The following is a 144,179-nucleotide window of genomic DNA, read 5'->3' on the forward strand; positions in this document are numbered from 1 at the left end:
TGAATGAAACCTTTAAGAGACCAGATTTTTTATTTATAAAGACTTTGCTAAAATGACACAGCTAGCTACCCATCTCATTCCTTTTTTGTTTCCATGTGCACATGCTAAGAACACCATTATGCGGGATTTGTGTCTTTTCATATTCCACAATGATTCTTTAGTTGTGGACACTACAGTACATAACTGCACTCCCGCTCTTGGTCCTCATCTTTGTAAGGCATTATTAGTTTCTTGATGAAGATATTTAGCGTCCTCCATGACAGTAGCTAAAGCAAGGGGCTATAGCAGCATACAAGTAGCCTACAAATGCATTCTGGGCCGGGCATGCCCTGAGCTCGTGAAGTAGCCTACAAATGCATTCTGGGCCGGGCATGCCCTGAGCTCGTGAAGTGAGCGCTCCTGTAGGGCAACTGGAGCGGGCGAGAAAGCCGAAGCACCAGCCTTTTTGAAACTGGCTCTTTGCTCCAGTCAAATTGGGCGAGCTCTGCTCCTCGCTCCTTCCAGCTCTACTCACATACTCTGCTGTACACATCTCAGAGTAGGTGAAATGGTCAAAACACACAGACACCATGGTGAAGAAGGCACTACAGCAACTCTTCGACCTCAGAATGCTGAAGAAATGTGTCCAGTTCCTGAGGGCCCTCACAGTGTTCTACAGGAGCACCATCGAGAGCATACCTTTGGGCTACATCACAGGCTAGCTTGGCAACTCCACCGCCGCTGACCGCAAGGCTCTACAGTGTGTGGTACGCTCAGCCGAATGCACCCTTGGGTGCACACGGCCTGCCATCCAGGACAACTACAACACCAGGTGTCCCAAGAAGGCCAAGAAGATCAACAAGGACCTCAAACACCGAGCCACGGCCTGTTCTCCCAGCTTCCATCACTCAGACACTGGCAGTATAGGAGCATCATGGTAAAAACTGTTTCTACCCCGAGACCATCAGGCTGCTGAATAGCCACCACTAAGCAGCTACTTGCTTACACCTACTTGCTCACACTTGCTCACACTGTCCCCCTCCTGTACCCCCCTAATGGACATGAATCATTGTTACAGTTGTAAATGTGTGTGTGTATATATATATATACACACACACACATAGTTGTAAATATATATATATATATATATAAACTCAGCAAAAAAAGAAACATCCCATTTTCAGGACCCTGTCTTTCAAAGATAATTCTTAAAAATCCAAATAACTTCACATATCTTCATTGTAAAGGGTTTAAACACTGTTTCCCATGCTTGTTCAATGAACCATGAACAATTAATGAACATGCACCTGTGGAACGGTCGTTAAGACACTAACAGCTTACAGACTGTGGGCAATTAAGGTCACAGTTATTAAGTTATTAAGTTATTAAGTAATTAATTAGCATTTTATTGCATGACATAAGTATTTGATCACCCACCAACCAGTAAGAATTCCGGCTCTCACAGACCTGTTAGTTTTTCTTTAAGAAGCCCTCCTGTTCTCCACTCATTACCTGTATTAACTACACCTGTTTGAACTCGTTACCTGTATAAAAGACACCTGTCCACACACTCAATCAAACAGACTCCAACCTCTACACAATGGCCAAGACCAGAGAGCTGTGTAAGGGCATCAGGGATAAAATTGTAGACCTGCACAAGGCTGGGATGGGCTACAGGACAATAGGCAAGCAGCTTGGTGAGAAGGCAACAACCGTTGGCGCAATTATTTGAAATGGAAGAAGTTCAAGATGACGGTCAATCACCCTCGGTCTGGGGCTCCATGCAAGATCTCACCTCGTGGGGCATCAATGATCATGAGGAAGGTGAGGGATCAGCCCAGAACTACATGTCAGGACCTGGTCAATGACTTGAAGAGAGCTGGGACCACAGTCTCAAAGAAAACCATTAGTAATACACTACGCCGTCATGGATTAAAATCCTGCAGCGCACGCAAGGTCCCCCTACTTTAGCCAACGCATGTCCAGGCTCATCTGAAGTTTGCCAATGACCATCTGGATGATCCAGAGGAGGAATGGGAGAAGGTCATGTGGTCTGATGAGACAAAAATAGCTTTTTGGTCTAAACTCCACTCGCCGTGTTTGGAGGAAGAAGAAGGATGAGTACAACCCCAAGAACACCATCCCAACCGTGAAGCATGGAGGTGGAAACATCATTCTTTGGGGATGCTTTTCTGCAAAGGGGACAGGACGACTGCACCGTATTGAGGGGAGGATGGATGGGGCCATGTATTGCGAGATCTTGGCCAACAACCACCTTCCCTCAGCAAGAGCATTGAAGATGGGTCGTGGCTGAGTCTTCCAGCATGACAACGACCCGAAAGACACAGCCAGGAGTGGCTCCGTAAGAAGCATCTCAAGGTCCTGGAGTGGCCTAGCCAGTCTCCAGACCTGAACCGAATAGAAAATCTTTGGAGGGAGCTGAAATTCCGTATTGCCCAGCGACAGCCCCGAATCCTGAAGGATCTGGAGAAGGTCTGTATTGAGGAGTGGGCCAAAATCCCTGCTGCAGTGTGTGCAAACCTGGTCAAGAACTACAGGAAACGTATGATCTCTAATTGCAAACAAATGTTTCTGTATCAAATATTAAGTTCTGCTTTTCTGATGTATCAAATACTTATGTCACGCAAAAAAATGCAAATGAATTACTTAAATCATACAATGTGATTTTCTGGATTTTTGTTTTAGATTCCATCTCTCACAGTTGAAGTGTACCTATGATAAAAAGTACAGACCTCTACATGCTTTGTAAGTATTTATGCTATTTTCTACATTGTAGAATGACATCAAAACTATGAAATAACACCAAAAGAAAAGTGTTAAACAAATCAAAATATATTTTTTAAGTAGCCACCCTTTGCCTTGATGACAGCTTTGGACACTCTTGGCATTGATTAGATCAGAAAAATCTGATCTAATCACTAAGAAGCACACCACAGCAGAGTACTCTCCCCACTCAGACATTTGCTATAATGCACACTGACAGGCATAACCTTGTCATCTTGACTGTCCTCCTGTGCTGATTATGTAAGGCCTGTCTGTCTTGCTGAGGAGGATGGAGGATCAGCAGTGGAAACTAACCTAAATAGGCTGTATGCTTGTGAATTACTATATTTTAAGAGCCCCAGGCAGAGCAATGTCAGGTATTATGAATCAGAGATGTCCCTAATGTTAAGTCCTGGTCATTTCGCTCCAGGGATTATCTGTCCTATTCAATTCAACCAGAAAGCCATCAAATGCCACCCTTGTCCAATGTCAACACGTTCAACTCTTTGAAATAAAAATGTTTCCTCTTGCCCTCAAGTCCATTACTTTGGCACCAACACAAAGCTCTGATTCCTCCTACACCAGTCAGATGAGGACAGATAAGTCATGTTTAGAAATCATACATCATTCTATGGTATGAATGAGATTGTAAGATGGAAGCAGTACCTCAGATACAGAGCCTGCTCAGATTAATACTTTAACACAAAGAGAGATGTGGGTGCTTTGAGGACTCGGGGAGAGGATTTACAGAGAGGAGAAGTTACTCCCAGACAGACAAAGTGATAGGTTTGGCAGAGCTTTGCTGCTAAGACCTTTACACTGAACAGAGAGTCTGGAGAGGAGCCTTGAGAAGCGTAATTCAGTTTCAGAAGTCTATACTCTAATCGACACAGCAAACGGCAAACATATTGGATTGTACAGGACAGCCGAGGCACCGACACTTTACATTGAAATTTGAATCATTTAGCAGTTGCTCGGGGTGCGAGTGGGGGTGCTGTGGGATTATTTAAGATACTCTTTGAAGAGGTAGGGTTGGGGTGTAGGGTTTGAGCATAGTCTGAAGGTAGGGAGGGGCAGTTCCTCTTGCTGCTTCGCGTGCAAGTACCAATGGTCTCCAACCCATGACTCCTGGCTTCCCCAAGTCGGTTCCCCTCTCCTGGATGATTTGGCTCGATAGGAGGGTAGACAGGGGAAGATCTCAATTGCACTCTTCTCTCACCTTCTCAAAACCCATAGGATGAGAAAGCCAGAGGTCCCTCACCTCGGACCTTCTCTTCCAATGGGTTTTGAGAAGGAGGCGAGGAAAGAGGATGCGAGGAGTATGCAATTGAGATCTCCCCTAGACAGACTGCTGCCTCTGACAGGAACAGTCTTTAGTTCTCCCCCCTGGTGGTGGTACTCAGTTACTGATCAGATACTGATAATTGAACTAAGGAAATGCAATTAAACACAATTAATACTCATTGATGTTACTTGTAATTTAGTCCCTTGGCTTTGGTCACTATTTTAGATCTAAGAACAAGATGGTGGAAGAACAAGATGGCATGAATGATGGTCGCCCTGTTGCTTGCTCCCAGCCAACATGGCAGTCTTTTGTTTATTATTGTGTTATTTTCAACTTTATTTGCTCAGAAAGTTTCTAGTATTATTTCCTATGACCGACAAGCACTTCTGGACATCAGAATGGAGATTAATCAGCACAAATTCGGTTTTCAGGAGCTGGATCCTTGGATTACCTGAAGCAGTTTCATTCATCATTGGAGCCAATTTTCCCAAAAGAAGCCACTAAAGAACGTGAATGCGAGCTGGCATTCCAATCTAAACAAGGAAAATGGCAAACCACCCTCTGCTTCCCAGTATATTACTTGCTCATTTACAGTGTCTGGACAATAAACTTTGTGAGCAGATTTCAAATAAAATTGTATTTATTTGTCACGTGCGCCGAATACAACAGTGAAATGCTTGCTTACAGGCTCTAACCAATAGTGTGAAGTGTGTGGGTAAGTAAAGAAATAAAACAGTAAAAAGACATTTGAAAATAACAGTAGCAAGGCTATATACAGACACTGGTTAGTCAGGCTTATCGAGGTAGTATGTGCATGTAGGTATGGTTAAAGTGACTATGCATATATGATGAACAGAGACTAGCAGTAGCGTAAAAAAAAAGGGGTTGACGGGTGGTGGGACACAATGCAGATAGCCCGGTTAGCCAATGTGTGGGAGCACTGGTTGGTCGGGCCAATTGAGGTAGTATGTACATGAATGTATAGTTAAAGGGACTATGCATATACGATAAACAGAGAGTAGCAGCAGCGTAAAAGAGGGGTTGGGTTGGAGGCAAAAACGTAACAGTACAGCCTAGGGGGGTTTCCATACATTGCACATACAGGAAAAAATTACTTACAGGAAAAAAAAAGGCGGAGGAGTATGTTTCATGAACAACAACTTATGGTGTGATTGTAGGACTGTATGCCCTCATCCTTATGGTGTGTGATTGTTGTACTGTGTGCCCTCTTCACGACTGTCTTGGTGTGTTTGGACCATTCTAGTTTGTTGTTGATGTGGACACCAAGGAACTTGATGCTCTCAACCTGCTCCACGATAGCCCAGTCGATGAGAATGGGAGCATGCTCTGTGCTCCTTTTGCTGTAGTCCACAATCACCTCCTTAGTCTTGGTTACGTTGAGGGATAGGTTGTTATTCTGGCACCACCCGGCCAGGTCTCTGACCTCCTCCCTATAGGCTGTCTCGTCGTTGTCGGTGATCAGGCCTACCACTGTTGTGTCGTCTGAAAACGTAATAATGGTGTTGGAGTCGTGACTGGCCATTCAGTCGTGGGTGAACAGGGTGTACAGGAGGGGACTGAGCACACACCCCTGTGGAGCTCCAGTGTTGAGGATCAGCGTGGCAGATGTGTTGCTACCTACCCTCACCACCTGGGGGAGGCCTGTCAGAAGTCCAGGATCCAGGGAGGTGTTTAGTCCCAGGTTCCTTAGCTTAGTGATGAGCTTTGAGGGCACTATGGTTTTGAACGCTGAGCTGTAGTCAATGAATAGCATTCTCACATAGGTGTTCCTTTTGTCCAGGTGGGAAAGGGCAGTGTGGAGTGCAATAGAGATTGCATCATCTGTGGATCTGTTGGGGCAGTATGCAAATTGGAGTGGGTCTAGGGTTTCTAGGATAATGGTGTTGATGTGAGCCATAACCAGCCTTTCAAAGCACTTCATGGCTACAGATGTGAGTGCTACGGGTCTGTAGTCATTTAGGCAGGTTGCCTTTGTGTTCGTGGGCACAGGGACTATGGTGGTCTGCTTGAAACATGTTGGTATTACAGACTCAGTCAGGGACATGTTGAAAATGTCAGTGAAGACACCTGCCAGTTGGTCAGCACATGCCCGGAGCACACGTCCTGGTAACCCATCTGGCCCTGCAGCCTTGTGTATGTTGACCTGTTTAAAGGTCTTACTCAAGTCTGCTGTGAAGATTGTGATCACACAGTCATCCGGAACAGCTGATGCTCTCATGCATGCCGCAGTGTTGCTTCCCTTTGAGTGAGCATAGAAGTGATTTATCTCATCTGGTAGGCTCGTGTCACTGGGCAGCTCGCGGCTGTGCTTCCCTTTGTAGTCTGTAATGGTTTGCAAGCCTGTTAGGAATATTATGAATAAATGACTAAACAATATCCTCATTTTAAATAGAACTGTAACTAAGTAAACTTATACTCTGTTTTATTATATCTGATTAACAATATGAGTTCATAAGAAGGGATTATGTGGCATGAACAAGGAGTAATGAAATATAACGAACACCATTCCAAACTAGGTCGGGAGAGGAGTGGGTTAAGTAACCAGATAGGGTCGTTAACCTATGTTTGAACCGACGAAACTGAGCTCTGGGGTGTTTTAGATAAGGCAGTGAGTGCATACCTAGGTTTTCTGTTAATTAGAACTGTCAGCTAAGTGGTGATCGATAATGGTGAGGAGTCAAGAGTTAATTCAGTTATGTTGTGTGACCTGTGAGTGTGTTAGTGAGTTGGAATGAACTTTTAAACTCACTTAATTTAGGTCGGTAGGAGGGGATTCATTCTAGAAGCAATGAAATGACGTCATGTTATTGTATATAAACTGTTGCTCGTGGTAACGTGGCAGCGCACTCCGAGAATAAATTCTGTTACCTATTATTGATAAGACTGGTCTCCGTCTATTTTATGCAAACAAGAATCTTACAAATTCTCATAAAATAGATTAAGGGAATTCAATTAATGAAAACATATTGGAATAATTGAAATACAGTAACAAAGCCCTGCCACATCGGACGAGCATCAGAGCCGGTGTAATATGAATCAATCTTAGCCCTGTATTGACGCTTTGCCTGTTTGATGGTTCGTCGCAGGGCATAGCGGTATTTCTTTCTAAGCTTCCGGGTTAGAGTCCCGCACCTTGAAAGCGGCAGCTCTACCCTTTAGCTCAGTGCGAATGTTGCCTGTAATCCATGGCTTCTGGTTGGGGTATGTACGTACAGTCACTGTGGGGACGACATCCTCGATGCACTTATTGATAAAGCCAGTGACTGATGTGGTGTACTCCTCAATGTCATCGGAAGAATCCCGGAACATGTTCCAGTCTGTGATAGCAAAACAGTCCTGTAGTTTAGCATCTGCTTCATCTGACCACTTTTTTATAGACCAAGTCACTGGTGCTTCCTGCTTTAATTTTTTCTTGTAAGCAGGACTCAGGAGGACAGAGTTGTGGTCAGACTTACCAAATGGAGGGTGAGGGAGAGCTTTGTACGCGTCTCTGTGTGTGGAGTAGAGGTGATCTAGAATTTTTTCCCCCTCTGGTTGCACATTTAACATGTTGATAGAGATTTGGTAGAACTGATTTAAGTTTCCCTGCATTAAAGTCCCTGGCCACTAGGATCGCCGCCTCTGGGTGAGTGGTTTCCTGTTTGCTTATTTCCTTATACAGCTGACTGAGTGTTGTCTTAGTGCCAGCATCTGTCTGTGGTAGTAAATAAACAGCCATGAAAAGTATAGCTGAGAACTCTCTAGGCAAGTTGTGTGGCCTGCAGTTTATCACAATATACTCTACTTCAGGCGAGCAAAATCTAGAGACTTCCTTAGATTTCGTGCACCAACTGTTGTTTACAAATATGCACAGACCGCGCCCAGTTTACCAGCTTACCTGCCGTTCTATCCTGCCGGTGCAGCATATTTCCCGTTAGCTGAATATCCATGTCGTCATTCAGCCACGATTCCGTGAAACATAGGATATTCGAGTTTTTGATGTCCCGTTGGTAGGATATTCGTGATCGTACCTCGTCTAATTTATTGTCCAATGATTGCACGTTGGCGAGTAATATTGACGTAACGGCAGCTTTCCTACTCGCCTTCTGCGGGTCCTGATGAGGCATCCGGCTCTTCATCCTCTGTACCTGCATCGCTTCCTCTTGCGAATAATTGGGATGTCGACCCTGCCGGGTGTTTGGAGAATATCATGTGAGTCTTGCTTGTTGTTGAAACAATCTTTGTCTAATCCGAGGTGAGTGATCGCTGATATCCAGAAGCTCTTTTCTGCTGTAAGATACGGTTGCAGAAACATTATGTACAAAATAAGTTACAAATAACGCAAAAACCCCCATATAATAGCACAATTGTATGAGCGCCCGTAAAACTGCTGCCATTTCTTCCGGCACCATTTTAGTTGAGATTTCCCACCAGAGAGATACGAAAGACTAAGGTAATCTGCCTTACAGAGACTCTGGCTGATGGGGGGAGGTGCTTGACCAGGCTATACAGCCTAGGGGGTTTTCCATACATTGCACGTACAGGCAAAAATAAAGGCGGAGGAGTATGTTTCATGAACAACAACTTATGGTGTGATTGTAGGGCTGTATAAACCCTTAATAATTTCTGTTCCTCTGACCTGGAATACCTCGTGATCAAATGCCGACCCCATTGTCTCCCGATAGAGTTCTCAGGTGTTTGTATGACGGCTGTGTACATCCCTCCACAAGACACCACGCTGGCACTCAAGGAATTACACGGGATATTGATCAAATTGGGAACAGCAGAGGCCACATTCATTGGCATAATCAAAAGGAAATTTAAGGAAAATTCTCCCGAAATACCACCAACAAATCTCTTGCCACACTCGCGGGAAAAATACGTTTGACCATTTTTAGTCTCCATTCCGATACAAAGCCCTACTTGGCCCCACTTTGGCAAATCAGATCATGCCTCCATTCTGCTCCTCCCCACCTACATGCAGAAATGAAAACAGGAAGCACCCGTGGTAAGGTCTGTTCATCGCTGGTCTGAACAATCGGAATGCATGCTACAGGACTGTTTTGAACACGCGGACTGGAATATGTTCGGGGCCGCCTTTGGACGTAACATCAATGAAGACACTGACTGTCTCTGGGTTCATCAGGATGTTGTTCCTACAGTGACATTTAGAACATGTCAGCATTTTCTCAAAACTGAAAGCGCAAACCACCACAAGGGAAAAGTGACTGGAAACATGGATGAGTACAAACAGAACACCTATAACCTAAGCAAGATAATCGAAGCGGCAAAAAGACAACACAGGGACAAAGTGGTGTTGTAATTCAACAGCTCAGACACGAGACGCATGTGGCAGGGATTTCAGACAATCATGGATTATAAAAGGAAAACCAGACACAGATGCCTACCTCCCTACCTCACCCGCTTCAAGGAAAACACAGAGCACTGCAGTGCACTGCACACTGCCTTTTCCCCCCTGGATAAGAGGAATACCTATGTGAGAAAGCTGAGATGTATTCGATGAGCAGCATTCAACACCATGGTGCCCTCCAAGCTCATCACTAAGCTCAGGGCCTTAGGTCTGAACTACTCCCTGTGCAACTGGGTCCTACATTTCCTGATGGGCCGACCCCAGTTGGTGAGAGAAGGCAACAACACCTCCTCCACGCTGATCCCCAACAAGTGTGCTCAGCCCCCTCTTCTATTTTCTGTTCACCTATGACTACGTGGCCACGCACGACACCACCTCAAATCATCAAGTTTGTTGACGACACAACAGTGGTCGGGCTGATTTGCTGACAACAGGACTATGGTAGGCCTGATTACCAACAATGATGAGGCAATGAAGTTAGAGCCCTGGCAGAGGGGTGGTAGGAAAATAACCTCTCCCTCAATGTCAACAAAACAAAGGAGCTGGTCATGGACTACAGGAGACAGAAGAGTGAGCACGCCCATATCATTGAAGGAGCTGCAGTGGAGAGGGTCAAAAGCTTAAAGTTCCTCAGTGTGCACATCACTGAGGACCTGAAATCGTACCCACATCAAGGTGAAGAAAGCACAACAGTGCCTCTACAACCTCAGGTGGCTGAAGAAATTCATCATGGCTCTTAAGACTCTCACAAACCTCTGCAGATGCACCATTGAGAGCATTCTGTGGGGCTGCATCTCCGCCTGGCACGGCAACTGCACCTCCCTCAACCGCATTGCTCTCCAGAGGGTGGTGCAGTCAGCTGCCTGCCCTCCGGGACATTTACAGCACTCTGTGTCAAAGGCCAAGAAGATTATTAAGGACCTCAGTCATCCGAGACGCTGACTGTTTACACCACTACCTTCTATCAGACGGAGACAGTACAGGTGCATCAGAGCCGGAACCGAGAGACAGCTTGATCACCAGGCCATCAGATTGTTGAACAGCCATCACTAGCCGCCTACTAGGTGATGCACACTCACTACCTGTTAGTTACACATTCGGATTACTGTTACGGGGATATTTTGGTTGTTAATTGGATTAGTGCTGCCATTTCTTAATTTCCATCTTTTTAATGTATTATATTTATTATTTGTGTACTCGTTTGACATTTGACTGCATTGCGTACCCGATCAATACACTTTGATTTGACGTTTTTCGATTTGATCTATTGGGCTAACAGAGCTGGAGGAGAGTGTAAACATTCAAACTCCAAGCATTATCTGATCTTATGTTTGTACATGGTTGAATTCCCTGGCAAGCATTCTGAGTGTATTGACAGTCACCAAGAGATGAAAGGGCTGTGTGTGTGTGAAATCTATAAACACAGGACCTCAATGTGCCACACCATCCCTCCCTCCCAACCAACCTTGCCTTCCCCAAGAGCTACTGTACAATCGATGACACTGTGCAGGCATCAGTTTGTATTATCTGCTAGGCCCGGCTCTGATCCCCAATTGTAGAGAACAATCTAATTGGAGCAGGCAACCAGTTCCCAACTGTGCCCTGGACGCAGAGAGAGGCACGTCAAGAAAATCAATGTCCTGGCTTTATAAATCACACTACTTCTCTGTCCTCCCCTCCTCCATTCCTGCTCTCCCATCTAACACAGTGGTTGGGCCTTTGTCACTGTACCACCAGCTGAATTTTGCTCTGGAATTCCACTGAAGTACCCCCTCGTGCATTTCACCAGTAAGCCTAAGATCTCATGAGTTTTCTCAAGTCCCCCATGTGGATTGGCCAAGTACCCCCAGGGGTCTTAGTACCCCATTTCGGGAACCACTGATCTTACACGGCCTTGTTTGGATGTCTCCCCAGAACATTCATACTCACCTGAGTGTGACCAACTGGGCTGTGAATCAGACGGCTAGGACAGAGGGAGTATCCACTGTTGAGAATGTACATTATGCATTTGATTTAAATGCTGTCGTTGGCCCAGAAATGCCTGTTCTCTCACAGGTCTGAAGCGATTACATGGATAAATGCAGGAGCATTTGAATAACGTTGTGAAAAGAAAATCAGCTGCAGCAACAGCAGCAGCTGTGTTGAGTTGTGACGGCTATCAAAACAAAGTCATCATGTTTCAACTACACTAACCTCCCTCATAAAGTCCGAAACACTACATTTTGATTTTATGACATGAGATGAATCGACTGTACATCAAAAAGACACAGTGTTAATTACTTAAGTATGAATTATTTAGCATTTTAACGACTCAATGAAATATAAATGGTCTGGGTCAATACAACACTCCATCAGAGCAGCCTGGGGACTCTCATGAAGAAGGAGATGGGGCCAGGGCTTGTATTTTCCAGAACAGACCACAGAATGACACTGGGGCTCCACAGACACTGACCCTCAACAATACGCTGCATCAGCATTAAGGTTGCAAAATTCCAGGAACTTTCAATAAGGAATAAAGGAATAAGCAGGAAAATCCGGAATCCTCCAACCAGGATTTATTGAAAACTAGGGAATTTATTGAACACTCATGGAATTTTACAACCCTAATCCGCACTATCCTCACAGAACCCAGGAGAGCTGCACTACCCTGTTGTGAGTCTATGGTTAACCTTAAACTCTGGGCCTTAGCCATTTCATCGCTGTGTGTGTGTGTGTGTGTGTGGGGGGGGGGGGGGGGGGGGGGGGGGAATTAGGAGAGAATTATGTGATGTTCGATCAAAACATTGGTAGACACAGTTTTATATACGTGTGCGCCATCTAGTGGTATATTACCGAAAATGAATGTTGGGTTTTTTGTAGACTGTGGAGCTCTCTGCTAAAGTGTGTGTTTCTGATTCCATTCCAAACCTAGAAGAAGACAGAGATTCAAAAATAACGTCCCTCAAAAGAAAAAACCTGAAAACAATCCGTTACAAAATGATTTACACACATGGGAACTTCCACCAGAGTACCTCAAAGCTTTGCCTTTAAACTAGCAAGTAGCATACCTGCTCTGTATCTCTGTTGTTGAAGAGTAAACAGACTGCTGTACTTTGGAATGTGGGCGTGTGTCCATGATAGAAGTGTGTTCTTTTTTCTCTCCACTGGGATATAGTGATACCAGAGAATCAGACAGGGATGGCAACAGTTTACACATTTCTTCTATGGTGTGTGATGCTGCTGGACTGCCGGCTGTTCTAGGGAGGTAAGTCCTGCTCTCTCTGCTGGTGGTTTTAGTAGGTTTCTCACTAGTAATAAGTATACAACTCTCACAGTTATACACCAGCAGCAACTGTTGCAGCCTTACCATCTCTCTCTCAGTGAGTGTGTTTGGACATGTGTGTGTGTGTTTGTGGTGGGGGGAGTCCTAGAATACCGTATTGTGTTATGATTGAGTTATGATACTTACGATATTTTAAAGATTCTGTAGGGATTTTTCAGATTGAGTTTCGGGTCGGTTATGATGGCAAGCCTTTGCTTAATGATTAACTGTCGTGGTGACACAGAGCTGTGTGTCTGTGGGTGGTGGGTGCTTTGTGGGTAACAAACTGTAGCGTTTAGCGCTATGAATCTTGGTATGCCATCTCAATTGTGTAATATGTTGTGTCTCAGATGAGGACCAGGGGAAAGTCGTCCCAGTCTGAACCAGGCGTCCTGTAATGACTAGCTGGGCTCCTACACCTGTACCTGTCTACCAGGCTTCTCTGGGATGAACTGGGAGGTAGGAGAGTCGTAAACACACTGCACACTTACTTGAGTCAAGCCCGTATAAGGAGCATAGGCCTTGACGAATGTCCTCCGTTTCACTTGGTTCAGGGCAAGTTTTTCCAGGTCACAACAGTTAAGGTCGCTCTGCCATCTTCGCCTGGACGTTTCTCCTATAAACATTGTAATAACACTGTTGGGAAACCAGATGTCAGTCATAACAATTTGAACCTATTACATATTAACATGTCTCTTAAGCCGTGGGTTGATGATGCATGTTTCTCTTCACAGTAACAGCCAGGCAGTGTAAGGTGAATAACGGAGAATGTGTTCTGTGGCACCTATGGGGCACAATGTAGCTGTGCAGAGGGCTACAAGCTGCCGCAGAATGGAGTCAACTTTAAACCTGAATGTAACCAAAGTATTTCACACATCTGGTGACACATTTACCAGAATCTTACTTAAGTACTGTGTAGCAACATGTTATTACAGAAGTGTGACTACAATGTCACTACATTAGTGTATAGAGGAACTTGATGTCAAGTGTTAGAAAGGATGGTGGTTGCAAACTTTGGATTTGCATGTATACATGTATACACACCTAGTCATTCCAGGGTTTTTCTTTATTTCTACATTGTAGAATAATAGTGAATACATCACAACTTTGAAATAACACACATGGAGTCATGTATTAACCCCCCCAAAAAAGTGTTAAACAAATCTGAATATATTTTCTATTTGAGATTCTTTAAAGTAGCCACCCTTTGCCTTGTTGACAGCTTTGCACAGTCTTTGCATTCTCTCAACCAGCTTCATAAGGTAGTCACCTGGAATGCATTTCAATTAACAGGTGTGCCTTGTTAAAAGTTCATTTGTGGGCTTTCTTTCCTTAATGAGTTTCCTTAAACCAAGCGCTATGATGAAAGTGGCTCTCATGAGGAGCGCCACAGGAAAGGAAGACCCAGACTTACCTCTGCTGCAGAGTTTTTGATAAAAATGTTTTTTAGCTCAGCTAAGTCGTCACTACTTTTAGAAAATGTTCTTTGTGGACTCTTAAATTCTAGGATGATACATTTTGATTGATTACAGATGGATTACTAGATTGTTTAATTGATTGTACCCCTCCAGGGGAGCATAACATCTATGCCAAAGCGGGCACAGAGCAGGACCACTACAAACACCCTCTCTGCGATGCTCAGCGGAGTCTGTACAATCATGATATCGCCCTGCTGCGCCTCCACACCCCTATACTCTTCTCCTCCCACGCCAGACCCATCTGCCTGGGGCCCGAGGTATTCACCGAAGACTTGGTGAAGGATGAGTCCCCGGCTGGGGTCATACGCATTACAGAAGACAGAGGTGCCATTTACAGAGAGGATGCAGTGTAAGGATAGCAGTAGTGCCCGTAGTGCCCGTATCACCAAGTATGTATTTCACGGCCAGCTATGCTGACGTGGCCAAAGACTTGCGCCGGGGTAGAGCGGGGGTCCTCATACCAACTGTTACCATGACATCTGGTTCCTGACTGGGATTGTGAACTGAGGGGAGGAGTGTGCCAAGGAGGGGAAGTATGGGGTGTATACCAGTGTACACCAGACTAGCATTACTATAGATGAATACGTCACGTTATGGCGGTGACCAAGGACATGCTGCAAGATGACCTGGACGACTAACACTTGACCTTTGACCCCTGGGGTCCTCAGGACCCCGTCTTGTTTCAGGTCTCGTTTTCAGGGTTCAATTCATAAGACGTCCATTTTGTATTCAAAGAGAAAGCGTCTCCTTGCATCGTCTTCCTCCAATCACCTGGTGAGAACACGTTTTACAAGGCAGATACCTGCATGTCCTACAGGTGCCTACTGTACATCATGGTTATTCATAAAACTATAAGAATAATTTACTGACAGGTGAAGGGACGAAGGCAAAAGGCTGTCTGCAAACAACTAGCAATTGTTTTATGGTAATTTACTCTCGAGAAGCACGGATTAAAATAAGGTGCAGAACAAATGTACTTTTTTAATAAATACTTTATTTTGTCTATATTCTAAAATGCAGCCAACCAATAACAATGACTAAAACAATAACCTGAAACCTGCCGTGTTCAGTCAATATTCAGTTTGCCATGCAATTTCTCTATTGAGAAACATTCAGCAACAAGCTTACAGCGCTCGTCAAAGACGCACAGCAGTTTCAAGCATATACTGAACAAAAATACATTCAACACGCAACAATTTCAAGGTTTTACTGAGTTACAGTTCATATAAGGAAATCAGTCAATTTTAATATATTTATTAGGGCTTAATCTATGGATTTCACATGACTGGGAATACAGATATACATCTGTTGGTCACAGATACATAAAAAAATGGGCCTCAGGATCTCTTTGCGGTATTTCTGGGCATTCAAATTGCCATCGATAAAATGCAATTGTGTTTGCTGTCCGTAGGTTATGCTGCCCATACTATAACTCCACTGACACCATGTGGCACTCTGTTCATAACATTGACATCAGCAAACTGCTCTCCCACAAGTCCCAATTCACGTGATCTGTGGTTGAGAGGCCAGTTGGACGTACTGACAAATTCTCTAATGTTGGCGGCGGCTTATGGTAGAGAAATTAACATTCAATTCTCTGGCAACAGTTCTGGTGGACATTCCTGCACTCAGCATGCCAATTGCATGCTCCCTCAAAACTTGAGACATCTGTGGAATTGTGTTGTGTGACAAAACTGCACATTTTAGAGTGGCCTTTAATTGTCCCCAGCACAAGGTGCACCTGTGTAATAACCATGCTGTTTAATCACCTTAATATGCCACACCTGATTATCTTTTCAAAGGAGAAATGCTCAATAACAGGGATGTAAACAAATTTGTGCTTATGGAACATTTCTGGGATCTTTTATTTCAGCTCATGAAACCAACAATTTACATTTTGGCATTTATATTTTTGTTCAGTGTATTTATTTTTTTACATCACAGTTCAGTGCAAAATGTGTTGCATTTTAGACCAAAGTAGCTCAAAAGAAAAAGTTACATTTTGCCATATTAAGATGAAAGAACCCCCTTGACGCAACGCATGGTAGTCAAACAGGACTCTCAGTGTATATAGACATCATTTCACAGTGATGCATAGCTGCCTCACACAGCGACGGAACTTAAATAAACAGCACAAGAAACGTGCTGCTTTCCAAGCTAATTTCCACATCAAAACGTAGCACATCAAAGGCAGGCCTCCGACTCCACGTGGTAAATTCATATAAGTCTGCAATCAATAATTAAGCGTTCGACACAGTGGGTATATTTCATGTTTGCTGTATGATCCTGTTTAATGGGAAACCTAAGACTAAGTGTGAGGCGATGGAGGAAGAGAGGAACTCTCTCAAAGAGGGCTGAGGGAGACCGAGAGCATGAAATCCTGGGGAGAATTACAGCAGTCTCTGTTTGCTGGATCCATGCTGGTAGCAGCTCCTCCCCATACCTCCAAAGAGACATCTGAAGACCTGATTAATACACTTCTATCAATCACCGTGATCTCAACAGCTCTCTCATCCCCACTGACAAACAATGAGTTCAGGAAATAAAATGGGAAATGAAGTAGGAAAATATGAAGCAGGTATTGCGTTCACCGATAGCTCGATTTCTATAGCGCCTTTGAATATATATTCAAGCGTCCGGTTTTCTCTTGTAGACCTTCCACCCCAATAAAGTGCCAGTTGTGTATAGGTCTGAGGTGAGGTAGAAGCAAGACTGTGTTTTGTTATTGCTGAGCAAACATTTATTGAAGAGGAGACCGATTCCAAAATAGCAGGAATAAAAAAGGCATTATGGCACGGGCACGTTCTGGCATTTCAACTCTTGGAGAGCGTAAGAGAAGGGTGCCTTAAGGAACAAGACAGCATGGTTTCCTAAACAACATGAGCATGTAGAATAAATGAACATGGAACCAAACAGGTCAACATTCAAGTATACACATCAAAAATGTAAAAAAAAAGTATATTTTAAAGAAATGTTTCAGGCGAAACCTGGATTGTAATGATCCATAAAAACACACACACACACACAAACAAACACCCACCAACTGCATTCCCACTGAATAGCAATAATGGTTAAGAATCCCTCAGTCGAGAGGTAGAGTCCATGGATGTATAACAGTCCCAATCCAGCTACAGCAACCCAACAGAAAAGGCCATTGGCTGGTTCGAAGACAAAGTGAGGGAATTAACTTTAAGTGCCAAATCTTTTCACATGTCCCTTGCCCTTCCTTAAAACCTTGTGCATGTGTGCTGGTGGAGCCCTGTGCTGTCCAAAGTTAAGGTAACATTCATTAAGTTTGTCCACTGTCCATCACGGGTGGGAAAAAGCAGGTCTTCATGTTATTGGCCCAGAAAAATGTCAATCAATAATCCAAAATGTAAGCTCCTGTATCCTTCTTCAATTGGATAGTTGTCTCTCATCATAGCCAATCAGAGCACTTTGAGAAAGCAGATTAAGATATTTTATCAGTCATAACCTCACAGTGTCTAATGTATAACAGTCTGTCTGGTCAGACTGTGAATCTGTGCAAAGGTCCCACAAAAGCTGTTCTATTGCTACCTTCAAATGCTCCTCTGTAGTGGGAAATACCCAACTGGGAAATTACCACTTGAATGACCCTCCCAAGTCGGAATTCCAAGTGGGAAAGTCAGAGATAGGGTTTGATACCAGAGTTTCCAAGTTGTGACTTTTCATCACTGACCTTTCACCTTTTCAACCAAAAGATGTTAAAGCGAATCCATTTTTGACATTGTCAAATGTATCAATGTGTATAATGTAGCTAGTTTTACAATATTGTCAACTTTAATCACGGTAGCTAACTGGATCATTAGATAGATCATTTAGCTTGCCATTGGTTGAAGAATTGTTCCAGAGTTACGACGTCATACTGTAAAGTTTCCACAAGCACTTGAAGGCAGCATTTGTCCTCTAAGGGGAGCTGAGCTTTCTGGCCTTCAGATTCCCTGGATCTGGATGAGACAAATTATTCAAGCAAACCCATCAAATGAGCTACATGGCAGTGGAGGAGGATCAAGAGTACAAATGGCTTTAGAAACCTCTTCCCCTGTACTGCAACCATACCTCCTCGTCTGCTGTGTCCCAGAACCACGTGCAGGTTGGGGAGTGGGATGAGGCTCTTCTGCCTGCGACTCAGGTTCTTCACCAGCCTGGAGATGGAGTGAGGGAGAGTATAAAAGAGGTTAAGGTGAAGGACGGGACACACTACTGAACGTTGGCCGTTCACGGCGGCTTTGTGCGGTAGATTACGTGCTGGGTGTTGATGAACATTGGCCATTCAACATGCAGAATTGTTAAGAAATTAAATGAAAATGACAGCCGATAGGATGGCCACCTGCTCCTTATAACCATTTGCCTGCGTGGTCAGTTTTGTTCTTAAGTCTTTACACCGGCTATTTAAGGTTCCCTAAGTTTACAAATCGGCACAGAGCCCATATAAAAGCCATGTCAAATAGGGTTCTGCCATTGGCAACTAACTTCACCACCAGGCATATGAGACGACACACTCACCAGTGGCCTTCGCTGTTCTCGTGCTGCAGCTGGATGACGTCACCGCTCTCGATGGCGAGGTCATCTGGGCCGTCTCGGGGACATTCAGCCGAGGCCTTATATCTGCCTGGAGCCTGGGAGGACAGAAACACGTCTGTTAGACTGGACGAAGAATGTGTAGCGGTGTATCCTACTAGAGGACACCTTTTAAACATTTAGGAGCCTGGAGAGGTTCCTAACGATATTCTGATAAGCATATCTAAGAGGCTGTGGGTGAGGAACGAGGCCACACGGTGTGCAGTAAGTGAGAGTGGTTGTACTGGTGTCGTGGAGAACCCATCGCACCAGCTGAGCAGTGTCCTCCTCCTCGGTGTCTGACTGGTGAGAGGGGTCCTGACCTCCACCCCACTCCTCCAGACCCAGACAGATGTCCATTGTGTGAGGCGTGCCGGGCCCGCCTGGAGATGACAAAACACACGTTTGTTTTGAGTCACATTTTTTGGCTTGTTCCTCTGATATGGTGCCAGAAATAACCAAGGTAAATACTTGGTAACTGTAGCGATAAATGCCCATTCAAATCCTGATGTGCGGCACTTACGGACTCATTAACAAGACGGTAGAGTCAAATAATAATATCAGTAGCTGTGCCTTTTCCCCCAGAGCTCCTCCATACACCCGGTGCTCTTTCATGTGAAACACCTGAGTCTTTAGGGAATAGGGATCGCAATATATGCCAAAATAAATCCAATATCAAGTCAAGGGAGTTTCATGTACCACCTCTCATGACCCAATCACCATTATTACAAGTAGTTACCAGGTATCTACATGATTATGTTATGGGTACATGCCTGAGGGAGTGGTGTACTCACTGTGTCGGTTGCGCTGGTGATTTGGGGAGAGGGACTGTGGGTCTGGACTGCTCCTCCCTGACTGTGTCCTCTGAGCTGAACGACGCCCTCTGCTGTTTGCTGTGGGGAGCGACACAATGAACGAACTAACTCTGTGCTCCCTAACCTCATCAGACATGCTCCAAGTAGAAGCTGCCCTTAGCCACAGATCAGCTTAATGTTCCCACATTCTAACCTTTAACCATTTAAAGGGGAACTGCAAAACTGACCTTAGATCTGTGGTTAAGGACAATTTCTACCTCAAACTCATCTCGCACCACAATGATGATCTTTCAGACGCCAGCCAAGGGGCCCCACGCCAAGCAACAATGTGACCAAGTGCAAACCAAGCTGACACAAAGACAGTGTGGGCTCTGGCCTGGTACACAGCAGACACGTCGGCGCATGGAAAGATATGGTCTCGATTTATCTAGTTCCTGGTTCATCAATGTATCAGTTTGTCTAGATTTTACAAGCCAAATAACTTAAGATAATTTGAATTTAATAACCTCTCAAAAAGCGAGCCCCATCTAAGAAGCAGTTGTCGTGCTGAAAGCATGAGGAAATCAAGATTTAAAAAAAGTTAAGTTAAAAACATCCAAACCTTTGATTGTTTTTGGGGCATTCCATGCAAAATTGCAAATCCCATGAAAAGATGGGTGTAGTCATTTTGGGGAGCATGTCTGAGATGGAAGGTCTGCTGGGACATCAAAAGACATGAGGAAACGTGCGTCTGGTGAATGTATGAGCCGAATGGAGACGCCTAGTAAAGGAGAGGCAGATGACGGTCAGTATGCAAACACAGCAGCCTGGTGGGTGGTTTAGGTCAGCTGAGCCATGCCAAGCCGGGCCGGGGCATGCGGAGCTAGGCTGAGTTTACCACTGAGCGTCAGGACGGGTCAGTGGCGCTGGGGGCGGGGTCTGTTAGGGGGGCGTGGCCGGGGGCGTTGCCGGGGGCTTCGAGGGCGGGGATTCCGGGAACGCAGACACACAAAGACATCGGAGGACAGCGAGACAAAGTCCAGCCCCGAAAGACAGCCCGTATGAGCCCCTCCGGACGGCCGCACACCCCTGCAGGGGGGAGGGAGGGGAGGACAGCAACCAGACAGCTAAGGAGAAAGCGGGGCCTTCACACACACACACACACCTCTTCTCTTCACACACACCTCCTTCTCCTCCTCATTTCCCAGCTTCATACCTGCTTGTTGATATGCTCCCGCAACACCATATATCATAACCATCTGAACAGCTCACTGAACTGCCTGCCACACTCACACCAAGTGGGGAGCTGCTGTGACAACTGAGGGGTGTCCTACAACACTGACCTCTCAGACATGGGCGGAGAACGTCGGATGTGGTCTGGCATCTGGATGTCGACACAACGCTCATCTGAGAAAAGAAGAGGAAGAGGCAAAAGGATCATTAGAAACAAGAGAGGAAAAGGGAGATACCTAGTCAGTAGTCCAACTGAACGTACTCAACTGAAACGTGTCTCCCTGCATTTAAGAGGAAGTTCAAGTTAGGTAGGTGCATTAGGTAGGTGCAGGCTAGGACTATTGATCTGAGATGAGGTGAGTTAAACCAGCTCTTTGCGGAGTGCGCTTTGGAGAGCGATGTGAGTGACGTCCAAACCTTTGAGGAGTTTCTGCTGGTTGGTGAGGATCCTCCGTAGCTCCCCGAGCCAAGCTGTCTTAACCTCCACTGTGGGAGCCTGGGAGATGGAGAAGATCAGGACAGATTAGAACGCAGTCAACGTATAGTAGGAAACACACTTTTCTTTGCATCTTATACAGGCATGATTTCAAAATGGCCCTACAGTAGCTTAACACACACTGTACCGTAGCAATACATTACATGAAGTTGTCACAATAAATAACAGAACAACACACAGACAATGAACAAGCCAGTGGGTGGTAGTTATTGTCTTTGTCCTGCATGAATAGCATCAACAGTCACTTCACAGCAGGGGTGATCCTTACCTGAACGGCGTACACCTCCTCCCTGCCACTGTACCAGATCTCAAACTTCTTCACATCTCCCTTGACGTTCTCTGTAATCCCCACCGCACTCATCTGCCAGGACACACACGCACACACACAGTCTGCACCTGGGGCCTACAAGGACAAGCCACGCCGGGTACACTTCAGCTACACGCTACATGGCCGGCCCGCCGACACACACTCCTCCGCCGTGTGAAGGTAAGAAGCTCTTAGCGTACATCAAGAGGAGAGCAGCGGGTGGTGATGCCATCCGTCATGCCCCGTAAACATACACACACCCTGACACACACACCCACTGACGCCTTGACACGCAAACCAAAACAAACATCCTTGCGACAGGGAGCATGTGTCAGAGTGTGCCGCCTACACACACACCTTCAGACAGTGCTTGAAGCTGTAGGAGGGAGTCTTGTCTGCTCCCTCTCCATGCTCCTCCCTGCACTTGCAGAAAAGCAGGGCTCTCTCATACAGGAACAGGTGTCTCTGCGTGGGCTTGAAGCGGGCCAGCTCCTTCATACGGGTGGGGCCTTTCTTATGGCTGATCCACACACTGAAGGAGCCCTGCATCAGCACCCGGCCCAGGTCACACAACTCTCCCTGGGGGGGGCACGGGACAAAACACAGGGTCAGAGATACAGGACAGCACACTGTGTCACACAGACACACACAGACACAAAGGACAAGTCACCTGGTAGCCTGTGATGGCTATCTGATGCATGGAGTCATTGACTGACTTGAGGAGGTGGAGCATGGCTGCTAGCGCCGCCTGTAGTTCGGAGGTCCCCTCACAGCCTCCTGCACTGTACTTCAGTAGCTCCTACAGCACACACACACACACACACACACACTAATGTCTGGTAGAGATCAATATCTGGTAACAAAGAAATCCTGAAATTCTCCAGCTGTACCTTAGAATAATAGTCCTTGTGCTGCATGTAAGATGTTCCTTATTTGTCAGATAACAGAGAATCACGGAACAGAAAATGGGGAGCAATTAATCCCCATTAACCAGACAGGATTTCGCTCTAGTTTAATCTGTAATCCTTCACGTCCTGCATTCAACTCATTGAAATAAATGTCTCTGTGTAAGGCCAGGTTATGTCACAGTGCTGCTAGCACCGACAGAATGTTGGGGACGTTGAATTATGATCAAGTTTCAGCTAATATAAAGGCCGCAATATTGGCACGGTGTGCTGCGTAGAAGCGGGCATGTTGGCCGGTTTCACTAAGGTCTGACCTTCAGTAGTAGCTGGTACTTGGTGAGGCGTTGTACTGGTTTCAACAGGTAAGAGTCCAGACCCAGTTTGTGCTCCAGCTTCTTCTGACACTCCTGTAGAATATGGCAGGGAGATATTGGGAATCATGTGTTACGGTTATAACAACAGTGAACCTAATGTAAATAATCTATCATTTTGTGCTATTAATATATGTCTGGTATTGTGGTGTAGTAGTAGTATCGCTGAGTACAAACATTGGGCACGAATAGAAAAAATAAGCATGACCTGGAAAAAGGCACAGTCCGAGTACTGCCTCCATAGTGACTCTGAGCGAGGCTTATTCTGACAGTAGCACTCATACACCTTGAAATTCTCCTTCTGGAAATACACACATACATTTCCAATGACACACCGCCCATGCCAGACTGTGAAACGCATGTGTCATGCCGATTACGTCGACTCGGTGTCAGAGCGATTTCCACGTGGAGGGCGACAACACCACACAATGAATTAACTCTGAACTCTCTAACCTCATCAGACATGTTCCAGGTAGAAGTTCTCCTTAGTCACAGATCTAGGATCAGCTTCACTTTCCCCAAATCCTTTAATGCGTACCTTGTACCTATGTTTGTCCTGTGTCTTCCTTGGGTGCTACAATTCATAGTTTTTTAAAAAACATAGCGTTTTCGCAACCTCTGCCAAGGTAAGCGGTGTTTGTTAACGGAGAAGGAGCAGCCCTGTCCAATAGCACGGCAGAGATTTTTGTTTTGGCAGGTGATGCATAGAATGCAATTTTCTATTAAATATCGATTCCAACTCCCCCTAGCAACTCTCTAACAATCAGTACAGGTAAAGTCAAACAACTGATCATTATAAAAGTATAGCGTGGTAGTGCATGTTGGAAGTCCTTAACTTCATGCTCCTTTGGAAAATAGTGGATTGCTCGGAATAATTACGTAGGATCGGATTACATAGGAGAACGTTTTCGTCAGAAACTACGGATTGCAGCACACAAAGATAATAATGCCTTTACACTGCACAAACATAGGTAAAAGTTACACCTTAAATGGACATTTTTGCTGAAGTATCACCTGACACCGACTCGACGGAGTCGGAGGTACACGCCGCCAAAACTCATCGCCACATTACTCTGAGTATCGTGGAGTTGAGAATTCTCAGCTGATATAGGTAAAGACATTCTTCACAAACAACCACAGACAAACTACCAGGGGTATTTATCTCATACCCTACTTGGTCCGGATCCTGCTGGTTCTGTTCTACCTGATAATTAATTGCACCCACCTGGTTTCCCAGGTCTAAAATCAGTACCTGATTAGAAGGGAACAATTTAAAAAATGCAGTGGAACTGGCTTCGCGGTTCAGAGATGAGTGTGAGGGCATATAGACGTTCCTCACCCGCTCCAGAAAACAGGCCCCTACTCCCTCTGGGGTCTCTAGGCAGCCCTCCAGGTCATGGAGGAACACCCTGTAGAACCCAAGAGGTCATGAGTCAGAGGTCAAAGACAGATAAGGTCAGTAGGTCGCACCCTAACCACACAGAGCAGCAAACACCATCACCACACAGGCCCCTATCCAGCACTCCTCCATAGATAATGACTAGCCACCCACACATCCATGCCACTGAGCCCCCAGTGTTTGCCAGTTTCCTCTCTCGTTGGCATAATCAAACGCTTGTTAGAGCAACTGGCATTTAACACTAGTTAGAGAGGCTCTAATTGGCTTAGTCATCCAGTTTAGCCTTTCAGCCCAGCAGGGGAGCAATCCCAGCAGGCAGGATATATAGGAGGCAGACAGTTTATGTACAACTGTTTGAGTGGCTCTAACTCACACAGCTGGCTAGAGGGAACTGGCTAGTAGCTACTGTACTGGAGAGATGGTTGTTTTTTAGATGGAGCAGTAGTTCAAAGAGGTTATGATGATGCAATTACTGCTTTAATCTTACAGTTCTTTGAGACTCCAAAAGCCTATAGAAAACATGACCGACTTCTCACAAGTCAATGACAGTGCTGATCTTTCCTCTTAACTACAGGAGATATATATATATATATATATATATAGATATAGATATAGATACACACAGTGCCTTCGGAAAGGAGTCAGACCCCTTGACTTTTTCCACATTTTGTTACAGGTCTATTCTAAAACAAATATGATTTTTTAATCCTCAATCTACATACAACATCCCATAATGACAAAGTGAAAACAGGTTTTTAGGAATGTCAGCTAATGTATTAAAAATAAAAAACAGAATTACCTTATTTACATAAGTATTCACACCCTTTACTATGAGACTTGAAATTGAGTTGAAATTGAGCTCAGGTGCATCCTGTTTCCATTCTTGATGTTTCTACAATTTGATTGGAGTCCACCTGCATAATTGAAGGTCCCCAAGAACACAGTGGCCTCCATAACTCTTAAATGGAAGAAGTGCGAAACCACCAAGACTCTTCCTAGAGCTGGCCCCCCGGACAAACTGAGCAATCGGGGGGGAATTGCCTTGATCAGGGAGGTGACCAAAAACCCAATGGTCATTCTGACAGAGCTCCAGTGTTCCTCTGTGGAGATGGGAGAACCTTCTAGAAGGACAATCAGGCCTTTATTGTAGAGTGGCCATACGAAAGCCACTCCTCAGTAAAAGGCACATGACAGCCCACTTGGAGTTTGCCAAAAAGGCACCTAAGACTCTCAGACCATGAGAAACAAGATTCTCTGGTCTGAAGAAACCAAGATTGAACTCTTTGGACTGAATGACAAGCATCATGTCTGGAGGAAATCTGTCACCGTCCTAACGGTGAAGCATGGTATTTTACCCCTATTTCGTCCCAATTTTGTGATATCCAATTGGTAGTTACAGTCCTGTCCCATTGCTGCAACTCCCGTGCAGACTCGGGAGAGGCGAAGGTCGAGAGCCACGCGTCCTACGAAACAGCACTGCTTTTTCGCTTAACACTGAAGCCAGCCTCACCAATGTGTCGGAGGAAACACCATACAGCTGGCGACCAAAGTCAGCGTGCAGGCACCCGGCCCGCCACAAGGAGTCACTAGAGCGCAATGTGACAAGGACATCCCGGCCGGCCAAACCCTCCTCTAACCCGGATGACGTTGGGCCAACTGTGTGTCGCCTCATGGGTCTCCCGGTCACGGCCAGCTGCGACACAGCCTGGGATCAAACCTGGGTCTGTAGTGATGTGTCTAGTTTTGTGATGCAGTGCCTTAGACCGCTGCACCACTCGGGAGGCCCAGTTTTTTTTTTTTTATAAATTAGAAGAAAAAAAATCTAAAAACCTGTTTTTGCATTGTCATTATGGAGTATTTTGTAACTTTATGAGGAAGAAAAACAATTGAATCAATTTTAGAATAAGGCCGTAACATAAACAAAATGTTAAGTCAAGGGGTCTGAATACTTTCCAAATGCACTGTGTGTGTGTGTGTGTATGTATGTATGTATATGCGTGTGTGAGCATGCATGTTTGCCCTTCCCAACTGATGTTTCCTTGCCTGCTGTGGAAGTTGTAGATCTCAGGCATGTTGCCAAACAGGACGTTCCTCTTACTGCGCAGGATGGGGGGCAAGAGCCCCGCGAGGGCCGGGTTCTCCATCTCTCCCCTGTAACCCTACACAATACGCACATAATCAGAATACAAAACACACTGTAGTAATCCAGTAATAGCTGGGGAAAACGCTGCTGTGCTCTCACCAGCAACACTGACAGCAGCTCCTCCACATAGACCCTCTCTGTCTCAATCAGCTCCCTCATCACGTGACTGTGGAGACACAGGGCCAGAGGGCCTCGTTAGTATTCTGTCTGAACATAAGGAATCAGGAAGACCACAGCAGGAATATGTAGAGGATGAGAAGACAGACCGTTTGAGAAGGTCTGGGCTGTCCTCTCCTTCCAGGCTGGAGAGCAGGGAGCTCCTATTCTCCTGGTAGTCATGCATCACCTCGATCTGAGACGGCCAGGACATACAGACAACCATTTTAATGAAGCTTAATTAAGCTATTTAACTAGGCAAGTCAGTTAGGAACGGTGGGTTAACTGCCTTGTTCAGGGGCATAATGACAGATTTTTACCTTGCCAGCTCTGGGATTCGATCTAGCAACCTTTCTGTTAGTGGCCCAACGCTCTAACCACTAGGCTACCTGCCGCCCCTACATGGAGGGAATCCACCTAATGCATTTTCAGTTGCCATAACATTCCCATCATACATGTCATCATCACAGCCACAGTGACGTGTGTGAACTGTTCTATACTAGACTTTCATCTTTCACGTCCTTCTTCGACCATCTCACCTTTCTGGAGGCGGGGCTTTTCCGGGACGTCCTCTTCCCAGGGAGTGACAGATCGAAGGAGAACTTCAAACCGTCGACACCTGCAACACACGACCTCTCAGCTGAACTCGATAACACTGTAGGTTTCTATGCTTTTGATGAAACACCAGACCCATCTGGCAACATGTTAACAATGCTAAGTATAGCATATGTCTCCACGTATGCTTTGATGAAGCCATGACGTGGTATACGGCAAAGTAGTTAACACGAACATCACCCGATAGAGCCATCATTACACTGAGTAGATGCTTGCAGCGATTTGACAATGATAGTAGGTTTGAAAGGTCCTGTGGGACCAGGTTGTCTGGTCTTTGACACCGGGGATGACTGTTGGTCCAGGGTTTACACTTGATACTTCTCTTCTGATGGACGGCTAGTTAATCATTGGTAATAAGCAGCTTGCAGTGGAACTCCAATACTACTATATCCTCTACGAACACATCACCCAAAGTACTGTCTGGTGTAAATGGCTGACTGACTGTATCCGTTTGATCACGTGCTCCTCACATACCCTAAGACCAGCATGTGTGTGCGCGTGCACATTATCACACTAAATCAGAGCCAACACATTTATCTTCATCTCCCCACTTATAAAAGGGGTTTCCTTCTGTGTGTGAGAAACACACCCACACGTCGCACCTCATTATTAACTGGGTGCGGTATGGCTAGCTTTGTTCAGCCCTGCCTGGAGGCGAGTGGGAGATGAAAGGGTCTTTGCCGTACGTGGTTCATATACATTATTACCATACAGTACACAGCTAGCATAACGGCTAAACGAGTATCCCCCAAGGACTGATTATAGTGCTGGGCTCTAACAGCTAGCTTATTGGTAAAGGTGGACCGCTAACTGAGGTCGAGCACAAAGACCCTGAGCTTCCTCATTACTGGAGCCTGTGGTTTGCTGTTTTGATTACTGCTTTGTGGCCTGGAGGATGGTGTGTGAAGCCCTAGGCTGAAGACACAGACGACACCCAGTACCCAGGGGAGAGGGACGGCTGTCAGGCCAGAGGCCAGGGGAGGGCTGCATTCACAGGGCCTGGGGAAACAGCAGAGCCCTGGGTGGAGGCCTAGCGGAGCTGGATAATTAAAGTGTGCTGTAAGCCTCTATAACCCCAAACAGTCAACTGTAGTCTGATGTTCTTTAATCTACTGTGACAAATGCTAATGTACTGTATCAAGTGTGATTGAATGTGTGTGATTGAGTGTGTGTGTGTGTGTGTGTGGTGTGTGTATATTCCACTGCCTCCTCTTACCATGTTTGGGGGAAAAGAGTGGGGACTTGGAGCGGGGCGGGCTCTCCGCCCTGGGGGCCACTAGTTGGATGGGACGGACGTGTTTATCAGCCAGCTTCCTCAGACAGACCTGCCTGTTGTGGATCATCTCCTGCACCACCGTGTGCTTCTCAAATGTTTCCCCTATCTGGACCTGGGGAGGATGGAAGAGGAGCTTAGGACATTCATATCGACCCAAAACCTGTATTGAGTGTTAGTTAAACAGCCGTTTATAGCCTTTATGCAGTCTTGAAGGTTGCCTGAAGGTACCATGACCAGAAATGAATGCTTGTATAAGTCCTGTAATATTAGATATATTACGGGGTGATAGAAAACATTGAGAATGGATTATACACAGATGGGTCAGGAGAAACATTAAAGAGGGGGTTACTCTTTAAACCATCAGGCTGTTTGTCAATGAGAGACACTGGCTTGGTGTTGGACCTGTATCTCTGGGGTGAGGACAGACTCAAACTCCACGGCCAGAAGGTCAGGTCCTGAGCTGAGAAGAGACGGAGCCCCCTCCAGGAATCTATCCATGTCCTTCAAAGCAGCCTGCGCCCCCTCCTTAGACTGGAACTTATCCACCAGCTGCTGAGCCAACAGGTAGGCCCCATCGTCACACCAACTCTGGGCCTATGGAGGGGATAAGACAACGATGTCACACCGACCAGTCATATTCGGATATACGGTAGCACTTGACAGAGTATCAAGCATGGTTGTTTGTGTATGATGTTAGATTTGTACTCATCTGTGTGCAATAGTGTAAACAGTGTGTGTGTGTGTCCTCTACCTGGCCGAGGCGTAGCAGCAGCCGGTGGGCCCGGGAGAGGTGTGCGCGTTTCACTCTCAGAGCATTACTGAGCGTGTCACAGCGGTGACGTAGCTCGTTGCCGCGCTGCAAGATCAGGGCCATGGCATAGTGGTGACTGGCTGCCAGCTGGTGACCATGGAGGATGATGATCTGGGCACTGACCATCTCCTCCTAGCAACACAACCAGGACACCACAGTCAGTTACATACAACAAGACATGGCATACAGGAGGCCTACATACACACAGCATCACAACGGCAAATACACTTCAATCCGAGCTACACAACCAATTGTCACGGCCCCTCCTCTGCAGTGCAGGGGCCGTTCCTCCTGCAGGCAGATGAGGGTCGTTAGTGATTGGAGTCACCTGGGCTCAAAGTATCATCCTCCTCCTCCTTTGCATAGTTTTCACTCAGTCATTCACACACACAGATTCATGCATCCCTGCACTTTACATACACCTTACATTATGATACTTTCACACCTCATTCCTTTTTCTTTGTTTAAAGTTAATAGTTTTGGTTTACAATAAAGAACCATTTTGATTGGCCTATACCTGTTGTTCGCGTCCCCTCATTTTTGCCACAGGCTATGAGCCGGCCTGTGACACAATGCTATTACCAAAAGCACGAGTCCCTGAGAAGACAATCTCTGCCAACCACAGTATACAGTATGTGTAACCCTGGTCCATTGATCTGATCAGGGAAGTGTCCCCTAGTAAACACTGACCTGTGCGTGAGCCTCCAGGATGTCCAGGTCTCTGAGTGTCTGCTCTGTCTGAGTCAGCTTCTCCCCTGACGATGACATCTCTCTCTCCTGGGATGCCAGATGCTCCAGAGACAACTCCATCTGACAACGAGAGAGAGAAAGATATTAGTTAGAGACGTATACCCCTCCCAAATTCAAAACGTCCCATCCGATCTCAAATTGAACTGTACACCACGTGTCCTACTTGTTCTAAGAGTTGCCTCTCGACAATGAATCAACCATCATCAATCATGCAATTGATCAGTCTCACCTCCTGGAAGCGATGTTCGTATCTGAGCAGCTGTAAGTACTGTTGCAGTTTTAGATGATGCTTCTCAAAGAAGCCGTCAAAGGCTGACTCCATGCCCCTCAGCTGAGCTAGTAGCCTGAAGACCAGAGACAGAGGTTATAATCAAAAAATGACCTTTATTTAACTAGGCAAGCCTCCCCTATCCCGGACGATGCAGTGCCAATTGTGCGCCGCCCTATGGGACTCCCAATCATAGCCAATTGTGATACAGCCCGGGTTTGAACCAGGGTCTGTAGTGACACCTCTAACACTGAGATGCAGTGCCTTAGACCGCTCCGCCACTCAGGAGCCCCATGGCCACTCTTTAGGCAGACCGTAGCATGATTATCTCTGAGGTTATATAAACACACACCTCTGCACAGTCTCCCAGTCCAGCCTGACATCCCAAAGTGAATCCTCCTCTCTCCCCGAGGCCTCCAGGCTAGCCAGCAGGTGACGACCCTCCTTTGATACTGACCGTATCGCTTCCTGTACAAGACAGACAAAATGGTTATAAAATATCAGGGTGAACATGTAGACTGGCTGTCAGTTAGTCTGCCACTGATATAGAATTGTAACATATTATGATAGAGTCTAGTGTAAAACAGAGTGATAGAGGACTCATCATAGATAAAACCCATTTTAGCATGGACATTGCCATTGAGGGCTTCCTCCATTTTAAGGTAGTCAACTGGGTGGGGATTTCTATGAGTTGGGAGCAAATCAGCCAATGAAGAACGGGAAAATCTATTACTTCAATAGCACTGCCCACAGACGGTATAACGGCACAGATACAAAGATGAGTCCTCTACCTCTATGGTGTAAAAAGGGTTGCAGTATACCTTGAGTTTCCTGTACTTGTCAGTGTGGGTTGAGAGGAGGCGCATGATGGCGGTGCCCTCAGCTGGCAGTTTGGTCTCAGCCAGCTCTGTGCCAAACGCCTGCAGCATCTGAGCTATGTCCTTAACTGTCACCGCAAAGCTCTCTATGGCCTGGAGGGGAGCCAGAGAGCATGAGCACACACACACACACACACAGGGAAGTCATCACAGTGTTTCTAAATGTATACTCTGATGTCATCACTCAGAACTGTGAAAACATACAGGCCAAGTTTGAATGTGTCTCTCTGCATCAGATATGTTGTAACAGAAGTGTTGGGGGTTCTGAGTGGCTGCATGGCGGGTGCTATGTAAGTGTAAAGTATGTACTGTTCTTAGAACGATCCAGTCACTGTGGCAGTAGTCCAGGGTTCCACCAAACTCAGAGGTCAGTTGGTTCTCATCAACGTATCTCAGTAGGTCTGTCACAGAGCTCAGCATCACCACCTAATAAAGGAGAGCTACAATAAGCTGCACATGATCGACTGTGTGTAGTACTACGCACGCTTCTTCAAACATGAGATGCCAATGCCGTGTGGTGAAGTGTTGGATTTGGCCTCTGATCTGCCTTACTGGCATCTTGAGCATGAAGTCCTCCTGGCTGAAACGGAAGCCCAGGTCTGTGACGGTGCGCTGGAAGAAGCTGGTGGGTCTCAGCACCAGCACCAGGTGGAGGTTCCCAGGGAAGGAGGCCTGGAGATGGAGAGGGACACAATCACACCCCCGGGGTTGGACAGTGAGCTCTGACCTTTGACAATTCCTGGACCATGTCTTTACCCAACACTACGCCAGAGTCTGTTCACACTTCTGGATGCATAGAGGGATAGGCATTTGCCAGCATCTGTCACTGACAGGACATATTGACTGCACTAACAAGCAATCATCCGCAGTCAGACAAAACAGGCTCCCCCACTGTCAATCAGATAAGGAAAGCCAGACATATCCTGCTAGCTAGTGCCTATCACAGGTGTATTAAAGTTGCAGTCAATATCAAATGGATTCACTAAACAAGAGCAGATAGTAGGTAGTCTGTATTTTTTTAGGGATGAGGTGATTTTCGGAGTGATTTCCAGCGTCAGATCACAAGTAAAGCAGTAGGCTAAGGATGACAATCTGATGAGCTAAATTTGAAATAATGCTCACAACCATTTTCCTCACACGACTGCGGTGGTGAAGGTCTGCTAACTAACAAATGGGTTTGGTTCAATTGAAGTTGCCAGCTGTTAAAGCGTGAACATGTGCAGCACAGAACATCGACATTAAACAGTGGGAAATTGATTATTCCCCCAAAAGACCGATGCATTCGGTTATAGAGCTCTTTGACATTCATTTGTCCTATCTAAATCTAGCTTCAGGCTACCGCAAACATAAACTCTGCCCTTCAAGCTCAACATGCTAGAAAAAATAGAACTGCTCGGTTTGCATTCATATAAGCAAGTTATCTTTCTCGGTCTCACTGCATCAACCGTATGACTAAACTCAAATCAGGCTCTGCACCGCAGTGCTACGCTTAGCAAGCTGATGTCAGTGACCGATGCCGCATTCACTCTGCCCACCCAAACTCAAGCACAACTATTTTAGCACGTAATCAAACTATGTAATAATCGCGTTACCGGGCTCTTCCGTGTCCTGTGCAATCCTCGGCGCTGGTAACTCTCAGCCATCGTGTTAACAGCCATTTATGCGATAACGCTAAAACCTCGCCCGTTCCGTCGCTAACAAATTGGTGCCAAGTTACTTGGCCCCTCTACTCCGCTGCATCAACGTTGCTGCCACGAGGAGGGTGGCAGCGCTGTCTGCAAGCTCTCCCTTCCTCTAACCTTCTCGACTTCCCGCTCTCCCTCATTTTCCGCCGAAATATAGCGTCATCAGGTAAATATCCAAGTAGCGGAGTGCTGGCTCTGTATTTTGATTCCCTCACGACGGGACTTCATTTTCATACAGTGAATACAGAACAATTTATTAAGAAAATGATGTATGCGCAATAATAAACGGTGACAAAACAACTGCAGTATTTTAATGAAAACCGCACAAGAGACCATCCCAAAACAGCAGGAACTGAGTGGGGATAATTCAGCACCATGGACAACTCCCCAATCTGACGTCGTCTGATAGTATTGATATTCGGAAGTTTTTTTTCTTCCACAGCAGCAAATCATCCGTTCTTTAGTAGGATAGGGCCAGGCCTAAACTAGTATCGTTACCATACTTCCACAGTAGATTTGATTTGGTTTCCGACCTTTCTTGATTTCTTTAAAAAGTATTATTATTTAGTGTACTTGTTTGACGTGTTACTGCATTATTAAGAGCTAGTAACATAGGAATTTCGCAGCCCCCTACAATAAGATCTGATAAACTGTGTATGCGACCAATAACGTTTGATTTCATTTCCACATGCACGAGAGTGCATGTATGCACGCGAAAAAAATGCCATGACTTTAACTTGCTCACCGCAATTCGGGCAAGTGCTGTTTTGATAGAGGTCCATGTATCCAGTCTTCTGTCTAAAATGATGATGAATTTTACACCTGGCTGTCTTGCTCTGCAAACACAAGAACCAAAAGTATTTGAACACATGTACCTTTCACTGAACAAATGTATACTTTTACTGATAAAATGTACAGGTATAGTACCTAAAAACTCTGATAATATGCTAAATTCATTTGACAACAAATTATATTTTTTGGTAAAGAAGGAAGGACTGCAGAGTGAATACATTAGATATGTTTACAGGGACATTCATCGACTCTTGTGACCTGCACTCATCCAATGATATGATCCCTCCTCCCCAGGGTATACCTGCTCTGAGCTGGCACAGAGGACATCACTAGGGCATCGAAATAGATGATAGGATATGGAGCATCTAGTGCCATCTGTGCAAAGAATTCTAACTCTGGACTAAAGCAGGCACACACTGCACTGCAGAGAACGAGAGAGTTGTGAGAAGAGAGAGGGAGGGCTACAGAGATGAATATTAGGAGGGAGTGTAGTAATATGGTGGTTCACCCACCGAGGTATGAGGGTGAGGTATGTTAAGACTTTGGCTAAAGATTCCTCCGGAATGTCGCTGAAAGCCGAGTATTCTGGGAGGGTCACGATCACGCTAGAGTCCTCACCACGCCCCCCTGCGAAGAAAAAATTATTTTCATATGAACAATCACACTCAACAATGTGTTAAACAAGGATATTACGTTCTTTGTGGACGCCTCATTCAAATAGTTGACGGTCAGAGGTTATGAACCCTCAGTAGTGGGACAAGACTAAGTAAAGAGCCCCCACCTGACAGGTAGGCCACCTGCTTCTCAATGTAGCCGTCCACCTCCTTCATACTCATAGAGACTGACACTTCTGTGGGAAGGGGAGTGGGGGGGGGGGAAGAGAGAGAGATTAGAATAACAGGTCCCAATGAGGCCTCTTTCAACCTGTCACACAGTGGTTATCATTCATAACTTGTCCCATAAGAATGATGAAATAGCAGAGAGAAATACTGCCACCCAGTGGTCATATGTAAAACAACATTGCAGTAGTAAGAAAGGTATCAGACTCAGCTGTTTGGTTCAAGTCAGTCAATCGTTCTGAGGTGGGTCTGGACCCCTTCTATCCACTGTGTCATCCAGGCTAGAACAGCAGGAGGCAGTCACTATACCTCTCCATAACCTTCTCTCGTCACCAGGTGAGGCAGCAGGAGGTCATATACTGTTTACACTACAGGAGGCTGGTGGCACCTAAATTGGGGAGGACGGGCTCTTGGTAATGGCTGGTGTGGAATGGCATCGAACACATGGTATGAGCTGTCCTCCCCTCACCAGCCTCCTGTGGTGTACACCAAGCTGTGGTGGCAGGCAGCACTGACTCACTCCTCATTCCACAATGTTGAAAGGACTCTACACTGCATGTAACATAAATATACAATGATATAGTGGGATGATTGAAGCCACACTGAAGACTCCACTATCAGTTTAAACTCCACTATCAGGCATTATATAACTCTAAAGTAAAAGTCGTATATAGTCATGTATAATGCTCTGTGGTCGACTAGTTTATGCAACCGATCACTTGATTCACATACACTCAGTCTCCTTGTGAATAATACACAGTATTAGTAAATCTGAATAGGATTTCATACACGCAGAGAGATGCAGTATAAGGAGAGAGAGAGGAGTTGTGTAGGGAGAGTGAGAAAGAGAGATATGCAGGGTAGAGAGAGAGAGAGAAAGAGGGGGGAGACCGTGTCGAGAGAGGGAGAGTGTGTCCTTTTCCACATCGATGTCGTCGGGGGTAACAGTGTCTGGTGGGGAGTCAGCGAGTGGAGGGGTAATGAGCTGTGCAGATCTCTGGCTTGAGTGTATCAGAGAGCTTGGAAAGGCAACATGTAGTACTCATAGGCAGTTTCTAAATAGTTCATGGGGGGTAGATAGTGGATGTACTCCTGGACACACTGCATCTCTTGTACAGCTGACATCCACAATGTCTACTATGCAGCTTCACAACCAATGATTTTGTCATCCCTTAATGCGGCACAGCATATGACAGAAGATGCCATTTGTGACTGTAATTTAGAGGCAATCTAATGAGAAAAGGTGAAATATCCTTGTCAGGCTACCTATCCATATCGCTCCAGCAAAACGCCACGCCTGCTCTTCTCCACGATGGGTCTGGATTTTCCCCCCTCCCCAACGTCTTTTGGAACGCAAACACATTCTGAACGTTCTGATTGGTCCCTGAAAACGATGGGTTGGGCCAGAGCCAGCCTACATGATGACGTTATCCACTTTGATTGGTTAGATTCGTTAGAGACGATCCAATCGCTGATGAATTTGTTTTGTACAATGCCCCTCATTTTGACGTCACACAAATGAGTTCCAGGATGGCAGATTTAGACAATGTATGTCGCAATCGATAGAGCAGCGGAATTAAATTCAGAATGAGTCGTCAGGCAAGTAATATCCGGCAACCAGATACAGTGAATTCTGAAAGTAATCAGACCCCATGACTTTTTCTACATTTTGTTACGTTACAGTCTTATTCTAAAAATGAGAATAATAATCATCACACTACACACAATACCTCATAATGACAAAGAGAAAACAGGTTTTAAAATGTTGAAAATGTATTAAATATAAAAAAAAGAAACAGGGTAGCCTAGTGGTTAGAGCGGTAGCCTAGTGGTTAGAGCGGTAGCCTAGTGGTTAGAGCGGTAGCCTAGTGGTTAGAGCGGTAGCCTAGTGGTTAGAGCGGTAGCCTAGTGGTTAGAGCGGTAGCCTAGTGGTTAGAGCGGTAGCCTAGTGGTTAGAGCGGTAGCCTAGTGGTTAGAGCGGTAGCCTAGTGGTTAGAGCGGTAGCCTAGTGGTTAGAGCGGTAGCCTAGTGGTTAGAGCGGTAGCCTAGTGGTTAGAGCGGTAGCCTAGTGGTTAGAGCGGTAGCCTAGTGGTTAGAGCGGTAGCCTAGTGGTTAGAGCGGTAGCCTAGTGGTTAGAGCGGTAGCCTAGTGGTTAGAGCGGTAGCCTAGCCTAGTGGTTAGAGCGGTAGCCTAGTGGTTAGAGCGGTAGCCTAGTGGTTAGAGCGGTAGCCTAGTGGTTAGAGCGGTAGCCTAGTGGTTAGAGCGGTAGCCTAGTGGTTAGAGCGGTAGCCTAGCGGTTAGAGCGGTAGCCTAGCGGTTAGAGCGGTAGCCTAGCGGTTAGAGCGGTAGCCTAGCGGTTAGAGCGGTAGCCTAGCGGTTAGAGCGGTAGCCTAGCGGTTAGAGCGGTAGCCTAGTGGTTAGAGCGGTAGCCTAGTGGTTAGAGCGGTAGCCTAGTGGTTAGAGCGGTAGCCTAGTGGTTAGAGCGGTAGCCTAGTGGTTAGAGCGGTAGCCTAGTGGTTAGAGCGGTAGCCTAGTGGTTAGAGCGGTAGCCTAGTGGTTAGAGCGGTAGCCTAGTGGTTAGAGCGGTAGCCTAGCGGTTAGAGCGGTAGCCTAGCGGTTAGAGCGGTAGCCTAGTGGTTAGAGCGGTAGCCTAGTGGTTAGAGAGTTGGACTAGTAACCGAAAGGTTGCAAGTTCAAATCCCTGAGCTGACAAGGTACAAATCTGTCGTTCTGCCCCTGAACAGGCAGTTAACCCACTGTTCCTAGGCCGTCATTGAAAATAAGAATTTGTTCTTAACTGACTTGCCTAGTTAAATAAAGGTCAAATTTAAAAAATAAAAATGAAACATTTTTAGAGCCCCTTTGATATGAGACTCATAATTACGCTCAGGTGCATCCTGTTTCCATGATCATCCTTGAGATGTTTCTACAACTTGATTGGACATGATTTGGAAAGACACACACCTGTCTATATAGGCTACTACAGTTGACAATGCATGTCAGAGCAAAAATCAAGCCATGAGGTCGAAGGAATTGTCCGTAGAGCTCTGAGACAGGATTGTGTCGAGGCACAGATCTGGGGAAGGGTAACAAAACATTTCTACAGCATTGAAGATCCCCAAGAACACAGTGGCCTCCATCATTCTTAAATGGAACAAGTTTGGAACCACCAAGACTCGTTCTAGAGCTGGCTGCCCGGCCAAACTGAGTAATCAGGGGAGAAGGGTCTTGGTCAGGGAGGTTACCAAGAACCCAATGGTCACTCTGACAGAGTTCTAGAGTTTCTCTGTGGAGATGGGAGAACCTTCCAGAAGGACAACCATCTCTGCAGCACTCCACCGATCAGGCCTTTATGGTAGAGTGGCCAGACGGAAGCCACACCTCAGTAAAAGGCACATGACAGCCCGCTTGGAGTTTGCCAAAAGCCACCTAAAGACCCTCAGACAATGAGAAACAAGATTCTCTGGTCTGATGAAACCAAGATTGAACTCTATGGCCTGAATGCCAAGTGTCACGTCTGGAGGAAACCTGGTACCATCCCTATGGGGAAGCGTGGTGGTGGCAGCATCATGCTGTGGGGAAGTCTTTCAGTGGCAGGGACTAGGAGACTAGGCAGGATTGGGGGAAAGATGAACTGAGCAAAGTACAGAGAGGTCCTTGATGAAAACCTGCTCCAGAGCACTCAGGATCTCAGACTGGGGTGAAGGTTTACCTTCCAACAGGACAACGACCCTAAGCACACAGCCAACAACACAGGAGTGGCTTCAGGACAAAGCTCTGAATGTCCTGGAGTGGCCCAGCCAGAGCCCGGACTTTAACCCAATCGAACATCTCTGGAAAGACCTGAAAATAGCTGTGCAGCGACACTCCCCATCCAACCTGACAGAGCTTGAGAGGATCTTGTAGCTTGTAGCATCATACCCAAGAAGAATTGAGGTTGAAATCGTTGCCAACAAAGTTCTGAGTAAAGGGTCTGAATACTTATGCAAATGTGATATTTCAGTTGTTTTTTTAAACTGGTTTTGCTTTGTCATTACGGGGTATTGTTTGTAGATTGATGAGGGAAAAAAACATTTCAATCAATTTTAGAATAAGGCTGTAACGTAACAAAATGTGGAAAATGTCTTGGGGTCGAAATACTTTCTGAATGCACTGTATGATAATAGGCAACCAAAACAATACTGAGAGACTTAACAGCACACACACTGCAGCCGCCTTGCCTGCTCCTTACTGTAGGCATTATACTACACAGAAGAGCCGCGGGAGAAAGCTTGTGCTGCAGGCAGGCTGGCTGCAGTCTTTTTAATATGCGTGCTAGTCTGTGATCCCAGGATGAGACTCCGCCACGGCTCCTCTCCAATCTGCACCACTCATCACATGGTGTAAACCACTCGGTCTCTGCCTGGCATGCTAAACAAGATGTCTGCACAACACACCCAGCATCCAAATCACGCCTTCTATTTTGCAGCCACACAGCTAGTAAATAAATATTCCCGCTGACTTGATTCATCAAAGCATCCAAGCACCAAAGCCTAGTCAGGTGACTTCACTGAGTAGTGTTTGCTGCTTCAAAACGCAAATAACCTGTGTTTGTTCTGCCCTGGCCCAGAAAATGATATTCCCTATTAAGCATAAGTGGGTCCTGAGACAGACTACCAGACAGCTGGACAGATTAAAGGCTCAGGGTAAAGCAGGGCTGGCCAGGCTGTGGCCAGGCATCCTGTCCCTCCTGATGACATGTGGTTGATCTGTGATAGTCCTGTGTCGTTTGCTGAGAATTAGCCAACCTGCAGTAGCTGGCACAACTTTCTTGTAGTAGTCCAACAAGATTCTGGTTATTTTCCTCCCTCTATTCCCATGCTCATTTACTCAAGAACAGGCACACAAGAACAGGCACACACATGCAGTCATTCAGGTTTACACAAGCCGCACACACACACACACATTTTTTACAAGGGCCATGACTGTTTTGAAGTCAGCAGATATTTCTTTAACCATCCAGGGCTTTCAGCGTTAAGGGGATTATAGTGGAGGGCTATTGAGGGAAAGTGTTGTCGGAAATGACTCACACGACCATCTGGGCTCATGTGAACGTGATGTGTCCGATTTATCATCTAGGTTTCAAGCTGCTCTTTTTTGCTCTAGCATCAATATGCAGCAAAGCTAATGTGGGTGGAAATGAAATTTAATTTGTGATTTTCTGTTGTGAACTTGGACAGATCTATTTTTATAGCTCAACATCTGCACAGACATTGCTTACTTTTTATATGAAACACACCTCATACCAATTGGAGTCTGTTTATCACGTGCCGACAGGTATCGTTGAAGAGGTGTGTTATGGCGTCGCTATGGACCGCAGTCTCTCAGCCTAGAGATCATATTACTTACTGTGAAGGTTCAGGATTAACTGCAGGAAGCATTCTGGGGCTTTAAAATGACAAATTTTTCGCACAACCCATAGGAAACCCTGTATGCCTCGTTTCTTCACACACGAACACAGAGAAGTAAATGATAGACAGGTTGAAATACAACCAGGTGGAGGGAAGTGAAGATTTAAACTTACAGGTAACTGATCAGTTGTGTGTGTGTGTGTGTCTGTGTGTGAGAGTGAGACTGTGTCCGTCTGCAGGTTTTTCCTTCGTCAGATATAAACGTACTGCAGTGCCTCCAGCAAACTCCACCTGGTTAAAATAGAACCTCCGGAGGATGGCCTTTCCCCCCCAATGTCCCCATTACCTTCACACACAGCCAACACTCCCACGAGGGACAACACCTTCACACAGGGACAACACCACCACTACACAGGGACACCGCCACCACTACACAGGGAAAGTACAGGGATAGGGACAACCCCGCTTCCCAGCGGAAGTACGTGGACAAGGACAACCCCCCTTCCCAGGGGATGTACAGGGAAACCGGTCAGTAAACAAGCTAGCAGGGCTCCACAACAAAGCAGTGCCAAAGAGGGTTTACCAACACAATCCTACTAGTCCTCTACAGAGTAGAGAATCAGGTTTACTACAGCTACAAATCACCACCATCCAGGAGCAGTACCCAGACTGAGTCCAACAAACTGTCACTACATCTCCAAAGAAAATAGCCCTTTCCTCCTCATGTACTTGATTCCAATAGAAACTAAAGGATAGAGGAGAATGGTGTAAAAGACATGGGCACTGTTTATCACCTTGTCTGTCTTCTGTAGCGTCTGGGCCATGACAGGGATGCAGTGGCACTCGTTTTCATTATTTCATTGTCCAATCTGTCCATCTGGCTGCCCTTACAGGATTCATCCCCCAATAGAGGAATGTATCATTTATGACTAGACTTCAAAAAGCTGCGAGCAACCATACAGAACTCTACCTTGATAGTTTCCCTAATCAACTCAGTCACACAATACATCTATTTTGTATTACATTTCACTGATGGAACGGTTTGTTTGGCATTTCTCCAAACACACCAAGATGTGGAGTGTACTTAAAAAAAATCTCCTCTACGTATGATCGCTATGGATGAAAACTATCCCCCCAGGGTTTAAAAATAGCACATTAATCCCTGCATGGCTACATAGGGTCCCACTGCTGGATGCAGCAGAAACCATCCAATCAATAACACACAATATAGACCTTAAACTGCCACTATGCTTTAAATAGTTTCTATTGTGACACCGTTATGTTTCCATATACCACACTTAACATTGCATTATATGTCTCCATATACCACGATATGTATGCCAGTGAGAAGGGGGGGGGGTGTAAGGGCAGTACACGAGAGGTACTCACGCTGCAGTGTGTTCTCCAGCTGAGAGCCAGCCTGCAGAAGACTATGGTAGCAATCCATTTCTCTCTCTGGCTTCTGCTCTTGTTCAGTCTCCACCTGCAGTGAAACTGGGCCCATTCCCTTGCCCCCCCACAGGGCTGGACTGGCCTAGTAGACCTGGTGGTGGATAACAGCTGCTGTCAAGGCCTCACATCCTCCTGACTATCCTACGGTCCTCTCCGCAGTCCAACTCCACTTCCAGGTGGAGGTAGAGAGGAAGCTTCAGCCCACTTGTCCCTGGAGGTCTAGGGATCCAGTTCAGATGCTCCCTGGGGCTGGCTCGGGAATCCTGAGTCACCTTGAGCCGCATCGAGCGCATCCACAGAACCAGACAGAGGAAGAAGTGGGGAAGTCCACACAGAAAAATATATGGTAGGTTTTCTGGCTACTGTGTACAAGGCAGAGTCCTGCTGCAATGAAGCACTTCTCCCTCATATATATATATATATATATATTTATATACACACACACACACAGAGAGAGACAGAGACAGAGAGAGAGGGAGAGAGGGAGGGAGAGAGGGAGGGAGAGAGAATACACACTCACATGCAGAGTCCAGAGGGCCTTGTTTTAAACTGCAGCCGCTAACCCGTAGTGAAATCCAGTCTGCCTCATCAAAATAAACACTGCCCCATCCGTATGGCCACTGGGGTTTCTCGCCCGCTCTCTCTCTCTCTGTGTGCCCTCCCCTTATCCCTCTCTGTCTGGGTTTTAGTGCGTCAGCTCTGCCGCTGCTGAGGCACAGTGGCTCCAGTCCTGACACACTGCCAACTCCCTCCCAACTTTCTCGCTCGCTTAAGACTCCTCCTTTCTGTTTTCCTCATCTTAGTGGCCATTAGATTCCTGTAGCAGATTGTGGGCTGATGCCGCACAGCACTGAATAGCTGACCTAATGCATACAGTATCATGCTGGGCTATCGGACACTAGAGTCGTTCCATGTCATTTCAGCAAGCCATGACACCCACCATCCCAGGTTGTTCAGAAATGGTCTTCTATGGTTAGAAACATTAGCATTTCTGCAACATTATTTTGTTCAAATATAATTTGATCTCTGAAACGTCAAGGTAATTGATTGTAACCAAATTGGCCATTTTAAATGTAATGGACTAATTTATTTAATAAATATAGTACCTTACATCCGATTTGGACTGAACTTTTTTCTAACAATGAGTAAGACATGAGGAATCCAAAACAAAATGGTCAAACACCACCCACGGAACCCCCACACCAAACCCAACAACGAGTATACAGTATCTGTTCTCTATGGCTGACCAGTAGTATGGAGCTGCGGTTCAGAGCATTGTTTCTTCATCCCATGTAATGTATTCTCCGTGACGTTTTTTTCTCCCCACTGTTCAGAGAAATTAGTCATTGCTTTCAGGTTAACGTCCCATCCTACTTCCTGATCATACCAGGTTCTGACCACTAGATGGTGCTGTTCTTGCGATTAAGTGATACATTTTAAGAATCTCCCTCAATGTTACAGTGAGGGGGGGGGGAGTATTTGATCCCCTGCTGATTTTGTGCGTTTACCCAATGACAAAGAAATGATCAGTCTATAATTTTAATGGTAGGTTTATTTGAACAGTGAGAGACGGAATAACAACAAGAAAATACAGAAAAACGCATGTGAAAAATGTTATAAATTGATTTGCATTTTAATGAGGGAAATAAGTATTTGACCCCTCTACAAAACATGATTTAGTACTTTGTGATTGCCAACAAGGGTTCTGCCACCGAGGTCAGACGTTTATTGTAGTTGTCCACCAAGTTTGCACACATTTCAGGAGGGATTTTGTCCCACTCCCTTTGCAGATCTTCTCCAAGTCATGAAGGTTTCGAAGCTGACGTTTGGCAACTCAAACCTTCAGCTCCCTCCACAGATTTCCTATGGGATTAAGTTCTGGAGACTGTCTAGGCCACTCCAGGACCTTAATGAGCCACTCCTTTGTTGCCTTGGCCGTGTGGTTTGGGTCATTGTCATGCTGGAATACCCATCCACGACCCATTTTCAATGCCCTGGCTGAGGGAAGGTGGTTCTCACCCAAGATGTGACGGTACATGGCCCCGTCCATCGTCCCTTTGATGCGGTGAAGTTGTCCTGTCCCCTTAGCAGAAAAACACCCCCAAAGCATAATGTTTCCACCTCCATGTTTGACAGTGGGGATGGTGTTCTTGGGGTCATAAGGCAGGATTCCTCCTCTTCCAAACACAGCGAGTTGAGCCAAAGAGCTCCATTTTGGTCTCGCCTGACCACAACACTTTCACCCAGTTGCCCTCTGAATCATTCAGACGTTCATGGGCAAACTTCAGACGGGCATGTATAAATGCTTTCTTGAGCAGGGGGACCTTGCGGGCATTGCAGGATTTCAGATGCAATAGATTAGCTTAATTTATCATAGATCAAATAATGCTGTATTTCAACAAGATAATGTTGCAGGAATGCTAATCTTATCGGTATCTAACAAACAATTTCAGAACAATCTGAGATGACGGATGTCGAATTCTCTCGTGCTTTTTGAGGTGGAACCTGATACTTTTAATGCACCCTCCTACTTGACCTTCTGATACACACACATAACCATGCGCTACACGTAAACGCGTCAATCGAGGCATAGTAAACAGCAAATTTCTCCCTTGCTCTAAGCCAACAAATTGTTCTGCCCATGCAAGTGCACACATTCAAACTAAAGACACAGGAACATGAACAGGGGTCATTGTGCACATAATGACAGCGCTTCACTCATCCCTACATCTCTCCTCAACCGACCAGGACTCAGGCACACATCGTACACAGATCCACAGAGTACAGTACAGTACACGCAATTATACAAAAAAACTCAAGAGTAGGTTTCTCACAGAGGATGTGGTGTGTCGGGTGGTGCTGTGGTGGCAGGTTGAGTGGCGGGGTGCAGTTGGCGGTGGTCTGAACTCTACCGTGGGGCTCTAGCCTTCAGCCGCAGCACGGTTGTTCCAGTTAAGCCTCATCTACCTCATTACCACAGAGTATCTGCTTAGTCAGGTCTGTGGGGGGGGGGGGGGGGGTGCATGGCCAATCTTCGTATGCTTGCTGATACACAAGATGACTAACATACCACAAATTAATTAATAAAAACAGAACAAGTTTTCAAAACAGTGTTTTATTGCAGAAAAACTGTTGAACATACTGGTCTTAAAGTGGTACATTCAGATCGGAGGTTCAGAGTGCCGAGGCTGGAGACTGAGGGGCCAGATGTGAAGTGCCCATTTTGTGCCCGTCTGAACCTAAGGCACCCCACCACAGCAGTCACCTGCGGACAGGGTCATTCTCCACATTCGCCTCTCGTGCTTTTTTTTTGTTGACGTTTTGATTATTCTTACAAAAAAAAGTGGCTGGAAAAAAGGTTGCATTTAAAATACAATCAAATTTTTTTTTTACATATTCTGTCAGGCAAAACATGAGTATCCAATACTTTTTAAAAAGCATTTTAAAATAGCATCTCTGATGTAATGTTAAAGGTTTGTTTTTGTTTTTTAAAACATACAGAAAGTTCTCCACCTACCCGTTGACCTAGGACACAGAGCCCAGGTAGGTGAAAGTTCAACGGCATCTTCGTTAGTCTGAGCACAGTCCATACTCCTCATAGCTTTAGTGTTTCAAAAGGAAACGTTACAAAGAGTTCCCCGTATTACAACCCTCTGGAAACTCTAGACCCTTGAAGTCAAGGTAAATATAGCATTTTCTCCTCCACAAGATGGTACAGTGTTGTGATACAGGCAGGTAGCCCACTGTTCCTAAGCTGTCATTGAAAATAAGAATTTGTTCTTAACCGACTTGCCTAGTTAAATAAAAGGTCAAAATAAAATAAGATGAAGTTGATGGAAGTACGGTAAATCACATTTGGCATGGGAGCCATGTCTTGAATTCTGCCACATGCTCAGTATGTCACAGGTCATGTACAGCCCTCATGTAGCTATTACAGTATCTCCAACCACTAAGGAGCTGGAATGGAGCCCATCTGGACTAAGGATACTCAGCTTAGGAACTACAACCATCAGTGATGCTAATCATCATATGAGGAGATACTGCAATAGCTACATGAGGGCTGTACATGACCTATTATGGCATTTTGTAAGAGACTAAAGAGGTGCCAACAGGGCACCTACTCCCAGGCATATCCCTCTGTGGCAGACATAGAAGAAGCTCCATTCCTAGCCTGGATATAACTGAACTGATCTAACCGGTGCTCTGTGATCTGACCTGCGACCAGACCGGTGGAGGGAGAGGATATAGTAGAGGTGTAAGGTAGGATATACCTGCAGGGTGTGTGTGTGTGTGTGAGATACAGATGATATGGGTTAGCACTGGGCACACATCTGGTCTGAAGTAACACAGGCATACTGAAGAAGCACAAAGCTGATCATTCGCTACAACAACAAAAAGATTCACGTAATAAAAATATACAATTTGTGAGTAAAAATTGCACGGAACAATAAATATTGCACATGTTCCAAAACATCTTCCCATAGTGTCTAAAAGTGATGAAAATCATGGCATGTAGAAATGGAATGTCTGAAGCACTAAACGCTAGAAGTCAGAACCATCTTTCTGTAAGAAACCCATCTCAGACATCGTAAATGGAGATTCAGGAACATCTATGGTAGCAGGTGGGTAGAAAGCCTCAGTGGCATTACCTATGGTGACAAGAAAGAGAAAGTCTGAAGTTGGGATCTTTACCCACCAACATCAGCCCACCTTTGACAAACAACACTAACTGGTAATGGGACATGTGTCACTAATTTTAGGCTTTTAGTGCATGTGTGTGTGTGTGTTCCACAGAACTCCTGAAGTCCTTTAGAGGACAGGTCATGACAACCACATGCTAAATGTACAAGGTAGATCCAGGTATTCTGGTTAAACGTGTCTCAATGTAACACACACAGGTTGCTTTGAGGCCATGATTCCCATCCAGTACAATTGTGCTGCTGGGCACACACACACACACAAACACTCTCAGCAACATAGTTTGCAATCATTTGGATGGCGCTGGGCATGACTTGCATCTCCCCAGCTCAGACACATTTTTGGCATCAAGCTTTAGATATTCAAACAGGTTAAGCGATATACAGCACATATATTAATTTTCAATACATTTGGAATTTTCTTAAACGATCACCGGCCTTAAGGTGGGAAGATTCAAGTCATGCTACAAACACCGAACCAGGTAGAAATGTTGGCAAGCACAACTCATTACCAGTCATTTTGATTCACCACACTCTTTGGGGAGATGGGAAAATAGAGACTTAACCCAGCAGGGGGTTGTGCTCTAAACACAGTATTCAAGGACATTTTGAAGATCTCCAGTAACCTGTGTTCAGTGCAGTCTGCACTGAGTGAATATGCTCTCTTTGCGTTGGACTTGACTGGATTGGAATCATGCAACTTATAAACGATGATTTGGATCTGGCGCAGTGGAATTTTTGTTTCAGAAAGTGAGTGAGATTTGCTTAAAAAAATAAAATACAAACCTTGCAGAAAAATATAAATAACAAGTGGAATGTGGCATTCATGAGGCCTACTTAGTTTCATGCAGATGAATCATTCTGGGACAGTGGTGTGGCTGCATGTTAGAGCACAGCCGACCGTAGAAGTACTTCTGACAGGGCAGCCATGTACGCATTCCCCCCCCCCGCCCGCAATCGTAGTATTCTTAGGGAAAAAAAAAAAACTCTGGAAACTCACAGTCCAGTTAAAACGTGGTAAAAATGGCCTGTGCTGCATGGGCCAGTGGTGCAGCAATCAGCACTACAGAGGGAAACAGGAAGAGGAAGGACGGAGGGAGCAGGGGAACAGAGGTACTCAAAACACTGCTGGAGTCATCCCTGGGTCTTTTATCATTTCTATTACGTTGTTTTCTTTGAGTCCTTTTCCCATTTTCTTTTTAGATCAGGCAAAAGTTCAGGCAGCCAGAGTGCCATGGCCTCCTGAAAGACGCTGTCCGCAGGGTAGTTGATCCTCCTTTGTGCCCTTTACTCCCGCTCCTTCAGGTGCTTGTAGGACAAGGGCGTGACGGCAGCGATCTGGAGAGGACATACAAAACACACACACAGAAGTCAGTCCACCTCTATAAACAGAAACCTGCTCCTGCCAATTGCCAACCACTGGATGGTGGCAAGACCCAGCCACACCATGACACCGACAGCATTAAAAGAAAAGGATAGGATGCCCCCCCCCGGGTAGAATTGTTGACAACATACCCCCAGACAACATTGATTGGACACACCTCCCCTGAAAACAGAGATCAGCTGGAATCTATCATTAAATGTCGTTTGCTCCGATTGAACGTGATCATCAACCAGGATTCTGGTGAAGTGAGGGGAACCCAAGACACCCATGACCATGAGCAATAACCGAGGGGTTAGACATGCGAGATTAGCCCCTTGTTTTACCTGGATGTCTGTAGGAGTCCGTCCTCTGAAGGCTGGGAAGAACAGATAAACAGGTTAAATGAAGATGAGGGATGGGAGCGTAAAGCCTGGTGTTAACACTTCACTGCCATTCCAATAAATGGAACCCAACCCCTCAGATGACGGTCAGTTCGTTGAGGTAGTAAGCTCAACATTTAATATTCCTGGCAAAGCAATGGCATAACACATGCAGTCAGCTAAGCTCGATAGTCGCCACTTAAAATGAAGTACTTGCAAATGAAAAAACACGAGGCGCCAGTGACACACAAGCATGTTATTGCATGTAAAAAATTTAAAAATACAACCACCACATAAATGACAACGCCATGAGGGGAGAAATAAAAATGTCAGAGGACGAGGTCTGCAATGTTTAATTACATATATGGAGCCGAAAGGAAAAACAAAAAACAGACTTACTCACATTCACTCTTTTAACATGCACACAAACTGATGACACAGACGAATCCCCATCCACGGGAGACTTGATACTTTATTTCAAAAAGGTAACATGAAATCATTAAAAAGAGCACATGCAAGGACACAATGAGCAGTTCGTCTACTTGGAGGCTGAAAGGAGCATTCATCATTGTCCTGGCGACGCCTTTAACATTCAGTCAGGTGAATGTTAATCTAAATCTTTTGAGTTAACTTTGTCCATAAGGACGTACAGCATGTACAGCATGTACAGGTAACTGCAACAATTAAAAGGACACACCATAGTGTCTTCATAGGGCACTGGGCCACTACGAGCCATCAGAACAGCTTCAATGTGCCTCGACACAGATCAGGGATGGGGAACTTTCATGGGGCGGGGGACACAAAAACATATCAACTCATCATGAGGGGTCGCGGTTGCTCGTGAGTCTGTGACCCCAAATCCATACACCCCCACTGTGAGCAACACATTTTAGTGAGAAATGTTAGCGGTTTTTAATCTTATTTCATAGTGAGACTGACGAACAAAATCAATGGGGTCCCCCCCAGCAGGTAATTCGACCATGATAACAAGTTTAGGTAGCTGGCCACAAAACCCATTTAGCAATCCCCCCAAAAAATTGCTGACATGGGCTAACTGACTGACTAATCAGGGACTTACTGCTGATGCACAACCAATTTTGAAATTGCACCTTGTGTATTCTAACTTGTTGAGACCCAGACACAGTTCCATCCCTGGCATAGAGTTCCAGACACTTTAACATCTATTGGAGGGATGGGACACCATTCTTCCATGAGAAATTCCATAATTTGAGGTTCTGTTGATGTTGGAAAACACTGGTCTCAGACGCCGCTCCTGAATCTTCCATAAGTGTTCAATTGGGTAGAGATATGGTGACAGACATGCTGAGCGATTATCTGAAATGTTGGTTCTTTTTTGGTTTTCAAACTAATTGACTAATGTCAGTTCAATATTTTTTTTTCTGTGAGCTTAATGTCATAATGCCCAAACTGTGCGACGTAGTAGGGAGTTGTAGTTTCCAACAAGCCAATATTCTAAATAGTTTAGAGCAGAAAATGTGATAATTAACTACAATGACCACAATCCATTGTGCCTACGTGTCCAGTCTGTGTTTATTTTATGCCTGCTACATCAGGTTAGGGGCGGCAGGTAGCCTAGAGTGGTCAGAGCGTTGGACTAGTAACCAAAAGGTTGCCAGATCAAATCCACGAGCTGACATGGTAAAGATATGTGGTTCTGCCCCTGAATAAGGCAGTTAACCTACTGTTCCTAGGCCGTCATTGAAAATAACAATTTGTTCTTAACTGACTTGCCTAGTTAAATAAAGGTAAAATAAAATCAAAAATAAAAGAGGCAGACATGGAGAGAAGAGACAGAAGAATGCTTGATTGAGGGGGACAGAGAGCAGTTGCTTTGCAAGGTCTCTACCTGAAAATATATGATCCAAGTGTGATAGTTGGTATTCAGCAGTCATAAAAGTTTTCCTTATTTACTTTGAAGACCTACTAAAATAGTGATTTTGTCAGACAGCATAGGCAGTAGCTCTTTAGAGATAAGATGACTTGGATAAACTATTTCTTGTATATATTAAAGTCATGTGAATAAATGGTTGAAACTGTAAAATGGCAGTCACTACCATCATGGGACATTGATTCATTGTTTTCTTCTGTGTTGTGAAAGCGTTCAACCCACAGTGCATTTCATGTAAAAAATAAAATGATTGAAACCGAAAACCGGTTTACTTAAATCTAACAAAACCTTTTTAAAAAAGGTAATCGCTCAGCACACACACAGTGTGTGTAAACCCCCTACGCTCCTTTGAGACCCATCTTTACAAGTCACAGATCTTTTCTGGCCATGGTAGCAAAGATAATGGATAACTGAATTTTTATACATGACCCTACGCATGATGGGTTGTTAATTGCTTAATTAACTCAGGAACCACACCTGTGCGGAAGCGCCTGCTTTCATTATACTTTGTATCCCTCGTTTACTGAAGTGGTTCCTTTATTTTGGCAGTTACCTGTATGTACACTTATCACAAGCAAAATATGAAGCAGACATTATGACAAACACACTTTTCAGCCAACCAATAAGAGTTCACCACACAGGAAGTATGGGTTATGGTAAGTGATAGAGGGCTGAACCGAGTTCTTAAAAAAAAGGATCCTCCTTCTTGAAGGCACAGAAAGCAGGATTTGGAGTAGAATACTGGATTCTGGTTACTGTTAAGGGGTAATGGGCCCCGGCAGATATAGGCTGCTAAAGGGTTTGTTTTGGGGGTTATCTGATTGGTTTACCTAGGCCGCAGAGTTGGGGCTGGTACCTGTTCATAGGATAGTATTGGACTCGTCTGAAAAGGTTCGCATTAGCAGGGGCCTGGCTGAAGACTGGGTCTCCCCCTCGCCCGACTGAACCAACGGCTTCTTCTGGAAGGGTCAGGCAAGAGACACTAATGACACCTCAGTGCTGACAGAGACTTACAAGACAGCAAGTGGACAATGTAATGTTTAAAACACACATACTCTCCCTGGTGAATACGCTCTCCTCAACCCAAGGTTTGTCAGGAGGGACAAGTCAATGTTTAGGAAGATCTCGTTGTTTAAGTGTTGTTAATCTTGATTCTATAAAGGCCAAACTAAGCTATTATTGGTACAGCCTTCCAAATATTTCTGACTTCAGACACGCATTTAGAGCAACACACACATCTCTGTAGTGGATGTGGTTGTGGCGGGGGGTCCAGGGTATGGGGTTGTCTGGGGCACACTGGCATGCAGGTTAACCTCATGTGTTGGCGTGCCGCATTCACCTGGACAGGCATGCAGAGACAGAAGGCACAGCGGCAACACAGGCAGCTATGATAAAATGACCGATGCACCCGGACGTACCGAAGTAGACATAGCACCAACATGCCATGGTTTCAGCACCAAACCAAACACAACGCTGGGTAAGTGACAGAGAAGGCAGGGCATTGGGCAATGTCGTTAGAACCTTAAAAAAGCAGCATCCCTTCAACATCACTATGTTCTAAAGTGGGAACATCTAGAATGGGCAACAGTGTGAGGATCAGGCCTAACCTGTCAAGGGAGGGTGGATGTTATAGGACACCACCTGAGTTGTGTTAAAGGCAGGAAGAGGGATGGGGGAGAAATCTATCGAGATAGAGAGAGAGAGACCTCAGTCACTCCAGGAGAAGCTGTGAGTGCTGGCGGTCTGCGACAGCATGAAGACAGTGGACGTTCCCGACGAAGGAAGTCGTTGCTTGTTCTGTGGCAAAGCAGGCAGGATAGAAAGAGAGAAACAGAAGAGGCAATAAAAAGGGAGTGAGACAGAGGGAGAAAAAGAGTAGAACAAAAGTATTAAAACAGAGCATTGAAGATAAGTGGGGCAAGAGGTTTGGCCTTTGCTGCCGAGGCCCTGGAACTTTCAACAATGTTCCTCATTGGTATCAGGTTAGAGTGTATTGGTATTGTGGGCTAAATGTAACTTTTCTTGGTCTGAATGAAATGAAATGTTAACTTATTTTACTTGCTAGCAGAAACAACCTACAAATAAGTGACATTTTATTACATGACTTTGAACCAATAAAAGATCACAGAAATTTCTGTCTGTTAATAAAGCCCTTTTGTGGAGAAAAATGTATTCTGATTAACTGGGCCTGGCTCTCAAGTGGGTGGGCCTGTCTCTCAAGTGGGTGGGCCTGTCTCTCAAGTGGGTGGGCCTGGCTCTCAAGTGGGTGGGCCTAAACCCTTCCATGCACACCCATGGCTGCACACCTGGCCAGTTATGGGATATCTATAGATTAGGGCATAATTAATTCATTAACATTTATTTCCTTATATGAACTGTAACTCAGCAAAAATCTTGAAATTGTCACATGTAAAGTTTATTTTTGCTCAGTATCGTTCATTGGTAAATGTAAATGTCAAACATTTGTCAAACAATGTCAAACATTTACATATAAAATCGGCCATACAAAAAAGGATTTGTATGAGGATATGTCGGTTGAAAAATCTATTGAGTGATAATATCACATAACTTGTGAAATGAATAACCAAATTATGAGTCATCACACCATTACTAATACTTTGAAGGAAAACTAATTTGCCTCTTGGGGAGTTAAGGGACACACTATACCAGGGGAGAAGGGGGAGAAATTAGATTATTCCTCTGATCTCCATCCATGACCACAACACAAATCAGACCGCTATGGAGGAGCTCTTTAATGTACGTTTAGAGCGATGGGCTCCGGTCAAGCATCCCCGAATCTTCAAGAAGACACAAATGGCTACTTGCAAGGACAAAATGTCAATTATGAGACTGTTCTAATGCATAAACAGAATTATCTAAGCATCTGACACATAAAGGACAAGTCATAGCCTGTCGAAATGATGAAGGATATGAACACAGGAAAACTACTATGAAGTGTTTTGAAGAGTTATTTTTCCCTTGAACATCAAAACGATACACAGATCGAGAACTAGATGTGCGTGTACCGTACCTGTCGAGAGTGGGGCCAGCGCGGCTTGCGGAGGACCAGCAGCAGGATCTCAGGCAGCAGGCTGAGCAGGATGAGGAGGATGATGACCAGCCAGGCCGACACAGAGCGCAGCATGTTAGCAAACACAAAGTAGAGACGCTGCTGCCGAAGGAAAGGCCTGGCGGGAGGGAGAGCGTTAACATTCACACAGGTCAGTCCAAAATGAGTGGTCACCATCCACGGTTCAGGAGCACTACACGGCGAGCAGGCTTTTGCTCCAGCCCACCACTAACACTGATTGACGTATGTGTCAGATGATCCCGTCCTCACCATATGATCCCACCCCAGAAGAAGCTGAAGACCATGTAGAAGGCCAGCGAGCCCCAGATGACAAAGTGATTGATCCACGTCCAATGGCGCGTGTCCATAGCCAGCTAGAACCACAAACAGAAGAAAAGGTGGTATCACTGGTCTGAAAATATATTCCAATAACACGATTAAGTTCAAATGTGCTTTACCTTTAGCGTGACGGTGAAGACGAGGACAGTAAAAACAATTGTTCCGTACGACCAATTCCCAAACACCTGGCCATTGTCCTGCAGGGCTGGGTTACTAAAGAGAAAGCGGACCCCAAAGAAGAACAGGAGGCCCTGGTAGACCCCAAGTAGGGTCCAGTACAGGAAGGGGCTCCAACGCAACATGGCGTTCTTTGCTACGTCCCTAAGGAGAGAAAAGGAGAGAGAGAGAGAAAAGAGGGTAGGAAGGGAGGACCACAAAGACGGAGGGTTGAAACCACTTGCTTGTGTCGTCATTATCACACTAGAAGCATAGTTAGTGCATTTTCTATGTAGGTGCAGAAGTGTAGGTCCTGGACCTACCTGTAGAGGGTAGCGTTGCTCATCAGGACCTCCATACAGATGTGCTGCTCCAAGAGGCTGTAGGCCAGGATAGGCATGGAGGTGAAACAGATGTTGTACATCGTCAGATAGGCTGCGTCGTAGAGGGGCTGGGGAGGACGGGGGAAGGACGGGGGGGGGGGGGGGAATTGGGAACCCAGGGGTTAATTACACGGAGAGGAGAGCGCTCACTCTCGCATACACACGTTGACAAACACACAACTACCACCTAACACAGGAAGAGGGCTCTACAGCGTCGAGCCTGTTGCTGTGTGGCTACATGGCGAAGCCATCCTTTGATATATGCACACAGATGCTCTTGACAGAGCAGGTCTAAGCTGGGGGGCATCTTTTAAACAGCGATACTTGGACCGAGTTTACATATCAGAAGTTCGCTGTGTATACTAAGAGATGTGCACCCTCTCCTGCGAGAGCTAAACATGTGCCAAAGGAATGAATACATTGCCTAAAATGGCGAAGACTTACTTGATGTAACCAAGGGATGTACTATGTAATGTACTAGTCATATTGTATACATAACGTGCATGTAATATGAACGCCATATACACACACACACCTCATTCAAGGGTTTCATGTAGTAACCAAAAATGTGTTAAAATTAAACAAATTTAAATATATTTTAGATTCTTCAAAGTAGCCAGCCTTTTGCCTTCTCTCAACCAGCTTCACCTGGAATGCTTTTCCAACAGTCTTAAAAAGTGTTCCTACATAATTGTTGGCTGCTTTTCCTTCACTCTGCGGTCCCAAACCATCTCAATTGGATTGAAATCGGGTGATTGTGGAGCCCAGGTCATCTGATGCAGCACTCCATCCCTCTTCTTCTTGGTCAAATAGCACTTACACAGCCAGGAGGTGGGTTGGAGCATTGTCATTTTGAAAAACAAATGATAGTCCTGCAACCCAGACGGGAATGGAGTATAGCTGCATAATGCTGTGGTAGCCATGCTGGTTAAGTGTGCTTTGAATTCTAAATAAATCACAGAGTGTCACCAGCAAAGCACCATCACAACTCCTCCTCCATGCTTCACGGCAGGAACCACACATACAGAGATCATCCGTTCACCTACTCTGCATCTCACAAAGACATGGCGGTTCGAATCCAAAATCTCAAATTTGAACTCTTCAGACCAAAGGACAGATTTCCACCGGTCTAATGTCCATTGCACGTGTTTCTTGGCCCAAGCAAGCCTCTTCTTATTATTGGTGTCCTTCAGTAGTGGTTTCTTTGCAGCAATTCGACCACGAAGGCCTGATTCACGCAATCTCCTCTAAACAGTTGATGTTGAGCGGTGTCTTGCATTTATTTGGGCTGCAATTTGAGGCTGGTAACTCTAATGAACTTATCCTCTGCAGCAAGAGGTCTTCCTTTCCTGTGGTGGTCCTCATGAGAGCCAGTTTCATCATAGAGCTTGATGGTTTTTGTGACTGCACTTGAAGAAACGTTCAAAGTTCTTGAAATGTTCCATATTGACTGACCTTCATGTCTTAAAGTAATGGACTATCGTTTCTCTTTGCTTATTTGAGCTGTTCTTGCCATAATATGGACTTGGTCTTTTACCAAATAGGGCTATGTTCTGTATACCACCCCATACCTTGTCACAACACAACTGATTGGCTCAAACACATTAACCTCTTGAAGCTAGGGGGCACTATTTTTATGTTTGAAAAAAATAACGTTCCCAAAGTAAATGGCCTATTTCTCAGGACCAGATGCTAGAATATGTAATTGACAGATTAGGATAGAAAACACTCTAAAGTTTCCAAAACTGTCAAAAATATTGTCTGTGAGTATAGCAGAACTGATATTGCAGGCAAAACCCTGAGGAAAATCCAATCAGGAAGTGCCTCTTATGTTGAAACCCTTCTGTTCCTATGCATGCCTATCCTCCATTTAAAGGGATATCAACCAGATTCCCTTTTCTCTTGCTTCCCTAAGGTGTCAGTCTTTAGACAGTTCCAGGCGTTTATTTTGAAAAATTAGCGTGAAAGATCACATTGCTTAAGTGGATAGGTGGAGGCTCTGAGTGAGTTTTTGCGCTACAGCGTAAAGCCGCCATTGTTCCTCCCGCTGTTATTGAAAAACCTACACTCGGTTGCTATATTATCGAATATATATTTTAAAAACTACCTGAGGAATGAAAGTTTGACATGTTTCTGTGGACATTATGAAGACTATTTGGAATTTCCATCTGCGTTGTCGGGACTGCTCTTTCCTGTGGATTTCTGAACATAACGCGACAAACAAACTGAGGTATTTTGGGTATAAAAATTATCTTTATGGAACAAAAGGAACATTTGTTGTGTAACTGGGAGTCTTGTGAGTGAAAACATCCGAAGATGAAAGGTAAATGGTTAATTTGATTGCTTTTCTGATTTTTGTGACCAAGCTTCCTGATGCTAAGTGTACATAACGCTATGCTAGGCTATCGATAAACTTACAAACGCTTGGATTGCTTTCGTGGTAAAGCATAATTTCAAAATCTGAGACAACAGGTGGATTAACAAAAGGCTAAGCTGTGTTTTGCAATATTGCACTTGTGATTTCATGAATATAATTTTTTTTTTGTAATATTATTTGACTGTTGCGCTATGCTATTCAGCGGTTGCTGACGAAAATGATCCCGCGACAGGGATGGGTAGCGTCAAGAAGTTTAAGGAAAGAAATTCCACAACCTAACAAGGCACACATGTTAATTGAAATGCAATCCATGTGACTACCTCATGAAGCTGGTTGAGAGAATGCCAAGATTGCCTTGATGACAGCTTTGAACAAAGGGTGGCTACATTGAAGAATATCATGTTTAAAACTTTGGTTACTACAGGATTCCATATGTGTTATTTCATAGTTTTGATGTCTTCACTATTATTCTACAATGTAGAAAATAGTACAAAATAAAGAAAAACCCTGGAGTAGGTGTCCAAGCTTTTGACTGCTACTACACACACACACACACACGTATGTAAGACTGCAGCCACTCCAGGAGAGAGGGAATGTCAGGTCAACCAGAGGGAAAGAATATGGTTGTAGACTTGAGAAGGTGCTGGGATTCAATGGGATCCTCTGCTATTTCATGTTTAGAGCATCTTTGAATCTCAGAGAGGGGAGAGGGGCCTCAGCAGGACGCGGTGCAGTACTCACTTGCTGGGAAGATCCACAGAAAAACTGGTACAAGAACTGAGGTAAGATGAAGCAGAGGTTCTGTAAGCAAGTGAGAGGGGGAAAGGAGCCTGAGGTTAGACACATCAAAAAGTAACGGACGAGAAATTTGGTGTCTGCATCTCATCTAAATCACATGGGCTTGAGCAGTGTCCTTTATCAACATCAGAAAGATTTACTCTGTACATCTGTGGCTGTGTTGAGCTAACATTTTACAGTTGATAGACAACTTTAGCACAGTTACAAACTTACTCTTTATTTTTTATTTTTTTTGCAATAGCCTATATAAAGATCTAAACGTGTCTGATGCTGGGCTCATTTCGTTGTCTTGCTATCAAATTACACCGGTTGTGTGATCTATTTCTCGGTCGACTCATATCAACATCTCTGCACATTAGCGGTGGGGTAGGATTAATAAATACAACAGAATATATCTAATTAAAAAAGAACCATGTTGAAGGAAATGGATGAAGCTGGGCAAAACATGCCCAGAGAGTCAAATTACACACACTCCACTCTGCTCACATCCTCTATTCAGCTGAATTCAAGATAACACTTTAGAGGCCCCCCCATCATGGTGGTGTAGAAAAATATTAGCATGTTTACGCCAATGTCCTGCAATTCTACACAGTTCTCCATGGAGCCGAGAGAAAATGCCGTTTTAAAGCTACTATCCTGCAATTCGCCATGGCTAATTCTGTGTTATTTTGCTCAAAGATAATAACAAAATCAATACTGCTAAATTCATCGTTTATGGAATTTTCAATTCACCCCAACTGTCTAGCTCTTATTTTGGTGATTTTTAGTTCTCAAAGATTATATTATTCAAAAAAATATATAGTTCAATTATTATTTTTTACATACTTTATATCGGTTTTAGTTGTTTCATTTGACACAAAGCGTTTATCCATCCAGAAAATGAACACACTTTTTATTTTACACTCTTTGGATTTAGCCTTACCGAAAAAAACTTAGGCGTCCCGCCCAAGGATTTAAATGGCAGAAAAAACCCTGCATATTACTCCCACATAATCCTCATTTCAAATGCTTTTTATTTTGGCAGCAACACAGAATTAGGTTTTATAGCTCCAAACAATGACCGAACCTTGACCTCATCTGATGTGCCCAATACTCATGATCCTCAGTTAACATAAGCACAGTAAGTTACGGTGCCTACATTTCGGTGCTGCCCCCTACCTTGTAGAAGAAGTATTGCACCAGGTGGGCGATCCGAACGTAGTAGAGGTGCCCGTGTCCCAGTAACAGTTTCTTCAGGTGCTTGAGTTTAGGGATGGCATAGTCACTGTTCCTCACTGCCTGGCGACCCTCTTTACCTTTTATACCTGAGACACGGAAGACCAGGGAAATTACACACTTTTACATCTCGCCCAATTTCAATTTGAAACAAATTCAATATTAAAAACATTTCATCATTTGAATCTATAGCGATATCACAGCGTCTTACCGATGCCAATGTGTGCCTCCAGAATCATACTGACATCGTTGGCGCCATCTCCGATGGAGAGGGTGATGGGGCTGCCTTTGGAGTTCTTCACCATGTTCACGATCTATATAGGAACGAAAGAGTGGAAAGAGAGTGAGGGGGGAAAAAAGTTCATTAAATCCCACTTGGTTCTGCATTCGAAACAAAATGCCTAGATGCAAAACGTATTCAGACATTTGTAATATAATTACCAGGTGTAATGTGGGTAAATACAGTTTTTGTTGTTGTGAGGCCTGAACCTGGTTTACCTTTAACTATTGTAGCCATCTACAGTTAAATCTACCAGCAAGCGCCCATGACATCGCCTCACCTGGGCCTTCTGTAGGGGAGCCATACGGCAGCACAGAACAGTGGTACAGTTCTGACAGATCTGGAGGAAGAGACTCTTGTAGTGGCTGGAGTCAGGAGAGGAGTTGAACACTAAGGACAGAGTGGCTCCGTCTATGATGAAGCCGTAGTCCTGCTTAGCTGAAGTCCAGCTCCTGGGAGAAAAAGAAAACGCAGAGCTTTCTTGTGACAAATCGAAGCGAGAGCAAAACTATTTAATAGTTCCAAGACATAATTTGCTCCCAATTGTTATAATTTTATGACAAATTATCGTCAATTTACTACCAATTATTATCAATTTACTACTACTAATTTTATTGAACAATAGTAGTAACATTGTACTGTAAGTAACTCCTTCAAAACCTCCAACCCGAGACTTAGCACTGACCTGGTGACCCTAGTCTTAACCGGTGGAGGGTCCTGCACTGCCCTCTTGTGGTAGTCTAACAGCACCTCATGCAGGCGCTCTTCTCTCCTCCTTCCGCCGTCCTCCAGGGTTCGCACCGTCAGTTCCAGCAGCTCTGTGCCCCTCTGGAATAGCCGACAGGCGTAGCACGTGGACTTGGCCGTCTCCATCTTGTCCCCCGTAAGAACCCACACCTTCATGCCAGCCCGCTGCAGGGCCTCCATAGTCTCCGCTGCCTCCTCCTGCAACCTGGCGACAGAGGAGGAAGAGAAAGAGGGAGTGTGAATGATGAGTGGCAGTTTGCAGTGAAAAGATAAGAAAAGGGGTGCGTCAGAGAGAATGATCGATGGGGCGAGAGGGATGACTAATAAGTGAGACAGAAAGATGAGGCAGAGTGAGAGCTGGTGTGTGAGATAGTCAGTGAATGCGTGTCTGACAAAATGACAGAATACATATTGAACAGAAAACAAATGCACATAACTCCCACCGCACCCACACTTTTACCTCTGCACATTAATGATCTGTTCGCCTCGAAAGAATGGCTGTGTCCAAAACGGCTCCTATTCCCCTATTCAGTGCACTTCTTGTGACCAGGGCCCATAGGGTACCACCTGGAACAAAGCCTGAGAGTTAACCCTGAGCTGACTGTGTCCACCCACCTGTCCTCCACGGCGGTAGCTCCGATCAGGCTCATCCCAGTCTCCACCTGGTTGTAGACAGCCATGAGTTTCTCCTCTCGGTCATCCAGGGCCAGCCTGGCTTCCCTCAGCCCTGCGTCTGCCTGGGCGTACTCTTCAGAACTCAGCAGCTTGTAGGCCACACACAACGTCCGGTAGCCTTCCTGAGATATGGCACAAACGCACACGTCTTAAATTACCAGTCAACACGAGCAAACACTCTCGCTGTGCGTTTCATAAATGTGCGAAATCTAGACTTTTAATGTACCCGTTGCATCTGGAAAATAAACTAGGACGGTAAAAATGGTAGCCTTCCTGGGAGACCTTAGACATAAATGCACAGATGTACAAAGTCATTGTATAAACGTGAAGTTAGTGAAGCGGATGGGGCAGAGACCCACCGTAGCATTGCGCTCCACGTGCATGCTTATCCTGTCCACCTCCTCCTGCCTGACACGGGGGAAGATGGAGGAGTCGGCCCCCTTACAGAACAGCATGATGTCCCCTGAGCAACCAACACAGCCAGAACACGTCAGGACTGGGGTTACAAACAAAACTAGAAGCTAATAGACGAAAAGCTGTCGGTTCATTTCAAACTCTGTCTCACCACAATTGGATCGGACTATTACGCTCATACGCCTTCTCACGGGGTCAAAGTTCAACACATGAAGCAGCTCGTACCTGCAAGGGGAAATCAGATGGCAATGTCAATCAAAAGGAGAATGTTGAATGATAAATCAAATCCGTTATTAACATTAATCAAAACTCATCACTTGTTGACTTACGTTTCAACATCTTTGTCTCTGTTCATCACTCTCATGTTCTTGCTCTCCATACCTAGGAATGTGAAACCATACCTATAGATGGCGACAAAGACAAGTGAGCCGCACTGATTACACAACACACTAATCAAACCAAATCCACATAGAAGTTCATTTGTGTGATGGATTGATTGATGAATAACAGTTGCACAGGCCCTGTCCCTTACTTCATGGCTCCCTTGACCAGTGCCACCTCGTCGGGTGAGGAGGCGATGAAGCCCCTGAGCTCTGCAGGGTGGACCATCTCTCCGTCCAGCCCCAGGACACCGTCCACCTGGTCCCCAACCCCGTCCTCCTGACCCGTAGACTCCTTGACCTGCACCGTGTGGCACAGACACAGAGCCCGCAGGAACAGCTCCTCCTCCTCCTGAAAACACACAGACGCATGTTACTTATTGAACTGTGTGCCATTTACCAAAGGTGCATTCATTAAGAACCAAATGCAAAACTGGATGAACTTCTCCAATAAGAAACTATTGTAAAACATTTTTCTACAGTGTGCAATGAATGTTAGAATGAATACACCATTTGGTATGTACTTTTATATGGCACAGTAACAGTTTACATTATTCCACTACCTAACAACCTCTGTCTATGGGATGCAGAGTACAAACTAATGGCCATTAATCACACTGGATCTGTCACAGGTTATGTTAGGTCACATGTGATGCTTGTTCTTCTGACAGGTGACCTCTGTGATTTGATGCCCATATGTTGGCATGCCTGACTGGCACAGTGATGAGAGGGGAGGGCAGATAACTAGTCATTTACCCACCCTGCCAGCCTTCTGCTGCAGCATGCTCACGGGTCCATCTGTGACACAGAAGCCGTCCAGCTCGGTGCTCGAGTCACGGTTCTTGTACTGGAAGCCGTCAATGCAGCACTCGATGAACTCCATGCTGTTCTGGGTCAGAGTGCCCGTCTTGTCCGTGAACACATACTCCACCTAGAGGACACAATGGGGAAACTGCAGGGTCAGACAAATACACTTTTCACACAATCAAATGTATTTATAAAGCCCTCTCCACATCAGCAGATGTCACAAAGTGCTTACACAGAAACCCAGCCCAAAATCCCAAACAGCAAGCAATGCAGGTTAGGAAATACTCTAGAAAGTCAGGAACCTAGGAAGAAACCAGGCTCTGAGGGATGGCCAGTCATCTTCTGGCTGTGCCGGGTAGAGATTATAAGAGTACGTGGCCATTAAGGCCAGATGGCTCTTCTAGATGTTCATAGATGACCAGCAGGGTCAAATAATATTCACAGTGGTTGTAGAGGGTGCAACAGGTCAGCGTCTCAGGAGTAAATGTCAGCTGACTTTTCATAGAGCCAGACTACAGAGCCAAACCAAGGCATCTACCATAGTTCCTGGAACCATGCAGGAGAGGACAATGTGAATAGAAAATATCTGCGCCAGCACAGTACATTTCAGGTTCAGACCTACAGTGAGAATCAGGGGTGTACTCATTAGTCCAAACAGTTACAAAACAGAACGTTTATGTAACTAAAAATTGGGTTTCTATTGGGGAAAAAATCATTTTGCAACAGAATTGGCGTAATGGACAGGCATGCGACTCTTCCAGGGTCGTAAAAAAAAAACACTTGGCGCAATTAACTGTGAACAATAAGAATGGGCAATTAATCCCTGAGAGTTACACCGCATAAATCTAGTTTACCAAGAGTCATCTTTAATTGAAGTAATCATCGGGCAAACCAACTGTGACTGATCTGCAACGCCCCTGTTTGAGACAGAGGTTGGAGTTGGGAAGGCACAGCCAATCAAAGCATATTACGACCAGTTAGACCATTTCATATTCTGACATGAGGAATGTTGTTCATGTGGGTTTAGGGTCATCACTCTACCAAAGACTGGGGCCGAGAGCAGAGAGGCCCTAGACCTCGAATAAACCTACAGCCTCGTTTGAATACTGAAATGTATCTCCCCTTACCCTCTTCCCTTTGAGGTAATCACTGATCTAACATGACTGGGTAACAGAGTTCCATTGCAGTATATAGCTAGCTTTTCACAAATCCAGTCATTTAAGATAAGTGAATACTTCAAGAAAAGGAGAAAGGAATGATGCAAAGTATTCAAACAGGGTGGATATCTGGCCAATTAGCTACAGCAATTTGGTGGGAATCTGCAATGAAAACTAGCTCCTTTGGGAGAGTGCTTTTGGGTCTTATCAACGCTAAATTGGTTCCATATCTTTAAAGCCTGACCTGTCCTAGCTCCTCGTTGAGGTCAGAGGTGTTGACCAGAGCCCCTTCCTGGATCTCGGGGTCGAAGAAGTCCTTGTCCCAGGAGATGAAGAAGGAGCCCAGGAACTTCTGCATCTCCACCGTCACGTACATGGACACGGGGATGATGAAGTTGAACAGCACCATGAACGACAGGAAGTCAGTAAACATATTCAGGTACTGGGGGAGAGAGGGAACAAAAGTGAAACGTGGTTAAAATACACAGATAAAACAGGAAGTCAGTAAACATATTTAGGTACTGGGGGAGAGAGGGGTGAACACAGGGAACAGTGTTAAAACACACTTCCACAAACTGAAGTGCCCTTCGAGAAACAACACACTCGTATAATTCAGTGCAAGAAGCCATCGGTGGAATGTGACTCTGGATCAATGAAATGTGCCTAAAAGGCTCACCATAAGGCATTAAGTTGCATTTGAGACTGACTACAGTCAGCAGAGTGCATTATACGGTGCTAAACTGTATGTCTGTATGTCTGTTCGCTACACTCGCATTAACATCTGCTAAGCATGTGTATGTGACAAATCAAATTTGATTTGAAGTCTTTTTAGCTGAAGGCCTCACCAGGTTGGCATCTTTCTCCTTCTGCGTCTTCTGGTTGTACCAGGGCTCTTCCTGGCCTGGTTGACTCTGCCACACGTACTTGAGCGTGGTGCACACCAGGGCCTTGCTCACCAGGATACACAGGTACACCAGCAGGAAGGCATTGATAGATCTGAAACATGAGTATTAACAACCCAACTCCCATTAGCAACACTGAAAATACACATCCACTTTGTGAAACATCTACATCTAACATCTACTCCCTATATATATATATATATATATATATATATATATTTCAAGACCAAGGCCGGAGCAAATCAAGTCTGAGTCAAAGCCAAGACTGGAAGGGGGGGGGGGGGGGGGGGCACGAGCGTGAGACAAGGGGTCCGAGACAGAGTCAAGACCAGAAAAATATAAGTCAAATTCAAGACCACGAGTAAACTTTGTCAAATCACCACCATAATAAGAGTTGAAAATGTCCAGTATTTCTGTGTCCATCTTTCAGAACATACAGATTCTTTAGACATTCAAAATAGTGAAGAAATGCATGCTGGGGGAAAACAGTCACAAATTATCACTAACAAGCTCTCCTACGCCTTCAGAGAAGGCCTAAGGATTTATACAATTATTTTTCATATAATGACAATTATATTATTATTTTCAATGATGTTCTGATTTAATCTTGTGAGATTTTGTTGTAAAGGAAAGAGTTAACACTGAAGAGAGAAAAACGATTGAATCAGTATTTTTATTTGCTGGTCTCCAGGGAGATAAATCTAGCTAAGTCAGCCATTGGCTATCAGAAGCTAGATAAAAAGGCATCTGCCATTCAACTGTATTAGGACATTTTGGAGTGACAGAGAAATCAACCAATCACATTTTGATTTAATGAGCGGGACCGTTTTTACAAAAACATCTGCCTTGATATCCAACAGTTCATTGCGCAATAGCGAGCAGTAGTTTTCCCAGTCTAGCTTTCTAGATTTTGTTGTCAGGTAGTTTGCAGCGGCTGCAGTAGGTGTTATCAAAGAGGATGTTGTTTTTAATTTATTAGGTTCTCCCTTTTCAAGAATAACTTTCAACAAGAAGTTAAGTTTCAAACGATCATCTAGTGAGAGGAACTGTGTTTTTTATTGCAGCCTGCTGTTGTCAGCCATCTCTTTGAAAATAACTTGTGTGAAATTGCATTTACAGTGGAGCTAACAGCATTTTAGCAACATGACATCTTATTAAAATATGTTCAAATACACCCCCAGGATGAATGACTTAAAAAAAAAAAAATAAGACATTTTCTGACAAGCGACCAAATCACTGTAGATATGGTAATTTTCATAAATTCTTAGAACGTTTGGGATTTACGTATACTAAAGGCATTTGTGAAAATTCTATCGCCTATATAGAGTGGGAAAGTGGCCGTGCGTTTGGACAATTAATAGACACTGCAGTCTACATAGACCAGTGCGCTATAGCCAATCAGAACTACAGTAGGCCTTTAAACAAACAAGCCACACGGGCTGCCATCATTCACTTGGAACAGGACTGTGTATTTACAGGCAGTTACAACACCTCGACTTCAGATCATTAGACCGCATTCGCCAAAAGCCGATTTATGCAAATATGTAAACACCACGGGAGTCCTCTTTCATTTGAGAACTTAACAGTCCCGTTGATCAAACAACCATGAAAAGGTAGGCTCTCTCCCCCTCAGTTATGCACATTAACAGCAAGATCAACTAATGCTAATGATGAATTATATGAATCATGCATTGAACTGCATCCATCTACTCTGCCAACAATGCCTTAGTGTACGTTATGGAACGCTGAGTCAAATAAAGGCAGCTTTTAAAACCTCTTTATAATGTAGGTTTTGTAGCATAAACTGGGAATTTTATATTTTTGACTGATATTATGATTGTCAGTTTCATATCTACAAAGTAGTTGAAACGTTGTTTAAACTTCAGGTCACCGGTTACTTTGTGTGCTTAACGTGAAATGTTTTTTTTGTAACGGGAAGTAATAGTTGTAAAATTCAATTGGGAAATGCTCAATGGTTGTGTTTTTGTATTCTGATTGGGACCTACTATGTCAGAGTTTATGGACTGCTTATCCTTTAAAATCATGCTGTATGTATGTGACTGCTCTCTTTCCATCGGCCCTATGCAGTGGTATAGTGGTGCCAGGTATACTCAGATCTTGCCAAAAATGTTCCCAAACGGCCCACCTAAGGAAGGAAAGGCACCTTGTGTGAAAACTCCTGTGTATTCCTGTTTTTTTTAAATGAGTTTTCCTATACATTTCAGATTTTCACTCTCAAAACCACCTTTTTTTATAGAAAAATACAAAACTTTAATGGTCTTAGTCCACAACAATGCTTGAACCACATCAATCTGATTGGGTGGGCTTGTCAGGGCCTGGCTCCCAAATGGATGGGCCTCTGTCCACCCATGTCTACGTCCCTGATGCAAACGGTGCATGATGACAAATGCGCATTACTAAGTCTACTAATCAACACTTCGGACTAAACTTTTTAAATACCTGGTTTGCATACCCATTGTTGCCTTAATTAGCATATACTGGTAGATTTACAGAAATGAAATGAAATGTCTTCCCTACCCTACCTGCGTCATTCTTCTGTGAGCTGCTCCATGCCAAAACCAGTTGAGAGCTGCACACTTGCTGCCTGCAGATGATATGCGGCGTGTGTGTGTGAATATATGTCACGTGCTTTGCGATTGTGTTGGCTACTTTGTGCAGGCTACTTTGTGCATGATTTCTCCATTGTACTACATAAGCGATAAGCTGTATGCCTCCACTACTTTGATACGCATCAGCAGGGATTAAGGAGTGAGTAAACGCAATACCCACTGGGAAAAAAAGGGAAGTAATAGTTGCATTGAACTGTGGGTTGACAGCTTACACCCGAGAATACCCTCCACTACACCACTGGCCTTTTGTGTTTTACAAAATGTGCACTCTCCTACATGAGTGACCTGGTATTACGCTTGATGTCCTTTCAGAATCACCAACCTGTCAAACACTGAAGACCTATAGGTCCTCCACTGTACTAACCTGTCACACACACTGAAGACCTATAGGTTTACCACTGTACTAACCTGTCACACACACACACTGAATACCTATAGGTTCTCCACTGTACTAACCTGTTACACACTGAAGACCTATAGGTTCTCCACTGTACTAACCTGTTACACACTGAAGACCTATAGGTTCTCCACTGTACTAACCTGTCACACACTGAAGACCTATAGGTTCACCACTGTACTAACCTGTCACACACTGAAGACCTATAGGTTCTCCACTGTACTAACCTGTCACACACTGAAGACCTATAGGTTCACCACTGTACTAACCTGTCACACACTGAAGGTGAAGGCCTATAGGTTCTCCACTGTACTAACCTGTCACACACACACTGAAGACCTATAGGCTCACCACTGTACTAACCTGTCACACACACACTGAAGAGCTATAGGTCCTCCACTGCTATAACATATCTATAATAGATATAAAAGCTGTTAAGACACTGTATTCATGTTTCAAGAAAGGAGTATATAATATATATATATTTGGCCTCGTAAATGGAAGCTGATAGTTTATTTTTTTCTCAGCTGGTCTCAGGAAGAAATTACGAGTCCTCACTGTCCGAGATCGAGTTAAGACCAAGAACAAATGTATCCGACACAAGACCGAGACACTCAACATGTGGTCTTGAGACCGGTCAATTATAGCCCCTCATTTACACATCTGATTGTCCTTTCCTCTAACGATCTTTGCCCGCCCTTACTTCTCCACCACAGATCGCTTCTGGGACTTCCCCTGGTAGTTCAGAGCCATTTTGGTTTCCATGCCAGAGTACACTGCCACTCCTAGAAGAAGAAGGAGAGTTGGTCAGGACAGGCTCACACACTGACCATCATTCAGACCCTCATTTGCATTAAACAATTGAGTCACCATAAATCTTCTGAGTATTCTTCAAGGTAGCGCCTTTCAGGAGGAGATTCTCTGGACCCAAAGACCTGAGGGACACCACACAAAGAGAAAAGAAAGTCACAAACCTTCTCCAAAAACACCAAGAGCCCTGCCTTCTCTTATAGCGGCACACTAGTGTTTGCTCTTGCCTAATACTATCAATGGATAACTGCAGTCTTGAGTTGACGTCTACTCTGCCCCAACTGTTCTTGTGAAGGACACAGAACGTCATCTTTTATAAGATCATTACAAAGTGGCCCGGTGACAAACGCTTCAGAGAGCACTTTTGGAAGCGCTGCCCTGAGTCTGGGCCAAGTCCAGTATTACTTTCATGCTCGTTTGGAGTTATGGATCAATGAAATAATGATTTGATGGTTATACAAAAAGCGAAAAGACAAGAGTGCTTAAACGACTGTGCTTTCATTTCTTTTTTTAGACTGAGGTACGGGAGAAGGGGGTAACAAGGGCTAAGGGGGAACCGATAGGGGAGTGGCCAGAAAGCTTACCTCACAGCAGGCTCCTGGTCATTCTTGTAGATGTGCATACGCCCCACAAACCTGTAGAAACACAGACCCTCATGAATGCCCTACCCAATGGCAGATGCTCATCTCACGATGGACCTGAATTGAATCAACTGTGCAATGGGCTAGAAATGGTCAATTTGAATATTTTCTGATATCAGAAAGAAACACACACTGATGAATAATACTATCTGCAGCACAGGGACTAGTCAGATGTAAAACTATCACAATGCCATATGCTGATCACCAGGACTTTGCATAGACTGCACCAATTAAGAGCGAGCTAATATGATGGGTGGTTTGTCCGACAGACTGGCACGGCAACTCTGTTTTATTGATTGCGAAAAGGAGCAGCATCTGGCGTCTTCAGTTCCTTAGGCTGTCTGAAACATCACGGATGCATTTATGGCGCCAAATTGTACTGTAACGGCCGCTCCTTTGCCATAGGTGGCGCCAAACCAATAAGTCTCTGGAGAGACTCCAGCTGTTCAAACGACTGGGTCTGTTCCTCTATGCAGCACGGGCCAAATCTAACTCAACCTTCCCTTCAATTCCTGGCCAGTCTCTTCCACCAATCAGGTTTACTAACAGTCCAACGTCGCTAATAATAACCTGTCAGAGAGCTAGAAAGCTTATAGCCTGCCAACACTCTATCAAAATGTCATCGGGACATTCCCGATTGACAGTGGATTAAACTGACTAAAGCCCTACACCCTAACAAATCAGCGTGCACATGTTTTTACAGTCCAGGGACAGTTTCCACAAAGCCTCTCAGAGTAGAAGTGCTGATCAATGATCAATATTGGCTTTCAGATCATCATTGTATAGACTGGGGGGGGGGGGACTGATCCGAGATCAGCACTGCTACTCTCAGAGCTCTGCGTGAGGAACACGCAAGGACGACAGAGCCTACTTGTAGAGGTCAGGCTGCGGCTGCTCGCACTCCACGGTGGCACTGAGAGACTCCAGGCCCTTCTCTGTGTCTGGCACTGTGTAGTGTGTCTGAGAGAGAGAGAGAGAGAGAGAGAGAGAGAAAGTAAGTGAGTGCTGACTATTTCAGGTCATCACTGCAACACACACACAGGCGCATGTAGTCACGCACACTAACACACGTCGACGGGACTGTAGTGGAGTGGGTCGAGAGCTTCAAGTTCCTCGGTGTCCACATCCCTAAGGAATTATCATGGCCCACACACACCCACACAGTTGTGACGAGGGCACAACGATGCCTCTTCCCCCTCAGGAGGCTGCAAAGATTTGGCATAGGCCCTCAGATCCTCAAAACGTTCTACAGCTGCACCATCGGGAGCATCTTGCCTGGCCGTGTCACCGCTTGGTACGGCAACTGGCCCAGCACATCACAGGAGCCGAGCTCCCTGCCATTCAGGACGTCTATACCAGGCGGTGACAGAGGAAGGCCCTCAAACTGTTAAAGACTCCAGCCACAGACCATTCGCTCTGCTACCGCACGGCAAGCGGTACCAGTGCACCAAGTCTGGAAGTAACAGGACCCTGATCAGTTTCTACCCCCAAGCCATAAGACTGCTAATCAGAGGTCTACCTGGATTACCTGCATTGACCCTGTTCTGCACTGACTGAGTACACACACTGGACTCTACCCACAGTGACTGCCGCACTCTCTCTCTCGCTGCTCTTGTTTTGCTTGATAGGATGTCGGTGGGCGGAACTGGGAGGGTCATCAGTAAAATGGGACACTCTCCACGCAGACAGACTGTTTTTGGTTGTGGCATTTTGGGGCTTTTGTGTTAATTTGTTTTGGTACCTCTCAACACCCCTTATTATCACCATCTATGCACATCCACTACTGACTACACACACACACACATTTTTACTTGGATATAGTTGACTTCATTTCATAAATATATGTTTGTTATTTCTTTATCTCCATGTCTCCCTCTGTTACGGGCTACGAGCCATTTCGTAACACCACACATACTGACACCGACGCTCCAACATACACTTTCACATACGCTGAGACATACACCGTCTATAATCCATTTCCATTTTTTACTCTGCATTGTTGGAAATGTACCCATAAGTAAAAATGTCACTGTTCGTCTACACCTGTTGTTTACAAAGCACGTGACAAATGCCTGGATTGAGAAAAGGAGTGGGAGTGATGGCAGATTGAAAGCAATGTCATGCCCCCACAGACCACACGCCTCAATGGCACCGTGACACTGGTGTTACTGTAGCAGCACTCCACCTTATGGTTGGACTCCCCGTCCAGACTGGCCGTGGTGACAAAGCAGGTCTCGTCCTCCCGGCTGGACTGCAGCAGGATGAGGTCACAGGGGAAGGTCTCATCCTCCACCACCTCCACCACATCCCCGACCTAGTGGAACATAGAACACGTAAGGGGCGGCAGGGTAGCCTAGTGGTTAGAGCGTTGGACTAGTAACCGGAAGGTTGCAAGTTCAAATCCCTGAGCTGACAAGGTACAAATCTGTCGTTCTGCCCCTGAACAGGCAGTTAACCCACTGTTCCTAGGCCGTCATTGAAAATAAGAATTTGTTCTTAACTGACTTGCCTAGTAAAATAAAGGTAAAATAAAAAAAATAAGTAAGGAACGTAGAGGCGAGGCCCATCCCAAATCCACCAATAGTCCCCTGTGAAGGTCTGAAGATTATACCTGTCAAATCCACGCAGATCTACACAGTTCCAATGTGCATAGGGAGGTCTAGAGGTCAATTTGGTGTTGTAAATCTATACGTGACTAAAATACCATCCACCTTCCTTCATTCAGCATTACCTACTTGGGATTACCATACGGTATATTAGAGCAACACTATCAAAAACACTGGAACATGCCAAGATGCCAACTACCTCCCCTTCCCCTCCACCCCGCCCGCGTCCCCAAGGGGATATTTATTTCCAGGGGACTTGGCCGAGGCGCAGCTTGCTGAAAAGCTACCTTGATCTTCTCGCTCTCCTTGCGTGTTCTCCGGCCGTCCTCCAGCACCGTCACCAGGTACTTATTCACCTCATTGTCTGCCTTGTGCCGCAGCCAGTCCTCATAGCCCTGAGAGAGGAAGGGGGAGAAGGAGCGAGAGGGAGGGAGAAAGAGCGAGAAGGAGCGAGAGGGAGGGAGAAAGAGCGAGAAGGAGCGAGAAAGGGAGAGAGAAAGGGGGAGAAGGAGCGAGAAAGGGAGAGAGAAAGGGGGAGAAGGAGCGAGAGGGAGGGAGAAAGGGGGAGAAGGAGCGAGAGGGAGGGAGAAAGGGGGAGAAGGAGCGAGAGGGAGGGAGAAAGGGGGAGAAGGAGCGAGAGGGAGGGAGAAAGGGGGAGAAGGAGCGAGAGGGAGGGAGAAAGGGGGAGAAGGAGCGAGAGGGAGGGAGAAAGGGGGAGAAGGAGCGAGAGGGAGGGAGAAAGGGGGAGAAGGAGCGAGAGGGAGGGAGAAAGGGGGAGAAGGAGCGAGAGGGAGGGAGAAAGGGGGAGAAGGAGCGAGAGGGAGGGAGAAAGGGGGAGAAGGAGCGAGAGGGAGGGAGGAAGGGGGAGAAGGAGCGAGAGAGCGACACACACACACACGTCTTTTTAGTTGGAACTGACTACAGGTCTGTGTTCACCTCGCCCAGTCTACAGAGAACCTCCCCTGGTGTCCCACTTCAAAGCCTGGATAAAGGCAGCAGCGTCGCTAGCTGCCATCAATGTGTCCCATATAGGAAGTACACCCTCCATTGTGCATTTCAAAAAGCCTTAGCAGCAGGCCACCAGAAAAGCCAATCCCTAAAACAATACATCTAAAAAGGCTGGAACACAGCTGCAGCAGTCAAAGAGACAATATACTAGAGACTGTCACACCATTTGGTCTCCAGACAACCGGCATTGACCCGCACGGCCAGCATTACTTCGGCTGTGACAAAAATAACAACGCATTTGAAATGATTCACTATTTCAACCGCCAAAATACACGCAGTTAAAGGGAAAGGTATGTAATTAAAAACGTGGAAGAGAGGCGGTGGAGAGATGCATAGAGGGGCTATAAAAGGGGACCATAGAAATGTAATTTGTAGAATGTGAAAAGCCCCTTTAGAATGGGTATGTCCATTCTAGTAATTGTTATATTTCAAAGGGGGGGGGGGGGGGGGGGGGGCAATGAATTCAAAAATGGGGACAGTGTCATGTCTTACCTGTTTAATGGCTGTTACTGTGATGACGAAGAACAATGGCAGGCCACTAGTGACTGGGCTGGTGGGGGTGTCTACAATGACCTGTAGAACAGAATACCAGATACTTTATGTACTATACCATTCAGATAATAAAGCCTCATAAGACAAGATACTTTTCTATTAATGGATCTAACAACGCTTTATTTTTTAAAATCAAAACATAAACCCATTGCAAAAATCACATCCTCCCCGCTGATTGGAGGACCTCAAGCAGGTATACTGTGAATGTGTGTATTCCAACCTTCAGATAACCACAGATCAACCCATCTTTCCCAGTAAATCATCATTCTACCACTATTGACTAATCGCAAATGGTAGCCAATCTACTCAGATTATTAGTGATTATCTCGCCTACAACGTAGCTCGGAGACTGTCTCAGGAGTGGTGCAGTGAAAGAGTCATTTCCAAGGCAATTTCTTAGACGAGAATACATTGTATGGAAGGAAAAAAAAGAACATTGGACAGGTTACAACAGATTCTTCGAGCACATGGGCGGGGGCACTCCCACATAAATACAGGTTGTAGTGCATGTCTACCTGAGTATGCACGTGCACGTGTGTGTGCGCCAGTCTCGGCTCCACAGCACCTAATCTCTCCTCTCTCCGTCCAACAGAGAGACATGGAGACATTTTGTACTGAGACAGAATAGGAGAAGAACCCAAGCAGCTTGGACCTGCAGGACACCTAATTAAATGGGCCAGGGACACCGTGGTATTTAATCTAAAACCACACGGGGGCTGGTTCCTGCTGCCTGCATGGTGCTGATGCCAACAGAACACGGAGCAGGCCCTCTCCTGCTGGGCTACTGAGAGCCGTGCTGGACAGCAGGCCAGGGGCAGTACAGAAATGTGTGTGTGTGTGTGTATGTGAGCGCGTACAGGAATCTGTGTGTATGCGTGAGCGCGTACAGGAATCTGTGTGTGTGTGTGTGTGTGTGTGTGTGTGTGTGTGTGTGTGCGTGCGTACAGGAATCTGTGTGTGTGTGTGCGTGAGCGCGTACAGGAATCTGTGTGTGTGTGTGCGTGAGCGCGTACAGGAATCTGGCCACTAATGAGCCTAGAGACCGAGAGGGAGCCTGCACAGGGCCAGTCAGGTAATCCCAAGCAACTAGCAGCTCAGGAGCACAGAGACAAAAGCTTGACCTGCAAAAACAGCCCCCAACAACACACAGCCTTTGTGTAATTGTGTGTGTACCCTCTTAATGCTGTCACAAGGCAGATTTATCCCCGCTCTCCTGATCCTGCAGCACGCCAGAGGCTTTCAGGAGACGCCAGAGGCTCCCACTGAGCAAGTGGCGCTTGTTACGGAACACACACACACACACACACACAGAGTTGTGCACACGCGCGTATTTGGCATTCAGAGCATGAGCTGTACAAGATGTCCGATAGGTATCAGCTGAGGCAGGAGACGTGTTGTGAGCCCTCTTTCAGGTGTTTCCCTGCTCACCTGTGAGAGGACTGACAATGAGGAAGTGAAAGAACTCGCTGCTCCTTCAGCAACACATCCTTCCGCGAACACACACGCAGCCAGCATACTGAGCACTAAAGCATTTCAGCACCGACTGCTGTGATTACAGTTAATAATTCAATTAGAAGGCCGAAATGGACTGGTGCACATTGAACCTTCAGCCAGAATGCAGAATCAGGGAAAACAGAGAACAGACTCTCCATTGTTTCTCTCCCCGGGAGTCAGTCAAAGAAAGGAGGGCGAATGTGAGAGTGAAACCGTCCTCTCCTCTTCTGTAGCTCCAGGTGTTCCCGGACAGAAATAGAGGCAGCGAGAAGACTTTACTATAATGTGTGGAGCTGGGTTGACCCAGGTGGCAGGTCTCAGTGTTAGAGACTCCTCAGTGGACCAGCCGGTTCCCTCGGGTGGAGCACGAGTTTTATTGAATACATCTCCCCTCTCACCTCTCCTGGCCCAGCCAGGACCCTCTCCACCCTCAGCAAGTCTATGCAGCTGTAACTAATGCTGCCCCCCAGGCAGGTGATAGATGTTGGTGGGGGCAGACGAAAGCGCATGTCGTTTTTCGATTTAATAAATTGATAAAAGCCCATCTGGAGGGAGGGAGTGGGGCTAGACGTGGCCAGTCCAGGCCGATTAAAGATATTAAAAGAGGCTGTATTGCGGCTGAAAGTGCAGGGGACAGTATGTCCCCGACACGGTCAGTCCCACCCGACCGCAAGGCATGATTTGGTTCGCGCCACAATACTGCAGAGAGTGGCCAATACAGAGTGCACTATATCACACAAACACTCCACACAAACAGCCCCCCACCACCTGCTAACTTTTCCACAGCTGCTAATAAAATAAACACTGGACACCCACCCCAATGTTCCCCTAGTATTACCTGGGCGGGGGGGGGGGGGCTATTTCTCCTGAGCGTTGTTCACTTCCTCTCCCTCGTACATTTTCTACGCTCCACCAAACTTGAATGTCACACATTAATCACACAACTACAGACCATACCCCTGCAAATAACAGGCCCATTCCTCAACTTTTGATACACCCTTACCTCCATATATATACACACACACACACGCACACACTGCACCAAAACCCAAACCTAGTCATTTGATAGGAACGAGCATTCTGCTATAAGAGGACTCCTCCACTGAACTGACGGGTGGGTTAGATCTCTGACACTGATAAAGAGCCCTACATCTGAACAGGGAAGAAGTGTGTCAGAGTGAGTGACAGTCCCTCAGGTCCCAGGGCAGGGGAGGCAGGGGCCCTCTCTCCATCTCTCTCCAACCCCGCTCCCATTCCATCAGGAGGCAGGCAGCAAAGGCATGCAGAGCTATTTAGAGGACAGTGGTGCTTTTTTCTATAGAGTCTATTTGAGGCTCTCATAAGTACAGGAGGGCTTCCTGGCTGCTTAAGTCAGCAGCGTAGAGAGATAGTAAGTCTCTCCCCCCGTTACTGATTGTCAAACAAAGCGAGATAGACAATCAGTAATGGAGAGCGAGCGAGAGACACTTGCCGAGAGAGCGTGGAGACGCTCGCCGAGGGCGAGAGAGCGTGGAGACGCTCGCCGAGGGCGAGAGAGACACTTGCCGAGGGTGAGAGACAGAGAAATAGACTTGCGACAGAGAGAAGAGCGACTCACTAACATGCTGATTAATTGTTAGTAGAGAACCTTGAGAATTTCAGGTAAAATAAAAACCTGGTTGAGATATTTCAACCTGCGTGTCCTGATCGGGTCTGGTGTGGAAGGACAAAATCAACACACACACACGTGGGCACGTGAGCGGTCTGGTCAGCATGTTAGATAGAGGTAAAAGGAAAAAGAGGAGGGGGGGGGGGGGGGGGGGTTGTGTGTTTGGATTCTGTTGGGCCATTTGCATGAAGCCTCTGGGGAATTGAAAGGGGCAGGTGTGACAAGATGTGAAAGTGTGTGTGTGTGTGTATGCGCATGTGTGCGTCTCCCTCTTTCTCCCCCCCCCCCCCAAGTCACATAATGGTAGGCTGTGTGGGGAGGAACTGGGCAGTAAGGATAAGGCTGGATTAGTAGCGGACAACCACATACACGTGCGCGCGCACACACCACACACAAACTTCTTACAAAATCATGACTCACACGTTTGCACATTTACGTTGCAAATGCTCCTTCAAATCTAACTTGAACACACTATGCTGATTTACCACACACTCCAGTACATCCACTGTACACACAGTACACCGAGATGAACCCACTGATACACTACTCAAACAGGTAAAGGTCACAGTGAATAAAAGAACAGGAGGCAGCTGAGGAGATGATTGGACTACAGGAAAAGGAGGTTTAAGCACGCCCCCATTCTCATCGACGGGGCTGCAGTGGAGCAGGTTGAGAGCTTCAAGTTCATTGGTGTCCACATCAACAAACTAACATGGTCCAAGCACACCAAGACAGTTGTGAAGAGGGCACGACAACACCTATTCCCCCTCAGGAGACTGAAAAGATTTGGCATGGGTCCTAAGAGCCTCAAAAGGTTATTCCGCTGCACCATCGAGAGCATGGTTGCATCACTGCCTGGTATGGCAACTGCTTGGCCTCAGACTGCAGGGTACTACAGAGGGTGGTGCGAACAGCCCAGTACTTCACTGGGGCCAAGCTTCCTGCCATCCAGGACCTCTATACCAGGCAGTGTCAGAGGAAGGCCGTAAAAATTGTCAAAGACTCCAGCCACCCTAGTCATAGACTGTTCTCTCTGCTACCGCATGGCAAGCAGCACCGGAGCGCCAAGTTCTAGGTCCAAGAGGCTTCTAAACAGCTTCAAACCCCCAAGCCATAAGACTCCTGAACCTCTATCAAATGGCTAGCCAGACTCATTATGTTGAGCCCCCCCCAACCTCTTTTACACCGCTGCTACTCTGTTGTTACCATCTATGCATAGTCACTTTAATAACTCTACCTACATGTAAATATTACCTCAACAAACCGGTGCCCCCACACATTGACTCTGTACTGGTACCCCCTTGTATATAGTCTGTTTGTATTGTTATTTTACTGCTGCTCTTTAATTACTTCTTTCTTTTATTTCTTATCTGTATTTTTTTTAAACTGCATTGATGGTTAGAGGCTCGTAAGGAAGAATTTCACTGTAAGGTCTACTACACCCGTTGTATATAAATCATCAAATTTGATTATGCCGCTGAAGACAGCAGAGGCGATGAACTGTTGCCAATTGACTAACAAGTTCAGAGTTCAGGACTACAGCATCTCACCCACCCTTTGCCTGCTGCCTCCCAGATCCCATTAGTCCTAGTTCCTTTTGGTTCTTCCAGTGGAATTGAGCCAAAACAGTCCCCATGGGGGTTCCAGTGGAATTGAGCCAAAACAGTCCCCATGGGGGTTCCAGTGGAATTCAGCCTAAACAGTCCCCATGGGGGTTCCAGTGGAATTCAGCCTAAACAGTCCCCATGGGGGTTCCAGTGGAATTGCCATGCCAGTTGTCTGACAGGAACATCAGTGACTACTGGTAGGCCACTGTATTTATACCAGCTATCCCTCCGTATGCTGAGCCTGTTTACACTGGGGATGGGCTGTTTAGACTTTTAGTTTAAGTTACGGTTGCTAGAGAGAGGTGGTTAGTTTCCATCTCAGGTCAGGAGGGGGAAGAGAAAGAAAAAGAAAGTGAGGGGGAAGGAAGAGCAGATTGATGAAGGGGGAGAAACATCGCTGTGCAGATCTCTGGGCCTGATATAGGAGAGGTAGAGGAACAGAGTGGTACGACCGTGAGCACCAAGCCGAGGGATAAACATGTCACCCAGTGCTTTGGCTCAGCCCACTCTCACTTTCCACTCAGCCGTGGAGGAGAGGGCTAGATACACACAAACCATGTACAGCTCTGGCCACACAAACACACGCAGTCCCCGTTTCACAACTGCCACAAATAGGTTACACTCGCAAACAGAGGCTCACTCTCAAAGCACACACAGGCCTGACCACAGGCTGACTGTTTCCCACATGCCATAAACAGTCAGTTACACCCAGGCCTGATAGCACACACACATTGTAACCATTTCACACTTGCCACACAGACACTTCCAGTCAATTCACACTAACACATATTGAACATACTCACGAGTCCCAGACACGCACAACTCACCTGCACCAAGAAGATGATGAGGAAGTAGAAATTGGCGATTCTTCTGAACTGTTCAAACAGATTCTTTGGCAGGAAGTTCCACACCGTGTACTGGAAAGACAATGAGGGAGGGAGGGAGAGTGCACCAATGAAATGACATGAGAATGAAAAGCACAAGTTCAAAACACAACATAGGCCTACCCAGTGAATCCTCGCTCTCTGGAAACCACTACGTTTCTGTTCTTTGACAACCTCGTCAGGGTAGAGGACTAGTAGACTATAGGAAGAAAGGCTAAGCTAGGAAAAGGATTAGCGACATTCAATATTCATCAGTTCCTTCCACTCCGGCTCGGTCTCTGTACTTAGTGAGACGGCTGCTAGTGCTGCCTTTCTAAACTGCCTGTGAACCAGGGAGCCAGTCCTCCTCTCAGCCCTCGGGGGCCTGCAGGTATTCTGTTGATTCAGATTAGAGATTTATCTCCTTAATTCACCCAGTGCTGAATAGAGAGCAGATTACCTTATCAAGTTGGTGTCAGATTGTGTTTTTTTTTTTTAAGTGGGCATAACAGTTGATATTCAACACAGAAGCTGACGCGACACTTATCTTGCCAAATCCATAAGACGGCCCAACAATGCCCCGGTAGTAACTAACACGCCAGACTAAAACGTGTGCGCGCACACAGACACAGTGTTGAGAGGGGAATGTAGAGGAATGTCTTTGCATGGAGACAGTGCTGAAATGCAGCAGTAGCAGATAGAGACCATCTCATTTTGCCAGAGAGAAAAGAGTGAGGGGAAAGTAATCAGAGGGGGAGCATGAGTGAGGAGGGCAGTGAGGGAGAGAGAATATAAAGCGAGAGAGAGAGAGAGAGATGGTGCAGAGTGAGTAGAGAGGAAAGGAGAAAGAGAAGGAGCGTTGAGGTAGTTATAAGAATAAGAACATAAGAACAGAATGATGAAAGACAGGCGCATGGTAGAAGTGTAAACACTACAGCCAGGGTAACACTGGAGGACGAGACATTGATTGGCCCATTCCCAGTGGGACCCTCTGCGCTACTATAAATCCCACTCTCACAGTCCTTCCTCCCCCTCCTATACGTGATTCTAAACCCCCAGCCAGCCCTCCTCCTACTCAGACCCACACCCCTAGCCCTGATTTGGGGGTGGGTGGGGGGGCTCAGAGAGCCAGAGGGGGACATATTGAATCACCCACCTTGCCTGCTGGTACATTAAATAGTAGCAGTGTATTTCACGGCCACAGACAGAGATCTCCTGAGACAAATAATGGCCTTCCATTTGGGGAGGAAGACGAGCATGTGGAGAGGCAGTGGGAGGAGAGGGAGCTAGAGAAGACTGCCATTGGAATTCATGACGTGGAGGGAGAGACAGTGGTGCTTAGGTGGGAGTGGGACAGGAAAATATTCACATGTCGAAACGCAGACAAGTTTCCACTTGCCTGTATTACGGTGTTGTGCAGACCGCAGGTCGATGGTGTAAAACATGGCAGTGGATCTTACCTTGGAAGAGACAATCCTGTTGTCACAGAACTTGGGGGGGATGAAAGCGTCGGTGGCGGGACAGGGCCGGTGGCCTACGTAGATGGTCCTGCTGTCTACCCTCCTCTCGTCCCTACCGAACTGTACAGAGATGGAGAGACAGAATTAGAAGCCACACACACAGTGTAAATATATTGCTTCAGCAGATATTTAGACTCAACACTGGAACACAAGAGGCTAGAAATGTATCTAGTATACAGCCTCCTAATACAATGAACCAGTAGACTAAACACTGGGGGAAAAGTGCATCAAGATCAACTTGTGCATAACTTCCAAGGTTCGTAAATGAAGACCTAGTCCACATTAACGCATGGGGAAGAAAACAAACCAATGAATACAGTGATACTGCTCTCACCACCACGATACCACAAAATCAGGAAGAATTCTTTCATTCTAGGTCGTCGAAAACCATTTCATTCCGTAACTTGCAAATCTTGATTAGTCTTTCTAGTCTTTAATATATATTCAAATCAAGGCCATGAACCAAAATATAATGTTATCCAGACGGAGGTGCAGAAATAATTACAAAGGCTCTTCCCAAACTTCAAATGCAGTGGAGCACCAAAAAGCTGTTTAACACAAACCAAGGTTTCACAGGGGACAACGGCACATATGACATGGGTCAAATTGGCCAAAATGGAGAGTGCACTAGTCCTGTAATGAGTTTCATTTCTTCCCTTTAAGGTGGAGAGTTATTGATAATTAGCCCGTTATAAAGCGCTGCCCCTGTGGGGAGAAGCGACTGCTCACACCAGATTTATGAGCGCAGTTATCTCCAGTGCAGATAGACTGAGGAGGAGGCGGTGGTGGTGCCGCATTTCAAATCAAAACTACTGGTCATGTACACATTTCAGCAGATGTTATAGCGGGTGCAGCGAAATGCTTATGTTACTAGCTCCTGACAATGCACTAAAACTGTATACAAACAATCAAACATTTCATTAACCAAAGAAATAAGAGCAGCCTCCCGAGTGGTGCAGCGGTCTAAAGGCACTGCATCGCAGTGTTGCAGCGTCACTACAGCCTGGGGTTCGGGCCGGTTGTCAGTCAAACGGTGTTTCCTCCAACACGTTGGTGCAGCTGGCTTTTCGGGTTAAGCGAGCGGGTGTTTAAAAGCGTGGTTTGGTGGGTCATGTTTCAGAAGACCCACGACTCGACCGTTGCCTCTCCCGAGCCCGTTGGGGAGCTGCAGCTATGAGACAAGATTGTTATCACGAAATTGTGGAGAAAGGGGGTAAAAATACAAAATAAATTAAGTGAAATTTATTTGAAAATGAAGAAATGTCGGGAAACAAAAATTCAATTAACAACCCAAATAGCACTAACAGTAATCCAAATACACACACACACACACACACACACACACGTATATATAAAATAAATACAGTGGGGCAAAAAAGTATTTAGTCAGCCACCAATTGTGCAAGTTCTCCCACTTAAAAAGATGAGGCCTGTAATTTTCATCATAGGCAAATAAATTCATAAAAAATCCTTCAATGTGATTTTCTGGATTTTTTTCTTCATTGTCTGTCATAGTTGAAGTGTACCTATGACGAAAATTACAGGCCTCTCATCTTGAAGTGGGAGAACTTGCACAATTGGTGGCTGACTAAATACTTTTTTGCCCCACTGTAAATAAAATACAGGATGAATTTACACAAGATATACTAAGAACAGTACAGCAGTAGATATTACACCTGCTCATCGAACTTCTCATTCCAAAATCCTGGGCATTAATATGGAGTTGGTCTCCGCTTTGCTGCTATAACAGCCTCCACTCTTCTGGGAAGGCTTTCCACTAGATTTTGGAACATTGGCTGAATGGAAGCGAGTCCCTGGAGCACAAGCATTAGTGATGGGCACTGATGTTGGGTGATTAGGCCTGGCTCACAATTGGCATTCAAATTAATCCCAAAGGTGTTGAATGGAGTTGAGGTCATGGCTCTGTGCAAGCCAGTCAAGTTCTTCCATTGATCTCACCAAACCATTTCTGTATGGACCTAGCTTTTTGCACGAGGGCATTGTCATACGAAAACAAACTTGGAAGCACAGAATCGTCTAGAATGTCATTGTATGCTGTAGCATCAAGATCTCTTCAATGGAGCTAGGGGGCCTAGCCCAAATCATGACTATACAGTTGGCACTACACATTCGGGCAGGCAGTGTTCTTCTGGCACCCGCCAAACTCAGATTCATCCGTTGGACTGCCAGATGGTGAAGAGTGATTCATCACTCCTGAGAAAGCATTTCCACTGCGCCGGAGTCCAATGGCGGCAAGCTTTACACCACTCCTGCCGACACTGCGCATGGCATTGCGCATGGTGATGTTAGACTCGTCTGCTGCTGCTCGGCCATGAAAACCCATTTCATGAAGCGTCCAACGAACACTTGTGCTGATGTTGCTTCCAGAGACAGTTTGGAACTTGGTAGTGAGTGTTGCAACCAAGGACAGACCATTTTTACATGCTACGGTACTCTGCGGTCCATTCTGTGATCTTGTGGCCTACCACTTCACGGCTGAGCAGTTGTTGCTCCTAGACGATTCCAAATCACAATAACAGCACTTGCAGTTGACTGGTGCGGCTCTAGCAGGGCAGAAATTTTACAAATTGTCAAGTTGGAAAGGGGGCATTCTCAATTGTGTGCTTGGGGGTCATTGTTCATTTGGAAGACCCATTTGTAACCAAGCTTTAACTTCCTGGCTGATGTCTCCAATATATCCACATAATTTTCCTCCCTCATGATGTCATCTATTTTGTGCAGTGCACCAGTCCCTCCTGCAGCAAAGCACCCCCACAACATGATGCTACTACCCCCGTGCTTCACAGTTGGGATGGTGTTTTGGCTTGCAAGCCTCCCCCTTTTTCCTCCAAACATAAAGATGGTCATTATGACCAAACAGTTATATTTTTGCATCATCAGACCAGAGGACATTTCTCCAAAAAGTATGATCTTGGTCCCCATGTGCAGTTGCAAACCGTAGTCTGGCATTTTTATGGTGGTTTTGGAGCAGTGGCTTCTTCCTTGCTGAGCGGCCTTTCAGGTTATGTCGATATAGGACATATTTTCCTGTGGATATAGATACTTTAGTACCCGTTTCCTCCAGCATCTTCACAAGGTCCTTTGCTGTTGTTCTGAGATTGATTTGCACAAAGGATGTTCATCTCTAGGAGACAGAATGCATCTCCTTCCCTGAGCGGTATGACGGCTGTGTGGTCCCATGGTGTTTATACTTGCATACTATTGTTTGCACAGATGAACGTGGTACCTTCAGGCATTTGGAAATTGCGCCCAAGGATGAACCAGACTTGGAGGTCTACAATATTTTTCTGAGGTCTTGGCTGATTTCTTTTGATTTTCCCATGATGTCAAGTAAAGAGGCACAGAGTTTGAAGGTAGGCCTTGAAGGTATCCCATAGGTACACCTCCAATTGACTCAAATGATGTCAATTGACCTATCAGAAGCTTCTAAAGTTTTCCAAGCTGTTTAAAGGCACAGTCAACTTAGTAAACTTCTGACCCACTGGAATTGTGACAATGAATTATGAGTGAAATAATCTGTCTAAACAATTGTTGGGAAAATTACTTGTGTCATGCACAAAGTAGATGTCCTAACAGACTTGCGAAAACTATAGTTTGTTAACAAGAAATTTGTGGAGTGGTTGAAAAACAAGTTTTAAATTACTCCAACCTAAGTGCATGTAGACTTCCGACTTCAACTGTATACAGTATATGTGGTGTGTATAAACAGTAACTGAAATGTGATGTACAGTAGTATAAATATTAGAATGAGATTGAGAATACAGTATTTAACACAGTACAAAACCCCATGGCAAAATTGTAAGAATTTTGTCATATTAGCTTATACACACACGTTACTGTAGACATGATAGACAATATGTGAATAGAAAAAGGTGCACAGCAGTAGTTATGTAGGATGAGCCATGACACCAACACGCTGTGCTCGGTTGACCAAGGCCCCATGACTGCTCACATGTCAGAAAGAAAACAGAGTCCGGTTGGGAGACCTTGGTACACAGGGTCAGCAGGCAGAACCAGCCTTCCCATTTCCCCCAGCACAAGGTCACGGGTACACCGGGCATTCATCTTCCTTAAAATGACAGCCTGTGTGAAACAAGGCAAGAGCTAGAGAGTAAGGAAGACGGTTCTCCCACGTGGCCTGCCTGCATAGTCCGGTTGGCTGGGGGGAGAACAAACTTATCAAGAGCATTCGTTCGCTCTCTTTCCAGTGGGCTTGGGCTGAGCAGCTCCTCAGGAGAACAGATGAGACGGGGCGTGAAGGTGGGCTGGTACGACACCCTGTCTTTACCTCTGGCCAATGATTTCCCAACCACTGACTCTTATAGCACACCTCCACTCAACAACAGCCCCCCTCCCCCAAAGCCCCAGACCATACATTGTGGTGTTCCTGCCTGGCTAAAAGTACTAGCTCCACAGCTATTCCAGATGGAGGGAATTATTAAGGCTATCCAGCTCCAGGATCTCTAATGCACTGTGGCCAGGGCCATGTGTGCTGTTCACAGCCGCCACTGGCAGACAGCTGATCTCATCCTGGATCAGTGCCACGGTACCTTGGAAGTGTGAACAAAGGGCATCTGGACACAGCGCTGTCCACCGACTATACTGGGGGCAGGTTAGATCAAAGCACAGTCTTGAGTCTGGGGAGCCCCATTAGCTATGCATATGAGGAAAAACCTAGCCTACCTAAGACAGACGCTTATGCAATCACTTGCTTCTCATTAAAAGTTTGAGTGAAATCCCCAAAGCAAATGTCTCCCTGTGGAGAAATTCTGATGCAGACATTACTTCTGCTTCCCAGTCCGGGAAGAGCCAAGACACTGCATAATGCTCCATCAGGCATGAGAGAGAGGCAGTGTTGTTCACACCCCGGTGTTTCCGTCAAATCTGTAATCCCCTGCACAACAGGAATAGCATACCGCTCCTCCAACAGCCACCAGGACAGACCTGGGTGGCAGGGAAATGAGGGGAGAGGGGAAGCACAACTGGAACCAAGGACAAAAACACATCCAGGTTTTTTAGCAAACAGGAAATAGGCCTAGTAACTCAAACCTTATGTAGACCACACTACGGATTAGGGAGCTAAAGCTCATCTTATTCTTAACAGTTCCTCCTCCGAGGGATCCTGCAGTTACTCAGTGAAGTACACTTCAAAATGGCTTCTTCCATCCTAATAACACCATTAAAAGACTGATGACACAAGTGAAGAAGACAACGTATCCCTGAAGACAGAACATTGGGGTAAAGAAGGGCAGCACAGAAACTAAAATCACACACACACACACACACACCTATCCTCCCTGGACAATGCAAATGTCTCGAGGCAAATAAAAGGAACAATTTACAAAACAAATTAGCCTTGAAGCGGAGAATCCCAGTGAGCTCAGTTTCGATTGTAGAGCCAGAGACCTCTGTGGGTTAGTTACCAATATCCCATTTTAGTTTTAATCTGCATCTGTCTCTCTCTGGGAGTAATTAACCATGAGAGCAATGTTGTTGCAAACGTTGCCCCAATGTTACAGCCACAGTATGTAAACACAGACTGGGGATTTAAAGTTCAAATCAGGAAGTGACTGAAACAGCCACAAAGTGGATTTCCTGGACGCAGACAGAGACATTTTTTGACCGACACATACACTTCAGAGAAGACAAATCATGTCTTAAAATGAAATGGATTATTATTAAAAAGGACAGGTCCAATGAGAAGCCCCAGGGGTCTGCTAGATAAGGACAGCTGCATTGAATGGTCATTGATTTAGCTTGATGAAGGCTCCCGAAACATTTGACCCAAGTTAAACAATTTAAAGGCAATGCTACCAAATACTAATTGAGTGTATGTAAACTTCTGACCCACTGGGAATGTGATGAAAGAAATAGAATCTGAAATAAATTATTCTCTACTATTATTCTGATATTTCACATTCATAAAATAAAGTGGTGATTCTACCTGACAAGGCAGTTCAAAGCCAATAATGCAAGGCTGCAAAAGCAAGCATATATTAAAATTTGCCGTCAATGTTCGACAGTAGATGAAAACGCATTAGTTACAATATAGAGACGAGATCAATAAAACAAACATGGAACGCTCAATTGAGCCGAGACCCAACTGCTGGGAAATAAACAGTGCATTAGAGGATTGGGTAAAGCTCCCAATTGAACATGATTAGATTATGCTTTAAAAAGGAAATTAGGGACACGTTGTAAAACGGGCACGGCCTGGTACGGGAAGAAAAACGCACGCTATTCAAAACCGAGGCAACAGAACGCTGTATTCAGCTGTTGCCAAACCCCGGATGATGACTTCACAGTCTGATGACACCGTGCCCTGTCACAACATCTCACCAGTAAATAACCAGTGAAATCACAACCACAATGTTCCTGTTACAGACAAAAAAAATATACATATAGGCTTATGTATAATAGGTTCAATGTCTTAACAGTCTAGTATTGAATTTTGGTTCATTAATTTCTCAATACATGAACTGGCGAGATATGCTGCCCTTGGACACTGAGTTGTTTGGTACTAACGTACCAATGCGTCTAGTCGCCCGTGAAACACTTCATATTTATTACATGCGAGATTTGGTTCTGGCCTGGGTTCCGAGACTAACTTGTTTCTGACTCTGCTGTCATTAAATGCAGTGTGGTTATGGTGCTGCACAAAATCAAATTCAAGAATAGCCTAATGGCTTGCATCACGCATTTAGTCCGAATTTCCTTGACCTTCATATTGCTGCTTAGCCTATAGGTGTATAATATAGTACATTGTCTGCACTCAAGATAAGCCTCTACTGATTATGCTACTGCCTGTGTAGTGTGCATGGTTTAACTTTGAGCAGAGCTCTCCTCCCCTTCCTGACAATGTCTGCTTGGCAGTCGGCCACCACGATGCGAAACACACAGCAGCTAGCTTCTCCTGGAGACCAGCAGATGACAACGGCACGGTGCTTTTATCACAGCCACACTGCCAAAACTAACCTGGGTCCGCTCAGTGAAGGAGAAGACAAGCATAGATGGGCTTGCTGCTTCCGAGGCCTGAATTTCCAAGTGAAATTGACAGAAGGCTAGCTGGGGGGGTGCAGGGTTGCTCAGGTCAAGTAGGGGAAGAGGCAGCAGCAGCTATGAGCTCCTGAACACAATCCTAAAGTGGATACTGGCTGTTGTCACTTGGTCTCGGAGTGAGTGAACATGACAAGTGGCTTGTGGAGACCTGGGAAGAGTGGGCCCTGATATCATGATGTACTCTAACAGTCTAAGAAGCCTGTGACTGCAGGTGCTATTGAGGTCAGAAAAATAATATTCTGTAGAACAGAGGGCATCTCTGGATTTGTTTTGCATGTTATTTGCCTGGATAGGGTGAATATGATTTTGTGGTCAAACGAGGTGTTGGTTGCTACATAAACAGGTCTGTTGCAGCAATTTAAACAATTAAAAAACAAGAATTCTAAGACAAAAATAAGTACATTTAAAAAAAGTTAGCAATGACAATGTTTAAGGTAAAAAATAAAATAAAAAATTAGGAATTAAATGTAGTCTAGGATGTATTCTTTGTTGGTTGTGTAAACTAAATCCAGGAAACGGGAGAACAAAAACATGGCCAGTCCCCTCAAAGCCCTCTATTGTAAAATGCAATCATAAGCTTGTTGCTGACACTGTATAAGCCTCATAAGGAATGTCACAACCGCTTATTTGCATGTTTAATGACGTGTGAAGTGCAGGACATGGAGAGAGGGAACACTGGAGACCAACTAGTGTACTTCATGTCCTGCACGTGCACCAACGACACCCGCGTTTGAACACTCAGAGAGCAAAGGTAGCAGTGCTGGGCAAAAGCTGTGTTAATATTTAAAATCAGAGCATCCATTTCAAATAGTTCCAGACAGAAAAAAAATAAGATTAAAAGGAAACAACTTCCTCATACAGAGGAAATGGAGGACCGCCAATGTAAACACCAGTACAGCAGCTTCATTGTTAGGGAAACAGGAAACAACAAACACATAGGCCTGTGTGTGTGTGTGTGTGTGTGTGTGTGTGTGTGTGTGTGTGTGTGTGTGTAGGGCGTCACCAGGTCTCGATTTATGATTAACTTGTTTATTCCTGGTCTGACTAAACAGCCACTTATCTAGACAAGGTTTACTCTTCTATATTAGAGCGGTTACTTCCAAGGGAGCAGGATACTGGGTCACTACAAAGCTAGCTCACCTGCCATTTAGGCTAGTACACAACTTGCCCTCAGTCACAGAGAAATGGGAGGGGAGAAAACCCCGGAACATGAAAGCAGATTGAAAAATGGTGCAATGAGTACACATGGATAACATGAAGGAAAAAAACATAACCAAGAATATACAAATGGACTGAACTGTGTTTTGCTTAACTGTTTTTAGTGAAAAATACATAGTCGAAACACAAGTAGCCCATTTCAAATGGGGAGCCTGTAATGCAAAACAGAATTCATCAAGAGATGAGGGATGACTAAGTGCGAAAACTGCTCAATTATAAAGCAAATCTGCTAGGTAACAGTGAGTGCATAATGTTTGAAAACAGCCACCAACGCTGTTATTCACAGCAGTAGTTGTGCTGGCACTCCTCTCTCACGCACTTTACCACTTTCACTGTCTTACTCCATCTGACTACCTCTTGCACTTGCCTTCTCTTATTCACTCAGTTTCAAATCACACATTCACCTACTCACCTAAGTTCTTTTTTATTTCCTTTATAGTATTTACTAAACTAAAGTTAAAAAAAAAACTTAACTGCATTGGAGCTTGTATGTAAGCATTTCACTGTAAGGTTGTATTCGGCGCATGTGACTAATAACATTTGGATTGGATTAATTTACAGGCTCCAGGTTTCCAACAGACTTCAAACCTTGTATCGATGACGAGCCTACAGTTTAGACTATGTGGCTTAGAGACATCGTACCATCATGACACTATGGTGTCACCGGCATCACTGGTTCACCCACAAAAGGGCCATTGTAGTTCCTATGCCTCTCCTGACTGCCATTCGCAGACAGTGCTGAGTGGCACCATAGTTTATTATTAGGACAATTGAGGACCGGTTCATCCTAAGGAGCTGCTGTTGAATGGAAAAGGCCCATTGTTCCAGTAGCGTCACAGCAAGCGGACAGTGCACTGTACTGTGGACTGGCCTGCATTAAAAAAAAATATATATATTGAAAAGTGAGATTGACAAGTGAATCATACAGGATGTGCGTACTAGGGACGTAAAGATTCACAGATAAACATTTTAACTGGGGACCTACAGTTGAAGTCGGAAGTTTACATACACTTAGGTTGGAGTCATTAAAACTCATTTTTTCAACCACTCCATTTCTTGTTAACAAACTATATTTTTTGCAAGTCGGTGAAGACATCTACTTTGTGCATGACAAGTAATTTGACAGATTATTTCACTGTATCACATTGAAAAAAGTTTACATACTAAGTTGACTGTGCCATTAAACAGCTAGGAAAATTCCAGAAAATTATGTCATGGCTTTAGAAGCTTCGGATAGGCTAATTGACATCATTTGAGTCAATTGGAGGTGTACCTGTGGATGTATTTCAAGGCATACCTTCAAACTCAGTGCCTCTTTGCTTGACATAATGGGAAAATCAAAATAAAATCAGTCAAGACCTCAGAAAAACAATTGTAGACCTCCACATGTCTGGTTCATCCTTGGGAGCAATTTCAAAACGCCTGAAGGAATCACGTTCATCTGTGCAAACAATAGTACGCAAGTATAAACACCATGGGACCACACAGCCGTCATACCGCTCAGGAAGGAGACAGATTCTGTCTCCTAGAGATGAACGTACTTTGGTGCGAAAAGTGCAAATCAATCTCATAACAGCAGCAAAGGACCTTGTGAAGATGCTGGAGGAAACAGGTACAAAAGTATCCATATCCACAGTAAAACTAGTCCAATATCAACATAACCTGAAAGGCCGCTCAGCAAGGAAGCCACTGCTCCAAAACCACCATAAAGCCAGACTACGGTTTGCAACCTCACATGGGGACAAAGATGGTACTTTTTGGAGAAATGTCCTCTGGTCTGATGAAACAAAAATAGAACTGTTTGGCCATAATGACCATCGTTATGTTTGGAGGAAAAAGGGAGAGGCTTGCAACCCGAAAAACACCATCCCAAACGTGAAGCACGGGGGTGGCAGCATCATGTTGTGGGGGTGCTTTGCTGTAGGAGGGACTGGTGCACTTCACAAAATAGATGGCATCATCAGGAAGTACAATTTTGTGGATATATTGAAGCAACATCTCAAGACATCAGTCAGGAAGTTAAAACTTGGTCGCAAATGGGTCTTCCAAATGGACAATGACCCCAAGCGTGATTCCAAAGTTGTGGCAAAATTGCATAAGGGCAACAAAGTCAACGTATTGGAGTGGCCATCACAAAGCCCTGTGACCTCAATCCTATAGAAAATGTGTGGGCAGAACTGAAAAAGCATCTGCGCGCAAGGAGGCCTACACACCTGACTCAGTTACACCAGCTCTGTCAGGAGGAATTGGCCAAAATTCACCCAACTTATTGTGGGAAGCTTGTGGAAGGCTACCCGAAACATTTGACCCAAGTTAAACAATTTAAAGGCAATGCTACCAAATACTAATTGAGTGTATGTACACTTCTGACCCACTAGGAATGTGATGAATGAAGTAAAAGCTGAATAAATAACTATTATTCTGACATTTCATTTTCTTAAAATAAAAGTAGTGATCCTAACTGACTTAAGACAGGGAATTTTTACTAGGATTTACTAGGAAAAACTGAGTTTAAATGTACTTGGCCAAGGTGTATGTAAATCTCTGACTTCAACTGTATGCATAAGGTGCGTCGGTCTGAGGGACCCAAAACCGATCCAAATGTAGCATGCATATTCAGGAAATCGATTTCAAAATGTGATGAAATCGCCATTTCCATTTTTTTGGTTGCTGAAATTCATTTGTTTTTACATTCTGAAAATCTTGGTGACAACTGCATCCTCTCCTTTAGTGTTTAACTAAGCATGTAATTGATCTACAAGTAATTTTGCATGCCGAACAATCCAAGGCAATCAATAGCCTAGTCAAACTGCACTGACCAACGATAAGTAGGCCTATTCCTGATCTGGCACATCTGCACGTCAGCATTCACATGTTCATAAAATGGCTTGGGCAATATAAGCTTTATTACCGGAATTTTAAAAAAGGTAGCCTAAGCTACTGCCAGACAACTCATCTGGCTATACATGCTGATCAGGTTCACCATCAGCAATAGTTTTGCTTGAAACAAATCAGTAGCTATAATTTTTTTTAAATTGATACACAGTTGACATCCAAAGTTGATATAGCTAATTTAAGATAAATATTGATACATTACTAGCTGTAATACTTCTAAATCTGTACAAATGTATTAGTGGGTGATGCTCAGATCACCCCCCCCCCCCCCCCCATAAGCGCTTTTGTACGATGCTGACCTAAGTCTGTGGTAGTCCAGTCTGCACTGGGACATAGTGTTCCTCAAAAATGTGTCTAAGAGCATGCAGAAGGGCTAAGAGCATGCAGAAGGGCTAAGAGCATGCAGAAGGGCTAAGAGCATGCAGAAGGGCTAAGAGCATGGAGATGACCCAGAAGGGGATTAATTGTGTATTTTATAACCAAGAAGCTTGAGCTGGCCATCTAGCCACATAGCCAGCATGTTAGCAAACCAAATGCTGGATATCATTTATTTGGCACATCTTAGATCTAGATCTTAGTTCTAAGCAGTGGCGTTGCACACACACCTCCGCAAGGTGAGGTGGCCCCCAACCCAAAACCATTGGTATGGATAAGTACCCCTGTATATGTTCGATTGCCCAATCCTAGTATGCAGCACAGACTACATATAGCAAACACACTCAGACACTTAGCGGACTGGCTACGCTTAAAAAGATCACTTTTTCAAGGATAACCACGGTTCCACAGCATAGGCTACCAACTACAGATTAGTAATATAAAACTGAAAATATGCTATTGTTCTTTTGAGAAAAAAAATTCTTAGGTTCATAATGTTTAAGATCTGACAAAATGAAAGTGGATTTTTTATGATTTAACACTTGAATTGTGGCTTTTACATCTAGCTTACAGCAACATTGGCTCAGAATAGCTTCAAGTTCGCCTTTTCCTAGTAAAATAAATAAATAAAAAGGGGTAGATTAAAGGTTGTGTCACTTTGATCCAGAGTGGCACACCGGTCTAAGGCACTGCATCTCAGTGCTAGAGGCGTCACTATAGACCCTGTTTCGGTTCCAGGCTGTATCACAACCGGCCGCGATTGGGAGTCCTATAGGGTGGCACACAATTGGCCCAGCTTCATTAGGGTTTGGCCGGGGTAGGCCATCATTGTAAATAAGAATTTATTAAATAAAAAAAGTTATATAAAAATGTTATTTAAAAAAGCAGGTGTTCGTTCAGCTGTACAGTTCAATTTTGAGTGTCAAGTTATTCTGTAACTAGGCCTAGTTTACAGATCTCCACTGTTATTAACTAGACAGTCCTGTTTAGAGGAAAATGAGTCAACCTTAATTCAGCTTGAACCCGAGTCCACAACTTCCTGGTCTCCCAGCCCTGCTGTAGTCTGACTCCGTCAGTACTGGAAGCAGTGACTAATGGATTATTCTCCAGGGTCTTGGATGAAATTCTCTGCACTTCATATTTAAACGACCGGGAAAAGTGAAGCATATTTCAAGCAGCACCAGTCACACTAATCTATAATTAAAAAGCGTGAATTTAGGAGTAGCACAGCAATTACTGGAATATGATTTTCCCTCAACCAAGTGCGTACATGGAGAGTGGTGGGTGGGGGAGGGGTGCTAGGAGCAGCAGACATTACAATGCCTGGTTAAGGTGTCTGATGCTGCTGCCGTAAGCGTCTTGTATAGGCTGACTCAAATGAGTGCGCTGCGCGCGCGGTGGCTTTCTTCCCGTTGCCGCGTCAGGCGCAGGGAGCCATCTGATATGGCGGGAGATATTTGCATCTTAATGCTGATGAGTTCTTTAATAATTCTATCTGCATCCCAGCTACAGCACTTCAGAGGGCATTATCTTTTATAATGCACCTAGCGCAAGTTGCATTTGGGGGAAGGGGGGGGGGGGTCATACTGTATATCATGGGTAGAAAGTGTAAACGTTCTTATTTTCACCCTTTTTTAGCCCCAATTTCATGGTATACAATTGGTAGTTACAGTCTTGTCCCATTGCTGCAACTCCCCTAGGGTCTCGGGAGAGGTGAAGGTCGAGAGCCATGCATCCTCCAAAACACGACCCTGCCAAGCCGCACTGCTCACTTAATTCGGAAGCCAATGTGTCGGAAGAAAACGCTATCCAGCTGGCAACAGAGGTCAGTTTGCAGGCGCCCTGGCCGTCACAAGGCGTCGCTAAAGCGCGATGGGACGAGGTATCCCGGCCGGCCAAACCCTCCCCTAACCCAATTGTGCATCGCATCATGAGTCTTGCGGGCATGGCCAGCTGTAACACAGCCTGGGATCGAACCAGGGTCTGTAGTGAAGCCTCAAGCACTGCAGTACCTCGGACAGCTGTGCCACTCGGGAGAACCATAAGTATTACAGTTCTCACATACTCTGGACGGAATGAAGGAGACAACTCTCCAAAAATGAAAGCATAGAAGTCTCCATAATAAAAAGCACTTCATTACATCATTGCTAGAAATGCATGTTTAATGAATAGAAACTGAAACCAGAGCGCACAAAAGGATTTTGGCTACGGAATGGACCATTGTAAAAAAATATATATATTTGATCTTGTACGGAATTCACTTCTGCTGTGCTGTCCTTTGAAACGCTTGTACAACAGCAAAACAAATGTCCTTATGTAATCTATGGACTTGAACAAAATGGGGTCAGCTTGTTTTATCGTGCAGCCAAAAAACAACAAATATCTACAGGACCAGTCAAAAGTTTGGACACACCTACAGTTGAAGTCGGAAGTTTACATAAACTTGTGACAAAAGCCTGCACATTATCCTAAACACACTTCTGCTGTGCTGTCCTTTGAAGTCCTTTGAAGTCCTTGTACAAATAAACAGCAAAACAGATGTCCTTATGTAAGCTACTGTTGAAGTCGGAAGTTTACATAGAGTCGTGGCCAAAAGTTGAGAATGACATTTAATTTCAAAAGTTTGCTGCTTCGGTGTCTTTATGTTAAGATGTTACTATGGAATACTGAAGTATAATTACAAGCTTTTCATAAAGGCTTTTATTGACAATTACATGAAGTTGATGCAAAGAGTCAATATTTGCAGTGTTGACCCTTCTTTTTCAAGACCTCTGCAATCCGCCCTGGCCTGCTGTCAATTAATTTCTGGGCCACATCCTGACTGATTGCAGCCCATCCTTCCATAATGTTCCCTTACATAATCAATGCTTGGAGGTGGTCAGAATTTGTGGGTTTTTGTTTGTCCACCCGCCTCTTGAGGATTGACCACAAGTTCTCAATGGGATTCAGGTCTGGGGAGTTTCCTGACCACGTACCCAAAATATCGATGTTTTGTTACCCAAGCCACTTAGTTATCACAATTGCCTTATGGCAAGGTGCTCCATCATGCTGGAAAAGGCATTGTCCGTCACCACACTGTTCCTGGATGGTTGGGAGAAGTTGCTCTCGGAGGATGTGTTGGTACCATTCTTTCTTTACTCATGGCTGTGTTGTTAGGCAAAATTGTGAGTGAGCCCACTCCCTTGGCTGAGAAGCAACCCCATACATGAATGGTCTCAGGATGCTTTACTGTTGGCATTACACAGGACTGATGGTATCGCTCACCTTGTAGTCTCTGGACAAGCTTTTTTCCGGATGCCCCAAACAATCGGAAAGGGGAATCAGAGAAAATGACTTTACCCCAGACCTCAGCAGACCAATCCCTGTACCTTTTGCAGAATATTATTCTGTCCCTGATGTTTTTCCTGGAAAGAAGTGGCTTCTTTGCTGCCCTTCTTGATACCAGGACATCCTCCAAAAGTCTTTGCCTCACTGTGCGTGCAGATGCACTCACACCTCCCTGCTGCCATTCCTGAGCAAGCTCTGTACTGGTGGTGCCCCGATCTCGCAGCTGAATCAACTTTAGGAGACGGTCCTGGCGCTTGCTGGACTTTCTTGGGCACCCTGAAGCCTTTTCACAACAATTGAACAGCTTTCCTTGAAGTTCTTGATGATCCGATAAATGGTCGATTTAGGTGCAATCTTACTGGCAGCAATATCCTTGCCTGTGAAGCCCTTTTTATGCAAAGCAATGATGACGGCATGTGTTTCCTTGCAGGTAACCATGATTGACAGAGGAAGAACAATGATCCCAAGCACCACCCTCCTTTTGAAGCTTCCAGTCTGTTATTCGAGCTCAATCAGCATGACAGAGTGATCTCCAGCCTTGTCAACACTCACACCTGTGTTAACGAGAGAATCACTGACATGATGTCAGCTGGTCCTTTTTTGTCAGGGCTGAAATGCAGTGGAAATGTTTTTTGGGGGATTCAGTTCGTTTGCATGGCAAAGAGGGACTTTGCAATTAATTGCAATTTGTCTGATCACGCTTCATAACATTCTGGAGTAGATGCAAATTGCCATCATACAAAAAGACAGCAGACTATGAAAATTAATATTTATGTCATTCTCAAAATGAAAAGTAAAACTAGTCCAATGGACTAGTAAAACTAGTCCAATATCAACATAACCTGAGAGGCCGCTCAGCAAGGAAGAAGCCACTGCTCCAAAACCACCATAAAGCCAGACTGCGGTTTGCAACTGCACATGGGGACAAATATCGTACTTTTTGGAGAAATGTCCTCTGGTCTGATGAAACAAAAATAGAACTGTTTGGCCATAATGACCAACCGTGAAGTACGTGGGTGACAGCATCTTGTTGTTGTGGTGCTTTGCTGCAAGAGGGACTGGTGCACTTCACAAAATAGATGGCGTCATGAGGGAGGAAAATTGTGGATATATTGAAGCAACATTTCAAGACATTCTGGCATTTCACATTCTTAAAATAAAGTGGTGATCCTAACTGACCTAAGGGAATTTTTACTAGGATTAAATGTCAGGAATTGTGAAAAGTTTTTAAAGTATTTGGCTGAGGTGTATGTAAACTTCCGACAACAACTGTACTTATTCAAGGGTTCTCTATTTTTTCATTGTAGAATAATGAAAACCAGGAAATAACAACTATGGAATCATTATAACCAAAAGGAGAGAAACAAACTCATCCCAAACCATCTCAATTGGATTGAAATCGGGTGATTGTGGAGCCAAGGTCATCTGACGCAGCACTCAATCCCTCTCCTTCGTCAAATAGCACTTACACAGCCTGGAGGTGTGTTGGAGCATTGTCATTTTGAAAAGCAAATGATAGTCCCACAACCCAGACGGGAATGGAGTATCGCTGCAGAATGCTGTGGTAGCCATGCTGGTTAAGTGTTCCTTGAATTCTAAATAAATCACAGACAGTGTCACCAGCAAAGCACCCCCACATCTCCTCCTCCATGCTGCATGTGTGGTTCCCACCGTGAAGAGGTAATCCGTTCACCTACTCTGCGTCTTACAAAGACACGGAGGTTGGAACCAAAAAGCTCAAAGTTGGAATCAGACCAAAGAACAGATTTCCACCGGTCTAATGTCCATTGCTCATGTTTGTTGGCCCAAGCAAGTCTCTTCTTATTATTGGTATACTTTAGTAGTGGTTTCTTTGCAGCAACCCGACCATATAGGCCTGATTCACGCAGTCTCCTCTGAACAGTTGATGTTGAGATGTGTGTTACTTGAACTCTATGAAGCATTTATTTTGGCTGCAATTTCTGAGGCTGGTAACGCCAATGAACTTGGGTCTTTCCGGTCTTTCCTGTGGGGGTCCTCATGTGAGCCAGTTTCATCATAGAGCTTGATGGATTTTGCGACTGCAGAAGTTCTTGAAATGTCCCGCATCGACTGACACTTTAACTTAAAGTAGTGAGCTGTTGTTTGTCTTTGCTTATTTGTGCCATTCTTGCCATAATATGGACTTGGTCTTTTACCAAATAGGGCCATCTTTTGTATACCACCCATACCTTGTCACAACACAACTGATTGGCTGAAACCCATTGAGGAGGAAAGAAATTCCACAAATTAACATTTAACAAGGCACACATTAATTGAAATGCATTCCATGTGAAGCTGGTTGAGAGAATGCCAAGAGCCGGCAAATCTGTTGCCAAGGCAAAGGGTGGGTACGTCAAAGAATCTCATATATAAAATATATTTTGAATTGTTCAATACTTTTTTGGTAACTACATGATTCCATGTGTTATTTCATAGGTTTAAATGTCTTCACTATAAAAGTCTACAATGTAGAAAATAGTCAAAAGAAAAACCTTGGAATGAGTTGGTGTCCAAACTTCTGACAGGTACTGTATGTGGCTCCTTCCTTTCTCTGTGCTACAGGCCATGCTTTGTTTGAGTGGGGCTGCTCCTTCCACTCCTTCATGACCAGAGACTCATTTTTCTCCCTGTGGCCGAGTGATGCTGGCTGTGTCAGCATGAGAGTTTGCGCTGAAAGTAATTCATTGTGCGGTTAAAGAACTGGGCTCAGCCGCGAAGTGGTAGGCCACACAAGCTCACAGAACGGGGACCGCCGAGTGCTGAAATGCATCATGCATCGTCTGTCCTCGGTTGCAACACTCCCTCCCGAGTTCCAAACTGCTTCTGGATGCAACGTCAGCACAATAACTGTTTGTCAGGAGCATCATGAAAATGGGTTTCCATGGCCGAGCAGCTGCACACAAGCCTAAGATCACCATGTGCAATGCCAAGTGTCGGCTGGAGTGTTGTAAAGCTCGTCACCATTGGATCTCTGGAGTGATGAATCGCGCTTCGCCATCTGGAAGTCCAACGGACAAATCTGGGTTTGGCAGATGCCACGAGAACACTACCTGCCAGAATGCATAGTGTCAACTGTAAAGTTTGGTGGAGGAGGAATAATAGTCTGAGCCTGTTTTTCATGGTTCGTGCTAGGCCCCTTAGTTCCATTGAAGAGAAATCTTAACACTACAGCATACAATGACATTCTAGACGATTCTTTGCTTCCAACTTTGTGCCAACAGTTTGGGGAAGGCCCTTTCCTGTTTCAGCATGACAACGTCCCCGTACACAAAGCGAGGTCCATACAGAAATGGTTTGTCAAGATCAGTGTGGAAGAACTTGACTGGCCTGCATAGATCACTGTTTCAGCCCCATCAAACACCTTTGGGATGAATGCTCTTGTGGCTGAATAGAAGCGAGTCCCTGCAGCAATGTTCCAACATCTGTTGGAAATCCTTCCCAGAAGAGTGGAGGCTGTTATATCAGCAATGGGGGGGGGGGGGGGGGGGGGACCAACTCCATATTAATGCCCATGATTTGGGGAATGAGATGTTGGAGGAGCAGATGTCCACATACACTACCTGGACACCACGGTTCCCGCTTTTGGGCCATACATTTTAAAAGCCAATAAATATGAAATTGGCGCCACCTAAAAAAAATCCCATTGTAAAATAATGCATTTTAGCCTGTTCATCGATTGATTAAAAATACCAGTGGATGTAGCGCGAGAGCTGTTGACGCAGCTCAAACAGATATTTGTTGCTGCTGGAGTGAAACATGTGCTTTAATAAGACTAATCATTGCGCCACAATTCTAAAGGCAATCGTGAAAATAAAAAACTAATGGCCACGATTAAAAAGAGCTACTATTTTTTGTTCTCAACTGACTGATCATTGAAGCACGCTTCCCATTCAAGTGTATAGGCAACTAGGCAGGCTTCAGCACATCACACCAAGTGTATAGGCAACTAGGCAGGCTTCAGCACATCACAACAAGTGTATAGGCAACTAGGCAGGCTTCAGCACATCACACCAAGTGTATAGGCAACTAGGCAGGCTTCAGCACATCACACCACTTTGCAATGAGCTGGAGGCATGATGCATTTTGAAAACATAGTTAATTGGTTGAAACCTGGAGGTTTTACTACATATTATGGAAGCATGTCTTACCTTGTTTCAAAGCTGCCTAGTCAACGTACAGGCAATTATTTTATAAAGACTTCCATATATATGCCATTGAAACCAGTAGCCTTTTAAATCTCATGTTCTATTGGTTTTCAAATCAACTTTCTTTCTTTGTCCAGTAGCCAAAGGCACAATCCTAGTCATATTAGTAAGCCATGTTAGTTGGCAGCCTACTTGCATGTTGCAACTCTTATAATGTCAAGAAATAGTGGGGCAACATTTTACCCTAAACGTTCTGATCTGTGTCATGAGCCTCATAGCTTGAAAAAAAAAAAAATTATGTAGCCTAGGCCAACTGGTTGTATAAATTTGGAGTCTATCCCACAACTGTCCCAGAGTGTTTGGAATAGGCTATTTATTTCTGGCAAAGAATGACAAACTGACCAATAGAATAGGTAAACTTATCTACTATGGGGGATAGTAGATTGACATAGGCTAGGGATTTTGCTGTTCGTCACTCGTATTGTTGGCTGAGGAAAATAAATGTTGGCCGTTATTCTAACATAGGCTAAACGTGGGTTTTACGTTTGGGGGAAGCTAATTTTCACCATAGAAATTCAACTTTGTAATACATCATTCCATGCATCCTTGCATTTGCAGACTTATGTAAAAGATCACATTTGGAATAGTAGATTGAAAGGTTATAGTTTATGCTAATATAAACGCAATGACTCTTCGCAACAAAAAACTTCAATGCAGCGTGTAGGCTTTCTTTGTACAGGAAAATGTTGGCCTTTTATAAGCACATTTCATGCAATTATACTACACTTTGAGACATTAGCAGAATATGTTTTTATTTGACATATTATACAGTAGCCTACTCTGCTGACACAGATCAATAAAAACTACATCGCCTTATCCATATAGTAGACCTACGAGAAGGGGAGACAAAATATGACGTCCATCTAACCTGGAGGAAATTGTAGTCCAAAAATAAAAATTTTTAAAAAAGGGTACTGACCCAATGCTAAAGACAGGGAATATGCACACTCAACGGAGACATTCCCCACTGCTGCCAATAAGATGGTCTACTTTTAGCTCAATTGAGTTGAGCATTTTTCATTGTCTTTTCTTTACAGCAATAGCCATTTGTTTTCCTAACTTTTCCCACGATTGTGTGTTTAAATATTGCGCTATTTCTGGCTGGGTGTTTCTGCTTTTCACTGAGTCGGAACTCAAATCCTAAAAATAAAATGTTGAGGTGAATAATCCTCTGTAGCCAAATTATTCTTTCTGGTGTAGTAGCCTATTTATAATGATTGTATGTATAGACATGAGTAAGCTAATTAGCCTGTATCATTTTTGGCAATTTAATAGAATTGACTTTAGGGAAAGCTTCCCCTAGCCTTATGGACGTGCCGCCTATGCATTTTAACATCTTCAAAATTCTATAAAAATGATGCACGCCGTTGCATCCGAGTTGGATGTTGTTACGATTAACCATAAACAATGCGATGGCGCAGCAGCACGACAGAGGGATTCTCTGGATGAGCCTTCATAAATATATGGATGACGAGAATGCATTTTAAGTGTCGCTACCCCGACGGCGATACGCAGGCCAGGAGAGGAGCGTTGAGGATCATTTAAAATAAATGAAGTGGAGTGAATTATTTAAAGGTACAAACTGAGAATTGAAACTTGCTTTTAGACTGCAGATGGAAAACCGACACAAAAAGCAACGGTGCACCCGTAGCTCCCTTATCTCCCCCAGAGCACCTCTCCCCCTGTCGCCCTCAGCCCCCTGAAAGCCTGTCCATTAGGTGCAGTGAGACAGGGAGTGCAGGGGTTACAACAGGGAAAACCCACTGTATTCCTCTTCATCTCCTCAGGTTCAGTCACGCAGGGTCAGGCTCTCTGTGCTCCATCAGCCTAAATATACTTTTTTATTCTGCTGTGTGGTGCAGATGAGCTCCAGTGGCTGGGTTTTCATTATAGGGTGGAGAGCGGAGCAAGGAGAACAGAAAAATACATCTGGCGTAAGCACTTCTGTCCATCAGACAGTATGGAGCCCAAGACCGACGGAGGAAAAACAAAGCACAGCTCTAATCAATAAGCTCTTCTGATGAAAACAGGCCAGAATTGGTTTTTTATTGTTTAAAAAAAAAAAACACCACAGCTGCCCAGGCCTTTGGCCTCTCTGTACACTCTTCCCCTCCTAGAGCACTCCTTCCATTAACCCCCAAAACTGGCCCCAGTCTCGACAGCCAGTTCTCACTCATCACTTGACAAACTATCCCCCTCTATCCCAACAAGTGATGTGGTATAGAGGATAGTGGATTCGAATACTGAACCATCCATACCCAAAACGTATGCACGCATGACTGCAAGACTGGATAAAAGCTTATGCTATATGGCATATAGTGTGTCTGTGTGGATCATAAGTAATGTCTAAATGCCACAACACATAGTCCAATGAAAGACTTGGTATAGAGACTGCTAAATAGTGTAGTGAACAGTAAACATTGAGTTGGCTGGCTGCGCAAGAAAGTGAGCATCTGGAATCATCCAGTCTCCTCCTCAGTCGAGAAACTATGCATCAGTGAGGAACATGTGCAGCTTCTAACTGGCTGTGTAAAATGTATCCCGGTAGCCCCAGGGCCTCTATGGTTACGTCAAGACAACCAATGAACACTCTGCCTGGGACCAAACACCATTGCTCTCAGAAGAATCATAACTGAGAAGGTCTAACACAGACTGGCTGTCCGGTCACAGCAGTGAACAATGTTTGTGTAGGAGGGGACTTGGATCACGGGACAATCCTTGTGTGTGGTCGCTGTAGACTGCTGCAGAGAGAGGCTCTTCTCCCTGAGTTGACCCGGGAAGCAGGTTCATAGAGCCTAGAGGCTCCCGCATTCTGTTTGACATCCACGCCTGGAAAGCCCTGATACAAGACAACATCCCCTGCCAGGCAAGGGCCTGCTTATTAGCGCTTGGGTCCAGGCAGCGTGGAGGCAGCAGGGCCGAGATGGGCCAGGCCCGAGATGGGCCAGGCCCAAGAACAGTCAGTGTGTCCACCTTCAGCAGGATGGGCAGCCAAGCCTGCTGAAAAAAACATGAGACTGCAGCAGCCCAGCCAGTTAGATGGACCTCACACCACAACAGAGAGAGTGAGATGCGCAGCAGAGGGAACAAAACTGCCTAAATGCTCCGGCCCTCGCACTTCAGACATGGTCTTTTTCAGTCAAAGCCACTGTTGGTTAACAAACACTCAGCCCCACCATCTCCACTACTAGATCTCAGAGGTCGGCGTCACCTGACATTTTCTAAGGAAGCATGAGCACAAGCTTACGGTCATGTACTATTTTGAACTATTTGTGGGGGGGATACTGTATCTAGGGTAGAAAGTATCAAAGTTTTTACATCTGGAAGAAATTCAGGACAGAAATAAAAATTAACATTTTTAAAGTCCAGAATGAAGGCATAGAATTCTCCAGAACAACAAGAACTCATTTCATAATTGCTAGAAATATGTGTTGTAGAAATAGAAAAATCAGACGAGGGCACGAAGGAAAAAAACCTTTTGAACGCACCATTGTGACAAAAGCCTGCACAATATCCTGAACGCCCTTCTGCTGTGCTGTCCTTTGAAGTCCTTGTACAAACAAACAGCAAGACAGATGTCCTTATGTAAGCTACAGTTGAAGTCGGAAGTTTACATACACTTAGGTTAGAATCATTAAAACTCATTTTTCAACCACTCCACACATTTCTTGTTAACCAACTATAGCTTTGGCAAGTCGGTTAGGACATCTACTTTGTGCATGACACAAGTAAGTTTCCAACAATTGTTTACAGACAGATTATTTCACTGTATCACAATTCCAGTGGGTCAGAAGTTTACATACACTAAGTTGACTGTGCCTTTAAACAGCTTAGAAAGTTCCAGAAAATGTTGCCATGGCTTTAGAAATTTCTAATAGCCTAATTGACATAATTTGAGTCAATTGGAGGTGTACCTGTGGATGTATTTCAAGGCCTACCTTCAAACTCAGTGCCTCTTGGCTTGTCATCATGGGAAAATCTAAAGAAAATCATCCGCCAACTCCTGGACAGCCTGTGGTGCAACGTGGCGTTGGAGGATGGAGCGAGACATGATGTCCCAGATGTGCTCAATTGGATTCAGGTCTGGGGAATGGGCAGGCCAGTCCATAGCATCAATGCCTTCCTCTTGCAGGAACTGCTGACACACTCCAGCCACATGAGGTCTAGCATTTGGAGGAACCCAGGGCCAACCACACCAGCATATGGTCACAAGGGGTCTGAGGATCTCATCTCGGTACCTAATGGCAGTCAGGCTACCTCTGGCGAGCACATTGAGGGCTGTGCGGCCCCCAAAGAAATGCCACCCCACACCATGACAGACACCACATCTGTCACGTGCTCAGTGTGAACCTGCTTTCATCTGTGAAGAGCACAGGGCGCCAGTGGCGAATTTGCCAATCTTGGTGTTCTCTGGCAAATGCCAAACGTCCTACACGGTGTTGGGCTGTATAAGCACAACCCCCACCTGTGGACGTCGGGCCCTCATACCACCCTCATGGAGTCTATTTCTGACCGTTTGAGCAGACACATGCACATTTGTGGCCTGATGGAGGTCATTTTGCAGGGCTCTAGCAGTGCTCCTCCTTGCACAAAGGTGGAGGTAGTGGTCCTGCTGCTGGGTTGTTGCCCTCCTACGGCCTCCTCCACATCTCCTGATGTACTGGCCTGTCTCCTGGTAGCGCCTCCATGCTCTGGACACTACGTTGACAGAAACAGCAAACCTTCTTGCCACATCCCGCATTGATGAGATGCACTACCTGAGCCACTTGTGTGGGTTGTAGACTTCGTCTCATGCTACCACTAGAGTGAAAGCACCGCCAGCATTCAAAAGTGAACAAAACATCAGCCAGGAAGCATAGGAACAGAGATGTGGTCTGTGGTCCCCACCTGCCGAACCACTCGTTTATAGGGGGTGTCTTGCTAATTGCCTATAATTTCCACCTGTTGTCTATTCCATTTGCACAACAGCATGTGAAATTTATTGTCAATCAGTGCTGCTTCCTAAGTGGACAGTTTGATTTCACAGAAGTGTGATTGACTTGGAGTTACATTGTGTTGTTTAAGTGTTCCCTTTATTTTTTTTAGCAGTGTATATAACAACAATACTGAGTGAACTATGAACACTAACTTAATACATAAATAAAATCTATTTGGTCTCAAAGAAATAATGAAACGTTCATTTGTTTAAATAATGGAAAAACCATGTTAGAAAAGAAAGGAAAAGTACAATATGTGCCATGTAAAAATGTTTAAGTTCAGCGCTCAGAACATATGAAAGCTGGTGGTTCCTTTTAACATGAGTCTTCAATATTCCCAGTTACGAAGTTTTAGGGTATAGTTATAAGAATTATAGGACTATTTCTCTCTATACCATTTGTATTTCATATACCTTTGACTATTGGATGTTCTTATAGGCACTTTAGTATTGCCAGCATAATCTCGGGAGTTGATAGGCTTGAAGTCAAACAGCGCTGTGCTTCAAGCATTGTAAGAGCTGCTGTTTGAATGAATGCTTACGAGCCTGCTGCTGCCTTCCACCACTCAGTCAGACTGCTCTAGAGGTCGACCGATTAATCAGAATGGCCGATTAATTAGGGCCGATTTCAAGTTTTCATAACAAATGGGAAATCGGTATTTTTGGACGCCGATTTTTTTTACAACTTTATTTAACGAGGCAAGTCAGTTAAGAACATGTTCTTATTTTCAATGACAACCCACCGTTCCTAGGCTGCCTGCCTTGTTCAGGGGCAGAACGACAGATTTTTACCTTGTCAGCTCTGGGATTCAATCTTGCAACCTTACGGTCTAACGCTCTAACCACCTGCCTCACGAGGAGCCTGCCTGTTACGCGAATGCAGTAAGAAGCAAAGGTAATTTGCTAGCTAGCGTTAAACTTAATCAATCATAATCACTAGTTATAACTACACGTGGTTGATGATATTACTAGTTTATCTAGCGTGTCCCGCGTTGCATATAATCGATGCGGTGCGCATTCACGAAAAAGGACTGTCGTTGCTCCAACGTGTACCTAACCATAAACATCAATGCCTTTCTTAAAATCAATACACAGAAGTATATATTTTTAAACCTGCATATTTAGCTAAAAGTAAGGTTAGCAGGCAATATTGGCCAGGTGAAATTGTGTCACTTCTCTTGCATTCATTGCACGCAGAGTCACGGTATATGCCACAGTTTGGGCAGCCTGGCTCATTGCAAACTTGCCAGAATTTTACGTATGACATAACATTGAAGGTTGTGCAATGTAACAGCAATATTTAGACTTATGGATGCCATCCGTTCGATAAAATACAGAACGGTTCCATATTTCACTGAAAGAATAAGCGTTCTGTTTTCGAAATGATAGTTTCCGGATTCGACCATATTAATGACCTACGGCTCGTATTTCTGTGTGTTATTATGTCCTAATTAAGTATGATTTGATAGAGCAGTCTGACTGAGCGATGATAGGCACCAGCAGGCTCATAAGCATTCATTCAAACAGCACTTTAATGTGTTTTGCCAGCAGCTCTGCTGTTTATGACTTCAAGCCTATCAACTCCCGAAATTAGGCTGGTGTAACCGATGTGCAATGGCTAGCTAGTTAGCGGGGTGCGCGCTAATAGCTTTTCAAATGTCACTCGCTCTGAGACTTGGCTCTACATGGGTAACGCTGCTTCGAGGGTGGCTGTTGTCGATGTGTTCCTGGTTCGAGCCCAAGTAGAGGCGAGGAGAAGGATGGAAGCTATACTGTTACACTGGCAATACTAAAGTGCCTATAACAACATCCAATAGTCAAAGGTATATGAAATACAAATGTTAGAGAGAAATAGTCCTATAATTCCTATAATAACTACAACCTAAAACTTCTTATCTGGGAATATTGAAGACTCATGTTAAAAGGAACCACCAGCTTTCATATGCTCTCATGTTCTGAGTAAGGAACTTAAACGTTAGCCTTCTTACATGGCACATATTGCACTTTTACTTTCTTCTCCAACACTTTTTGCATTTGTTTTTGCATTATTTAACTTCTTATGGCTGGGGGGCAGTATTGAGTAGCTTGGATGAATAAGTTGCCCAAACTAAACAGCCTGATCCTCAGTCTCAGTTGCTAATATATGCATATTATTATTAGTATTGGATAGAAAACTCTAAAAGTTTCCAAAACTGTCAAAATATTGTATGCGAGTATAACAGAACTGATATTGCAGGCGAAACTCTGAGGAAAACCAAACCAGGAAGTGGCTTCTATTTTGAAAACTCCATGTTCCATAGCCTGCCTTTGCTCCATTTAAAGGGATATCAACCAGATTCCTTTTCCTATCGCTTCCTCAAGGTGTCAGTCTTTAGACAAAGTTTCAAGCTTTTATTTTGAAAAAAATAGCGAAAAAGATCACATTGCGTCATTGTATGGCCGGGTGCCAGCAGCGTTTTGTATGCTTAACAGATGGGCAGCCATTGCCTTTCCCTCTGACTGAAAAAGACAGTTGCGGTTGATATATTATCAATTATATATTTTAAAAACAACCTGAGGATTGATTATAAAAAACTTTTGACATGTTTCTGTGGACATTACGGATACTATTTGGAATTTGTCTGCGTTGTCGTGACCGCTTTTTCCTGTGGATTTCTGAACATAACCCACCAAACAAACGGAGGTATTTTGGATATAAAAATAATCTTCATGGAACAAAAGGAACATTTGTGTAACTGGGAGTCTCGTGAGTGAAAACATCCGAAGATCAAAGGTAAACTATTAATTTGATTGCTTTTCTGATTTGTGACCAAGCTACTTGGTGCTAGGTGTACATAATGTTTTGTTGAGTGAACGATAAACTTACAAACGCTTGGATTGCTTTCGCTGTAAAACATTTTCAAAATCTGACATGACAGGTGGATTAACAAAAGGCTAAACTGTGTTTTGCTTTATTGCACTTGTGACTTCATGAATATAAATATTTTTTGTAATATTATTTGAATGTGGCGCTATGCAATTCAGCGGTTGTTGATGACAATTATCCTGTTAACGGGATGGCAGCCATAAGAAGTTAAACCAAATTGAACAGGTTGCCTTATTTGAGGCTAAATTGATTTTATTGATGTATTATATTAAGTTAAAATAAGTGTTCATTCAGTATTGTTGTAATTGTCATTATTACAAATAAATAGGCCGATTCATCCGTATCGGCTTTTTTTGGTCTTCCAATAAATCGGTATCGAAAAAAATCATAATCGGTCGACGTATAGACTGGTCTATCAAATCATATACTTAAATAAACACACAGATATATGAGCCTTTGGTCGTTAAATATGGCAAAATCCGGAAACTATCATTTCGAAAACAAAACGTTTATTCTTTCAGTGAAATATGGAACCGTTCCGTATTTTATCGAATGGGTGGCAACCCTAAGTGTAAATATTGCTGTTACATTGCACAACCTTCAATGTTATGTCATAATTACATACAATTCTAGCAAATTACTTACGATCTTTGTTAGAAAAAAATTGTCTTCACACAGTTCGCAACGAGCCAGGCGGCCAAAACTGCTGCATATACCCTGACTCAACTTGCACTGAACGCAAGCGAAGTGACAATTTCCCTAGTTAATATTGCCCGCTAACATAAATGTATTTTTACTACATATGCAGGTTTAAAAATATATACTTGTGTATTGATATTAAGAAAGGTATTGATGTTTATGGTTAGGTACATTGCAACGATTGTGCTTTTTTCGCAAATGCGCTTTTGTTAAATCATCAGCTGTTTGGCGAAGTTGAAGTAGGCTGTGATTCAATGATAAATTAACAGGCACCGCATTGATTATATGCAACGCAGGACAAGCTAGTTAACCTAGTAATATCAATCATGTGTAGTTAACTAGTGATTATGTGAATATTGTATTTTTTTTAAAGATAAGTTTAATGCTATCAAGCAACTTACCTTGGCTCTTTGCAGCCACAAGGTCCTTTTGATGCTGCACTCGTGCAACAGGTGGTCAGCCTGCCACGCAGTCTCCTCATGGATTGCAATGTAATCGGCATCCAAAAAGGCTGATTAAACGGTCGACCTCTACTTGCAATATTAGATTACTACATTTCTCTAAAACAGGCTATAGGCTACATGAGCACCACCAAGTCAGAACAGTAGACTAAGTTATGAGGGAAAGGGACCAAATGATTAGTGTGAGGCACATGGGCTACTAACAGCTTACTACACAACCTACACTTAGTATTACTCTCTTAGCTACAGAATACATATCTCCCTGGCATATTACATAATTTATGCAGCAAACATTGTGGGATTTACCTTGTGCTGTGCTCACTTAAACAGGAAGGTGGTGCGGCAGTCCTTCTTGTGGGCACATTTTTGTCAAACTTTGTCAAAGTCTGGCATTCTCTAGATTTATGGTGCTTTCAAGCCAACTGGGAACTCGGAAAAACAAGGTCGAATCACAACGTCAGTGATCTTCAGGTCGGAGCTCTAGAAAAAGGCCCAAGTTCCCATCTTGGAATTCCAAGTTGGACGACCGTTCAAAACATACCCCCCCCAAGAGTTCCCAGCTGAAGTGATGCTGGATAGACAGCATGGCCAATGTATTCAATCTTTTCTGGCCCATGGCATGCAATGCCTGCAGTTAGCCACTGACTCCTTCCAAACCACTCAATGCTGAATTTGCCATTTCCAACTTCTTGTGTAATGTTTATGTCCAATGGCCAATGAGTCCCGACACGTTTTATCTAGAATTTTTCTTCATATGACTTGATTGAAAGGGATTTGCTAGTAGATTGTCAACGTGACTCATGATGACTGCTTGTCTAGCTAAGATTTTGTAAGTATGATGTCGACATGATCAGTCCAATCAAAGCTACGGTAGATATAACGTGATTTGACGTCATTTTATCTGTGGCCAATGACGTTGAGTCTTCTTGGATGGGCACTTCTAGTGTAACTATGGCAGCAAACGAGGGGCTTGAATTTTTGAGGACTCCCCTTAGATTTTGCAGTGACGTAGTGTCCCCATCAGTGACAACACTGAGCCAATCACACCACAACTAGAGAACATTACCAAACCCCTAAGCTCCATATTATCCGATGGCTGCCCCACTACCACAGAAAGCACTGAACTAGGCTTAAAAACCTGCATTTGAGCTGCCTTAAGAAAGCAAAAAAAGAGACCATGTTTGTTTGCGGCTTCATTTACTAAGTCTGATTTTTTAATGAGGATTATTATTATTTTTGCTTGCAACATATTAATGCCAAAATAATATGCAAAACAAGCTCTGCCCCACCTGCCCTGAATGACGGGTTGCCACTGCTTGATGTGTCTGCTCTTCCCTCAGAGTCAAGGAAGGGGTTTCCTAATGGAATACTATCGCATTTCCACCAGTCTCCTCCTCTTCACAGATCTGGCTACTGCCTTCAAGGGGCTTGAGAGAACATGAAAAGCAGCTCCGTGAATCTGAATTCCTGTCAGAGCATTACAACCTCTGGAGCTTCCCCCTGACGTAAAGCCCAGCACCACTCGTTCTGTTTCCACAGCCATCTTTCATGACTTTGTGAAGACACTCTGGGCTTTAGCGGCACAGTGCATCTTAGGGGGAAGACAAGTTGTGCCCATGATTCCTCTTCAGAACTCTTTTGGATTGAGAGAGTCTCTCGCTCACTCGCTCTCCCCCCTCCCTCCCCCTGAGCGAATGGGAGTGCGGCATGAATTAGGAGGCAGAAAACCAGAGCTTGATATAACGGGAACAATGCGCATCAATGACAGCATGGCTGGCAGCTCCACACGAAACATTATTTACAGCTCACACAAAAATGAAATTAGAGGAGCACACAGCTCAGGAGGCAGAAAAAAATAAGCTGAACTGGCAACACTTAAAGAGGGTCAGGCTGCATAATTATAATATTGCTTTTCTTCCTTCACCACCAGTATCTATACTGCTCACATTGACTCTGGTGGATCAAACCTAAATGTGACAACAGGTTATTGGAGGGTAGGACTATAAAAAGGCAGTAAAAATGTGTTCATTGACTGAAGCTTGTGACTGTGCCTGTGGATAAGGACTTGATCCATGCTTCATCTTTGATGAGGACCATCAACCACCGATAATTGAAGGACTATAAAACCCGTAATGTGCAGAATGAAACGTATGGTTGAAATTCACTGACAACTGAAATTCAACCAAGACAGATGAGCAGCTTTTAGTTAAACAGAAACCGGATTGACGGATTGGCTACTTTAAATACAGGACTAAAATAAACAGAATAACAGTAATTGAATTACCATAAATTAACATTTAATATCACATTCAAGTGAAAAGGCAATGACAACCTGTTCTCCAAGATCAGTTGTTTTTAACTGACCATCTGAGAAGACTGATTTACCAGAAAGTTGATAGCTTGAACTACTGTTCACTCTGGGTGAGAAAGGTCCATGTAAAGAGGGAAACTTCGCAGCTCCAGCTTCAATACAAGGCAATGGAAACGTAAGCTGTCAATTTCCACTGAAGGCAAATTGCTCAAATCAGGCAATGTTTTACTTCAATTGACAACAGTAACTCATAACGACAAATGCTGTAGGCTACAAATAATGTTTGTGTTGTTCAGCAAAAAAACTGGTTAATTTTGTTACAATTATATATGTAAAACATAATGATTGTGTAAATTAATAGTGTAGCCAATAAACTACTGTACCTTTAACGGTCTAGTGGCACAAATGATAGTTAGCACGTTGGTAATACTGCCAGCAAACATGGTTTCATTGGTAGCAAGTGGCATCTCTCATAGCACATTAGCTATCGTGATAATTGCTTGACAGATGAGCAAAATGAGACTGTCTATTTACTCAACTAGCGATAATCCGCTAACGTTGGAAGGGGTGTAATCATTAGTCCAAAACGTTTTGCAACGGTAACCGTTTACTCCTAACGAAAAACGTTTCTACCGGACAAATTCAGGTAGGACCCTCCCCGTTTCGTTCCAAATGAATACACCCCTGGCTATAGCTATCAAAATGATGCTTAAACTTGAGTGCCGGGTGGCAGTCTAGCCATGTGTATTGCATACATACCAAACGGTTCAGTCTTCTCCGTAGCATATTTGAGTTTTTTCTTCTTTGGTAGCTGGGGACACCAACGAACTATTTTTTATTTCAACCAGTTTACTACAGACTCTGTTTGAGCTTTTCTGATAAATAATAAGTAACGTTACATTTATATTTGTTAACTAGCTCTCTATTTTCTACTCTAGTAGTGCTTATAGCTATATGGAATGCCGCAGCGATGCTACATTGTTTCCATTTTGTTTGAATTCTATCTCTTCTAACCATTCGCATTCTCCCTTTTAAATATTTTCCGCGTTGCGTTTTACTGTTCTAGTCGTGCTTCCCCATCCAAAAAAACCTGAAACTGTCCGCGACATCCTGTAGTTCTATGCCCTGTTGCTGTGTCTTTCCGAATTAATCATCACATACGATTCAACTCGCGGCACCAGTCACAAAAAAAAATGTGACCGACATACAAAAAGTAACTTCAATTTCGATTCATACGCAGGTCTTTCTCGCCTACTACTGCCCCCTTATTTCCCGTCAGTCAAACCCCTGTCAAATATATATTTTCTACTCTACCCCCCCATTAGCGTCATCAGCGTCTCGTCCATTGACGATATAATATGAACGACTCGTCAGCAACACTAAAAAAGAACTTCCGGGTCATGTAATTTCGGAAACGTTTTAAATAAAAGTTCCCTACGTAATAGAAGAAAAGTGTCAACAACCTGTATTCATTCATGATAATATAAAAATAAATCTAAACATGAACAATTAATAATATTTGTTCATATTTAAGTGACATTTGCATTACATTTGGGTATTAAAACATGTTCCAAGTTCAAATAAATTACCTCAATGCAAATCACTGTATATTAAATACCTATTGGCTATTCTAGGTGCTGCAGTAAAAGTATTGTAGGGAATAGTCAGCAGGGTCTGGAGAATATATATATGGTGTCATTTCATGTGGCTCTGAATAATATAGAGTGTTGCTGGGGTTTTACTCCACCCATTCCATTGGCCACAATGTAAATCATTGTGTATGGGAATACATAGTGGTTTATAGAGCAAAACATATTTTGGGTGCCTCAGTAAAATGGTTGTAGAGAATACTCAGTAGGGTCTGTAGAATGTATGTATGGTGTCAATTCATGGATCTCTGAATTGGAGTGTTGCTTGACAATCATTTAAGCTCCAATCATTTCTCAATGTGCTCCGTTTAATAATATTCTTTATATTTATTTATAATATTTATTTAGAATATTCTTAGATTTACATAATTTAAACATTATGCACTTGCAAAGATGCAATTTTTTTAAATTTCTTATCAGTGTTTTACCACAGACTTTTATTTTGAAGGCAAAATCCGAAAACCGGATGTCTTAATGTATGATCCAGCTAATGCTGCTGCCGTGAAACTAATCTCAATCCCCACAACGCTCCCACGTTTATAAACTCCGCCCGTTGAAGATGCAGCGACCATTGCTGGGTTCCAAACAACTTGGAACTCGGAACTCGGAACTGGGAACTCAGAAATCTCCGACGTCCGAGCGTTCAAAATAACTGGGAACTCTGACAAAAACGAGCTCCGACTTGGGGAAAAAAACTATTTGAATAGTCATCCAACTAGAAATTCTGGAACTCGAGCCTCTTTCTAGAGCTCCAACTTTCCGACCTGAAGATCGCTGATGTCATGATTTGACTTCGTATTTTTCCGAGATGACAGTTGTCTTGAACGTGGCATATGAGGTGTTGCACTGGGATTTGTTGCCATCATAGGCCTATTGGGGAACTACATTAGCTACTTTCTTTTTTTTACAGTCTGGTCTATCCTATACCAGTGTCAACAATAAAGATGGGGCACTTTTTATATACACAAATGTACATTATTACATACAGTGCATTTGGAAATTATTCAGACCCCTTCCCCTTTTCCACATTTTGTTACATTACAGCTTTATTTTAAAATTGATATAATAACAACAATCTTCATCAATCTATACACAATACACCATAATGGCAAAGTGAAAACTGGTTTTTAGATTTACATAAGTATTCCAACCCTTTGATATGAGACTCTAAATTGAGCTCAGGTGCATCCTGTTTCCATTGATCATCCTTGAGATGTTTCTACAACTTGATTCGGGTCAACCTGTGGTAAATTCAATTGATTGGACATGATTTGGAAAGACACACACCTGTCTCTATTTGGTCCTACAGTTGACAGTGCATGTCAGATCAAAAAACAAGCCATGAGATTGAAAGATTTGTCCGTAGAGCTCAGAGACAGGATTGTGTCGAGGCACAAATCTAGGGAAGGGTACCAAAACAATTCTGCAGCACTAAAGGTCCCCAAGAACACAGTGGCATCCATCATTCTGAAATGGAAAAGGTTTGGAACCACCAAGACTCTTCCTGGAGATGGCCGCCCAGCCAAACTGAGCAATCGGGGAAGAGCCTTTGTCAGGGAGGTGACCAAGAACACAATGGTTACTCTGTGGAGATGGGAGAACCTTCCAGAAGGACAACCATCTCTGCAACACTCCACCAAGTAGGCCTTTATGGTAGTGGCCAGACGGAAGCCACTCCTCAGAAAAAAGGCACATGACAGCCATTTGCCAAAAGTCACCTAAAGGACTCTCAGATCATGGGAAACAAGATTCTCTGGTCTGATGAAACCAAGATTGAACTCTTTGGCCTGAATGCCAAACGTCACGTCTGGAGGAAACCTGGCATGGTGGTGGGAGCATCTTGCTGTGGGGATGTTTTTCAGCGGCAGGGACTGGGAGACTAGTCAGGTTTGAGGGAAAGATTAACAGAGCAATGTACACAGAGATTCTTGATGAAAACCTGCTCCAGAGTGCTCAGGACCTCAGACTGGGGCAAAGGTCCAGTCTCTGAATATCCTGAAGTGGCCCAGCCAGAGCCCAGACTTGAACCCAATCTAACATTTCTGGAGAGACCTCAAAATAGCTGTGCAGCAATGCTCCCCACCAAACCTGAAAGAGCTTGAGAGGATATGCAGAGAAGAATGGGAGAAACTCCCCAAATACAGGTGTGCCAAGCTTGTAGTGTCATACCCAAGACAACTCAATGTTGTAATCGCTGCCAAAGATATCTTAACAAAGTATTGAGTAAAGGGTCTGAATACTTATGTAAATTTGATATTTTCGTATTTATTTTTATTGTTTATCCTAAAACAATATAAAATTAGATCATACAAGGGACAAACCATGCCTTAAATTGAGATCTTTACATTTTTCACTTACAGTGCCTTGCGAAAGTATTCGGCCCCCTTGAACTTTGCGACCTTTTGCCACATTTCAGGCTTCAAACATAAAGATATAAAACTGTATTTTTTTGTGAAGAATCAACAACAAGTGGGACACAATCATGAAGTGGAACGACATTTATTGGATATTTCAAACTTTTTTAACAAATCAAAAACTGAAAAATTGGGCGTGCAAAATTATTCAGCCCCCTTAAGTTAATACTTTGTAGCGCCACCTTTTGCTGCGATTACAGCTGTAAGTCGCTTGGGGTATGTCTCTATCAGTTTTGCACATCGAGAGACTGAATTTTTTTCCCATTCCTCCTTGCAAAACAGCTCGAGCTCAGTGAGGTTGGATGGAGAGCATTTGCGAACAGCAGTTTTCAGTTCTTTCCACAGATTCTCGATTGGATTCAGGTCTGGACTTTGACTTGGCCATTCTAACACCTGGATATGTTTATTTTTGAACCATTCCATTGTAGATTTTGCTTTATGTTTTGGATCATTGTCTTGTTGGAAGACAAATCTCTCTCCCAGTCTCAGGTCTTTTGCAGACTCCATCAGGTTTTCTTCCAGAATGGTCCTGTATTTGGCTCCATCCATCTTCCCATCAATTTTAACCATCTTCCCTGTCCCTGCTGAAGTAAAGCAGGCCCAAACCATGATGCTGCCACCACCATGTTTGACAGTGGGGATGGTGTGTTCAGGGTGATGAGCTGTGTTGCTGTTACGCCAAACATAATGTTTTGCATTGTTGCCAAAAAGTTCAATTTTGGTTTCATCTGACCAGAGCACCTTCTTCCACATGTTTGGTGTGTCTCCCAGGTGGCTTGTGGCAAACTTTAAACAACACTTTTTATGGATATCTTTAAGAAATGGCTTTCTTCTTGCCACTCTTCCATAAAGGCCAGATTTGTGCAATATACGACTGATTGTTGTCCTATGGACAGAGTCTCCCACCTCAGCTGTAGATCTCTGCAGTTCATCCAGAGTGATCATGGGCCTCTTGGCTGCATCTCTGATCAGTCTTCTCCTTGTATGAGCTGAAAGTTTAGAGGGACGGCCAGGTCTTGGTGGATTTGCAGTGGTCTGATACTCCTTCCATTTCAATATTATCGCTTGCACAGTGCTCCTTGGGATGTTTAAAGCTTGGGAAATCTTTTTGTATCCAAATCCGGCTTTTAACTTCTTCACAACAGTATCTCGGACCTGCCTGGTGTGTTCCTTGTTCTTCATGATGCTCTCTGCGCTTTTAACGGACCTCTGAGACTATCACAGTGCAGGTGCATTTATACGGAGACTTGATTACACACAGGTGGATTGTATTTATCATCATTAGTCATTTAGGTCAACATTGGATCATTCAGAGATCCTCACTGAACTTCTGGAGAGAGTTTGTTGCACTGAAAGTAAAGGGGCTGAATAATTTTGCACGCCCAATTTTTCAGTTTTTGATTTGTTAAAAAAGTTTGAAATATCCAATAAATGTCGTTCCACTTCATGATTGTGTCCCACTTGTTGTTGATTCTTCACAAAAAAATACAGTTTTATATCTTTATGTTTGAAGCCTGAAATGTGGCAAAAGGTCGCAAAGTTCAAGGGGGCCGAATACTTTCACAAGGCACTGTAAGTACCTGCACCTGCTGTCCTTTCAAATTCAAATCCAAACATTTCAGTTGGGCAGTTTGGTTCCTGTAAGAACTTCCACCAACTAAGGAGGTTCCTCAATGAACCCCACCTCCCATAGGGTTCTTGGAAGAACCTTTTGGGGGCAATTGTCTGTGCCAAGAACCCTAAGGTTCTTCGAAGAATCTTTGAGGATCTTTGAAGAACCCTTGTTCAAAATGAGCAATGTCAGAAACCAAAATATAAATAGTGTACAAAACATTATGGGGGCTCCCGAGTGGTGCTGCGGTCTAATGTACTGCATCTCTGTGTTAGAGGCTTCACTACAGATCCGATTCCAGTCTGTATCACAACCGGCTGCGATTGGGAGTCCCATTGGGTGGCGCACCATTGGCCCAGCGTCGTTCGGGTTAGGGCTTGGCCAGGGTAGGCCGTCATTGTAAATAAGAATTTGTTCTTACCTGACTTGCCTAGTTAAATAAAGGTTAAATAAAAATTAACATTGCTCCATCCATTACATAGACTGACCCGGTGAAAGCTATGATCCCTTATTGATGTCACTTGTTAAATCCACTTCAATAAGAGTACATGAAAAAACAATCATATTTAAGCCTTGAGACAATTGAGACATGAATTGTGTGCCATTCAGAGCATTCCACAGGGATGCTGGCCCATGTTGACTCCAATGCTTCCCACAGTTGTATCAAGTTGGCTGGATGATCAGTGGATCATTCTTGATACAGACGGAAACTGCTAATTGTGGAAAAACCCAGCAGTGTTGCAGTTCTTGACACTCAAACTGGTAGGCATCTACCATACCCCGTTCAAATATTTTGATATTTTGTCTTGCCCATTCACCCTCTGAATGGCACACGTACAGTACTGTACACAATCCATGTCTCAAGGCTGGAAAATGATTCTTTAACCTGTCTCATCCCCTTCTTCTACACTGATTGAAGTGGATTTATCAGATGACATCCATAAGGGATCATAGCTTTCACCTGTATTCACCAGTCTATGTCATGGAATGAGCGAGTTTTCATAATGTTTTGTACATTCAGTGTATATTTCATATTCAATCAAAGTGATCATGATGAAAATAATAACTGAAAAAGGCTTGGAGATTGTATTCAATTCTAGATCCTATTACCTTCCGCATCCTAATGAAATGCTTAGAGGACACACCCGCAGCCCTCATTGTACTAATCCAAGATGGCGTAGCAGTCAGACGTCTTTGTCCTTCGTCTTGTCGTGTCCCATGTATATATATTTTTATATATTTTTCTTCGCATATATTTTCTATATTTTTCTAAACCTCAACTTCAAAATACTCTCCTGCAACCCGCCTCACCCAATGGGGTGTAGATCTGTTTTTTCTAAAGTATTTTTATTTACCTCAGAACCTGAATTCGCCAACAGAAGCTAGCCAGCTCACTTTCTACTAGCTAGTAGTCAGCTAACCACTGCTAGCGGTCATCAGCTAACCTTACTAGCTCTCGCCAGTTTGTACAATGCGATTCAAACCAGAGCATACCAGACCTATTTTCTCTCCATATCCCCAGATTTCTACCGCAAGCTCTGAAACTTTTCACCTGGATCATCGCAGCTAGCTAGCTGCAATCCGAGTGACTACTCCTGGCTAACGTCTGTCCCAAAGCAAGCACCAATTAGCCTGGAGCTAGCCCATGCTAGGCCCATTCTCCCGGCTAGCTGAGGAGGCCTATCAGCCACTCTTGGGCTACAATACCTGGACCCTTTCTACTGTCGGTACTGGGAACAGAACTCCGATCCTTCACGACTGGACTACCGACGTAATCTGCTCAAGGGGGTACTCAACTGGCCCCTACTTTGTGACTTCCCCTGAATGCCCATCTGCTAGTCTGTTAGCTGTCTAGAGCATTTCGGACTGTTAGCTAATAGGCCCATCAGCCAATTTCTCAGGCACAATACCTATTTTGCCAATTGGCCCGGGCCCCTTTTACTCAACGAAGCCCTGCTTATCCATCAAGACTGGACTACCGACGTAATCTGCCCAAGGTTTTTTTTCCAACAGGCCCCTCCATCGCGATGTCTGCTGAATGCCCATCTGCTAGCCTGCTAGCCGCGGCCCGCTAGCTGTCTAGAGCAAATTGGTCTGTTCACTGATTAATCCATTGGCCAATTTCTTGGGCCACTATAACTATTTTGCCAATTGGACTTGAACCCCTATGCTACTCGGAACCCTACTAATCCATCACGACTGGTCTATCGACGTCCTCGCACGCGAGGCTAAAACAGACTTTCCTCCGCTGTGACGTCCCTCTAAGGCCCTTCTGCTAGCTTGCTAGCCCCGGCCTGCTAGCTGTCTGAATCGCCGTGTCTCTAGCCAGCCCAACCACTCACTAGACCCCTATGATCACTCGGCTACGCATGCCTCTCCCTAATATCCATATGCCTTGTCCATTACTGTCCTGGTTAGTGATTATTGTCTTATTTCACTGTAGAGCCTCTAGCCCTGCTCAATATGCCTTAATCAACCATTTAGTTCCACCTCCCACATATGCGGTGACATCACCTGGTTTAAACGTCTCTAGAGACAATATCTCTCTCATCATTACTCAATGCCTAGGTTTACCTCCAATGTACTCACATCCTACCATACCTTTGTCTGTACATTATGCCTTGAATCTATTCTATCGCGCCCAGAAACCTGCTCCTTTTACTCTCTATTCCAAACGTACTAGAAGACCAGTTCTGATAGCCTTTAGCCGTACCCTTATCCTACTCCTCCTTTGTTCCTCTGGTGATGTAGAGATTAATCCAGGCCCTGCAGTGCCTAGCTCCACTCCTACTCCCCAGGTGCTCTCATTTGTTGACTTCTGTAACTGTAAAAGCTTTGGTTTCGTCCATGTTAACATTAGAAGCCTCCTCCCTTAGTTTGTTTTATTCACTGCTTTAGCACACTCTGCCAACCCGGATGTCCTAACCGTGTCTGAATCATGGCTTAAGAAGACCCCCAAAAACCCTGACATTTCCATCCCTAACTATAACATTTTCCGACGAGACAGAACTGCCAAAGGGGGCGGTGTTGCAATCTACTGTAGAGATAGCCTGCAGAGTTCTGTCTTACTATCCAGGTCTGTACCCAAACAATTCGAGCTTCTACTTTTAAAAATCCACCTTTCCAGAAACAAGTCTCTCACCGTTGCCGCTTGTTATAGACCACCCTCAGCCCCCAGCTGTGCCCTGGACACCATATGTGAATTGATTGCCCCCCATGTATCTTCAGAGCTCGTGCTGCTAGGTGACTTAAACTGGGGCATGCTTAACACCCCGGCCATCCTACAATCTAAGCTTGATGCCCTCAATCTGCCAGTGTGCTCACTAGCTAGATAGTGTGCTCACTAGCTTGTTAGCTTACAAAATAATTAGTGAGTGTGCAGTGTGCACAAAACAGCTAACAGCTAGCTAGCCAAACATTTTTTTGGGGGGGGGGTGGATTTTTTTTACATTTGAGGCTTAAAACTGTATTTACACTGTGATTTCAACACACTGTTTAGCTAGTGAGTTAGCTATGCTTTTATCCCAAAACAGCCTCCCTCCGTTTGTGTAACTAGCCGCAGACTGACGTTCTTGTGGGCTGCTGTCGATGAGCTTGACCCTTCTTTTTCTTCTTCCTTGGTATCATGGTGTTCGCACATTTTGTTTGAGCTTTCCGCCAACTACTTTGCAGTAGTGTGTGGTCGATCACGTTACATTTTGTGATACAACAAATAGAAAGGAAGGGGGAAAGGAAAAATTGCACCACCAACTAACCCTACGCCAATATACTATTATTTAATCAAAATAAAAACACCACCCTAAAAGGCAGTGATCCACTTTCTCTAAAAACGTCACTTCCACTGGGACAGAATCATCATTTGCATCACCATCAGGGCAAGTGTTGGACTCTGAGGTCTTCTCCACAACTGCCAGGTAATTCATCCTCCCTCTTATCAGGTTACATTTCTGAGCCATCAGAGACAGCAGAGTACGATTAGTACTTGGCGCCATTCTTCCTCCACACACATCTTCCCTCTGCGCTCTGCTCTGTTTTTTTTCTTCCTCTCTGTCCATAACCACTTCGATCCATTCACCATGCTCATGCCACGCCTTCATCTGTTGTATTGTTTGCAGAAAACCCACTGATGGCCTTTCTCCAATACCCAATATCTGTTCCTGAGCCCAGTTGACTTATTCTGGCTGTCTCTGACCTCTCCATGCTCGCAAAACCTGTGCTTGATTCTATATCCCCTTGTGGCTTTATAGTGGACTGCAATCGAACATACTTCCTTTAATTCTCGCTTCTGATCGTGTTGCAGTTTTTCTCAATAGCTTGAAAGTGTTTCTTAAAACAATTCTGTTGATTTCTTAAACAGCTGATTCATGACACTGAACACTGTTGCATTTTGCAAAACCGATTTTCAAAATGTAACTGCCTTTTGCAGTCTGATCCAACTACCAGTGTCAATATAGTAATGACACTGTAAACGTATGTAAATATCAGCAAATATTATTATTTCATACATTGATACAATGGAATTCTACATATACAATGAAAGAGAAATGTATTCAAATCAAATGTTATTTGTCACATGCGCCGAATACAACAGGTGTAAACCTTACAGTGAAATACTTATTTACAAGCACTTAACCAACAATGTTTTAAGAAAATAAGTGTTAAGTAAAAAATTGAAAGTAAAAGTAACAATATAATTTAACAGCAGCAGTAAAATAACAATAGCAAGGCTATATACAGGCCGTACCGGTACAGAAATAATGTGTGGGGGCACCGGTTAGTCGAGGTAATATGTTCATGTAGGTAGTGTTAAGGTGACTACAGTGAGGGAAAAAAGTATTTGATCCTCTGCTGATTTTGTACGTTTGCCCACTGACAAAGAAATGATCAGTCTATAATTTTAATGGTAGGTTTATTTGAATAGTGAGAGACAGAATAACAACAAAATCCAGAAAAACGCATGGCAAGAATGTTATAAATTTATTTGCATTTTAATTAGGGAAATAAGTATTTGATCCCCTCTCAATCAGAAAGATTTCTGGCTCCCAGGTGTCTTTTATACAGGTAACGAGCTGAGATTAGGAGCACATTCTTAAAGGGAGTGCTCCTAATCTCAGCTTGTTACCTGTATAAAAGACACCTGTCCACAGAAGCAAATCAATCAATCAGATTCCAAACTCTCCATTGTGGCCAAGACCAAAGAGCTCTCCTAGGATGTCAGGGACAAGATTGTAGACCTACACAAGGCTGGAATGGGCTACAAGACCATCGCCAAGCAGCTTGGTGAGAAGGTGACAACAGTTGGTGCGATTATTCGCAAATGGAAGAAACACAAAAGAACTGTCCATCTCCCTCAGCCTGGGGCTCCATGCAAGATCTCACCTCGTGGAGTTGCAATGATCATGAGAACGGTGAGGAATCAGCCCAGAACTACACAGGAGGATCTTGTCAATGATCTCAAGGCAGCTGGGACCATAGTCCCCAAGAAAACAATTGGTAACACACTAAGCCGTGAATGACTGAAATCCTGCAGCGCCCACAAGGTCCCCCTGCTCAAGAAAGCACATATACATGCCCGTCTGAAGTTTGCCAATGAACATCTGAATGATTCAGAGGACAACTGGGTGAAAGTGTTGTGGTCAGATGAGACCAAAATGGAGCTCTTTGGCATCCTCAACTCTCCGTGTTTGGAGGAGGAGGAATGCTGCCTATTGACCCCAAGAACACCATCCCCACCGTCAAACATGGAGGTGGAAACATTATGCTTTAGGGGTGTTTTTCTGCTAAGGGGACAGGACAACTTCACAGCATCAAAGGGACGATGGACGGGGCCATGTACCGTCAAATCTTGGTTGAGAACCTCCTTCCCTCAGCCAGGGCATTGAAAATGACCCAAAACTCACAGCCAAGGCAACAAAGGAGTGGCTCAAGAAGAAGCACATTAAGGTCCTGGAGTGTCCTAGCCAGTCTCCAGACCTTAATCCCATAGAAAATCTGTGGAAGGAGCTGAAGGTTCGAGTTGCCCAATGTCAGCCTCGAAACCTTAATGACTTGGAGAAGATCTGCAAAGAGGAGTGGGACAAAATCCCTCCTGAGATGTGTGCAAACCTGGGGGCCAACTACAAGAAACGTCTGACCTCTGTGATTGCCAACAAGGGTTTTGCCACCAAGTACTAAGTCATGTTTTGCAGAGGGGTCAAATAGTTATTTCCCAAATTTTTCTGGATTTTTTTGTTGTCATTCTGTCTCTCACTGTTCAAATAAACCTACCATTAAAATTATAGACTGATCATTTCTTTGTCAGTGGGAAAATGTACCAAATCAGCAGGGGATCAAATTATTTTTTCCCTCACTGTATGCATAGATAATCAACAGAGAGTAGCAGCAGTGTAAAAGAGAGGTCTGGGTAGCCCTTTGATTAGCTGTTCAGGAGTCTTATGGCTTTGGGGTAGAAGCTGTTAACAAGCCTTCTGGACCTAAACTTGGCACTCTGGTACCACTTGCTGTGCGGTAGCAGAGAGAACAGTCCATGACTAAGGTGGCTGGAGTCTTTGACAATTTTTAGGGCCTTCCTCTGACACCTCCTGATATAGAGGTCCTGGATGGCAGGAAGCTTGGCTCCAGTGATGTACTGGGCCGTACACACTACCCTCTGTTGTGCCTTTCGGTCGGAAGCTGTCCCATGCCAAATCTTTTCAGTCTCCTGATGGGGAATAGGCTTTCTCGTGCCCTCTTCACAACTGTCTTAGTGTGTTTGGAACATGATCATTTGTTGATGATGTGGACACCAAGGAACTTGAAGCTCTCAACCTGCTCCACCGCAGCCCGTCGATGAGAATGAGGGTGTGCTCGGTCTTCCTTTTCCTGTAGTCCACAATCATCTCCTTAGTCTTGATCATGTTGAGGGAGAGGTTGTTGTCCTGGCACCTCATGGCCAGGTCTCTGACATCCTCCTTATAGGCTGTCTCGTCATTGTTGGTGATCAGGCATACCACTGTTGTGTCATTGGAAAACTTGACAAGGGTGTTGGAGACGTGCCTGGCCATGCAGTCATGAGTGAGCATGGAATACAGGAGGGGACTGAGCAATAACTCCTGAGGGGCCCCCGTGTTGAGGATCAGCTTGGCGGATGTGTTGTTACCTACACTTACCACCTGGGTGCGGCCCGTCAGGAAGTATAGGATCCAGTTGCAGAGGGAGGTGTTTAGTCCCAGGGTCCTTAGCTTAGTGATGAGCTTTGAATAGCATTCTCACATAGGTGTTCCTTTTGTCCAGGTGGGAAAGAACAGTGTGCAGTGCAATAGAGATTGCATCATCTGTGAAACTGTTGGGGCAGTATGCAAATTGGAGTGGGTTTAGGGTTTCTGGGATAATGGTGTTGATGTGAGCCAGCCTTTCAAAGCCCTTCATGGCTACAGATGTGAGTGCTACGAGTCGGTAGTCATTTAGGCAGGTTACCTTAGTGCTCTTGGGGACAGGGACTATGGTGGTCTGCTTGAAACATGTTGGTATTACAGACTCAGTCAGGGACAGATTGAAAATGTCAGTGAAACACTTGCCAGTTGGTCAGTGCATGCTCGGAGTATACGTCCTGGTAATCCGTCTGGCCCTGCGGCCTTGTGAACATTGACCTGTTTAAAGGCCTTACTCACATCGGCTACGGAGAGCGTGATCACACAGTCATCCCGAACAGCTGATGCTCTCATGCATGCTTCAGTGTTACTTGCCTTGAAGCGAGCATAGAAGTAATTTAGCTTGTCTGGTAGGCTTGTGTCACTGGGCAGCTCGCTGCTTCCCTTTGTAGTCTGTAATGGTTTGCAAGCCCTGCCACATCCGACAAGCATCAGAGCCGGTATAGTGCGATTCAATCTTAGTCCTACATTGATGCTTTGACTGTTTGATGGTTCGTCGGAGGGCACAGTGGGATTTCTTATACGCTTCCAGGTTAGAAGTCCCGCTCCTTGAATGCGGCAGCTCTACCCTTTAGCTCAGTGTGGATATTGCCTGTAATCCATGGCTTCTGGTTGGGGTATGTACTGTGGCAAACCTCTTCAAGGTTAGGAGTGTTTGTCACAAATTAAGTGGGAAACTGTCACCAAATCACCCCAGAATGAGAGTTATTTCGAACAGGACAGTACCTGTGTGTTTGTTTCTCCATCCTGGTCCACCCAGGCCGTAGGCAAGGTCAAGGATAGCAGGGTTCGGTACACAAATCGGGTTCTCGGTAGGTCCAGGTCCAAACGCCAACAGGTAAGTCCAAAACAATCCAGCGCATACACTGTAAATCCAGCCAATCTCTATTGTCTCTTTCTCTATTGTTCATAGATCCTTCCAGCCCTCTCTCTCTCCCTTCCTGGTTTTTCTTGACCCTTTATCTGTGGGTCGGCTCCAGCTTCTGAGGGTTCCCCTTGCTCCTGGGACTTGTAGTTTTGGCAGTTGGCCATTTTGTGATTTGTAGTTCTGATCGGGGTGGCCATTTTTGTGATCGGGCAGGGCCCGCTTATTAGTTCTGCTCTCACATATCTGCCATTTATCACTCTACCCCCTTCTTTGACACAGTATGTACAGTCACTGTGGGAAGATGTCATCGATGCACTTATTGATGAAGCCAGTGACTGATGTGGTGTACTCCTCAATGTCACCGGAAGAATCCCGGAACATTTTCCAGACTGTGCTAGCAAAACAGTCCTGTAGCTTAGCTTAATCTGACCACTTTCTTATTGACCGAGTCACTGGTGCTTCCTGCTTTAGTTTTTGCTTGTAAGCAGGAAACAGGAGGATAGAATTATGGTCAGATTTGGCAAATGGAGGACGAGGGAGAGCTTTGTACATGTCTCCATGTGTAGAGTAAAGGTGGTCTAGAGTTTATTTCCCTCTGGTTGCACATTTAACACGCTGGTAGATATCAAGTGATTATAATGAAAAAAGGAGAATTCAGTACGTAGCTTCAATACATTTTATGTTTATTTTACATCTAAACATATAGGCCTAAATGTATGAGCTGGGCCTAGACAAGAGGTTCTCTCTGAAAGTGAGCTATTCTGGCATCTCACAGATCTGGAATCCCTAGTCCTCTTCCTGGACACCTTTGGCCCATGAGGGGTGAGCCAGAGGGTCAGGTACTATGGCCCATCCAGGAATAGCATTTACAGGCCTCAGGTAATAGTCACACTGCTCTGGGTCCAAATCCCTTATTAAAACAGCTTGCCAGCACAGTGACAGTTGTATTATTTCCTCTCATCTCTTTCCCATTGCATCCAACTTCTGCTTTAGCTATGCCCCTTCTGTGCTTACTTCTGTTTCTCAGCCGGTGTCCATCTCTCCCAGTGTTTCATATACTACGCCAAAGTCTGTAGATATTTCTCTTCTACTTTCTTCATCTTAGCCTTTGTTATCAGTCCGTTTAGAACTGCAACATTCGGTACCCATTTCCGACACTCATCCTTAGCCTGTGCCAGTTCATTTACCAGTGCATGTACCACTTTCTCCCAGTCAGCCAGTTCCTGTGGCTTATTTGACGTGCTATGTCCTCTTCTTGAGCTTCGGCTAGTTGCTTAACCTGTAGCTTATTTATTTAAAATGTTATTTAACCTTTATTTAACCAGATAGGCCAGTTGAGAACAAGTTCTCATTTACAACTGCATCCTGGCGACGATAAAGCAAAGCAGTGCGACACAAACAACACAGAGTTACACATGGGATAAACAAATGTACAGTCAATAACACAATAGAAAAATATATATACAGTGTGTGCAAAGGAGGTAAGGCAATAAATAGGCCATAGTGGCGAAGTAATTACAATTTAGCAATTAACACTGGCGTGATAGATGTGCAGATGAGGATGTGCAAGTCGAAATGCTGGTGTGCAAAAGAGCAGAAAAACAAGAACAAATATGGGGATGAGGAAGGTAGTTGGTTAGATGGGCTATTTACAGATGGGCTGTGTACAGCTGCAGCAATCGGTAAGCTGCTCTGACAGCTGATGCTTAAAGTTAGTGAGGAAGATATAAGTCTCCAACTTCAGTGATTTTTGCAATTTGTTCCAGTCATTGGCAGCAGAGAACTGGAAGGAAAGGCGGCCAAAGGGGGTGTTGCCTTTGGGGATGACCAGTGAAATATACCGGCGGGAGTGTGTGCTACGGGTGGGTGTTGCTATGGTGACCAGTGAGCTAAGATAAGGCAGAGCTTTACCTAGCAAAGACTTATAGATGACCTGGAGCCAGTAGGTTTGGTAACGAATTAGCAGCGAGGGCCAGCCAATGAGAGCATACAGGTCACAGCGGTGGCTATTATATGAGGCTTTGGTGACAAAACAGGTGGCACTGTGATAGACTGCATCCAATTTGCTGAGTAGAGTGTTGGAGGCTATTTTGTAAATCCTCTCCGAAGTCAAGGATCGGTAGGATAGTCAGTTTTACGAGGGTATGTTTGGCAGCATGAGTGAAGGAGGCTTTGCAAAATAGGAAGCCGATTCTAGATTTAATTTTGGATTGGAGATGCTTAATAAGAGTCTGGAAGGAGAGTTTACAGTCTAACCAGACACCTATGTATTTATAGTTGTCCACATATTCTAAGTCAGAACCGTCCAGAGTAGTGATGCTAGTCTGGCGGGCAGGTGCTGGCAGCGATCGGTTGAAGAGCATGCATTTAATTTTACTAGCTTTTAAGAGCAGTTGGAGGCCACGGAAGGAGTGTTGTATGGCATTGAAGCTCGTTTGGAGGTTTGATAACACGGTGTCTAAAGAAGGGCTAGATGTATACATTATTGTGTTGACAGCGTAGAGGTGAATCAAAGAATCACCAGCAGCAAGAGCGACATCATTGATATATACAGAGAAAAGAGTCGGCCCGAGATTTGAACCATGTGGCACCCCCATAGACTACCAGAGGTCCGGACAACAAGCCCTCCAATTTGACACACTGAACTCTTTCTGAGAAGTAGTCAGTGAACCAGGCGAGGCAATCATTAGAGAAACCAAGGCTGTTGAGTTTGCCGATAAGAATGCAGTGATTGACCGAGTCGAAAGCCTTGGCCAGGTCGATGAAGACGGCTGCACAGTACTGTCTTTTAATCGATGGCGGTTATGATATCGTTTCGTACCTTGAGCGTGGCTGAGGTGCAGGAAACTGGATTGCATAGTGGAGAAGGTACGGTGGGATTCGAAATGGTCGGTGATCTGTTTGTTCACTTGACTTTCGAAGACTTTAGAAAGGCAGGGCAGGTCTGTTTAAAAATATATATATATTTCACCTTTATTTAACCAGGTAGGCTAGTTGAGAACAAGTTCTCATTTGCAACTGCGACCTGGCCAAGATAAAGCATAGCAGTGTGAACAGACAACACAGAGTTACACATGGAGTAAACAATTAACAAGTCAATAACACAGTAGAAAAAAAAGGGGAGTCTATATACATTGTGTGCAAAAGGCATGAGGAGGTAGGCGAATAATTACAATTTTGCAGATTAATAACACTGGAGTGATAAATGATCAGATGGTCATGTACAGGTAGAGATATTGGTGTGCAAAAGAGCAGAAAAGTAAATAAATAAAAACAGTATGGGGATGAGGTAGGTAAAAATGGGTGGGCTATTTACCGATAGACTACTGTAACAGTTTGGGTCTAGAGTGTCTCCCCCTTTGAAGAGGGGGATGACTGCGGCCTCTTTCCAATCTTTAGGAATCTCAGATGATACGAAAGAGAGGTTGAACAGATTAGTAATAGGGGTTGCAACAATGGCGGGGGATAATTTTAGGAAGAGAGGGTCCAGATTGTTTGGCCCCGCTGATTTGTAGGGATCCAGATTTTGCAGCTCTATGAGAACATCAGCTGTCTGGATTTGGGTGAAGGAGAAGTGGCGGGGCGGCTTGGGCCAGTTGCTGCAGGGGGTGCAGAGATGTTGGCCGGGGTTAGTGTAGCCAGGTGGAAAGCATGGCCAGCCGTAGAGAAATGCTTAACCGGTCTCTCAACCAGTCTCCAATTTCTTATATTTGCAAGCTTCTTAGCCTATGTTTGAATCTATGCCTAGTTTTGGGCTATTCATCTTGAATTTCAAAATCTCCAACAGTTAGTCTAGAAGTTCATATCTGAAGTAGTTTCTTCAAGGTGTAGAAGATTCTGACAGGGTCTGTCTGTATTTCGAGGGTTAAGGATTGATTATAATGTTGATGCCATCATGTTAGTTTATGACACCACAATCAGTGATACATAGAATCCTCTTACTGATACAAATTCCACTGTTACCCTGCCAATAAGGTCACAATATGACAGAGCCATATAGTTAGACAATAGTATTCTATTTAAGCAATAAGGCCCGAGAGGGTGTGGTATATGGCCAATATACCACGGCTAAGGGCTGTTCTTATGCACGACGCAATGCCGAGTGCCTGGATACAGCCCTTAGCCGTGGTATTTTGGTCATATACCACAAACCCCTGAGGTGCCTTATTACTATTATAAACTGGCTGCCAAAGTAATTAGACCAGTAAAAATACATGTTTTTCAATACCCATGGTATACGGGTATGTCAGCCAATCAGCATTCAGGGCTTGAACCACCCAGTTTATAATTTTAGACATTAGGCTACAGTTACAAGGCAATATTTAAATATCCCCCATGTAATGTTAAATTGCCGCTAACATGGCTACCATAGAATGTTGTAGTGTCATGTACTGTAAATGCATCATAATCCGGAAACCGAATCGGCGCAACTATCTAAATACACTGAACAGAAATGTCAACACATTCCTGTGAACTGCAGGAATGTCCACCAGAACTGTTGGCAAAGAATTGAATGTTAATGTCTTTACCGTAAGCTGCCTCCAATGCTGTTTTAGAGAATTCCTCCAACTGGCCTCACAACCACAGACCACGTACATGGTGTTGTTTGGGCGAGCGGTTTGCTGATGTTAACGTTGTGAAGAGAGTTTCCCATGGTGGTGGTGGGGTTATGGTTTGGGCAGGCATGAGATACAGAGAACAAAGAACACAATTGCATTTTATTGAGGCAATTTGAATGAACAGAGATCCCGCCGCCATCACCTCATGTTTCAGCATGATAATGCACAGCCCCATGTCGCAAGGATCTGTACACAATTCCTGGAAGCTGAAAATTGCCCAGTTCTTCCATGGCCTGTGCACTCACCAGACATATCACCCATTAAGCTTGGTTGGGATGTTTTGGATCGACGTGTACGACAGCCTGTTCCAGTTCCTGCCAATATCCAGCAACTTCACACAGCCATTGAAGAGGAGATATCTGTATTCCCAATCATGTGAAATCCATAGATTAGGGCCTAATGAATTTATTTCAATTGACTGATTTCCTTAAATGAACTGTAACAGTAAAATCTTTGATATTGGTGCATATTTTGGTTCAGTATCAACTGCATCATTTGTTGAAAAGTCTGAATATTTTTTTTTTTTACAGGAACACTTCATTTAACAATGGCTGTAATGAATTCATGAGTATATTCTGTCATCTAACCCAGGAGTTAATTATTACAGAACACTGAGAGCAGGCCTACTGCTGCCCCTGCTGCTGCTTATGTGTCACCAAATCGAATTATGTCAGATCTGACATCTTCTCTTCTTCTGAGGCACAGATGTCAATTTGTGGTTTGCACATTATATAAATAAATATGACATTGTCACACCATTGGAAATATAATTACAATTCTGGTCACAAAAACGGATCTCATAATGGTGAGATCCGTCTGCTTGACTCTATCGCCCCCGTGTGGATCTGCACTCATCGTCTAATCGCGGTCTATAACCTTGATTGTCGAGTAGGCTAAAATGTTAATTCATGTGTTTGCAAAGGAACATTTCTGTAAAATTACCGAAACTCATCAATAAAGTGTATTGTCAATTGATCAATTGAATAATGTGTATGTATTTGCAAAAAATAATGGACTAATTAAATTAACCGTTGTGCCAAATATGTCATTATGTGTCAAATGAATTCAACAATTTCAATATTTTTCTTTAGATAAATGTGTCCAATATTGGTCATATTAATCCAAAGGGTCTTGCAATCTCATATTTCCTGCATCTCTGGAGGAAGAACATTTTGAGAAAAAATACATATACATATTTCTTTGTGGTATCGATGAAGGTATTTGATTAGGGAATGGGGATACATGTTTATGATGGGAAATTAGAATACACACCATAATACACACTCCCACACAAACACCTACAAAAATGTACACACACTCACTTTGTTTGTACTGTTATAGCCAACTCGACTTGACATTGTATGATTTAAAAAAATATATATATATTTGTGTCTAGTTGTCATGTATTCATTATCTTTAACTAGTTAAGTGTTTGTAGTTTGTATGTTTCAGTAAGGGTTAACATGGTTAAATCTCTGCTTGATTTAGCTTTTGGTATATTTGCCATTTTCATACATATTCTGTATTTCCACTGAAGAAAGCAATAATTAATCAACACACTACTTTAAATAAATGGACAGTACCTGTTCTAAAATGGAAATTGCACTAGGTAAATAAATGGTGAGAAATGCTCAGTCTGAAGCAATTCGGGTATGGGTTTCACAACCCTATAAGTTATAGAACCTTAAAAATGTGTTTATTTACAACATCTGGGGTATAATATGTTGGGCAAAGTGGTATAGGAGAGTCCGACATATAACCCCTAACTTGAGTTCAGTCTTTGCCAATGAAAACCAACAGGGGCCTCAATTCTAGCCCGTAGAAAATTCTACATCCATGTCATTAGATCAAAACAGGATGGATCAACAGATATTCATGTTACTGGTTTGCATCTTTAAAAAATGATAGTTGTGTTCTGCTGTATAACACACTTAAATAATTTGTCTACCCATATGATCTGGATCATTGTCAGGTTATTTGACATATGAGCTTCAGTAACAAAAGAACACCATGGTTGTAATAAAACTTAAACAGGTAGTTTATAAATGTGTCGAATGTGTTTGTTTTGGTTCCACGCTGGTAAATTAGACAGCCACAGGGGATTTTCTTCTGAATAACTGGTCAGGGCATGGCACTTTCCATTCAGCTTTAGGCAACTTTGATGGAAGGCTTGATCACACCTGTAGTGACTACTTCTATCTGTCACACCCATTGTTGCATAACCATTGTTCAATAGATATATCAATGTATTTATACCCAACACAATGTTGAAAAACAGAATGCTTCCCACCACTAGATCACGTGAGCTGGATGTGATCCCAATGCTGCCACCAGCGTAGCGGAAGAAAGTGAAAGCTGCAACAGGGACTCTAACTAGGGCTTATATAACCTGTTTAACTGCATTGATATTACTTAATTGGTCATTGTCCAAATACCATGCATTTGCACCAGGGGAATTTACACTTCTTCTGTTTCCCGCATTATTAATTAATTTCCCATCATGAAAATGTAGCATCAGTATCCCAAACTATTAAGCAAAAGCAAGCATAGAAAACAGCATTGGCATTAATACAAATAAATGTATAAAAACAACAACATCGTAAGGCTAGTATTATATATTTCGTTGACAACCTGGTTGATTGTTAACACGTTTATTTCTTTTAACATAAATTAATGCGGGACACAAAAAAAGGCAGCGTAGAACATCATTGCCCAAAATGCATTGCTCCAATAACTTTCAAACGATTTTTCCGAAGTTTGCCTCCAAAAAATGTATTTTCCTGTGATTTTTTTGTTTTCTTTTCCTACGAATTAAGTCGCACAAAAAATATGTGTATTTTCACACGAATTAAGCCATACTTTTTGTACGAATTGAGTATGAGATTGTGTTTCAACACTAGACCAAACACTACAAAATTAGGTACATCTAATGGAGCCATAAACCCAACCGTTTGACAGCACACAAATCACAATGTTTGGACTGTGTCGACATCATTTTATAATATGCTTGGCGGATATTCGAGGAGCCTAAAAATGAACGAACTAAAATTGAGTTTCTGTCGTTCAAAAGATTTCCACACGATGGCAGCCCAATGAAGGCAATGGAACGGCTATTGGGTGGAGGCACGCACGGCTATCACAGAGGCACAGTTGCTTCACTTTATTGACTCCATGGAGCTGAATGAGTAGGCTAACTAATAATGTATGCAGCTATCAAACAAGCAATCAAACTCGAAGAGCTTGATCCTTTTTTTATGAAGTAGCAAATAATGTTCTCTCTTCACACTGTGTTCCATATGATGTATGCAATGACTTGACTAGTTAAATAAAGGTTAAATCAAAATAAATGGAGGCATGTAGCCTAGATTAGGTGTGTTTCTCAGTTGACACAGCAATTGATTGTTTGTGTGTAGTGTACCAGTTTGCATATACAAAACCTAACCCAGAAGCATGCATCAGTTAGCCTATTACTCTACAAATGTTACTTATAAGGCTTTTACTCTCTTTTACTCTCTTTTTAAAACGTTACTTTTGATTTGACGATATTTCCACATGGTTTTGAATATTTTACATTAACAATCCTGAAACAATACAGAGAGGGGTGCTAATGTTCTGATTTTATTTTCAATATATGTGAACATTTGTAATAGTAGTGTGACTAGGCTTAGTCTTGGGACAGAGTAACACTTAAAAAAAAAAACGTTAATAGCACCTTTAAAGCAACGTCTGTTTCTCTGCTACCATTTTATCATAACCTGTAGGCTATTTGGTATACGTTGTATGGATCCAAATAACCCTTTTTGTAATGTTGATCAACATTTTGGGAAAGAATCGTATGGGGATGATTTTGCAGTAAGGATATTAGTTATACTCCTCATATGTAATCCCGAGAGGGAAGTGTTTACAGTAGTGATTAAAGTGCCCCCCTTCCCTCCACAGTTTAGAGGGCATTCCTCCACTGGCTTGTCCACTGTGTGTGTCAGTCCTACTTGTGAATCCAAACTGACAGTCCCCATGGAGGAGCCTTGGCTTGGTGGAGTTGGGAAACTTCCCCAGCCATCTGTCCTAGAGCTGCCCCCCCCCCCCTCCTTCCACGCATCCCTCATTCCCACACTGGGCCTTTGTCAGCATTTCCTGTCCCTGGACTAGGCGTGGTGTGCACGGAGGCTGGGGTGACCGTGGGTGCTTTCACACGCACCTGCAGATGGGACAAAGGGCCAAGGGTGCTGGGCCTGAAGACAGATTGATGCTTTGTGCGTTGAGGCAAGAGTGGGTGTGTGTTAGTGTGCGTGTGTGTGTGTCTGTGTCTGTGTGTGTGTGTGTGTGCGTGGTGGTGGGGAGAAGTAGTTTAGTTAGCTAGCTGAGAAGTTTGGGGGAGAGGGTTAGGGGAAGCAGGAGGGGGGGGGGGGGGGGTCTGTCACTCCAGTCTGTGTGAGTCCAAGCTTTGGTGGACCCCGCGAGATTGACAGCTTTTGTGGGCTGCGTCTCCACACAATGGTGGTGCTTTAATGGGCAGTAAAGCTATATTAGAGATTTGGGGAAGGGTTGAGGAGAGGTGGTGGTTGTTTCGGGGTGGTGGTTGTGGTGCGGTGGATTGATGGATGGAGGGCAGGGGGGGGGGGGGGGGGGGGGGGCAGGGTGACTGCTTTGCTTAAAGGGGACCAATTCATAGGCATTCAGTTCAGGCCTCGTTATTCACTGAATGCATCCAGTGCAGGAATGCAGCAGCATCAATTAGAATGTGTTAGCAGATAGAAGGAAAACCCTTTCTCTCCCTTTTGGTCCCAGGACAACACAGTCCCACTATAGGAGGTGTCAGAGCCACAAAGCCTTTTTTGTGGCTCTCTCTCCATTACATTACCAGTGCAATATGTAAGGTGGGGACTCTTTTGATTTAAATTAAGTGGAAAAAACACTCAATCCTATTTTTATTCAGCAGGGATAATGGTGTTATAGTCTATAAAGGTCTTTAACTGCTAATCTGTGGCTTAAAATCTCCCCCTGGCTCCCCTTTCTCTCCTCTATGTGTCTTACTCTCACTCGGAGCATTATATTTATTCAATGGTGGAGGGTCAAAGACAGACTGTTCAACAGAGTTGGTTGTAGCCTTAACTGCCGCATCACTTCTAATTGTGTATCAGTGGGTCAACGGTGTGTTGTGTTGTCCCCCTTTAAGAAAGGGAGAACATATAGGAATTAAAACAGTATCTTGTAAGCCATTGTTTGTTGTGGGCACAGGCCGCCACTTCAGACACTGAGGGGATGGTCGATAATGAGTTGTTCTAGAACTTTCCAGGGTAAAGGAAATAAAAGAAAGGAAGGAGTGGGAAATAGTTTGACCATGATCAGATGTCAGGGGGATACACCACTTTGTTTAGTTTTACATACAAAGATAATGGGGCCATATTTGAACTAATTAGGCTGCATTTCATTGAAGGCTTTTCATGGTTTAACAACACTAATTTGTCCACAAAATTAAATATTTAAAATTTAAGATTTTTTTTATTCATCTTTGAAATAGTTATCTACTAATGTACTATTCAAAAATATGATTTAAAGCATGAAGTCTTGGTAACTGTAAAGCTATAGGCCTACAGTATAGGGAAAGCAAGTTACGGTGTGTATGGCCCCAAAATAACAGTGTTATCCTACAGTGCCATTACCCAGAATTGAGTGGTTGTTATACAGTCACAGTGTTCAGCATCCATTTCATCACCCATTTACTTGCTTTTACCACCCAAATGATACAGCTGCCACGTGCGCAAATGGAATTGGAGATTTTTGTTCTCCTAAGATTTAATGTGCGCTAACTGGCAGGAACCTCTTATAGAAAGGTGTGCGCTTCGCTATGAGCAATTATGCTTCATTTGGAGCTGAGTGAGGCAAATTTGCATCGTATGAAAAGGAAACTAGAGGTAAACTGCAGGAACAGTGCAGTAAATTGGGACAAACAGAGTAACATGCAGAAATGCATCTTGGCTGTAATTGTATAATTGTAAAATAGCTGTCTAAATGCATCTCCCAATTAAACTTGCTTCTTCTGAAAGGCAAAGAATTGGCAGGGAATTATGGCAAGAAGTATTGCCATGATTTAAATGCTGCCTCCTTCAGAGTTAAGGGGTAACGGGTGGGGGTGGGATCATTTGCACCAAAATGGAAAATGTGATATAAATATGGACAGATGTCTTCATACAGTACATGTGATGCAGGGGGTTATGGAGAGGGTGTGATGGAGATGGAAGGATAGAGCCCTTCTCTAGGAGATGGTGCTTCCTGAGTGGTGAGAGGGCACAGGAAGGAGATGGTGAGAGAGGAGAGTAGAGAAGAGAAAAGAGGAGACGAGAAGAAGAGAGGTGGAAGGTTTAGACTGTTAGTGAAGGGACAGCAAAGCAAACATTTTAGTGGCCCCCCTCTTGACGGGAGAGAGAAACATTGGCGCTTTAAAGATAATTTCCTACAATTCTACCCATTTTGCCATGGAGTGTAGAGAAATTGGTTCAGTTTTAAAGCAAATTTCCTGCAATTCTACACATTTTGCCAAGACTTTTGCCAAGCCGTGTTAATTATATCTGAGTGAGAGTAATCAATGGGGGCCCCCTGAAGGTCAAGGGTCCCTGGGCACATGCCCTGCATGCCTGGTCGATATTCAACCATGATGACTAGTTTAGATAGCTGGCTAGACTAACTTACCAATCTAAAAAGTGTTATCTTAATTGAGTGAGAAAAACTGCTGACGCTCAAACCAAATTTCGAAATTGCACCTTGTATATTCTACTATTCTAACTCGTAACAGTAAGGTTTCCTAAAAACATGTTTTTTGGGGGGGTCAGGGGACACCTAGCGATCGGGGGCCCTAAGCGACCGCTTATGTCACTTATGCCTGGAGCCGGCCATCTCTCTCCCACAGTGGGTGGAGTGGCGCTGTCTGCAGAGCTGCAGAACAGCCTGGTCTCTGTCTGGATTAGACCCTGCCTGGCTGCAGTGCACAAAGGAGAGCTCAAGTAAACGGTTTATGAATGCTGATTAATTGATGCCATTTCTCTACAGTGTGCCATGGAGATTTAGAGGGACGGGGTGCATGGGGACTGGGGAGGGTGTGTGGGAGGGAGAGAGTTCTGACATTGGGTGTTTGGTTGTTGTTGTTGTTGTGTTAACAACGATAAACGTTGAATGCACACGGTTTAAGTAGGACTATCCAAATGTAGTACTACATCTGTGCTAAAAACAACAACATCAACTTCAAAAATCACATTGCCATACACAACCCATCTCCAAACCCTCCATGCTTAACTTAATTAACATTTAGCATTGCCACATTTAACCAGTAATGTCTTCCTGTGTATGCTCAGGTGTAACAGGCTGAGAGGGAGGTTCCCACAAGGTGGTTGAGGTGTACAGGTGTTCTGGGAGAACTCGGGCGGCCCGGGACACGGATGGGCAAACCACTGTCCCATAGCCCGCCTCAATGGAGGGATCCCAGGGGCCAACTCAATAGGCCGGGTTCCACTTGATGGAGAGAGAAAGGGCCGTTTCAGCCGCTGCCCAGCAGGAAAGATCTGGTCGTGGAAGACCTCTTTCAGGACTCTCTGTTTGTCTGAAGGCTGTCACAGCAGATGAGTACTCAGCAAACAGCGTGAACAAGGATTTGAACCAGAAAACCAACAGAGCCTTGACAATATTGTGATTGGGCCTTGTCTCTTTAGTGGGGGCTGAAAGGCGAATTGAGAGCAGGAACAAGTGCGCATTCAGAGCTGGACGTTGAAGCCCTTGGGTTGTTTTTATGGATTCTGGCGGATAAATCACAGTCTGTATGTGTTGGATAAAGGTAAATCATGTTCATCTCCTCTATCTCTCTTTTAAGGGTAAAATGGGTATAAACCTGATCCACCTCCAATGTCCTCTTCCAAGGTCTCTCAACGTCATAGGGTAATCTTATGTCCACTTTGTTCAGTTGTGAATTAGAGCTGTCCTGTCTGGAAACATTTTGTTTTCCTTGTCAAGTCGTCATGTTGGCACTGACCCCTATCCCTCTGAAAATGTATTGAAATAGCCATCACTCACTGGAGGATTCGATATATAACACACATGTATTTAAATGTATATTATTCTGGTACAGTTCAACATTATTTCAGTTTCTGGCTTTCCTAGATAAGACAGAATATTGTGTGTTCTCAAAGTTTGTCCCTGTCCCTGTCTCAGCCCTCCTGGCAGGATAATGCTGCATGGCAACACACAGAGCTGCCACTGTGTGGAGCTCAGAGGAACCTTGGAGTGTGATTAAACCACAGTTTCCTGTGATACATTTAATCTTCTCCCAACACTAACTCCACTGTGTCAGGGTCTGTCTGGGGTTAGGATTCACCTTTCCCTGTTGATTTAGGCGCCATACGCACACATACGTGAGGACGTAAACACACACACACAGACATGCACACACACACACAGACATGCACATACATACACATACTCACACAAATATGCTCATGTCCATACACAGACACTCACTCACACACCATGCACACCTGTGTGTTCTCACCTAGGCACTGTACAGAGGGATTAGAGTTTATTACACTGAAGGTGAAGAATGGGCCTAGATTAACCTCCATCCCACACAGGGAGTCTGTCTGACAGCAGCTCAAATGAGACATTACATTTTCAGGTCCAATAGTGTTTTTTATAAAGTTAACCTCATTTGAAGCTAATTGCATTGCTTTTAATTAACATCAATGTAATCTGAATACATTTTCCAGGTTAAGTGTGAGAATAACACTTTCCGCTCTACCTTGCAAGCCGACAGAAAGAGCAGGCTGAATCGGTGAGAGTAGATTACACATAAAAACAAACCGATTTTATGCTTCTATTTTGTTTCCTTTCTGACTTTGTGTACATTAATCAACCTATTTATTCATTTGATGGTGGGGGTAAAGAGGCTAAGAAAGAGCATGAGTAGTGCTAAATTTGACGGTTTGTGAAGAAAGAAGGCTTGTGATGGAATGGGCTGGGAAGGACTGTGACTTCTCCATTGAGAGTGAAGGGGCACGCTGAATTAGCTTGATTTGCCTGTGAATGGGAGCTTTCCATTATTCCTGTTAGGGAGCTGTCAGATCCAATAGAGAAAGTGAAAACTGCCTTTTATCAACCTTTTCCAAGTGAAACTGAACAGGCAATCAATAACTGAATTCAGGCCCTGGGGAAAGTCAAGCAGAATGATTTGGGGGTGTTATAAAAGGGGTATTTGTCAAATTGCTAATGGCAAAAAAAGAGGATGACATTTTGGCACAGTTTGGTGGTGAGAATAACAGCAAATTTAAAATAACACAACAATGAAGTCTTCCCAGCAAATGTAATTAATAGGTCTGGGCTGGAATGACAGAATACTAATGGCAAATATAAAATTATAAACTTACTTCATAACCATTTTAGGTTATTGTGGTGTTATGTTGGTGTTATTAGCTATGTAAACATATTTTTTCACATGATTTATTTTAAATCTGCAAACATTAATTTGCAAACTTCAGGGTACATGCTTTTGAATAAAAATTTGCTGTACACATTATATTCAATTCTTTACTTTTTAAAATCAAACTTGATGAGATTCAATTTAAGCTGTTCTAACAAATATGTAGATAAATTGTCAAATACTCTTAATGAATAAAGATAAACAATTCTGCAGCCATCGCCTTCACTAATAGCATGTTAGCAAGAGTTACTGTTAATAATTACTTTTTGAAAGACACTCCATATATCACCGCCTCTGAAATAAGACAAGAGAATTGGGAGTGTCTCACTGTTTTATGAAAGGAATGACACCATATTGTTTTTAAGTTTCATTATATTGACCTTATTGTGCTATTGTCCCGTCCCTGACACCATGATAATGCCTGAATACAGACGGAATTATGCCGAGTATAAAAAGATCCTATAGTGGCAGGCCGGTTCAATTATCCCTCTACACACTAACAACATGGAACGAATAAAACACAAGCCTTAGTCTAAGCTGCTGCTCAAGACTTCTTTTCTACATTGTTCTGACCATTGTTACAGAACTGAGTAACATGAATGCAGATGAAAATTTGAGCTGCTACTTTTTCAGTTAAATTACAGGCGTGACTATAGTAGGCTAAGGTTGAAGCTCAATGTTAAATTACAATCTTCCTACCATCACATCTAAGCTAATATGACGCTAATGTCGATGAAACTTCGCAAATCAACTTGATTGTAAGTAACCCCCACGATGAAAGAAACAACGATGTGTTACCTTAGCATTTCTGATAATGATAACATATTTTTCAGCCGAATCTCAGGGCAGGGTTCTATCTAAAACCGGGCCCAGCAACTTGGTTGCTCAGCAACTCAATAACACAGCTGGCCACCTGCACCAAGCATAAGAAGTGGTTGAGAACAAACCACGGCTACTGGAGTCAAGCGGAGGTTAATCAATAAATGCATACAGATAATTGTCTTGACATGAAAAAAAAATGGGTTGATTGTTATTAGTGAGCTGTTTCCGATTTGATAAACCAGTGAATGTTTTTTTTTTTCATTAGCTAGGTAACCTAGACACTGTGTGCAAATCCATGCTTGCTAGAGTGGGTGGAGGGGGATACTTCCCCCCCCAAATGGTATTATATGAATGTATAGGATGCATAACTCTGCAATGCTTTAGACTAGTAACAAGCTGTAAAAGGCACAAGAAAGACGCAGCTCTACTGTACATGGGGGTATCTTTGTTTAGTCTACACGACCTTCAAAATCAATGTCTTTAAACTGTTTTCTTTTACATTGCTTTCAATGGGAATTTAATCATATTTGACAATGTAAGACTGTTGCAATCAATTGAGCTATTCACCTATTGAAAACTACAGACAATGCCTTTTGACTATCCAGGAGAAATGATTTACATACTTTAATAGTTAGTTCCAAACTGATTTGAGCTATTAGAGGGCAACAGCCAGCAGCCCAAGGTTTAAACCAGCAACCCTTGCAGTTATGCAAGCATACCACCTGTGCCATTAAGGCTCAGACCTTTTGGTAGAGGCCGGATTAAAGGTTACAAAAACACTGCCAAAAACACTGCCAAAAACACTGCCAAAAACACTGCCTTTTGGTTGCTCCAAAAAAAATCTGTCTTTGTATGTGGAAATACTGTATAATGCGCCTTCAACAGATAATCACCTTCCGGTGTAAAAACCATGGAAATTAGAAGCAAACAAATATGTTTTAAGTGAGAAGTAGGCATCGGTTTAAAGGCCAAAAAAGAAAGGAAATTCACATGAGCATCACAATGCCTACTCCACTCATGCTCTACCAAGGTTTTACAGCACCACAATGCCTACTCCACTCATGCTCTACCAAGGTTTTACAGCACCACAATGCCTACTCCACTCATGCTCTACCAAGGTTTTACAGCATCACAATGCCTACTCCACTCATGCTCTACCAAGGTTTTACAGCATCACAATGCCTACTCCACTCATGCTCTACCAAGGTTTTCCAGCATCACAATGCCTACTCCACCCATGCTCTACCAAGGTTTTCCAGCATCACAATGCCTACTCCACCCATGCTCTACCAAGGTTTTCCAGCATCACAATGCCTACTCCACCCATGCTCTACCAAGGTTTTCCAGCATCATAATGCCTACTCCACCCATGCTCTACCAAGGTTTTCCAGCATCACAATGCCTACTCCATCCATGCTCTACCAAGGTTTTCCAGCACACAGATTTGACCTACTACAGTAGCTATGTTGGTCTATTGTACTTCAAACAATGTGTATGCAGGTTGCTTAGGATTCAAACCTTCTCAAACAGCTGTGTGCAGGAACACTTTTGTATAATCTAATGAAGAATAGTTTTAAGAAATCATAGTGTAATTGAACAAATACCACCTAAAAATGCAACACTTATGGAACTGACTGTGTGTGTGAGAGCTAGAAAATTATTTGTGAGTTGTTTTTATCAAGAACTAATTTCCTACAGAACTGTGAGCTGAGAAAATCAAAGGAGAGAGAGAGCAGTATGCATTACCATTCGCTGGGCTCAAAAGATTTCCATATACTTAAATACATTCATCAACTCATTTCCCCATATTGGTGCTTCCAATTGTTACACTGGATGGATAAAATGAATCGGATCATTTGGCCTCATCAATCAATTTAGTAATTGATGTCTTAATTGATGGCAGTGTTCTACAGTTAATTGAGCACATCTATTGTAGCCTTTCATTGTTCCTGGTGCTCAGATACACTGCCCAGCAACCGGCCCAAGTCTTTGGGTGGGTTTGGACAAAAGATATGAGTTGTGTTTCCCATTCCCATAAATAACCAAACAAATGTATATTTCTTTGCCAAACATATTAGTCATACTATTGAGAATGTCAACAAGGCCATTTTAACTTTTGGAAATAGATTTAGAAATGTGGCTACATGTATAACTCCAAATGATTTTTCCTCAATAATAGCAAATTCAGAAACTCAATCTATATTTGGGTGTTTGAAATTGTTGATGCAATTTTACACTGCGAAACTGTTCTTTTCCTTCCAATGATGAGGGCATATGAGGTTTTCACCAAAGTAATAGTCAGCCATCCATCTTCTGTGCACTGTGAGGCGATAGCACTCTGTGACAAATAAATCATAGGTCTAATGAGTGTCTCCGTCACCTCAGAATAGAAGTCTGGTTCACAGCCCTGCACCAAAGAGCATCCATTCCCATTTATTCCACTTCACTGTCCTCCTCTCTCTCTCTCTCTCCACCTCAAACCCCTTACACCTTCACATTCAATCCCCAAAATTCTCCCTTTCTCAGTCTAACCAGTCCAGTTAAACACTTTAGTCCCTGGTCTAAGAGAGTTCCTGGGAAACTAGATGCGACAGAGAGGGTTAAAAGCTCTACCAGGATCGAGTCACTATTGCTGGGGCTAGGTAGGACTGTGACTGGGGTTGAGACTGTGGTGCTGAAGGGCAGGGCCCTTAATTGGGTTACAGAATACTTTAATTACGGCAGTTTCCAACATTCCTGCTCGTGAGCAAGGACGCCTCCAAACACAATACGAGCCTGAGCCTGTGTGAAAAAACCCAGCCGACTCCAGGCCCGGAGTGCAGCTGCGAGGCAATTATCATCAAGCATCCCCGCATCTGTGTACAAACAATCCCACAGCTGCTGGCATTGATACTGTAGATGCAGTGCAGGAGATTGAAAGCCCAGGTCGCCCTCCAGGGCCCCAGTATCGCCTGTGAGATGGGTGCCATGCCTCTATTCATCACAGTGAGGTATCTGTGACACCTCGGAACACTGAAGCTGTTTATAATTTCAAATGAACTGTCATATACTGGCAACAGAGTGTGCTCATTGTTGACATAGAGTGTTGGGTAAAGGTCTGTTTCATTATGCAAAAAGCCCAGGAGACTTTATTACATGGCTAGGTGCCGAGGGCATGCAGACCTTTTTTAGCTGTAGCGGCAGTGTAAGCTCCCACTTGCCCCAAATCTGCTATTCAATGTTGTAACGGGACACTTCCTTAAGAGATGATAGGCCCTGGAGAAGGAAATCTCACATTAACAACAGCAGCATCAGGTAGAGGAGAGGTCCTCTAACAGGAGAGGCCTGGAGGTTTGTTCCCCCAAGATTATAGTATATTGTATTCAGACTATCTCCACTTTTAGGATAGCCTTAATAGATGTGAGGTTGGGTATTGTACTTGTGATTGTTTAATTATTATGTGACTGGCACTCTATGAGAATGGGGGAGTGTGAGCTGTGAGAAAAAAAATCTGTATATGTTTGGGTAGTGGTGTAGCATTGTAGTAGTAATGTGTTTGCGAGGGGGTGATAGATTTTGGGAATGGGCGTATGTGCGTGAAGGGGCTGTGAGTGTCAGTGGGTGGGGTAATGTGAGTGAGTGCGGCTGTTTGTGAGAAAGACTCATCACTACCGTGACAGAGGGGCTAGTGTGGGAGAGGAGAGGGTGGATGTGTGGGGCTCTTTATGACACAGAGGGGTAGAGGGGGGGTAGAGGAGCTGGCATGGTGTGGGAGAGGGGCTGCCCTGACCTGTCAGAGCTGAAGGCTGCTGGAAGACTCAGCGGGAGCCCCGCTTGGCCCCTAGGATGCCCTGTTGCCACGGCAGGGCCCCGGAATGCGACCAGCACACAATGGACTCCCAGGGCTCAGAGGGCACTCTGATTTGATAACCACATTAAAATCCCAGCAACATCTGTTGAGGTGCAGGAGAAAGGGCCTATCACCAGGCTCTAACCCCCCAGAACAACAATCATTAACCCCAAGCCCTGAGAGAGAAGGGGGACAACGGCCCTCTATTTGTCAGCCGCCCCACACCGGGACTGAGGGGGCTAATATTTTACCACCAAACAGCGTGAGAAGTGGAGTTGGCCGGGACTCCAAGGAGAGGAGGGATGACGGAGAAGAGGAGAGTAGGGATTTACAATAATTTACTCACATCATTTGCAGGATGGAATCATTGTTAATGGGACCCACACACAAACAGCACCACACCTCCACAAAGACATCCATCTGGAGAAAAGCACATTTAAAAAGTTTCTCCATTCAACTGCTAGCAAGCATTAATTCCACTCAAGTCTTAAAATTTAAAAAAAGACTCCATTCATAGGCCCCTTTTATTTATATATATATATATAGCTGTACACAATGAGGTAAATGAAACTCTGGAACGTTGATATCACCAACAGTGGTCCACACAAATAAAATGTGATATATTTCCTGTTGGTAATAAGATTTGATCAAGACAACAGGGTAGAGATGGTAAAAGAACAGGTGTCCCATCACAATAGGGCTTCTCAGGCTCTAGGATGCTTCTGTGTGATTCGTGGGTCAGCAACGAGCCTCATCATCCGCCTCCACAGGTTTCAAACGAAGGCCGTCTCTCTAGGTGAATAATTAGGAAACAAAGGCTCAGGGGGGAGGAGAGGAGAGGCAGACCAAGGCAAACAGGCCAGATGCATAGGAGGAGGTAAGCTTTTAGCCCTGTGATCCATCCATCTACACACACACACACACACACACACAGCATCCTCCTCCTCAATGTATACCCTGGAGATTAAGGGCCTGCAGGAGGTGCCCCAATGCACAGGCTCCTCAAGTGCTTCCACACAAGTAATCCCATTCACTGCAGCTCATTACATGGGCAATTAAGTGCTGGGTGGGGGCGGTGGGGTGGTAGAGAGGCGGTGGTGCATTACGTACATTACGGAGACCCGGTGTGGGGGGGATGGAGGGGTATGGGGGACAGCCTGGTGGTCTAAGGACCCCCCCCCCATCCACGTACACACACACCCCCCACTCACGCCTCCCTCCTTCACAGCCCTCCTTGCTCCTTCTTCACCTGGGCCCGCTTCATGTGGACACCTGCCACTCCTAATGAAGATCCATGGCTTCATTTCCATTTCTGGAGTCATATCAGAGACAGCGAAGCAACAAAACGGGCCTGTTTCCTCTCTGCCCGACCCTGAAGGGCCGCATAGAATGGCATGGCTAACTGGTCTAGGGGAACAGGGGCAGCTGTGGAGCCTGAAAATGGGATTTGGTCCGGGGGCTGAGCTGAAGTGGGGGGCCTGGAGGATGGAGAGGGATTGGATAGGGCCCCGTGTTTGGGTTGGCTACAATGGCAGCCGTGTGCTACCTCAGCAGCTCCTTAAGAGTAATGAGGCTTTCTGCAGCGCAGGAGGATGAGAGGAGGAGTGGAGGGGAGAGGAGTGGGGGGTGCCACTACACACCTACCTCATACACTACTTTCATCTCCTTAGCAGAAAACAGTCACGCTACTCTGACACACACAGTAACACACAGGCACACCAGCGTATAAACCCACACGATGCCTCCAAAATCCAGATTTTTTTTTTTTACAGAACATTTCACATTGCATGAGTGTGAGCCTACTTTAATATCATTCTCAATATCGTAACATTTTAAATCTAAGTTGAAAACATATTGCTTTGGACAATGTATTATAATGATGGTGCATAGCAAAGTCAAT

The 144,179-nt window shown here is 44.3% G+C and overlaps 2 protein-coding genes and 1 long non-coding RNA gene across 19 annotated transcripts; 1 reads left to right on the forward strand and 2 right to left on the reverse strand.

The window, feature by feature from the left end:
* Positions 1-12,564: 12,564 nt before the first annotated feature.
* Positions 12,565-13,832, forward strand: LOC109910224 (uncharacterized). The gene is made up of 3 exons (XR_002257843.2): positions 12,565-12,663; positions 13,071-13,179; positions 13,455-13,832. It is a non-coding gene; the product is annotated as an uncharacterized LOC109910224 (long non-coding RNA).
* A 1,342-nt stretch (positions 13,833-15,174) lies between these two features.
* LOC109910148 (proto-oncogene DBL) lies at positions 15,175-41,921 on the reverse strand. Of its 6 annotated transcripts, none has more exons than XM_031798138.1 (30): positions 41,277-41,921; positions 34,440-34,508; positions 34,171-34,285; positions 33,612-33,702; positions 31,734-31,853; positions 31,491-31,607; positions 31,125-31,274; positions 30,656-30,771; positions 30,265-30,379; positions 29,976-30,095; positions 29,226-29,417; positions 28,877-29,068; positions 28,415-28,586; positions 27,123-27,202; positions 26,694-26,779; positions 26,527-26,593; positions 26,328-26,443; positions 24,225-24,294; positions 23,094-23,186; positions 22,829-22,921; positions 22,280-22,408; positions 21,967-22,188; positions 21,571-21,663; positions 21,224-21,302; positions 20,917-20,980; positions 19,574-19,672; positions 19,050-19,162; positions 18,726-18,838; positions 18,279-18,364; positions 15,175-18,166 (listed from the first exon to the last, which is right to left on the reverse strand). In XM_031798138.1, the coding sequence occupies exons 1-28, from the start codon at positions 41,389-41,391 to the stop codon at positions 18,822-18,824; spliced, it is 3,105 nt and encodes a 1,034-aa protein (XP_031653998.1). In that variant the 5' UTR covers positions 41,392-41,921; the 3' UTR covers positions 15,175-18,166; positions 18,279-18,364; positions 18,726-18,821. The 6 variants fall into 6 exon arrangements, with proteins under 6 accessions (XP_031653998.1, XP_031654002.1, XP_031653999.1 ...); XM_031798139.1 differs by lacking the exon at positions 15,175-18,166 and adding an exon at positions 20,472-20,662 and having other exon boundaries at positions 41,277-41,611; XM_031798140.1 differs by lacking the exons at positions 15,175-18,166; positions 18,279-18,364; positions 18,726-18,838 and adding an exon at positions 20,196-20,354 and having other exon boundaries at positions 19,150-19,162; positions 41,277-41,611.
* A 2,514-nt stretch (positions 41,922-44,435) lies between these two features.
* LOC109864736 (phospholipid-transporting ATPase 11C) lies at positions 44,436-110,947 on the reverse strand. Of its 12 annotated transcripts, none has more exons than XR_004204174.1 (30): positions 110,357-110,947; positions 79,105-79,224; positions 77,609-77,698; positions 71,973-72,053; positions 70,760-70,867; positions 70,052-70,180; positions 68,738-68,826; positions 67,810-67,860; positions 67,286-67,350; positions 67,119-67,200; positions 63,332-63,482; positions 62,731-62,928; positions 61,283-61,453; positions 60,675-60,874; positions 60,472-60,543; positions 60,294-60,367; positions 60,088-60,191; positions 59,669-59,850; positions 58,992-59,258; positions 58,587-58,758; positions 58,238-58,340; positions 57,970-58,115; positions 56,755-56,814; positions 53,577-53,704; positions 53,217-53,418; positions 53,029-53,132; positions 52,720-52,876; positions 50,519-50,647; positions 47,744-47,775; positions 44,436-47,374 (listed from the first exon to the last, which is right to left on the reverse strand). XR_004204174.1 is itself a non-coding variant. In XM_031797283.1 (30 exons), exons 1-28 carry the CDS (start codon positions 110,381-110,383, stop codon positions 51,396-51,398), a joined length of 3,423 nt encoding a protein of 1,140 aa, XP_031653143.1. In that variant the 5' UTR covers positions 110,384-110,947; the 3' UTR covers positions 44,436-47,374; positions 47,744-47,775; position 51,395. The 12 variants fall into 12 exon arrangements, 10 of the variants coding, with proteins under 10 accessions (XP_031653143.1, XP_031653141.1, XP_031653138.1 ...); XR_004204175.1 differs by lacking the exon at positions 47,744-47,775 and adding an exon at positions 51,395-51,485; XM_031797283.1 differs by lacking the exon at positions 50,519-50,647 and adding an exon at positions 51,395-51,485.
* Between the last annotated feature and the right edge of the window lie 33,232 nt (positions 110,948-144,179).

This window comes from Oncorhynchus kisutch, linkage group LG19, assembly GCF_002021735.2.
Source record: "Oncorhynchus kisutch isolate 150728-3 linkage group LG19, Okis_V2, whole genome shotgun sequence".
In the NCBI taxonomy this organism is placed as follows: domain Eukaryota; kingdom Metazoa; phylum Chordata; class Actinopteri; order Salmoniformes; family Salmonidae; genus Oncorhynchus; species Oncorhynchus kisutch.

What these genes read in the sequence shown, in the direction of transcription:
- LOC109910148 (XM_031798137.1), bottom strand. Translation starts at nt 41,391, where the DNA reads ATGGGCCCAGTTTCACTGCAGGTGGAGACTGAACAAGAGCAGAAGCCA. An exon ending in TCCTGGAGGCTCACGCACAG is followed by an intron (nt 29,418 to 29,975) that starts GTCAGTGTTTAC and finishes TTGTGTTGCTAG; the next exon opens with GAGGAGATGGTCAGTGCCCA. An exon ending in AGCTGCTGTCAGTGTTGCTG is followed by an intron (nt 26,444 to 26,526) that starts GTGAGAGCACAG and finishes CGTATTGTGTAG; the next exon opens with GGTTACAGGGGAGAGATGGA.
- LOC109864736 (XM_031797281.1), bottom strand. Translation starts at nt 110,383, where the DNA reads ATGCTACGGAGAAGACTGAACCGTTTG. An exon ending in GGAGAAGACTGAACCGTTTG is followed by an intron (nt 79,225 to 110,356) that starts GTATGTATGCAA and finishes ATCTCTGTACAG; the next exon opens with TTCGGTAGGGACGAGAGGAG. An exon ending in GGAGGCACACATTGGCATCG is followed by an intron (nt 58,116 to 58,237) that starts GTAAGACGCTGT and finishes TCCGTGTCTCAG; the next exon opens with GTATAAAAGGTAAAGAGGGT.